Genomic DNA, 144,179 nt, shown 5'->3' with positions numbered 1-144,179 from the left:
ATCCTAAATGGGAATATATTTAAAATGTTATTTTATACTGTAATATTTTGAAAGAAATATAATTCAAAATTCTGAAGTATACTGAGTGTAAAACAGAGTGTAGCAGTTTTAATTTTATATAATGCAATATTTAAATTATTGTAACACGTTTTCCGTAATATATAAACTTATAGTTAATATATTTTAGAATATTGGGAATAATATACCGTTAAATAGTTTAGAAGATATAATTGAATACCTTGGAATATATATTTAAAGTATCTAAATTATTATTGCTGTCATGTATTGCAATATATTTAGCAAAATAAACTATATGTATAATATATTTTAAAATACTGTGTACAATTTACTGCAATATATCTTAAAATATGTACATCTGTCAATTTTGTATATTGCAGTACCATGTACATATATTATGAAACATCACAAATTATAAAGGTTCTCACTGGCATGGAAACAATATGCTTCTAACCTGTACAGTATAATACAGTACTTTGTTTGCAATTTGTGATTAAAAGTTGGTAATATTAAATATTATATTCCAAAACTGGTTCATTAAAATATTATGACTGATATCTGTCTTGTATTTAGATAAATAAATTGTATCTATATAATTCTGTAACAGCAGCATTATAACATCACAAGCATTAGAAAATATATACAGAAGCATACAGTAAATAATATTTTAGTGAACTTTAGAGTACATTTAAACAAAGACCTACACTCTTACATTGACAAAATTATATAAATTACTGGTGAAGAACTAAAATGGATACTACAAAAGAATGTAAACTTTTTCACCTGTCCAAAATCTGCTTCCTTAACACTGGGTGCTCTTATATTTTTTTCAGTCTGTTTTTAGTTAAGATTTTAGCCTTACAAACTTATGGTTGCTTTATAAAAAAGGATTAACTTATGCCTAGCAATGCATGTCTTACTTACAGTATTGAGATATCAACACAGAGTCAGTATTGGTTGGCTTTAACAAACGACTTTTAGATAATTCCTCTGGTATTCAGTAAGTGCAGTTGAATTTCTTCCACCTGAAGGAACCTAAGCCTATTATTAGTTAATAGTTAGAGCCTCAAGAACTGTTTTATATGTGGAGGTGTAACTCATGTTTCCTACGCGTGATTTAGCAACATGAAAGGGAACAAGGGTTTTATTTGATTAGGGTCTTTGTTAATTGCCTAAGGGTGTCCTACTGTCATTTCCTAACTTTCTTACCGTAATTACACCTTAAACGGTAAAAAACTGATACTGACCAATCATAAATGTATGTTTTTGAATGAAAATTTTTCTCATCCTCAAGAATAACAACTTGTTGCTGTTCTTAGAAAAATGAGCGAGAGATATGATTAACCTGTTAACCTTGTCTGTCCTCCTTTCTTTATTATAATAAAGAAATCTCCAGCTTGATTTACCAGAGTGGTGTGGTGTACTGAGAAATGAACAAGTAAAGGTTTATTCCATGCAGAAAAGAGAAGAAAAGAAACACAATGTTTGGTCTGTGAAGCCTTCTTTGAGTGTGAGAAAGGAAAGTCAACAGCTGATATAGCATGGGAGAACAAGAGCCAGGAGTGGAGAGGAGGCGGGAGCAGAGGGGAAGGCAGGGTGTGCGCTCTGGTGGTGTGAAGTCGAGAGAGCTGAAGACAGGTATGAAGTCTAAAACTGCAAATGAATAGAGAAGATTAGAAGGAAACAAATCTGTCATTGAGAGAAGAAAGAAGGTGTGATCCTAGTTTCAGGATAATTTTGGTTTTGGATGTCTTTCTGCAAGAAGAGTTGAGAAACCCATCTTTGAGAACGCAGATGGAGAGATCAGTGTGATCATGGCCATTAGAGGTGAAATGAGAAACTATGGGCTTAGAGAAATGTTTGATCCTCACAGCCCTGACGTTCTCTGAAGTGGTCTCCCAGTCTCCTTCCCGTTTCCCCAATGTGTCACTTTTGTATATTGTAGTACTATATAGCTGGGCATTTTCTGCAAGAGATGCAGTAAATAAGGTTGCTGGAGGTACTGTACAAGATGTCATCTGAGTGATCCAGAATTGTCCTGAGGGGCCTTGAATAAGCGTGGTATTGGATATATATACAGTATCTACAGAAAGTCTACACCCCCTTGGACTTTTTCACATTTTAATGTGTTACAGCATGGAACCATGATGTATTTAATGTCTGGATTTTTTTTTACTTTGACATTATAGAGTACTTTGTGTTGATGAGTGGCAATAAGTCTCAGTTAAATAGATTATGGTTCCATGCTGTAACACAATAAAATGTGAAAAAGTCCAAGGGGACGTAGCCTTTATATAGGCACTGCATTTGCAGGTGATGCAGCAAGTTCTGTTGTAGGGGAAAATGTCTGGTGTGGATGATTGCTGAGGGCGGTCAAGGGAGCTGTGAACAAGAAGGTTACGCAGATTAGGTGGTCAGCGATATGAGATGATGGGGCGGACAGAAAAAAGGGTACTGGTGGAGGGATCATCCTGTAAGATGGGGAAGTTGTCGTTAATGGTCCTGGGATAGAAAGGGTGTTAGGGTGGTAGGGAAGCACCTAAGGAATGCAGTTGTGATGCCAGGAGCTCCTGATTAAGTTGTTGATCCAAGAGCTGTTTTTGGCTCGGGTGAGGGCCTTGTCAATGGGACATATGTTCCATGCTATATCAGCTGCTGACTTTCCTCTCTTCCTCACAACCGAAGAAGGCTCCACAGCCAAAACATTGTGTTTCTTTTCTTTTCTTTTCAGCATGGAATAAACCTTTACTTTTTCCTTTGCAGCCTATGCTGAAGCAGCTACCTACTTGAACTACTGAGAAAATGGTCTAACATACCTTATGGGATCTTTGAAACCTTGTTGTTTGTTGTAATTGAGTTTTCAATTCAGAAGTGTAACAATTATAAATGTACTTCCTACTACCCAAAACTAGAACACTCAGTATATCCTCCAATTTAAATGGATTAAAAAAAGTCACTTACTTTTCCTAATCTTAAATTATTCTGACTACATCAGTATTATAGTATATTGTATATAACAAGGACACCTGAAGAAGGCTCCACAGCCAAACGTAGTGTTTTGTTTCTTCTCTTTTCAGCATGGAATAAACCTTCACTTGTTCCTTTGCAGCCTGCGCATACTGACGCAGCTACAGTACCTTCTTGAATTACTTGTATATGACAAACCGCAAATAGAATTTGGAAAATCAAAGCAAAACAAAAAACCCAGTGGTTGGATAAAATCCAGATACTCTGAATCACATCACTTTATCAAGCTAATTGATTTTTCCATTTATAGTCTTCCCAATATCTCCTCATTTAGTACCAGGAAAATTATTCTTTTTTGGCATCCAATAGACCACCCCAGAAAAATATGTTAGGTAAAGGCTAAATGGACATGAGAACATGACTGGCTGATGACAATCAGTAATAAAAAACAACTGAATGGCTGATTACAACCTGCTCACCCAGCTGATGGGAGTAGCGGGTACCACCTTCCTATCGACCATCCAGACAGTGATTAGATACATTGAATGGCTTACAAATCAGGTGGCCACTACTTTGGAATCCTTTGGGATGGCAAGAACTATATTATATAATTTCCAGTTGTTGTTATTAAGTATTTCTTGAGTGTTTTAAGTCACTTCTTACCCATAATAGCATTCAACTTTGTTTGGTCCAAACGTTCCTTCTCTCTTTGTTGCCATGCAGCCATCAGTTAAACTGGAGTTAATTAAGACATCAACTGGAATCCACCCAAGCAGCAGGGTCCTGGCAAACGAGCTGCTTGACATTTGTGACTCTCTGCTGTTCTAACTTAATCTTTCATCACTTTTGTAATTTCTGAAAACTATACCCATACCCAAACTATACCACAATTGTACCCATTACACAACCAAAACATTTGACACAGGAAATACTTCATAACAATTCTGTGATGCCCTGACGAGCTCCATGGAAGGAGCTCATCAGGGCCAGCTCAAACAAGATCAAGCTGGGACTATCAACCTCATTAGGGGAACCTCACAGAGTATTTAAGTCCCGAGGAAGCATTCCTCAGAGTTCAGTCATTGAGCTACAAAAAGGAGGGTGTAGTGACTGCCCGCCAGGTTTTGGCCCTCCAGGACTACTCCCAGGTTCTTCCAGAACCCTGTCCTCCTATCCAGATTTCCTTGATCACCTCCTTAATTACCCAATTAACCATTAAACTCTACCACTGAACCTACTCTGATCATTATTAACTACCACGCCCTATTTTCCATTCACGGGCACATCACATACCAGAGTTCAGCAGTTGAAGGCCCCAGGTCCATGGCCACCTCAGTTCCCAGCCCCAGGTCAGTGGCCACCCCAGCTCCAGACTCCAGGTGAACAACCACCGCAATCCCCGGCTCCAGGCTTCAGGCCCGTGGTCACCCCAGTCCTAGGCTCCGGGTTAGTGGCCATTGCAGCCTCCGGATCCAGGACAGTGGCCATCTCAGTTCCCGGCTCCAGGTCAGTGGTGGCGTCAGACCCAGGCTCCAGGTCTGTGGCCAGACCAGGCTCAAGCTCCTGGTCCATGGCCATCTTCACCTCAGGTTCCGTGTCAGTGGCCACCTGCACCCCGAGCTCCAGATCAGGGGTCATTCCCGATTCGCTCCTCAGTCTCCAGTTCCCAGATTTCAGTTTCTGGTCCCCAGACTCCAAACTCCTACCCCCACCTCTGGTCTCCAGCCTTCAGTCCCTGGATTCCAGCCCTAAGATTCAGAGCTCCAGTCCACAGACCTTTCCGGGTCCCCGGTCCCCAGCCCCTGGATTTCAGTCCTTGGATGCCAGTCTCCTGTCCTCTTTTTCTGAAATTCAAGATATAGAACCTGATTATCAGGCTCTAAACCCTGATCGCCAGGCTCCAAACCCTGGCCACTAGACTCCAGGTTTCAGTCCCCTGGCCCCAATCTCCGATTCCCCGACTCTGGACCCCAGTTCCCAGGTTTCGTTTGCCTAATTCTGATTTCCGGGTTCCGATCCCCAGATTTCGGTCTCCAAATCCCAACCTCCAGATCACAGTCTCCCATTCCCAACCCCTAGGCCCCAGGCTCCAGGCTATGCAGGTTCCCTAGAAGGCCTGGTCAAGTGCCCGGTCCAGTGCCCGGAGGTCGTCCCTTTGGATTGTTCCCCAGGATGCTCCCAGGGCACTCAGGACTCCTCCAAGGTTCTTCACGGGTTCTATCAGGACACTCCCAGAACTCCATCACCTTCTTAATTACCCAATTAACCATTAAAATCTACTGCTGAACCTACTCCAGTCATTATTAAATGTCGCGCCCTATTTCCCAATCACGGGCACGGCATAACAAATTCATAACCCAAATACAAAACTATACTTTTCAATCACATAACATTGTAAAACTTCTTCTTTCATTAGTTTACTTTTTATTCGAGGTAAAATATTTTCCTGTAAAGCTTTTCAATTATTTTACTTAGGTCTGGCTCAAAGAATTCACATGACCAATCATCAGTGCTTCTACAGTAACATCTTTGTCACTGCCCTGTACTCTCACTGTCTACCAGTCAGGGTACTTACTCTGGTCCCATAGACAAATTCTAGACTTTCTCCAGACTTCTTCCAAATGATTTATTTAGAATTTTTAAGTCCCATCTGTAACGTTTGTCTTTTCGTCAAACAAGTGTATGCTTCGTTGAAATGTTTCTGGTGACTACTTACACATTCTAATGAATAAATCCTCAAATAATAAATGAATATTTAATAAATATCAATTTCTTTTAATAAAGGTTTCTTCAATCAAACAACAAACTGCAAGTTAAATACCTGAAATTAAATTAACAATGAATTTAAAACAAACACACTGAAATTAAATTAACAAATATAAGTAGGGCTGTGTGGTGGTAGTCAAGCACTACTGTTACATCACCAAAATTAAAATCAATGTTTTTCATTTACAGTTAATTGACATTACTGTTTAGATTTGTTAATTTGCCACTACATAAATTATGTAACTGTTGTTTACACATTTAGCTTTGAAAAATTGTAAAAAACTTTACTGTTGTAGAAAAGGGAATTCTCAGAGTTAAGTTCACTGTGAAAAACACAGTGAGTTTATTTTGTATGCATACAGGAATGATATGGCCACAGAGTACCAGTGTGATTCACAGGTATGAGTCGAAGAACTGTGGTTAATATGCAAGAGTAAACACAAAAGATGAAAGGAATTTCCGATAAGTTGCAACACCACTCTTCCCTAATTGACATATTTCTACATCAAAGGAGAACACTTGTGAAAGCAGATGGTTTGTTTATGATATCCATTTCCTACCAGCATTGGAGCATCTTGTTATTATTTGTGTTTGACATACAGTAGTTTCAGTCCTGCTGGGCCACTGCCAGGGGGTATACCTGCCTAATTTTACAACATCTGTTATTTCTCAAGCAGCTCAGCAAGAGTTAAGGGCTTCAGGGAGCGCTGTACCCTTTGCTTCACTGTCATTAAGGTCTAATTTAAGTAGCGGAGATCACCTGAGACATCACAACTTCTTTGATGAATTCTCAAATGAAATTGTAAGTTACATTTGGGACTACAGGTGATGAGTGAGAACAAATAGAATGAATGATCAGGCTTTCCCGCAGGTTTGTCCTATTAGTTCTCCACTTGTTATCCTAACAATGGTGCATAACATAAAAAATTATCAACACAAACACAAGTCGATGAGTCAGAAAACAATTTGTGCAGACAACTCTTACTTTGTATTGCTGTACTTTTACACCAAGTTCGCAACATTAGTAACAGCCCGAGCTGTGTGACACCGTTTTGTAAACAATGTCAGAATTTTGTTCTAGAATTTGCTCCGGTACAGCACAAAACTGCATCATTTTTTAACTGAAGACTACAGCTACAACTTCGAACCTGTATTTTACATTGTGAAAAGTATCTGGTTTTGATGACAAATGTATTTCTATTACAAGTTTCCTAATTCACTATTTTTTAGCAATTGGCTAAATACATTTTTCCAGTTATTTCAGCAAAATGGGATTGCTCAAATAAACCAATGTGTCCAATATAAATAATTATATTTCTTCCTGTTGGGTAATTATAATTTTTTGACATTTTCATTAAAGTTAATTTGGTAATTTGAGTATTCAAGACACTTTCATTTCACCCAGGTGGACCAAAGTTTGTGACTATACAGTGGTTATTATTTACGCCATTTGTGTCACAAATTTGTGTCAAAATGAAAATATTATTATGGTTTTTACTGTAATTGTACAACTTTTTATGTTACTTTGTTATTCATTTGTTTTCAAACTCTAATGATGATTCACATTTGGTGCCTATAGAATGTAATGAGCACATTTGAGATCTTGTACACTAGATTACATTCTTAGTTTAAAAAAGCAATTGTCAAGCTGGCATAGGTTCTTCTATACAGAAGGTAAAATTAAAGTTAAGAGGCAGATGTGAAGACTAATTGTTCGTAAGTGAAAAGAATATCCATATGGGCTAAGTAAACAGAAAACAGAAATAGTGAAATAGAAATAGTGTTTGCAACATCATGAGAACATCCAATTGCTAACATTCTAATTTCATACTATTTGTACTTTTTTATTTGTTATAGTGCGCTGGACTGATCAATTATGGTCACATATGAATGATTGTATGGATCAAATGGTTAGTTAATATTTTAAATATTAAATACATATGAACCTAATCTAAATTAATCACAAATTGGTCATTAATGTTAGTTCCTTGCATTATTTTAACACAGGTAGATTTTGGTTTTGGCTATGCCACATTCTGATACTCAGCTAACTGTAGTGTCAAATACATGTGAATAACAGCTCGCTGTTTTTCGAGAGGCTGATTTCAGAAACACAGATGAGGTTAGGTATTGTGTATTTTTATTTAAAACAATATATTGTGCCGCCCTCGCCTGGCGTTGCAGCCGCAGAGCGCCCGGCTGAGGTGCACAGCGAAGGGCGGGATCGTGGACGGCTCCGCACCATTGTGGAGCTCCGCAGTTTCCTGAGATTGGCGTCTTACTACCGGAGGTTCATATGGGACTTCGCTAGCCTCGCCGCCCCGATACTCCGCTTCATGGAGAAGGTGCGCCAATTTGTGTGGGACAAGGAGTGTGAGGCAGCCTAACGGGGGCTGCGGAAGGCGCTGGTGGGGACTCCCGTCCTGGCCTTTCTGAACCCGTTGCTGCCCTATGTGCTAGATACCGACCCTAGTAACGTGGGGGTGGAGGCAGCGCTAGCACTGGAGGGTACTGGGAACGGGTTGTCGCATATTTCAGTAGGGCATTCAGCAGGGAGGAGAAAAATTATTGCATCACCAGGAGGGAGATGCTGGCTGTGATCGTCACGGCCCGCCACTTCAGGTCCTACCTGTTTGGGATCCTTTTAAAACTACAGACGGACCATGCTTCCCTCACCTGACTGCTCAATTTCAAGGAGCCGGAGGGCCAAATGGCTGGATGAATTGAGGTCCTGCAGTAGTACAACTTCACGGTAGTGCACCGTGTGGGGTCTCACCACCGAAACAGACTCTCTCTTGCGGAGTCCCTGTGGGGCAGCAGGCTGCCGCTACTGTGCCCTGCTGGAGCAGCATGAAGAGGCCGCCTGCATCGGGGTGAAAGAGAACGCCACAGCCACGTCCCTGAGCAGACTGTTTGGTGTGGGCCTGGCGGAACCGGTGCAGCAGCAGGGGGCAGACCCCGACATTGGGCCAGTGCTCCGCTGGAAGGCAGCAGGGACCCGCCCCACATGGGAGGAGCTCGCCCCTCACACCAAGTCTGTGAAGGCACTTTGCCCTCTGTGGGAGGCCTTAGAGGTGAGGGACGGGGTGCTGCGCCAGGGGTGGCGGGTACCCGCCAGCAGTAAGGTCAGGTGGCATCTGGTGTTGCCGCAGTTGCTCCACGGGGCAGTTCTCTGGGCGGTGCATGGCCAGCCAGGTGTGGGGCACTTCAGCTCTGCATAAACCCTGCAGCAACTCCAGGACCATTTCTATTGGGGTCTCTGCCACCGAGACGTGGAGCGTTTCTGTCGGACGTGTGCGGCCTGTGTGGCCGAGAAGTGTGTGCCTCCTGTAGCACCAGGAGGGGGCTCCCATGGAGCGAGTGGGGATGGACATACTGGGCCCATTTCAGCGTACCGAGGCATGCAACCGTCCTGGTGGCGATGGACTATTTTATGAAGTGGCCCAAGGCTTATGCCCTCCTGGATAAGAGTGCGATCACCGTGGCCGAGGCCCTATTGGAGGGAATGTTCGCCAGGCTGGGGGTGCTGGAGAACTTCCATAGCGATCAGGGGCATAACTTCGAGTCACAGGTGTTCCCGGGGGTGTGCCAGCACTTGGGAATTAAGAAAACGCGTACCACCGTGCTGAATCCCCAGAGAGACGGGTTGGTGGAGTGTTTTAATTGAACGCTCTCCACTCAACTGGCCACCCTGGTCTTGCGGCACCAGTAGGACTGGGACAGCCACTTAGCCCTCGCCCTGTGGGTGTACCGGACCGCTGTGCAGGAGTCCACCGGGTGCACCCCAGCCTAGTTCATGCTGCATACCCCGGTGGATCTGCCATTTGGTTCGCCGCCTGGAGGAGAGCTGGCACAGCCAGCCGAGCCGGATTATGAGTGGGACCTGCAGCAGTGGATGCTGCGAGTACACAGCTTCACTCGAAGCTGCCTGACTCAGGCAGGGGTACGGCAGAAGCGGTACTACAATCTGCGCTGCAGGGGGACCCCCTTCAGACCAGGGGACCTTGTCTGGGTCTACAACCCACTGTGCCACAAAGGCCTCAGCCCGAAGCTGGGATATCTGCTACCGTGTCCAGCTCGGGAAGCGGGGGAGGATGGTGGTCCTGCACTGGGACCGCCTGGCTCCCTTTAGGGCTTACGAGGGGGCATTCGAATGGGAGGGCGCAGAGGAGCCCAGGGAGCAGTCAGGTTAAGGTTTCCCTGGTCTGGAGGGGCCGAGGGGGCAGACTGCCAGACTCCACCTTGATGCAGCAAGCGAACTTGCCATGTGCGGCAGAGGCTGGAGGATTTCGTGTGCGGCCTTCCTGGGTTATTCAATGTTGGCAGAACGCCAGATGTCTGAGGTGGGGGCAGTGTGGCACCCTTGCCTGGCGTTGCGATCGAAGAGTGCCCAGCTGAGGTGCGTGGCGAAGGATAGGATGGGAGGAGGAGCCAAAGGGGGGATTGAAGGCTACTGGCCAGTGCGGAATGACCATCTGGTGCGATTGCACATTGTTGTAGGCTGTTGGGTTGTCATATAAATAGCTATATGACAAAAAAACACCCTTTTATACTTGTACCCACTTAACCACCCTATACCTATGTACCTGTACCCCAAGTGACCCTAGTGTGTTATAGCCTGGTTACGCTGTCTTTGTCTCCCACTGTCTTTGCTGCTATGCCAGCAATAATGAGCAGTTTCTATTCTGAAAAGAGCCTGAATTCCTGTCTGCATCCTTGCCGACCCCATCTCGCTATAATATATATTATATATTATGTGAACTTGGTCTGATCAGCATACAACACTATTGCTAAAGAATTCCATACTTTCCTCAAACTCACATCTCATTTTCAGGACTAAAAATCAGACATTTTTAATTCCATACATTTCTAGACTTTCCAGACCTGCGCAAACACCCTGCCAATGGTGTAAGGGATGTCTGACAGCTCAGATATTCAAGGAATAGACCCTATTCAGATTCCAAACGTTAAAGAAAATCAAGTGAGGATACTTGCTTACACTTATATAGTGCTTGTCTGGACACTCAAAGTGCTTTACAGGTAATAAGGACTCCCCTCCACCACCACCAATGTGCAGCATCCACCTCGATGATGCAACGACAGCCATAGCAAGCCAGAACACTCACCACACATCAGCCATTAGTGGGGAGGAGAGCAGAGTAATGAAGCCAATTCATAGATAAAGCACAATCTGCACCCAAAGCCCAGAAACAGGCCAAAGTCCAAAACCAGGTAAGTAATCCAGGGTGAAAAATAAAACACCAGGGCCACTGAACAACAAACAGAAAAACCAACATACAAAAAAGGAAACAAATCTCAAGAACAAAAACAAGAAATAGACTAAAAGGAAAAGGAAACAGCACTAGGAAGAAAACACTATAACTAGGGAAAAAATCGAGAAAGACAGGATCTAGACCTTGATATAGAGTCAACAATACTGAGCACAGCTTGGTCAGGGTTTAATTAGGTCTGAGGAGGGGAGGGTGGAGAGCTAGGGATTGGATCTGTCGCTGGCATGGCAACTTGAGGTTAGGGTACCCTCTGGAGGCAAGATAATGGAAATGTAACAGTTCTGCCCTTCCTTTCCATTGTTGCCTCTTGGCAGTAGACCACAATTAAAAAATACTGTGGGTCAATGTTGAAATGTTTGGTATAATTTCCTGATGGGTACCGCACGGTTTTCACAGTGCCTTCTTCTAGACTGGAGGGGAGCAGGTTTTCCATCCCTTAGGTAAACACTGGTGTTTTAAAAGTCATTAACTTTACAATACTGTTACAAATGGGGTGTTACAAAAATGGTGAATATCTGGAACTGACCAAGAGGTTTAGTCAATAAGTAAAATAAGTATCCATAACCCCAAAGTTGTAAGCAAATTCTCCAGAATATACTCAAGCGGTTGGTATAGTTACAGGCACATGAATTATTTGCTCTCTGACATAGGTTTAGTCAAAAGAGTAATAATCCAGGCTCACTTGTTTATATATATGTTTATTAGCAATGATAATACAAACACTACACTATAATAATAATATACTTTATTTTATATAGCGCCTTTAAAGGTGGCTTCTCAACAAAAAAGAACGTTCTAGTCACCCAGAAAATCCCAGACTGCTATCAAGTATTTGACTATTAAATAATGCCTATAGAGGCCAAAGAAGAGATACGTTTCCTTCTAAAACAAATGCAATACAACTTGCAGTTAAATGCTACAAAATAGATGGGAGCCTATCTTCCTATTCTTAAAATCCACCCACAAACACAAAACTCTTTAACCTTAACGCAGTTAAAGTTTACGCAGGTTTACGCAGGAAACCCAAGTTCCCCAAAAACAGTCTGACCTTCCTTCCTTCTTCTTTTCCTCTCTCTCCTCTCTTTTCTCTGTGGTCTAATTGTGATCTTATACGGTGTGTTTCTAGACTGCTCATTTACAAGAATTTACCCACAACTTACAGTGCCGTGAAAAAGTATTTGCCTCCTTCCTGATTTCCTCTATTATTCCTCTATTATTGCATATTTTGTAGATAAAGGAAACCTGAGTAAACCAATAACACTTTTTTATTATTATTACATTTATTTGATAAACCAAGTTATCCAACACCCATATCCCCTGTGTGAAAAAGTAATTGCTCTCTTACACTTAATAACTGGTTGCGCCACCTTTAGCTGCAATAACTGCAACCAAATGCTTCCTATAATTCTTTCACATCACTGTGGAGGCATTTTAGCCCACTCTTCCTTGCAGAACTGCTGTAATTCAGACACATTGGTAGGTCTTCGAGCATGAACAACATTCTCCCAAAAGGCTTGGAGATCATCCCGGTGCTTCATGGCAAATGAGAGACAAGAATTTATATTCTTCTTGGTTAGCAGTGGTTTCTGCCTTGCCACTCTCCCATGAAGCCCATTTTTGCCCAGTCTCTTCTGGTTGTGGAATCATGAACACTGACCTTAGCTGAGACAAGAGAAGCCTGTAGTTCTTTGGATGTTTTTTTAGGATCCTTTGCGACTTCCTGGATGATTTTACACTGCGCTTTTGGAGAAATTTTGGCAAGCCGGCCACTCCTGGGAAGATTTACTACTGTTCCAAGTATTCTCGATTTGGAGATTATGGCTTTCACTGTGGAGGCCCAGAGTCTTAGAAATGGCTTTGTAACACTTTCCACACTGATAGATATCAACAACTCTTTTCTGATCTCTTCAGGAATTTCCTTTGATCGTGGCATAATGTGCTTGTTGAATCTTTGTGCTGGCCACTTGACTCTGATGGTAAGGGTCAAAATAAGTGAGATTTATATTGAGCAGGGCTGGCTGTAATCAAGCCTGGCTGTATTCAATCAGCTGACTCTAAAGTATCCCTTTAATTGGGTTGATTTAATTTGTGGGGGACTGATGTTTTATGTATTGTAATGTTACAAGATGAAAGGTCAGACAAATAGTGAAGTAACAGACATGTAAGCAATATAAACAATATAATCAACCAGACTCTGAAAAGAAGTTTAAAGTTGTCATTTCTTTAAAAGGGGAAAGAAAACTCAAGTTCCCAAAATCTCATACTACTAAAATAGTATTCTAACTTCTACAGCCCTAGCCTTTTACTGAACATCCTGCTCACCATGTGTTTCCTCCATACAGTGTTTTACCCACTACTCCAAATTTTCTTACAGTTCTTCCAATCATTCCAATTTTTGTAACCCATCTAACCTTGTCCAACACCTTATCTCTTCCCATGCTTTTCTCATCCTTTCTGTGCAGGTCTTTGGAAATGCTAGTCAGGAAGGTTGACTTTACCAGGCTTTATACCAAGGTTTCACCATCTCTCTCTGCATTTCCTAATTCTCACTGAAACATACATCTCTCCCAGCAACAATGTGAAATCAGTGCCTCTCTCCTTGAACATCTATTGTACCTTACCCACACACTCTGACCTGGGACAAAATCCACACATTGCACAGGTAGGTGTTAGGAATCCCTGGTGGGAAGATACAAGGATCCTGTGCGGACGCAGGCATGGGTAATAGATGAGGCAGGCGAACAAACCAAAACGAGAGGCAAGGTCGTAGTCAAAAGGCGAAAGGCAAGTCGTAATCCAGGAAGTTCTCCGGTAGCGAACAGTCCGAGGCGAGAGGTGAGGTGCAAAGTCGAAAAGGCAGAAGGGGAATCCAAAATCCAGAATAAACGAGGTACGGGGAAAAACGCCAGGTAGAGCTCTCAAGGAGTAGACTCAATACCGAGCAGTGGGAAGCAGGTGAAGATGGTATAAATAGCAGTGCGCACCGCACAGTGAGTGTGCGCAGGTGGTTTAACTCGTGCGGCGGCGTTTGTTAATAATCACCCGCTGCTGTGGCTGATTAGCTCGCTTACGATTTGGTCTTGACTGCCTGGTGGTCATGACAGTACCCCCCCCTTCACGGGCGGCTCCCGACGCCCGAGACGGCCGATCGGGATAGTCCCTGTGGAAGTCTCCGATTAGCGTAGGGTCCAAAATATCCCTCTCCGGAACCCACGATCTCTCTTCAGGGCCATAACCCTCCCATTCAACCAGATACTGAAGGGTACCGCGGTTCCATCTAGAGTCGAGGATCTTGTGGACTGTATATGCCTGGTGCCCCAGAATGCGACGCGGGGGTGGTGGGCGACGTTGGGGGGCCGCAAGAGGTGAGCAGTAGAAGGGTTTCAGGAGGGAGACGTGGAAAGCCGGGTGGATTTTAAGGGTGGGGGGAAGTGCAAGACAGAAGGTAACTGGGGTGATCCGGGAGAGTATCCTGAAGGGGCCGATATACCTAGGCCTGAGCTTCTTGGAAGGCAGGTGTAGAGGTAGGTTCCTTGTTGATAGCCAAACAAACTGTCCTCTGCGAAAACGGGGGGCTGGTCTGCGGTGTCGGTTTGCGAATTTGGCCTGGCGCTGGGTTGACTTGGTGAGAGCTGTCCTCGCCATTCTCCAGGTCCTGCGCAGCTTGGAAATATATTGACGCACCGATGGCACAGCCGTGTCCGGAGGGGTGGCAGGAATGAGAGTGGGTTGATAACCTAGTGAACAGAGAAAGGGAGAGAGACCTGTGGAGGAGGAGGTAAGAGAATTATGGGCATACTCTGCCCAGGGAAGTAGCGATGACCAGTCATCCTGCGAGTTGGAGGTGAAGGCTCTCAAAAAGGTCAGGAGGCTTTGGTTGGTCCGTTCCACCTGACCATTGGCCTCAGGATGATAACCCGAAGTCAGAGATACATGGGTCCCTAAAGCTTGGCAGAACGCCTTCCAAAAGGCCGAGACAAATTGAGGTCCCCTGTCTGAGACCACATCGTTGGGCAACCCATGTATCCTAACGACCTGTTGCACAAACAGTGACGCCATTTCCTGGGCTGTGGGCAATGCTGGGAGGGGGACGAAATGGGCTGCCTTGGAAAAACGATCAGATATCACCAAGATTACCGTATGACCTTGACTGCTAGGAAGGTCCGTAATGAAGTCCACAGCTATGTGGGACCAAGGGCGGTGTGGGATCGGAAGAGGGTGAAGGAGACCGGTCTTCTTGGCACGCGGAGTCTTGATCCTGGCACAGACCGGGCAAGCTCGGACGTACTCTGCAGCATCTGATCGCATGGAAGGCCACAAGAAATCTCTGGTGAGTAGGTCCAGAGTGCGTCTGCACCCGGGATGGCCTGCAAACCGAGAGTCATGCCCCCATTGCAGGACAGCCGAACGCAAGTTGTCCGGTACAAAAAGCTTATCCGGGGGGCAGCACAAAGGAACTATAGCTCCCTTGAGGGCACGTCTGATCTGGTCTTCAATAGAGCAGTGGATCGCCCCGAGGATTCTGTTAGATGAAATGATTGGTTCCGGTGTGTAGTCCAGATCCGGGGGATCATGGAGCCGAGAGAGAGCATCAGCCCTCCCATTCTTCGAGCCAGGCGTATAGGTGATCACAAAATTAAATCGAGAAAAGAAAAGAGACCAACGGGCCTGACGGGAATTGAGGCGTTTGGCCGACTGAATGTAGGCCAGGTTCTTATGGTCCGTGATAATGACAAAGGGGTGATGAGCCCCCTCCAATTCCTCCAGGGCCAGCTTGATAGCTAAGAGTTCACGATTACCGACATCATAATTAACCTCGGCAGGGGAGAGTTTCCTCGAAAAGAAGGCACAGGGATGTGGAATGTGCTTATCCCCGTGGCGCTGGGAGAGGACTGCCCCAACCCCATAGGCTGAGGCGTCAACCTCCACAATGAATGGCTGAGAGGGATCCGGGTGTCGTAGAAGTGGTGCCGAACTGAAGAGTTGTTTTAAGTGTAAAAAAGCCTGGTTAGCCTCCGGGTTCCATTTACCCAAGCCTGGTCGATTGCGGGTTAGTGCGGTGATAGGCGCCACGACGGAGCTAAAGTTCCGGATGAAACGTCTATAGAAGTTGGCAAAACCTAGAAAACGTTGAATTTGCTTTAAGTTACGAGGGGCTGGCCAGTCATTGATGGCCGCCACCTTAGCAGAGTCCATCTCTACACCAAATGAGGAAATGATGTAACCCAGAAAGTGAATTTTAGAGGCGTGGAAAACGCACTTCTCAAGCTTGGCGTAGAGTTTGTCGTTAATGAGTCTAGTCAGGACCTCCTGGACGTGGTGGACATGATCCCTAGGGTTGGCAGAAAAGATGAGGATATCATCCAGGTAAACCAAAACAAAATTCCCAATAATGTCCCTAAAGATGTCATTCATGAATGACTGGAAGACAGCCGGGGCATTAACAAGACCAAAAGGCATCACCTGATATTCATAATGTCCATGGGTGGTCATAAAGGCCGTCTTCCACTCATCCCCTTCACGTATCCTGATTAGGTTGTAAGCTCCCCGTAGATCTAATTTCGAGAAGATGGAGGCTCCCCGTACGGACTCCAAAGCGGCTGGAATTAAAGGCAGGGGGTAACGATGTTTAACCGTAATGGAGTACAGTCCTCTATAATCAATACACGGCCGCAAGGAGCCGTCCTTCTTCCCAATAAAGAAAAAACCCGCACAGGCTGGAGAAGAGGAGGGACGAATGAATCCTGACTCCAGAGCCTCCTTAATATAATCTTGCAAAGCCTGATTTTCTGCCTGAGTGAGAGGGTAGATCCGTCCTTTGGGTGGAAGGGTTCCAGGGAGCAACTCTATAGCACAGTCACAGGTACGGTGAGTTGGAAGCGAAAGAGCCTTCCGCTTATCAAAGGCTTGTTTCAGATGCCTATATTGGGGCGGGATGGTAGAGTGCTCCTCCATAGAGGTTACTGCAGCAGCAACCTTAACCGGCTGACGACAACAGTTGACATGACAGGAGTGGCTCCAGGCAATGAGCTCGTTCTTGTCCCAGGAGATGTGGGGATCGTGCTTCTTGAGCCAGGGAAGACCCAGGATTACCGGGTAGGCAGGCAAGTCCAGGAGAAGGAGTGAAATTTCCTCAACATGAGTAGCACCAACTGTTAGAGAGAGAGGGACGGTCTGCCATGTAATCCGTCCAGGTGCAATCGGGGATCCATCCAGAGCTTGAATACAGATCGGAGGCGAGACCGGAGCCAGGGGAATATCCCACTTCTTAGCAAAAGTGACGTCTATAAAGTTCCCCGCTGCCCCCGAGTCAACAAAAACCAAAAGGGGAAGTTGCGCGTCAGTCCAAGAAATTTCAGCTGGGAATAAAGGGCCTGACGAGGTTTGAGAAAAAACAGTACTACTGACTCTAACAATAGGCTGCGGAAAGGTTCGAGAGGGATAAGGTGGTCTCAAGGGACAAGCAGAGAAAGGTTGTTAAGGTGCAGAGCAATAGAGACACAGTCCCTCCCGACGGCGCCTTTCCTTTTCCTCCGAGGAAAGGGGTGCATGATGCCGAGTGGGCACCGTGGGGGTAGTACCTTCAGGACGGCCAGGACTGCTTCCATCATGACTCTCTGCTCTCCGCAGCCGAATGCGGGTGTCCAGTTCAACCACCTGAGCGATTGCCGATTCGAGAGAGCGGTTGTGAAGTGGCGAGAGCACCAGGTGGTCCTTTAGATCCTCAGAGAGACCCTTATAAAAAAGGCAAATCAGGGCTTCAGGGTTCCAGTCAGACTCCGTGGCGAGGGCTTGGAAGTCAGCCACATAATCATTCAGAGATCCATCACCCTGACGAAGCGAGGCGAGCCGGAGATGAGTCAGGTCCGGGTTGACTGGAGAAAAACGTGCCTGGAGCTGGTCAGCAAAAAGCTGGAAATCAGCAAACTGAAAATCTCCCCTAGCAAGCAACACAGCTGCCCAGTCCAGAGCCTTGCCAGTGAGCAAGGAAAGGGCGAAACCGATCTGCTCCCGGGGAGAAAAAAAATGCTCAGGATGCAACTGGAAAGCCAAGGAGCATTGCGCAATAAAACCCCTACAGCCCGCGGTGTTGCCGTCATATCTTTCCGGGAGAACAAACGGTGAGGCTACGGGAGAGGTGGGCAGGGTTACAGGGATTGGAGCAGTGGTCTGTGCTGGAGGCGAAGGGACAGGGGAGGGCGGAAGGCTAGCGACGTGATTGGAGAGAATGTGGAGTGAAGATTGAAGCTGGGTGAGAGCTTGGGAATGGCGATTGAAAAGTGAGCAAAAAGCTTGTGCGTCTGTGGGATCCATCTTGGGGCTCGGTATTCTGTTAGGAATCCCTGGTGGGAAGATACAAGGATCCTGTGTGGACGCAGGCATGGGTAATAGATGAGGCAGGCGAACAAACCAAAACGAGAGGCAAGGTCGTAGTCAAAAGGCAAAAGGCAAGTCGTAATCCAGGAAGTTCTCCGGTAGCGAACAGTCCGAGGCGAGAGGTGAGGTGCAAAGTCGAAAAGGCAGAAGGGGAATCCAAAATCCAGAATAAACGAGGTACGGGGAAAAACGCCAGGTAGAGCTCTCAAGGAGTAGACTCAATACCGAGCAGTGGGAAGCAGGTGAAGATGGTATAAATATTAGTGCGCACCGCACAGTGAGTGTGCGCAGGTGGTTTAACTCGTGCGGCGGCATTTGTTAATAATCACCCGCTGCTGGGGCTGATTAGCTCGCTTACGATTTGGTCTTGACTGCCTGGTGGTCGTGACAGTAGGGCTAAGTTGTGTGCAGCTGAGAGGACCTTGTATAAACCAAAAGATTCTACTGCCCTCGCAATTTTAAAAAAAGATAGGTTAACCTCCTCCTCCAAATACAATTCTACCAGTCTAAAGTATAAACTAAGAAGTAAAGGTTATTTCCAAGCTGAAAAGAACAAAGAAAAAACACAATGTTTGGGATGTTCATACTTTTTTCAGGTGAGAACATCTTCAAAATAGAAAAAGCTACTTTGAATGATTCCACCTTCACCCTCTTCTCTCACCGCTGATGACTTTGCAGCATTCTTTGATAAGAAGGTAGTCACCATCCACAACTGATTTTACAGACTGCTCTAAAACTGGCAAATTGCCACTAAGGCAGTCCTCTCCTCCTCCACTCTCTAAGGCTAATATCTCAGAACTTATTCTCTCACACCCCTACTACCTGTCCTCTTGATCCTGTCCCCACTACTCTGCTCCAATATATTTCTGACCTATTCCTATTTGCTCTCTACATCTTAATGCCTCCATATCTTATGGAACTTTCTCCATATCTTTCAAGCAGGCAAGTGTCACATCCTTCCTTAAGAAAACATCATTAGACTCTCAGAACTAGAGATCTGACTCTTCTTCAACTCCTGTCTAAACCTCTTGAATATTTAAGCTTCATTCAAACAACTTGCAGTTTCACTCACAGTCTAAGGTTCTTGACCCACATCAATCAAATTTCATGCTGTGAGAACACACAGTGTCTGCACTTCAGTCAGTAATGGAGGCATTATACTGCTAGAGCCATCTCTTGTCATCAATGGCAATGCCCTGAGTTGATTAACTTACCAATGGGCTTTGTGGGCCCTCTCCTTTCACTTGTCCTAATCATATTGTTACAAAAAAGGGAGTTATGAAAATAGAGAAAATCAGAAATGACCAAGCAGATAAATCAATAATTAAAATAATCATAACCCCCAACCTGTAAATATTTTCCTGAGAATATATCAAAGCAGTTGGTATAATCAGAGGCACCTGGTTTTGTTGTTCTCTGGCACAGCTCTGGTGAAATTAATAATAATTCAGGTAACTTGGATTAAACAAATATTTATTTACATATGTACATATGTTTACATACTAAAGAACGCGCAACGTTAAAGTTACACTACTTACAACTTTTCTATTAAGGCATTTCAGAGGCCAAACATCCTAACAACACAGACAAAAACCCTCAGGCATGCTGTATGACTGTATCTGTATAATTGCAAATGGCCCTGCTAATTCAGTGATTCAGTTCTTGCGAATCTAGGGAAAAAGAAGGCATTTGTCAGGTAAGTGTACTGTGAAGCTTAGCACTTAACACTTAAATCAATGTCAGAGCACTGAATAAGCTCTGATATGATCTTACTCTCTCTGATGTTAACTTTCATAAGTCTCTGACTCAACCTGTACTGTACATAAAGAGCCCTCTAATGAGCATCAGCTGCAGCAGGGTACTGTGCTTTGCATGGTACAGGGTACAGGGTACTGTGCTACCTTACAGATGTGTACACTTAACCTTCATGGACATATCTGCTCTGATCTCCCCCATCTTTTCCATCTTTTCTAACTATGCAAGCTTTCCTTTCAACTGCTGCTGCTATCTCAGGATCCTTGAGTTCTGTTATCTGAAACTAGTTTAGAATTACAACAAACATAACCAGTTTCCTCTACAATTCTGAAAGCCTCACATCAAATCAAATTACTAACGAAGACTTAGCTATACAGTTTCTTGTCTAGATTAGGAGTCCAGCCTCTTAAATGCTGATAGTATGAAGGTATGTCTTCCTTAATAAGTGGAGGGTTTTGCTTCCTTTTCTTTTCTATTAAACAGGTTAAACTACCCCATTACTTGTGTCCAGTCAACTTTATCACTAATAATAATAATAATATCACTTTATTAACTCTTTAAAATTTCTTGCATTAGGAATTATATTTTCACATACCTCAGCTTATTCTCCATGAGACACACAGACAGGAAGAGAGCCTGGGGTCAGAGCACAGGGTCCACCATTGTATGGCACCCCTGGAGCAATTGAGGTTAAGGGCCTTGCTCAGGAGCCCAACAGAGTAGGATTCCTCTGCCACCTACGGTATTTGAACCAGCAATCTTCCAGTGACAGGCGCAGATCCTTAGCCACAGAGCCACCGCCCCGCCCCAATAAGATGATTCAATGCTTATGTAACAGTTAAAATAACTTGAGTGTTATTTTATGAATGGTATTTGTGAAGTCAGGGTGATAAAGCGATTTTTTGTGAGTCTCAGAATACAAAGCAAGATAACTCAATTTGCACATATTTTTGACCAATTTCAATTACCTATTGAATAAATTGGTCCTTGAATTCTTTATTTTTCTTAAGTAAAGTTCTGCTAGTTATAAATAGAAGATTGCAGCAATGATATCCCTATTTGAACCCAAAACATAATGATCATTATCATCCCCTCCTCTTGCATTGGCAGTTTCAGTAAAGTTAATTACCATATATTGAATAAGTTTTAAAGTCTTTTCTAAAACAGGCAGAAAAAACTTTGATTAAACTGGGGTGTCACTAAGCGAATATGGTGTCTGAAAAAGCGCTTTAAAGTCTGATATTTCCCAAAGATTTAAAAACATAATTGTTATCAAAACGAGAGATTTTTAATACATTTAGTTGATCATCTACAAACTTGTGCGCCCTCTTGTGGTTAAGCAGGACAGCTAACAAACATTAAAAAGGAAGACGGTACAGCATTAGTTGCCATAATGTTACCTTTCCAAAAAGTTAGCACTTTTCACACATTCTGAACTTTTTCCCCCCTAACAGCTTTACACATTACTGTAGTCCGGCTAGTTTATTACTCCCGGTACTCATTTGGAAAGCAGGCTGAGTGGTCCCGTTAGCTGTCTGGAAGGAATTAGAGCAAGCTACATCACTTGCCCCTACCTGGGATGGAAGCCGGGACCTTTCGGTCAGGAGCTAGACGCCCTTGCCGACTGAGCTACCATGGCTGGTAAATCTTTATCTAAATAAACACTTGCTTTTTACTTTGCTATTTATTGCATTCTATTTTATGATAGAAATGTTGCACCTACTTAATTTCTTTCTGGAAATGGAAGGAAATAGCTCTTTTAAGCTAGTTTAAAGACTCATTGTGATTGTTCTCAGTTTGTACTTTACAAATGCTACTATTTGGATATCGAGAGAAGTTCCTGTAGTCTTTGTGTGATTACCTGGGGGACAAGTTTGAACCGTTTAAAAAAAAAACTCCAAGTTCAAATACTGTTTTCCAAATTCTCATTATTTCAATTGTATAGATTGATTCTATAGCGTTATTTTGATTACTAACGTTTTTAGGGTATCGCAAAATGCTTTTTTTTTTCTTTTTATATTACTCGATATAGGACATACTGTAATTGTAATGCAGGCACCTGCTTTTAAGTTCTAATAATTTTGTCAGATTTCTTAAATATTAAATACACTTGAAAAAATGATGTGCTCTGTCCTGTTCCCTCACTCATTTGAGCAACAGCAAACTTCAAAATAGCACTAAACATTCATTTTCATATTGTTATCTCGATAAAATTCTTTTAAAAAGAAATAACTTTCTGCTAGGTTACCAAAAAATTCCAAGTGTGGCTTGGAAAGCCGTGCGCACTGCTGAGAGGCTGCCTATAGTGAAGTGATACTATACAGGGTTAACAGTCCGAAAGCTACTCTAATATCTTTATCCCGACTGCAAGACCTATCGAGGTCAATCGTCCAAAAGCTTAAAATCGGCTTTGCTTTCCCTCTGCGCCCCTGACCTAGCTCCACCCAGAGAAATCAGCAGGGAAAAGAGAGAGAAAACAGGTGTAATGTACCTCTGACTGAAGTGATCACGCCGTGTAGCTGTTTTCATCAGCAAAAGAACTGAGATTGTCAATACTGAAATAGCACAATGTGGTACAAAGAAAAAACGCAAACCCGTTATTTTAAAATCATAACTAAATGTTTTGGTATGCTGATACTGTCGTATTGAGCTCAGACACCGAGAGGGAACCGGATAAAATCCGGAACGGCGGTACACCGGAACAATGGAACGCTACAAAAACAGATTTTAGTATTTAAAAAAATAACACTTCTTGTCAAATGTATACTTTTTTCGATACTTGCAATACTTGGATGTCAAAATGCTAACAAATCACACTTAGAATCACTGCCCCAAAACAACTTTTTTTTTTCCTGATGGGTAAAGTGGACTTAATAGAAATATAAGTTTTATCACGGGGTACAACTTCAGGAAAAAGGATTCACTACTCAAAGTACATTCCCTTGTCATTCATTTGCTGAATTCTCTACTAGAGTTCCATGAGCTTTGCCCCAGTATTTAAAAGTACAGGTAAAATATAATAGTTTTGTCCTGCGGCATAATTCCAAGACAAGGAATTCTTATGTCGCACACAGCGTCCGTTTCGGGTTTACGACGCTGTTGCGCTTTGAGTTTGGGGTTACCGCTTTACGACACTTGGCTGCCTTGGCAGGTTTTTACCATTCTGTCTCAGTTACGAGTTATGCACAATAAAGAGCAGACGTCTGCGAAACCTGTCTGCCTCAGTTCCTGGTTTTCCGTGGTGTAACAGGAATAGGTACTCGAAGGCTTGAACTTGAACTTTGTCATATGTAACAGGTCCATGTACTGGTACAATGGAATTCTTACAGAAAGTCTCTCGATTGTCAAAACAAGTGTAAAAACACAAAGTGCAGACAGTACATCAAGACAATATACAAACAAACAGTAGACAATGTACAAGTAAACAAGTAAACAGTTCAAATGTAAACAATGCAGACATGTAAACAATGACTGGAGATGTGCAATAAATAAAATCATAATGAGGTAGATGGTGTACAGGTGTGGTCCGAGGGGCACGGCCAAATGTGTTCACCAATCGCACTGCTTGTGGGTAGAAGCTATTGAAGAATCTGGTGGTAAGTGTCCGTATGCTCTTGAATCTCTTACCTGAGGGCAGTGGGGTGAAGAGCTCATGCCCGGGGTGGTGACTGTCCTCTGTGATGGCCAGAATTTTACCACAGCAGCGGTCCTCATCGAGCTGTTTAATCTCGGTGAGACCACAGCCGATGATCTTCTGGGCCACATTCACCATTCTCTGCAGTGCCTTTCTTTCTCAAGAAGCGGTGTTGCCATACCACACGGTGATCCTGTTGGTGAGGATGCTCTCGACGGTGCAGCGGTAGAAGTTCACCAACACAGGTACTGGCATCCCCCATCGTTTGAGGCACCTCAAGAAATAAAGGTGCTGCTGAGACTTCTTCAAGATAGAGTCTTTGTGCCTGCGGGAGATCTGAATCCACACAGATTGGATAAGTATTCAACATTCTGCATTACAGCTTGAGAATTCAATTGTTACCTCAATGTGAGTTGATATCAATTTAATTCCTATGAGTGATGTACTTGCTTTTGAGTATATAATGTGTAGAAGTTGTAATCCAAGTTCATTTACGAAACGGTCTAAATGAATGATATACGGAACATTTGTCCCTCTTGGTATTTGTAACTCTTCGTGATTGAATATATGCCTTTGGTATTCTGCTAACCCTCACGATAAGATCTGTTATGTTTATATGCACCTATTATGTATTAATAAATGTGTTCTCATGTATTAGTATCCGTGTGTGTGCGTTGTTTGAGTTATCCCACAAGGTTGGATTCTAATAGCCATCAGAAGAATCATTTTGTGACTTACTGCGACAATTAATAATTGTCCCAGTTAAGCACAAACCCCTACATTTACTGGTGCCTTGTGAGAGGATGCCTACACCTATTATAGTGGTGTCATCCTCAAATTTAATGATGCGGTTGTTGCTGTGTCTTGCTGTGCAGTCGTGAGTGAATAGGGAGTACAACCTTGGACTCGGACAGCAGCCTTGTGGGGATCCAGTGCTCAGGGTGAGTGGTGTTGATGTTTTATTACCTATCCACACCACCTGTGGTCTCTCGATTAGGAAGTCCAGCAGGTAGTTGCAGACAGAGTTGCAAAGTTCTAATCCCCTCAGCTTTGTCACCAGTTGGCTGGGTGTGATGGAATTGAATGCTGAACTGTAGTCCACAAACAGCATTCTCACATATGAGTTCTTAGTGTCCAGGTGTTCCAAGGCTGTATGTAGAGCCAGGGAGACAGCACCATCAACTGATCTGTTGTTCTGGTAGGCGAACTGCAAGGGGTCCAGGGACTCTGTGATGGAGGAGTTGATATGTAACAACACCAGCGTCTCTAGGCATTTCATCACCACAGATGTTAATGCAACTGGGTGGCAATCATTCAGGCACGTCACTTTTGCCTTTTCAGGGAGTGGAATAATAGTGGTTTTTTTTAAGCAGGTGGGGACAATGGACTGTTACAGGGAGGAGTTAAAGATGTCCGTAAACACTGTGGTCAACTGGGATGCACATGTCCTAAGGACATGGGGTGGTATCCCATCAGGCTCTGCAGCCTTACGGGTTTTCACACTACCCAGAGTCTTCTGCACGTCCTGCTTTTCGGAAGAGAGTTTCGGAACAAACTTGCCCTGTACACTTGGTTATGCTCACATCCATACAGTCCCAGTCACTTGGCGCCCAACAACCATTCTTTCCACTGTGTGACATTATTGGATTGTTTTTTTTTTGTTCTTAATGAAAATGATACTTTAATGAAGAGACTTACATAGCATTTTGTTATCAGTGTCTGTGGTGGTAAATCGGTTTAACTTTGAAACTAAGGAATGCAATATAGTTAAGTACACTACACTACAGTAGGTAAATGACCTTTACCTGATTGAATTGGTTGAGTTTCTTAGCGAAGGTTAATTTTTAGCGGTGGTTTGGGGTAAAAAGGTGACTTGACATGATTCAATGTAGTGAAATGGAGCAGAGGTAAGAAGGCTTGTCAATCGTTGACCTGACTTACATAATGACATAAATGGATGTAGGGCAGCGACTTGGGGTCTGTGTTTTCTGTAAGTGCAGTATAATATGCAGTGTTTTGTCAGGATTTGGTGTGTGTGTTTTTTATCTTTTGGTGCTTACCTCCCAAATCAAGGAGCACAAATAGTACAGCAGTAACCAATCACTACTGATTAAAAAACATATTGTTTGCCTAGTCACCCATTAATTACTGCACAGTCAGAGATGACACCTTAGATTGTGTGTGCAAACAGGCTGGAACCAGATCTGGAACACAGAAGCAAAGAGGAAAGAAAAAGGACAAAGAAATGAGGTTCAGTACACTGCAACACCTGGTCAGATGCAGATGCATACAGTCAGTTTCTCACATAGCCACCATTTGTTTTATGCTCCATGATCACCCAGACATTCCTGTCCTTCATTCAAGTCCTGGCATTCTGGCCAGAATGCCATGTGCCAGTAGGTGCTAGAAAGATGGAGGTCAGAGGATGATTCAGGCACTGTCTTCTTCCCCTTACCCTATATTTGTTACAGACTGCAGGGTAAGGGGAGAATGGAAGATAGTTCGCCTCTTTCAATTGGTCGTGATCGAGGATGATATAGGTATTCGAGGACTATGAATAGTCTCATTTCTTTCTTGACTGCAGCAGAAGGAAGTATACCAGGACAAACAAAGCTGATTTGGCAGAGTGGTGCTATTGGATTATTTTTTTGTGACTTTTGTTTTGGTTACTGTGGATGATGGTGTTCATTTGTCTTTGTGTAGATAATGCCAGAAGAATAAAAACAGCCATTATTTGATTTAGTGTGTTGTGCTGGTCAGTGGGTGCGCTAGTAGTTCTTGGGAGTCTGATGAACCTGTGCTGGGAGAAGAGTCCTAGCACCTTAAAATGACCAGGTCAGTAAGTGGGGAAAGCTATTTCCTCACCTTTCAGAAACCCTTAAAGTAGACATTGGCACTTAAATCCCACCTTAATGAGTTGTGCACTATGTGTGGACTACATTACTAACAGTGGGAATTGTTTATATCTATAAATAAAACACCAAAACTAAGTCCATCAACTTTGTGGGAAACAGCAAAAGCTTATTTGAGGGGAGCTCTCATTTCTCACACCTCTGCATTGAAAAAGATAGCAATCTGTCATAGAAGGCGTTAGGAGAACCAGGTTGGACCCTATGCGGCACTGAGACTGAAGGTTATTGCAACCGATTGGCATCCAAATCCCAAAGGCAAAAGGCAAAAGTCATAGTCGAAACAAAAAACTAGGTCGGGTAGCCAAAAGATTCAGGTTGAGTGTATCCAAATCCAAAACAAGAAGCAAGGCGAAGTCGAAGCAGGTGGAAACAAGGCTGGGTATCCAAAAATCAGGTCGAGTGTTGTAGTGCGCACCAGAGAAAGCCGAAGAGTAATTCTCAATAGTGAGTGGGGACTGAGTGGAGTGAGAGGGTATAAATAGGGAAGAGCGTGAGGAATGACAATTGATTAATTAGTGCGCGGGTGTTGGCGGTGAGAGGCGCTCGTAGGAATGCAGTTCATGACACAATCAAGAGACGACTGATCTAGAGAAAATGATTCAAAACCTAGAGACGTAATTTAAACTTTCACCTACTATAACTCTTTTAAAACAATTAGATGTGGTTTTAGACCAGTTCCTTACTAGGAAAGGATAAAGGTTTCTTCCATGCTGAAAAGACAAGAAAAGAAGCACAACATTTTGGCTGTGGAGCTTTCTTCGAAGGAACTTTCAAAGAAGAAACTTTCAAAGAAGGCGCCACAGCTGAAATGTTGTGTTTCTTTCCTTCTCTTTTCAGCATGGAATAAACCTTTTGTCATGATCCCTCATAACCAATCACTTAACCTTCTTAAATGCCGGCACATTCCCACGACCTCTGATAATTAGACACCTGACTAAATAATCATCCTATCATGCCTCTCGCCTTTCACCGCACCTGCTATTTATACTTTCCTCAAACCACACTTCACCACTTGGAATTAAACAGCCTGCTGTTTTCCTTGCTCGTCCACTGTTTCAAAAACCTTTCTAAAAATATTCTTTTGTCTCAGCCTTCTGGATCTCAACTCAACAAAACACCAACCTTGCCTAGCCCCTTTTGGATTTGACGATAAGCCTTCTCTGTCTACCTGGATACGACACTCAGCCTGCCTCACCAACGTCGACATTGCCTTGCTCAATTGATTTAATTCATTACCTGCATAGGGTTCTTCAGAACGCATCGTAACACCTTTACTTGTTCCTTTGCAGACTATGCATGCTGACGCAGCTCACTACTTGAACTACAATTCCTTACTAGGCAGACTGAGACTTCTGTCTTCTTTGCTAAACAAAGACTTTGTGAGTCGGGCAATGTACCAGGTCCGCTTCTTGCCCAGATGGCATGGGAGAGAATGGAGGTTAATACTACACTTACTCTCAGAGACAAGAAGGGTGTTACACTCCCTTATCACACTTATCTTTGCTATAACCCTAAGGATATTAAGAGGATAATGAGACTTTTCTGCTGAAATGTATACACATCTGAGTACACCTCCACTACTGTGAGAAGGAAGATATTCCTAGATCAAATAATAAAAGGAAGGATAAATCTCCAATCCTTCTCTGAAGAACAGAAAAGCTATCTGCGTAGACCAGTTACAGAGGAGGAGGGTCTTGAGGTCCTAAACAACCTTAAGAGTGGTAAGGCCCCAGGCCTGATGGATGTCAAAAAGACATTTGGTATGATCCTGTGGATTTATCTATTTGATGTCCTCGAGAAGTTTAATATTGAGATAATATCTCAGTCTGCTGTTATTTGCACTTGCCCTGGAGCCACTGGCAGAAGCTGTTAGACTACGGGGGGATATAGAAGGTGTAAAACTTGGTGACGTACAGTAAGACATAAGATCTCTCTATATGTGGACAAAGTTTTACTGTTTTTGTCTTCACTTGAGATATCTGTCTCCACTGTCCTGGTGGTCATTAAAGAATGTAGCTCCATTTCAGGTTCTAAAATTAATTTTAGTAAATCAAAGGCCATGCCTTCAGGTGGCTTCGATGACATAGAAGAGTCCCTTCATAATTTCCAGTTTAAATGGTATAAGCGGTTTCACTTACCTTGGGGTAAACGTCTCACCGAACCTTAGGGAATTGTGGAAAGTAAACATTGCACCAATAATTCTAAATGACAAATAGGACTTGAAATGTTGGCATAATCTCCCTCTTTCCCTTTTGTGCTGAATAAGTTTAATTAAGATGAATGTCTGTGCTTTTATACCCTCTGCAAATGCTTTCCATATGGCTGACCAGGAGGGTCATCACTGACATAGAATGAGCGTTTGCCAGGTTTATCAGCATATGGGATTGGTTTCATCCTTAAATTAAAGGTAACTCATGCATAGATACCTGGGTCTGCTCACCTATATATTTATGAAATCTAGTCATAGGGGATAAAGCAATGCTAGCCACAGAGATAAAATGTATTGTTTTCTCATATTGTTTGCAATACTTGCAAGGTATGGTGGCAGATTATTAAATATTTAGGTAGGAAAAACGTTATATCAATGCTAACTCCTATTATTATGAATCAGGACTTCCCCTCAGGTGTGAGCTTGGGAATCTTTAAGACATGGCATAAAAAAGGTATACACATGATTGGGGATTTATTTAAGGATGGCACCTTAATGTTCTTTCAGCAAATACAATTACAATTTCATCCCCCACTAGAACTTTTTTTTTGTTTTTTTGTAAGTGCTACACTTCATCACTATGAAGATGCCTGCACACAGCCAGCCCAAAGGGGGGGCGTTAGGGGGCAGTGCCCCTCCATGTGGGCTAACGTGCACCCCCAAAAATAATTCTCTAATAAAGTGGAAAAAATGTTTTCGTTTATTTTTTTTAATATTGAAAAATATTTATGTAACTAAAGCAGAAGTGAGGGAAGCAGACGGGGCGTTCGACATCGACAACAGCAGAATTGCACATACTAATTTCAAGTAGTTAGCTGCGTCAGCATGCGTAGGCTGCAAAGGAACAAGTTAAAGATTTATTCCATGCTGAAAAAATAAGAAAAGAAACACAACGTTTTGGCTGTGAAGCCTTCCTCGGGTGTGAGGCATTTCTGGCTACAAAACCGCCTTGTGTGTTGCATTATAAATCCCCTTCACACCCGAAGAAGGCTTCACAGCTGAAACATTGTGTTTCTTTTCTTCTCTTTTCAGCATGGAATAAATCTTTAACTTGTTTTTATGCTAATTTCAGCCATGTTATTTTTGCTGGCTTAACTGATAGTTAGTATAGTGTCAAACCCGAAGCAGCATTTTGCTATCCCTGTAGGAAGTTCAACAGTGCCCGTGCAACTGACTCAACTTTTACAGTTAGGGGTGTAGCGGCAAGGCTTATTAATACAGGAATTACGTTTGCTGCTCCCTGGCCAGTCTCTCTCTCCCTTATCTTAGTGGTGCTGGACACAGAGAGAGAGGCCATTCCATTTGGTTCAGATTTAAGGTGTTCCCAAGACTGAGATTCTCCAGCCACCCTAATAAATAGTCATCTCTGGCGCCTTACTGTCTGGGAGATTCTTTGGGAGAGTCTCATCCCAGGCTGTGTACAACCCTAATGTCAGAGAGCATTGTTACTCATCCTCCACCTCGATCAGCCAATCAGGAACTGGTAGGGCAGGGTAACCCCATGTTGGTCTCAAATGCCCGCGAAACTTTCAACCAATGAACGACCGTATTTTCCTCCAGATAAAACAGGCAGCACAAGGCCCAGAAGGTGGCTCCTCCAGAACATTCATTCTCAGACTCACCTCAGACAATCACGTGATGACCAGTGTGTCCGAGTGCCAGGACTTTACTTTTTTCTAAGAGTCGAGAACGGAGGTTCCCCGCGCATAACCAAGAGATCCGCCCAAGGTTAGCCCAGCAGCAAGCCTCGTGAACTGCCGGTACCCACCGCGAACGCTCACCTGATCAACGAGTGAACTACGGTCAGAACTGTCGACAGCTGAATATCAGTATTCAGGACTAGCGCTACATTGGGATAAAACCGGTCTTCTTCCCGTCTAAAGAGTGTGACTTGCTTGGACCCAAAGTCACTTTTCTTGTGGATAAACTCTCGGTAGTTAAGCCAGGACTAACTAGTCGGTCTTCAGAGAGCCACTGCCAGTGCATCGCAGCAGGAATCTCTCCCTCCTTCTCCCACACCTTACGCCGGACCAGCACTGCCTGGCACCGGGCCAGAGGACACCAATTGGTTGCAGCAACAGCCTGTCGCTGCTCCCTTGTGTCCGCGGGAGATCTGAATCCACACAGATTGGATGAGTATTCAACATTCTGCATTACAGCTCGAGAATTCAATTGTTACCTCAACCCCAGTTGATATCAATTTAATTCCTACGAGTGACAAATTTGCTTTTGAGTATCTAATGTAGAAGTTGTAATCAAAGTTAATTTACCAAACGGTATAAATGAATGGTATACTGAATGTACAGTATGTCCCTCTTGGTTTGTAACTCTTCGCACAAAACCCCTACAGGGGGTACCATGACTGGAAACACACCGCAGAGAGAGACAAAGGGTTTCATTAACACTCCACTTCAAAGGAACCTGCAAGGCTGTATGAAAGGAGCATGAAATACACATAAAAATGACAAGGACATTTCTGCTCTCCTTAATGCAGACCAGCTTAGAAAAAATCGTTACTATGTATCCACTCTTATCGATGTTGTTACAGGAGTACTAAGCTGACATTTTTTAATAAATGTTTCCTATTCTCATCATAGTGGTGTATTTGCTGAACTAGATTTGACTTTGCCTCCTATATTGTAGCATTGAAAGGTAACTATCATCTGTAGAGTCACGTGTCTCAAACTGGCATGCAAACCTGGCCCCCTGGTTAAAACCAAATACCCACCCATTCGAATTGTTCTGGCGAAGGCCCTGTGCCTGCACCCCTTGATATTTTGATATTTCTCCTTATAGTGATGTAGAAAAGTTTATCAGAGATAATAAAACTCTGACACATTTTGTTATACTCACTTGACAAAGATAAATGAGCTAAATGTACTTGTACTGTATATGGGAAAGAGATTCATTTGTTCACACTCTTTGTTCTTGGTCTGCCTTGTAAAATGGATACACTCCCCCCCCATCACATTTTCACCTTCTGGATAATTTATTACTTTTATAATTGTGATACAAGTGATAATGTATGTATAACAATAACAATGTACATTTAATCAACTGGATTGGGAAAACACCTTCTATTAATGTCACTTTGGTATAGGGTTTTTTTATTATATTTTCCCATGAAAGACTTAGGAGTTTCTGAACGAGATCAAAAGATCTTTGTTTAAACTATATAGAGTATAGAGTATTTGCCAGTGGAGTTGATAGAATTGTTGCTGAAAGGTCAGTATCACAGATGTCGGAAGGGACAAACCATGGAATGGCAGGAGAGCGAAAAAAGACCCTATGCGTAGCAGTGGGACGGGGGTTAACCCGGGCTCAGCTGTTCAGGAAATGCCGTATAGAAACCTATGCCCTCAGGCCATGGACGTAGGGCGACCTGGTGCTAGGCGGGTCTCAGGACATCCAAACCTCAATGCTGAGTGAGGAGGAAAGCGTGACCCAGAAATATATAGCCCCAGACAGAGACAAGCAAAGCACAGGAAACTAGGGACAGGATAAAGTAGGAGCATCCTCTAGCTGTGGAGGGGCGTGACTGTACCCCCTCCCCACTTCATGAGTGGCTCATGATGCCCGACAAATAAATGAGCTGCACAGCACTGGGGGGAGGAAAAACCTCATTTAACTGGAAGGAAACATTTGGGAGTCCACAGCTGAGAGCTGCCCCCTCCTCCAGGGTAGAAACTTTTACTGGGTAGAGGAAGGGGGGGCCGGGTAGAGCTCCAGAGAGTAAACCAAAAAACATGTACAAAAGCACACACAACAAAAATAAACCTGGGAGACCAGGGTAACAAACCACACAAAACAGGTAGGAACCAAGAGTTCCATGACACAGGGATCAGGAGGACCAGAGAGCAAGGGAACCAGGAAGTGAAAAACCAAAACACTAAGAGGAGTTACAACCTGAGGAGAGCCAGGCACTAGGCCCGCTCACAGGCACGGATGTCGGGAGTGGCATCCCGCAATGAGAATAGGAGAGCCAACTCAACATTCAATCACGGATGCTGGGAGTGACAACCCGAGGAAAGTCAAGTGTGTGTACGCGGATGTCAGGAATAACCCACTCACAGGATGTCTGGAGTAGTATCCCCCGATTAGAATAGAAGAACTGAAAAAACAAGCCCAAAACAAAGCGGAAAAAGCGCTGCTCGCAGGGTCAGGAGATGGATCAGCATCTGACGGATGTCGGAAGGGACGAACTGTGGAATGGCTGGACCCTATCCGTAGTGGCAGGATGGGGGTTAGACTGGGCTCAGCTGTTCAGGAAATGTCGTATAGAAACCTATGCCCTCAGGCCACGGATGTGGGGCGACCTGGTGCTAGACGGGTCTCAGGACATTCAAACCTCAATGCTGAGCGAGGAGGAAAGTGTGACCCAGAAATATATAGCCCCAGACAGAGACACACCGGAAGGACAAGCAAAGCACAGGAAACTAGGGACAGGACAGAGTAGGAGCGCCCTCTAGCTGTAGAGGGCGTGATAATCAGTGTTTAATAAAGAGGTATCCCTTATGGCAGTGGTTATCAAACTGTGGTACACAGAGTGCCGCCAGGCGGTATGCCATATGACCCCAGAACTTTGTTGTGTGCACTGAAAAATTGGGACGGGTTTTCATATTTTCTATTTCGATAAAATTAGTTTGTGTCGAACAAACAGCCTACGTACTACGATATAGCGCGCGCTAATACTTGAGTGGACACAAGAGCTACCATGTAATTCTATACCATAGTATAGGAATGCGTGCTACGAACGCAAGTGACCAATTGTACAGTATTTAAAAAAAGTTATCTCCAGCAAATAGGGAGGTAGGAGAATGTACATGATTTTGGAACAATGCCAATGTTTTAAGCACAGGAAAACATAGAAATGTGTACTACGAATGCTGGCAATCTTGCGAGCACAGGAAAGCGTGATAGATAACAGAAAAATATATAAGAACTGCTCTAGGTTCATTTGAGAAAAACACACCGAGCGTCACTGTGTTTCGCTCCCATGCGCATGAAATAAAAACTTCTTTTAACTTCTGAGACGGACTCCTGAAATGGAAATGGGGAAAAATGCAAGCTTGCGGATTGCTAAAGCAGGTAAGCCCCACACTACTTGTGAAGAACTTTGTTTACTGTTGGCAAAAGAGCTGACCCGTATTATATGTGGAGAAAAAGCTGCTGAACAGCTTGACCTGCTGCCCCCTCCGAAAGACACAGTCACTCATAGAATTATTGATATGGCGGATGATGTCAAAAGTACGCTGATAGAGCGCGTTAAGATGAGCAGATGCTTTTCACTGCAATTAGATGAGTCTATAAATGTCGTTGATTTGGCCAATTTGCACATTTACGTTCTATACGAGTTTGAGGGCATGTCCCATGAGGATTTTCTGTTCTGTAAGCTGCTACCAACAGGAACTACAGGAGAGCACATATTTCAGCTTCTGAATGAATTTATCGAAGAGAATGGCATCGGCTGGATAAAATGCGTCAGAGTTTTTACAGACGGTGCTAGAGCGATGACAAGCCGAAACAGCGGTGTAGTTGCACGAATTAGAGAGGTTGCTCCAGATCTGAAGTGCAACATCCAACGCAAGGCCTTGGCCGTCAAGAAAATGCCTGACGATTTAAAATCTGTTAGACTCTGTTGTGAATTGTATTAAGGCTTGACCAATGAATTCACATCTGCTTTGCTCGACTAAACAGGCTCACCCCTCTCACTGAAATGGTGCTTTTTTATTGTTTATTTTGAATTGTTGTTGTTCCTTTTGTCATTCTGTAAAGCGCTCTGAGAAGCCACCTTTTTCATGGTGTTTTTTGCTCTCTTAATCTTAATGCTCTTTAATTAGGGATGGTATGTGAACATTGTTGAGAATGAATACAAATTATGGAAAAAAATGCCAGATGGTGTACACGTTTTTATTATATAAGAGATTTTAAAACACATTAGTCTTGGGTGACCTAGCAGGACAGACTAATTTCAGTATGTTTCTGTATTGTTGTTACCAAACCAGTATAAAAGGTATAATTTTGGCTTACATGCTACTTAGTACAAAACCCAAAACTGAGGAGCTAAACAGTAGGAATAGCTAACCTCTTTCAATGAGAGGATAGGTGTACATTTTAAGTGCGTGGCAAGCTACATCAAGGCAATCCAAACCATTTTCTGTTAAAATATTGTACATTAGTAATAAATAGAAGGGGCTATAAGAGGCCAATTTTGTACACTAAGATAATTCCCCATCTTTGGCAAATTGCATTATATGAAATGTTTGTAAAATAAGTATTGTTATTTGTCTTCACTGGCACTGTTTTTTTGTTTTCTGAACTTAGTTTGTTTCAGTTCAGCTGAACTAAAAGAGAAATCTTATGATAATTCCCCATAGTAACTTCGTGTAGCTTTCTGGCTTACAGTGAGTTTCCGTTAACTTTTTCATTTATTTCTTGTACTGCCATTGTACTTTTCTATTTTGTAATATACAGTGACCATGAAATTAAATTTGTCACTCCACACAGGTACCTGTACATTTTAGAATAAAATAAAGCACAGTATATGGATTTGGATTTTGGAAATGTTTTTTTTTCCAAATTCCACCACATTTAGTCTTGAAACTGGACATTGCCACACATCAATACAGTTTTGTAACAGTATGAGTGCTGCAATTCCAGTAGCTTGTTGGAGTGCTTCTGCCGTATATTCACAGTATCATTTGATGATAGATGGATCTTCTTTATTGCTTATTTAGGACACAAGATCTCTGGTTTAATGGGTGCTGATCCCACATCACTAGGGATAGGGTGTTTCTTCCACAGATGAAGCCATAATATTATTTTTTATTAAGTCACATTTTCATATGTGATGTACATTTTGGAATTAAGTAGTTTCGGCTATATGTCAACAAATTCAAAAATGCTTTTAGTTCCCTTTCTTATAAAACATTACACAGTGGTGCTGAATTTAATACCATTATGTTGGCTTATGTTCTCAGCATGCAATCTGTAATAGGATTATAGATTGAGATTTTATATTTGTGTCATTTTTTAGTATCTTTTTTGTGGTATGGTGACCATGAAACATTTAAGTAGTCAGGACATATTAAGTGTTGTGAAATTTCTTCCATATGGAATCACTAGGAAAGTGTTTTACTATTAACATTTCCCTTCTGAGCAATTGGAATAAGCCAGCCTGCTGCACCTTCTTCTCAGTCTATCCAACTGGTAGCAGAAAGGTCCTCAATTGCAATTCACATTTGCACTACCTTTCTCATTTGCTGCCACTTAGTTCTAATTAACAGCACGTTGTGCATGTCGTGCTCCAGTGTCTCTGAAGCCTAAGTCTTAAAAGCATTCAGTTTCTCAGCAGTGAGGCAGATCCAGCCCCTCAACTTTGGGGAGTATAGTGTCTCCATGTTAAAATTCATATGCCCACAGTCCAAGGCAGCACAGCTGCGTTAACTTTCTGTCAGATCATTTTTCTTTACAAATAAATAACCCCTATTTCATTGTTAACCCCTTTGAATTTCGCATACATCATATGAACATTTTATTTCGTCAAACAAGTGACATACTCGCTTCCATATATTAAACAAAACATATATTTCACATAAAACAGAAGAATGGAATCTCCCGATTCATTGTAATACTCGATATTAAACATTTTTATTGTCTTCTTCACCGATAAGCGACGCTAACACCTTGAGTAGTAGCTTCTTGCAGCCGCAAGTGCTTCAGGTTTAAAGGGGCACCTTCGTGATAAGGAGAAACCATGTCTGGTGCTTTGCAGCAATGCTTTGTGAGGTTTCAGAGGGAAGACTCCCGCTGTCATTCAGTTGAATCGACAGACATCTGTGTTGCACACAGAGCCGGGGGCTGGGGGAGCCGCCTCTCTCCACGTCAGTGAAGAAGAGGGAACAACAGCGCTGTGGTCCCCTTCTTTCCGTGCATATCCTCTGCTTTTAAAACTTATCACCGCTGTTTTATTTTACTTGGACAGTTCCGTACTACTGTACATCGTTTAGATGTACAGTTAGGTGACGCCCCGCCATCAGACGTGGGTTTATGGTTTGTGGCTGGAAGGCTGAACGGGGAGGACGATATGTGCTGTACTGTACCTGTATCTAAGCCATTGCTGCTGGCTGGAGAAAGGAGAGGAGTCCGTGCGGTTTAAATTCAATACTCGACGGCGGAGCGAGGAAACGAGGCGTAAAGATTCCTGAAGTGTAAAAGGTGAGGTCGGTCTGCCTAACAAGATAGGGTAAGATAACGTTTTTTCCCCCAGATTTAGCACTTACAGCAAGTAACGCTGTGTCGAGTGCTCGTATTATATTTCAAGACATCAGAAGAAATGTGTTGTGTAGTAAGTTGTGAATGGTTTGTACAGTATGTTGCTTTTGTGTGACATACAAAGGAAAAATACATACAGCGGATATTGCAAAGTTAAAGGGATGCCGATTAGACCTGATAAAGGGTTTTCTTACTCCGTCGTACATTGTTTTGAGGTTCGTTCCGAGTATGAATACACTGATACATCGTGATAAATATAATGGAATGCTGTTATGAATCATATTATTCATCAACGTCATCTTGAGTATATGTTTTTTAAAGTGGTGTTAAAGGCATTTCCTATGGAATTCTGCGAAATGTGTGCTGGTACTGTAGATTAAGAATTTATAAGTACAATAATGTTTTTGTTTTTCTCTGTGGTGAGCAGTAAGGACTCGTAGGGTTAAAAGTGCACGTGCTGCAGCCCAGTGTAGTTTTACAAGATTTTGCCAAGTTTCAGTTGCTCTGAATGGGGTTGTACAAATCGGGTCCTTTTATTTACTGTAAACAAGATTCTTTTAGTTATGCAATTCTTCCCTGGTTTGGCATTTGGTCTGTAATTATTAAATTCTTGGATGGGAGGGTCTGTGTGTTTTCTAATTTTGGGGGAAAAAATGGGCAACGCAAAGTTTCAGTTAGACCTGAAAATTGGATAAGCTTTGACTTTTCCAGGGACACTTTTAAACGCTGAGTGAATTACACAGAATTCATTCACTCCAACGCAAAAACAACAAAAACCTTTTTCCTATTTGGTTTGATGTACAAATAAGTATCAAACGGGTGTCTGTAGAAGTTTGTGATAAAATATCTATGAAGATAAAAGCAGGATTCTAGCAGTTTTTCTTATGTTGTCCAAATAAATAAGCGCCACTTCCAGCTGTTAAGCAACTTAAAAGTTTTGCAAGTCTGCTCTGTAATCTGATTATGCTGCTCATTCTATTGTTTATTTATTTGTTATAGCTTTCCTCGTGCCGATGAATTTGACCTGAATAGCAGAGTACAGTTGATTAACTTATCACAGTTAATTCTATACCCATGCCTTATTTGTTCTGTGCCCTAAAACAGTGATTTTCAACATTTTGAATTTAAGCATCAGTTTTTCAAGCATTGACTACCAATTATTCTTTCCATTTTAACCCCTTACAAAATAATTAAACAGGCCATCTAAACTACTCTAAACTTATCTTCCAGGTATATTTGAATAGCTGTACTGATCTGACTGTACTGTATCTTCGTTTGCTTAGTAGTATACTGTAGTTCTGAGAAAAATCTGTGTCAAATGCAGTCATTATAACAATAGCTGCGGATAAAGACAATATTAAAGTAATGGATTATAAAAGCCACTAGGTCTGAAGCCAAGGCATTCTATAATTCTCTTTAAATGTGAGCCCATTGATCTGCTGTTATGCCTGAAATGTAAAAAAAGAAAAGCAAACCTTAACAATGATCGGTTTTCCCCATTTTATTTCTGAAAAAGGGCCTTTTGTGTTTCAGTTGATTTACCACTTTGTCCTTTGTGGGTCAAATAGCAGAACAATTATTTTCTTTACCATTGTTAGGTTAAGCGCATTTTGCCAACAAGCACACTCTAGACTCTTGTAAATATGTAAATGTGTAAATACAACAAAGTACATTTATTTTTTGAGTATCCGTTGTTTCTCGGATCTCTGCCTTTTCATAAGAAAGAAACAAATTCATAAAATGCTTTTTATGTATTGATTAATCTTCTTTAAATATGGATTCCTTAACAAGGATGCCTGATTAGTCTGGGCTTATCTACAGTCAGTGCAGTACTTGAGCACCAAAATATCTGCTTTTGCATGTTAGTACAAAGGCTTGTTTATTTTTAGTATACTTCAATAGAGTTTAGCCTGCATACTGCTCTGAGTTTATCACTAGAGTTGTGCTACTGTAGGTGTACTAGCCTGTTAAGATTTGCACTGATATTTCTGGGTTTACATTTAAGGTCTTTAACTGATTTAGCTACGTCTAAAACTGAGAGTCAGGTTTTTGCAAAATAAGTTAAGTGTTACAAACATAAAATTCATACCCCATTCCTTATTCTCTTACCTTTACTAATACTATTCCAGGTAATATTTTCCTGTAAGAAAGACATGTTTCCATCAAGTTTAAAATGTTCCTTGGAGAAAACAAAACATACTGTACTGTAAGCGCAAAATACATTTGAGCACTTGGCAGGTCTGGTAATAGAGTAGCTGTTGCCTAGGCAACCTCACAGAGGCCTTGCTTTGATCTCAAGGCCCAGTGCCTTTTGCAGAGCTGTCCCAGGAGGCAGCTCTTCCATTTGTTTTTACTGTTATCTTTCCATTCAATGCAATGGAGAAAAGCCTGCCAAAAATTATTTTCCTTTTTTTTCTGAAGTGCCACTGTTTCAGTTGTGTTGATGTTTGGCAAAACCTCTATTTAGCCTTATTTTATGCTAAAATTCATTAGTCAGTAGTGTTTTGTATTAAGTTAAGGTCACCATTTGTATTGCTTAGTAAACTGCATTAAAATAATTCAGAATATTAGCCTCTCTGCATTTTATTGGCATTCTTTTGGCATTTTTTTTTCTGATATTAAGTTTAGCATTCACAAGGTACAAGTGCCTATGTCCAGTCTGGTTGCTGTTCCCTGGACTTTCTTATAAATATAAAGGCAGTGTTTACAGGTATGTATTTTCTTTGATAATATGATTCTACCTCAGTGCATTGTTCCAGATGTGGAATTGAACAGTTTTAAGACATTCTCGCTTGACCTTTTGTTCTGTGCTATTTGCTGTGTACCGCCAAGGAAAACATTCAGTATGAGAATTGATTTTATAAAACGAGTACAAGAACAGAATGACAGAATGGCAGATTACATTTGAATTGTAGTCCATGAGGTAATGTATGAACAACCTATTGAAAGATGAAGGGCTGTGTATCCAAATCTTTTTCTGTACCTACTCAAGTTTTCTTTTAACACAAGACACTTTTGAATGAGCTGCCACTCCATGAAGCCAGGGTGGACGAACACCAATTTCAATTAAACTGGAGTCACGACAGGATTTCATTCTTTTCTCAACAGGTTTAACATTAGGATCTGATTCATGTGAATTTCCATAATCACTTTTTGACTTTTCACAAGATCAATATGACATGTGTGACAAAGCTTACTTCTAAGGATGAGATCGATATTTAATGTTTCTCCGAAAATTCTTGGCCACATCCAGTTTTATTTTTCAAAGTGAGCATTTGCATGGTTCCTTATGTTTGTTAAATGTATCACAGCATTTCTTTTGTAATTTGGGGTAGGTAACTAATATCTTTTATTTGTGACGAAAACAATGTTTGTGATCATCTTCCATGTCCATCCTGTTCTCCACGAGAGGAAATCTCTCTGTTCATTTTCAAGCAAACTCAAATGCTTCTTCCCAACTCCCTTTGTATAATGCAATAAATCAAAGCTCTCTGAGAGAGCTAGACCAATGGTATATTTTTCTGAATCAATCATTATCTAATGCACGATATTCTTATAGTACTCTGTTTAAAAAAAATTAGGAAACATTTATACAACATGTAAAGGAATAGGTAAAGGTTTATTCCATGCTGAAAGAAAAGAAAAGAGACACTGCGTTTCAGCTGTGGAGCCTTCTACAGCCTTCTTCACACCTAAAAAGGCTGCACAGCAGAAACATTGTTTCTTTTCTTCTCTTTTCAGCATGGAATAAACCTTTACCTTTTCCTTGGAAGCCTACACATGCTGACGCAGCCAGCTCCTTGAACTTATACACCAAGTAGTGTGATTTTTAAAACACTTTTACCATGACGATCATTGTGAGACATAATGGAGTATGTTATGTTTTACCTTTAAAGCCATGGTTTTCCTGTACACCAGCAATGGTCTAACCCAGTGGTTCTCAAACTTTTTGGACCAAGTACCACCCCTGATCAAACCAAAGCATCCAAGTACCACCTACAAGTCATCTTCTCATAGGAACCCCAGAAAATCTCAATGACCAACATGAGCACGCGTGCACACACACTCTCACACACATATAATAAATATTATAATAATAAACTTTATTTGATATAGCACTTTAAATGTGGCTTCTCACAGCGCTTTACAGAAAAAAAACAGGAACAACAACAATTAAAAATAAACAATAAAAAAGCACCATTTCAGAGAGAGGGGTGAGCCTGTTTAGTCAAGCAAAGCAGATGTGAATTCATTGGTCGAGCCTTGATACAATTCACAAGAGTCTAACAGATTTTAAATCATCGGGCATTTTCTTGACGGCCAAGGCCTACCTGTTATTGCTCTAGAACCGTCTGTACAAACTCCGATGCATTTTATCCAGTCGATGCCATTCTCTTCGATAAATTCATTCAGAAGCTGAAATATGTACTCTCCTATAGTTCCTGTTGGTAGCGGCTTTCAGAACAGAAAGTCCTTATGGGACGTACCCTCAAACTCGTATCTAACGTAAACTAGCAAATTGACCAAATCAATGGCATCTACAGACTCATCTAATTGCAGTGAAAAGCATCTGCTCATCTTAACGCGCTCTATCAGCGTACTTTTGACATCATCCGCCATATCAGTAATTCTATGAGTGACTGTGTCTTTCAGAGGGGGCAGCAGGTCGATCTGTTTAGCAGCTTTTTCTCCACACATAATACGTGTCAGCTCTTTTGCCAACGGTAAATAAGGTTCTTCAAAAATAGTGTAGGGCTTACTTGCTTTAGCAATCCACAAGCTTGCATTTTTCCCCGTTTCCGTTTCAGGAGTCCGTCTCAGAAGTTAAAAGAAGTTTTTATTTCATACGCATGGGAGCGAAACACAGAGACGCTCGGTGTATTTTTCTCAAATTAACCTAGAAGTTCTTAAATATTTTTCTGTTATCTATCACGCTTTCCTGTGCTCACAAGATTACCAGCGTTCCTAGCATGCATTTCTATGCATTCCTGTGTTTACAACATTGGCATTGTTCCAAAATCACGCACATTCTCCTACCTCTCTATTAGCTGGAGATAAGTTTTTTTAAATACAATTGGTCACTTACATTCATAGCATGCATTCCTATAGAGTGGTATAGAATTACATTGTAGCTCTGTGTCCACTCAAGTATTAGTGCGCGCTGTATCATAGTATGTAGGCTGCATATTCGACATGTCTTAAAATAGAAAATATGAAAACCCGTCCCGATTTTTCAGCGCACACAACAAAGTTCCAGGGTCATATGGCGTACCAGCTGGCGGTGCTGTTTGAGAACCACTGCTATAGACAAAGAATAATGTAAGTCATTTTTTCAGTTCTATAACTGTAAAAAATTAAATAAAATATTTCATGTTCTCTGACAAAGCAAATTAAATATTTAATCTCCATCTTTGCAATTCTAATATTTTTTCAGCTGAGGTTTGGTGTACCCTTTTTCTTTGAAATTTTGAGCCCCTTTACACAGTCTGCAAATCTCCATTAAAGTATTTAGGCTATATACAGTATTCCAAGATTTGGGCATCAATGTTTTAGGGCAGTGACCCACAGCTCAAGGCCACAACTCCACTGGAATGACATAACAAAATCCTGGCTTGAATCAAAAAGAAAATCTGTGGCAAGACTTAAAATTCCCAACCAACTTGACAGTTTAAGCAAGTTTGCAAAGAAGAAAGGCTGGAAATTGCACCATCCCAATGAGCAGAGTTGGCAGGGACATATCCAGAAAGGCTCACTATTGTAATTGCTGCAAGCTGTGCTTCCCACAAGTATTGACTAAGTGGGGTGAATACTTATGCAATCAACATATTTTAGTTTTTTATTTGTTGCATTTGTTTCTCACATTTAGTTTTTTTTAGCAAAGTAATGTTCAGTTTGAATAAAACATTAATTTTAAAAAATTAAAAAAAATTAAAAAGGGAAGTTCATATTTTTATAGTATACAAGGCACAATATAATCTCACTTCATTACCTTTTCTGATCTATTTTCCTGAAAATGTTTGCATATTAATTTTATATTCATCCTTAACATTATCCTAAAACTATGTTTCTCATACTCTTTCAAAGTAATTGTTCTTTTCTTAACGCAGTAGCCTTGAGTGCTCATATTTGTTGCTTATGTTATTCCTTAATGGCATATACCTGTAAGCATTTGAGACATTTTAGTTTTTTCTCAGTGTTTAATGTCCAACACCTTACCTCCTGCTTCCCTAGTTTACATAATCTTCAACTATTTACACGTAAGCTTCTACAATATATATGTGACACACTGGTTCAGGTACAACCAGTCCTGCTTAAGAAATATTTCATAAAAAATACACAAAAGTCTAAACAATAAGCAAGAAAACCCACCTTAAATCACCTGCTTCTTGTTTGCTCAGTAACCAAGTGCATCCTACATACAAAACTAAGCAAAGCCCCCTCAACAACCACAGATCAAAGCAGGACTTCACAAGGCAGATTGTTGCATTTACTGTACAGTATTAACATTTAATTTATTTATGTTTTTATATAAATATAAAATTCACCATATATATTTATTTAAATTGACATTTAGAATTTACAGTATTTCTGTGACCCTACCCAAAGGGTACACCTTGGATGTAATGCCATTCCATTTCAGGGCACAAACTGACACAAAAACACACACTTAGACCAGGATCCATCAGTTTTCCCAGATCAGTTTTTTCAATAGTCAATTAACCAACCAGTATGTCTTTGGACTATGAGAGGAAACCAAAGCACATAGCAGAAATCCAGGTGAACATGGGCAGAACATAAAAAAAATCTATACAGATAATACTCAGTGCCCCAGTGCTGCAAGGCAATAATCACAACCAACCCAAGCTTATTTAGAATGGTGTGTGTGAGTGATAAGCCTACCCATGTGACAGTGAATTACCACCTGCATTGCATTACATCCAAATGGAGGATACAAGTGTGAAAATAACTCAATGCAAGGAAATACCTGATTTCAGTCCGTGAGAGGGGAACTGAAAGATAAATAGAGGAAAGAGTGCAAAAGATGTTGGTTAGAAAGATGTTGTTGCTGAGTGACTTGGAGCCACAATGTGAAATGCTATAGAACTTGTTCTTTTACAGAGGTTTTTGACTGTTTCACACTGTGTTAAGTCATCCCCTGCTTGTGACTTACATGTGACTTAGCAATTAAAACATTAAAGAGATTCCCATATCCAGGGGGAAAGTATCTTTACATTATTCATTATTTTTCAGTGGTATCATTCCCTCTTCAGATGAAGAATAGTTTACTATATCTCTATTGATTATTATTGTATATCCCTTTAACCATTTTTCTCTAGAGTAGCTTTTTTTATTTAACTCTTAATACAACCTCTGAATATTTATTAATCAGGACTCTTACCCTCATTTGAGATATAAGTGCTAGAAACATTATTGTTAAAATTTATAGTGATATAGCAATTTGAAATAAAGATAATGCATCTTGCTTCTCATTGTTGCTGTTGTAAATATAAAACATGACGTTGCCAAGGTTGGCATGCCTATTGTAATACATTTTGACATTATATTGTGTTTTTGTTTCTAAATTTAAGAAGGCCAACTGTTCTTTCACTCTTTATACCAATCTGTCTTAGAATGCTACCCAGTATGATTTTGTTTCTCTGTCATGATTCACAAACATGAGAGAAATGGAAACACCTCACATCTGAAGACAGTATTGCATACTGCTTTCTTTGCTTTAATAAAATAGAATTAGCATTACATACGTGTTGGAAATATAATTCGGAGATGGGTTGTAGGAATCTTTCGGTAAGATTTGTTCTGTAGGTATAAGATCAGTGGTTCAAATTCAAACTGTTTTCAGTTTTTCTAGTTAGTTTTGAGATCATAAACAGTACTTTGTTGCCAAAATAAGAATATAAATGAAAGTCATTTAATTCATCTTAGGCATCTGATTGCAAGTAGCTCTGCAGTAATCTGCATATCTCATCCATCTGTGCCTTGAAGAAGTAAGGGTATCGGCATGGTGGGGTGGTTTGTTCCAGATTCACACACACTTTTTTGTGTAAAAAAGAGATTCCTGCTCTCTATTTTAAATGCCACATAGTTTCCACTGGTTCGTGTTTCACTGTTGATTCTGAAAGAGTCCACTGTTTTTGTTGATTTTGTCAATGCCTGTGAAGGTTTTGAATCTTTGAATCTGCTCCCCTCATAATCTCTTCTTTTCAAGACCAAAACGATTCAGTTCTTCTAGGCTGCCACAGTCAGACATTTCTTTAAGCCCAGAAATGTATCTGATTAGCTCTGTACTGATTCCGGAGGAGTATCGTTTTTGAAACATAGGGAACAAAGTAGTATACAGCATATCTATATGAGGTCTTACAATCCACTGTGCAATGTTTTACACAGCTTCTTCAATCACAGTGTGCTTCCTGTCTTGCATAGTATATGTACTGATGTTTAAAGCCACAGCACTGCTCTGGGTTTATGTGGTGTAGTGCTGTCCAGGGTATGATGTCCTTGATGGGCGGAGCCCTTGGGTAGAGAGGAACACATTTCCTAGGTAACCACAGCTGAGTGAAGTTTGTAAATGAGACTCTGCTGTGAGTATAAGAGTAGGGTGACTACCTCCCAGAGAAAAGACCAAGCCAGGACACCAGCCCTGAGCTAGCTGCAGGCCAATGAGCAGTGGACGTCAGAGAGAGTTAGAGACAGAAAGCAGACTAGTTGTTGCAGCTTGAGAAACCCTGATAAAGGAAGAGAAAAGAGAGTGTTTATCTCAGAGGAGATTAAGAAGAATAATAGAGCATTGTTGGAAATCGTGGAAGGGACTGGGAACAGCTGCAATTCTGGAGGGACCTGTCTAGTTTAAGATCGAGTTTTTTAAAGGGATGGCTGCCTACTTAGAGTGGAAGAACAAGTCTGTCCAGGAAGTTCTGTGTGAGTGCGGGTTAATGTGAGTTTAGTGAGTGAGCCTAAAGGACTGTGTAGAGTGTGTTAGAGAGTGAAGTGGAGTAGTGAGACTCTCTCCCTAATAATATAGGATGTCAGGGGAAAGAGCAGTGGATCTTTGTAGAGTTTTGACAGAGAGTTAAAGCTCTATTGTGAGTTAGGAACTAGAGTTAGCAGTGGTGGCTGGGCACAGGGGAAAGGTGTGCTGGCAGCTGCATGTGCACTGCCTTGGGAGGCTACAGAGGCTGTGTGGATTTTAAGGTGTGTTGTGTGTTGCGTCTAAGAACAAGAGTGAGGTGCTAGTGACTTGGTGTTGGCAGTGGGAAGTGTCTGAGCATCAGAGTGGTTGATGGAGACTACAGTGTGAGACCGAACCTGGTGGCATCAGGATGTGATATCAGCAGCTGGAGGCGGACCTGGAAGTCCAAGGGCTGGTGATGACGTGCAGCTGTCGTCATTCACTAGGAGCCTCCCTGCTCCCTCAGATGGAGGGAAGGCCATGAGGAGTAGCAGGCTTCGTTGTTGCCTTGTCGGCCCACCAGTAAGGTAAAGAAGGCTGTAGAGTGGCTCTGGCCAAACAGGATCAACCGATTCAAGGGTGTTCCACTGCTAGTCCTCAAAAGGGACTAGCCAGAGGACTAGAGAGTTGAAGGTGAAGCTTGTTGATTCAAGGGATCTTTGAGTGAAGGGTTCAGCTATGTGAGGGATAACAGGTATGATCATTGGACATTCCTGTTTCACGCCCCCACTATCGGCCACAGCCCCCTGTGGTGCTACAATGGGAAACATGCTGTATAGCTATAAGATGCAATGAATGATGATTCAAAATAGTTCAGAATTCACAATATTAGTATTAGTAGAAGTCAAAATACTGTATCATGATTTTTCTTATTGAGTTTAACAACATTTAATAAACATATAAAGCACTACATGGCATTGCTCCTTCATCCTCCCATAGGTTTACTTCATATCTGAATACCTCATACTACTGGCTGTGCTCTATTCTCAAGTGCTACTTGACCTTTCCCAGAGTTTGATAATGAACTGTAGATGTTGTAGTTATCATACACTGTTCATTGTATTTCCTTGAAATGGAGTGTCTTCATTAATGTCTTTGTTTTGTGTTCTTGATTTGATCATATTTTTGCTTGAACTGGCATTTATTAATTGATTTCCTAAACCAGTTCTTTATTAAAGTCTCTATATGAAAGTATATTGCATTGTATTTCTTTCTTCACTTGTATTTAAAACATATTTGTTCAAACTAAGTTTAAATTATCCTTGTGCTTTTGAGTGGCTCACTTGGTAAAAGTATTTGCTTGCATTCAAGTTTGCACTCTCTGATCAGCACTTTGTGAGTTTGAACCTGAGTCATATAACTTAATAACTGGGATCTGTATTTCCCCAGTGATGATGCACTAGTATCTCAGCGTCACTGGAAATATTGGAATTAGTTAGCTGGGGCTTTTCCAGCTTCCTGTGAAACTGTGACCTCTGTGCCTGTTATTTCCTAGCCATTTGTAAACTTAACTGTAAGGTTATTCTAAAAAAATAAAGAGAGCATTATCCTTCACCTTTTGTTACTGTAGCTGACAGAGGAGTCTACTTGTAAAATATGGAAATGTATCTAAACTGCTGTGAAATTATTTTTATTTGCCACATCTGATCAAGCAATATAGTCTCAGTGGAATAAAAGCAGTGACTCCAACAAAGTGTTGGCATATTTTCCTTTATATTTAGAAGCTGAAAACATTGTAACAAAGAAACTGGTTTGCGGTAAGGGCAAGAGAAAGATTTTCTGCTTTGTTTTTTTGCCGATGCACCTGAATGGGAACTACTAACTGTTGTCCAGCCTCGATTTATCACAGCAATCTTAACAAAGCCAAGTGAACTGATGATCAGGTACTGAATTGAACTACTCTCCTATCCAGTTGAACCAAAATAATAGATTTTCACCCAGTGTTAATGTACTGGAGATCAAAGAATGAGCATACTAATACTGACAAGTTTCTAAATACATTCACAAAGATACAAAACTGCTTTTAACTTGTTTTTTTATATGTTATTGTTATTGATAAATATAATAAAGCTGAACCTATACTTTCATTTATATATTTCAATTAGATTATTTTGTGTTTAGATGCTTTTTGATTGTAAGTCCTGCCAAATAGGAACCTTCATGCTTTTTTACTTACAGTTGTGAGAAAAACTTTGTGAACCCTTTAGAATGATCAGGATTTCTGCATGAATGGCTCCTAAAATGTGATATGAATTTCATCTAAGTTATAATAATAAATAAAGACAGTCTTATTTAACAAACAACACACACAACATTTTACATTACCATATCTTTATTGAACAAATGGTTTAAACAATCAAGGCCATTGATGGAAAAAGTATGTGAACCTCTAGGATAATGACATCTTGAAAAGAGGGTAATTGGAGTCAGGTGTTCAATCAATTCAGGTGTGGGTTTGACCTGCCCTGCCGTATGAAAAAATCACACAAGTTTGGTTACCTGCTTTTCACAACAGAATTCTGTTGTAGCGCAATATGGCCCGATCAAAAGAGGACTTCGGAAGAAGAGTTGTTGAAGCTCATAAGACTGGAAAGGGTTACAAAAGGATTTCTAAAGACTTGGGCCTCCATCAGTCCACAGTCAGACAGATAGTTTACAAATGGAAGAAATTCAGCACCGCTGCTACTCTCCCTAGGAGTGGGCGTCCTACATAGATCAATACAAACGCAAGCCGTACAGTCCTCAAGCAGGTGACAAAGAACCTTAGGGTGACAGCTAAGGATCAGCAGGCATCTCTTGCACTTGATAACATCTGTGTTCATGAGTCTACCATAAGAAAGACACTGAACAAGAATGGTGTTCATGGGAGGTTAACACGTAGAAAACCACTGCTCTCCAAAAAAAACATTGCTGCCCACTTCAAGTTTACTAAATACCACCTGGATGTTCCACAGCACTACTGGAACAATGTTCTGTGGACAGATGAGACAAAAGTTGAACTTTTTGGTAAATGTAGACAGCATTATGTTTGGAGAAAACAAAACACTGCATACCAACACCAAAACCTCATCCCAACTGTGAAGCATGGTGGAGGGAGTATAATGGTGTGGGTCTGCTCTGCTGCCTCAGGGCCTGGAGAGCTTGCAATCATTGAGGGACCAATGAATTCCAAGTTGTATCAGGAAATTCTACAGCAGAATGTCTGGGCATCTGTTTGTGATCTAACTCTAAAGAAGTTGGGTCATGCAACATGACAATGATCCAAAACACAGGAGTAAAACAAAGGAGTAAAACAGAATGGCTCAAACAAAAGAAATTCTGTATTTTAGAAAGGCCAAGTCAGAGTCCTGACCTCAGTGTCATTGAAATACTTTGGCGTGATGTGAAGCAGGTTGCTCAAGCAAGACATGCCAAAAATATACATGAACTGAAATAGTTTTGTATAGAGGAATGGGCCAAAATACCTCCTAACCGCTGCACAGGTCTGATCAGCAGCTACAGTTTGGTTGAGGCTATTGCTAATAAAGGAGGTTCCACTAGTTACTTAATATAAGGGTTCACATATTTTTTCCATCAATGACCTTGGTTGTTTAAACCATTTGTTCAATAAAGATATGGTAATGTAACATGTTGTGTATGTTGTTAAATAAGACTGTCTTATTTATTATTATGACTTCGATGAAGATCAGATCATGCAGATTTAGGAGCCCTTCATGCAGAAATCCATATAATTCCGAAGGGTTCACAAACTTTTTCTCACAACTGTATTTATTAATCAGATAGTCAACCTGTGTCCAAAGTGTTTGCTGCTGTGTTTGGTTAGTGAGATCTAGTGCAGGTTTTCAGCAATGATCCTTGGAGCTTCTGTGGACAATTTTGAATGTCCATTGGTTTAAGAGTGTCTTATTCTAAAGGGAGCAGACAATATAGGTTATTCATAGAAACGCTGTTTGGGAGTTGCCAAATTCTATTATTTGTTGAACCAGGTCCTCGGCCATTTGAACTCCATACGAACAGGAAAGTGTCATGGGAGATGTGATGAATGGAAAGCATGTGAAGTCGGTGGACTGCATGATGGCAAAACAATAAGTACTACTGCCTCACAAATCCGAGGTCCTGGTGCTTCAAGTTATGGGCTCCTGTCTGTTTACTTTGTATTCGTATTGTGTTTGCTTTAGTTCTGCATGCTAGTATTGGCTTCCAGTGATCTGTGGAGCTTTATGAAGTTCTATTTAATAATAATAATATAATTAATAATTGCTTACACTTATATAGCGCTTTTCTGGACACTCCACTCAAAGCGCTTTACAGGTAATGGGGACTCCCCTCCACCATCATCAATGTGCAGCATCCACCTGGATAATGCGACGGCAGCAATAGTGCGCCAGAACGCTCACCACACATCAGCTATCAGTGAGGGGGAGAGCAGAGTAATGAAGCCAATTCAAAGACGGGGATTATTAGGAGGCCATGATTGGCAAGGGCCAATGGGAAATTTGGCCAGGACCCCCTACTCTTTTTCGAGAAACACCCTGGGATTTTTAATGACCACAGAGAGTAGGACCTCGGTTTTACGTCTCATCCGAAGGACGGCGCCTATTTACAGTATAGTGTCCCCATCACTATACTGGGGCATTAGGACCCACATGGACCGCAGGGTGAGCGCCCCCTGCTGGCCCCTCTAACACCTCTTCCAGCAGCAACCTTAGTTTTTCCCAGGAGGTCTCCTAGCCAGGTACTGACCAGGCTCACACCTGCTTAGCTTCAGTGGGTTACCATTTAGATGGATCTTTGTAGAGTTTTGTTCTGTAAAAACAGCCAGCTGTTTCTCTGATCTCTCCAAGCTGTACGAATGCATCCTTTGATTTCCGGTATGGAAGTACAGGATGCTCCTTTTAGGTTTGTTTAGTAAAGGGAACAAGTCCAGATCTGTATGCAATATTGGCTAGCTGTGTAATCTGGAAGTGGCAAAAATGCTGTACCCCAAAGTATAACAGGTTGAGTGTTTATAATCAAATCAGCTAATCAAATGGTAAATAGACAAATCCCTGCAATAACAAGAGCCAATCCAATGATACAAAGGGCTCACCAACAGCAAAACAGTGATTTAAGATGAAGGCAATGAAATATATAGACAATGAAAATAAAATGACTATAGTACTAAATGAGTATGTAACTCACTAAAGATGCAGTCTAGCTTTATTTAATAAAATTATTTGTTGCTTAAGGCAGCCTAGTACACATGGACTGGAGAATTGCTAATGAAGTGCACATCCATAAAAAGGGTATGACAACTGATCCAAGTAGTTGCTCACACCTGAACCTGAAGAACCCTCACACCTGAAGAAGGCTCCACGGCCGAAACGTTGTGTTCTCTTTCTTCTTTTTTTCAGCATGGAATAAACCTATTACTTGTTTCTTTGCAGCCTACGCATGCTGACGCAGCTACCCACCTGAACTACTACTTATTATTTATAATATTAATAAAAGTAATAAACACAAAGGATATGATATGTATTAAGATTTTCAGAAGACTTTTGGTAACGTTCTCCATTATAGATTGTTTCTGAAATTTCAGGAGGTAGATATTCTGGCAAATGCTTGTGTTATCAATAACAGAAGCTAATGTATAGAAAACAGAGTACAGATTAGGTATTATGCTTTTATTAAGATTATGTAAGTAGCAGAGTACCACAAGGGTCCTAATAACAGCAGTTGATCTAGAAACAGTGGGTAAGGGAATTGAGGAGTTTGCAGAGCTGTACAGTAGGTGGCCTGTGAGACAATAGATCAAAAGGAATCTTCTGGTTTTACCAATATCTCAATTGAGTAAGGTAAGATTAAGCGAGAAAACCAGGATAAAAGACAGAGGCAGAAACAGGAGGAGGGGCCGAGTAAAAGATGTAAGGAGAGAGAACATTGTTCAAATCAGCCTAAAAGAACAGTTTCTAGTTTAAATATTTGTATTTAAACCTAGTTTAGGAGAGCTGGAAACTTCCTAAAATTTCCTAAAATAACGGTAGAAACATTCTGTCCTGGTTAGTGAATGCATTTTTGAGAATGAGAGAGAGGGTTCCATTCTTTTTGGAGCATCAAAATTTATGGGAAAAGAGGTTTATCTCTGGGTTGCTTTTTGTTTTAGTTAGGTTATACAGATGCAGCCATTCAAAGTGTGCGTCACAGACACGTACCGCAGGTGACGTCGCTCAGTATGACGCAAGATGACGCGTGGCACCGCAGTAAGTGATTGGTTGACCGACAGGGGCACTCGTGGTCCGTTGGTCTGTCGTAGAAAGACTTACAGTAAAAACGTCTTTGCTGTGCCCGTTGTAGATATTGAATTTACCAATGAAGGGAAATCTTAGTAGCTGAGCATAAAAAGAATAGGAGCATACTGTAACGCGTGTGAAGGCCATAAACGATATTAATTTTGGAACATAAACATACAGTATATAGCTGGTCTTGGTACTTTAAAGAAAAAAATACACACCAGTATTCCATTTCTCCCTAAACATTTTAAGCTTTGAAGTCTTTAACTAACGTGATACCGGAGTCAACAAGCATACTTTTAGAATTTGATTAAAAGGGAATATAATATGGAATCGCGTATCTAAGGAATTTAATAATGGTATTCGTGTGCTGCGACAGGGCTGTGTAGGGCTGTTTCGCCTGCCTGTTCATGCGAGCTGTGTTGTAGCCGACTGGTCTAGGTGCGTGCCTAGCAACTGGTAGGTTGTGTGTTCAAATCCAGCTGGTACCGGACTTTTCTTTTAACAAACATTTCTTCGAAAAAATAGAATAGCGATATTATGGACAATCAATTGACTTTTATATTTCAAAATATCGCAACATGATCGATATTTGCGATATTTTGAACATATCTTCCCTTCTGACAGCGGTTCCTCCTTCTATTGTGTGTGTGTGTGCAACAGAGTAAATTTTTATAGAGAAATGGAGGCTGGACAGTATGCGTTACAATATAAACATTTATATTGATTTAAATCGTGTTCTGATTTAAATCGCAAACGCGTGTTTAATTATGTGTTTTTTAATCATAATCAGGCTAATGCATTTCTACATTTTCTGTATGAACCAGCTTAGAGGTTCATACAGAAAGACAGCTTGTGTTTAAATTGAGTGTAAGGTAATTTATGCTTCTAAAGTCATGGTCAGCATTTATTATCGTACTGTGCTGTAAACTTTTTCTGTGCCTAGTCACATTATTTTATAGCGTTTTTATTGCGTTATTAAATCTGGTGGCGCTGTGTGTTACAGTAGTTTCGTGACTCCCATGTCACATGGTCTGTGATTGAATCCCATAGAACTATGACTTTATTTTTTAACAAACATTTCTTTGAAAAAAATGAAACGTTTCCCTTAGTCAGAGATTAAATAAAACCTCACTCGCACCAAACAAATTTATATTTCTAAATATCACAAAATACGTTCATTGTCTTCCAATCGAGTCGAGTTGACATTGGAAGCCTGCCACACCCGGACTCTTAAACCAACGCATTAGCACGTCAAAGCCCATCGAGGGTATTGAGCCAGTATTGGCTTTAGTATTCCCCCCCTCTCCCCTCAATTCAATTCAATTCAAGGTGTTTTATTTGCATGACAGATGGGTACAAGCAGTGTTGGGTATGTATATTGTAACGCTTACGGCAGACAGGCACTGTGTAAGAGCCGGCGCACCAGAGCAGCGCACCGAGGGAGCGTCTGCATTTCTAACTTAGTTTTTAAAATTAGTCAAGCAATATGAAGCATCCCCTTTTACTTTGTGCCTGAGCATAAAAAGAATAGGAGCATACTGCAACGCGTGTGAAGTCCATAAACGATATTAATTTTGGAACTTAAACATACAGTATATGGCTGGTATCGGTACTTTAAAGAAAACATACACACCAGTATTCCATTTCTCCCTAAACATTTTAAGCATCGAAGTCTTTAACTACCGCGATACCGGAGTCAACAAGCATACTTTTAGAATTTGATTAAAAGGGAATATAATATGGAATCGCGTATCTCAAGAAATTAATAACGATATAATTATATTCATGTTGCAAAAGAACTGCAACGGACATAAAAACTCCCTTGCTTTTAATAGAGCGTTCCATAATTTCTAACTACGAAAATGGCAGGTGAAAGGATTTGTAAACATATTTTGTTAAAGCAAGTCAGTTTTTTCCGCAACACATAAAAGACATTTTTCCAAGAAAGTTTAGCCTTTGTCACTAATGAAATCACTAAATAAAGACATAAATATAGAAATCTTAAGATTTGTTTTATTTAATGTTGGTAGCAGGATGAACTGTCAGAGTGTATATTTTGTCGCAGAGTTGCTGCAAGATGTTAACAGTGAAAAAGGTATTTAGAAATGAGTTATTTCAAGATGAAAATTTTCAGAATAATTGCAAATCTAGCAGGATAGAGAAAGCACAGAAAACTGGCAGTTAGATTGATCAGATTAGTATGAAAAGTCATTTAGCAAAGGGAATTAGAAGAGTGACAAACTAGTATACTTTAGATCTTTTTTTTTCTGAACCAGGGACAATCTGATCATGTTTCCCTATAACAATAATAAAAAACTTTATTTGATATATCACCATTAAAGGTGGCATCTCAAAGCAATACAGTAGATGTAAAAACAGATAAAAGGACCACAGATTACAAAGTAAATGCATATAAGAAAGACAAGCAGGTAGAGGTGCTACCAAAATTAGAAAATGAAGCAGATACAGACACTAAGTCTTCTGAAAAGAAAGGTTCTGAGGTTAGATTTAAACTGGCCCTGGTGTGTGTGTGTGTTTGTGTCTGTCCTGTGATGGACTGGCGCTATGTCCAGGGTGTATTCTGCCTTGTGTCCGTCGCTTCATTCATGTGCATCCAACACACAGTTCAACGCTAGCAACTACACAAAATCTAAAATATGAGCTCTACTTGCCACTTACAGTACCAACAGTACCAGCTAACTTTAGTAGTGACATTTTCATGGATCTTTTTAACAATAAAATTTACAACATCAGACTTCAGACACAATTAAACAGGCCTCAAAAAAGTCTGGTACAAACATTTTCAGCATGGAATAAACCGTTACTTTAATGGTATAAACCTTAAATGGATTCATATTCTCAATAAGATTTGGTGCTCAGTAACATGACTTAGAAAATGACAGAAGACATACGTATCATGCTTATCCTTCTATTTTTCATAATCGTAAACTCCTTAAGGCAGTTACATTTTCTCTGTTCTGACCTGGAGTTACAGAGAAATTTAAATTCTAATAAGAGATTTGTAATGAGGAAAGTCATACCAATCACTCATACAGTACCAGGATTTGCAATTACAATACAAATACTTTCTTTCTGTATGTGTTTATTTTGCAGTTTGAGTCTATGGCATTCCTTTGGGGGTCTATACTCCAAGGCATGACTTTTTTATGTATAAACATCAGTATTTACTGCTATTAATTACTGTACGATTTATAGTTGAAATCTGAGCCTAGATATAAAGTTAGATATAAAGTTAAAATCTCGACAAAGCAATGTAGGAAATACAGAGAAAATAAATCCTTTCTGACATCTAAATCAGTTTCGATCAAGGTCTCTAAAACGAACAAGAAAAAGAAGATTTTCGGAGGGCAATTACGCTGTGTTTATATAGAATAGGTGATTTATGAGCAATCTAATTTCTTGTTCGTTTAAAACAGTGAAATGTCAGCTGTAAAAGATCGCACCAGAAACAGCACTCTCTCTGCCTGTCATAGACGTTCAGGAAAGGCTGAATGAAGTCATGTCAAGTACAATAATTCGGAGATCAATAATACCAGTTGTAGGACAGTATATAAGGAGGATAAGGATTTTGAAGTTGACTCGAAATCTGATAGGTAACCAGTGCAAGGACTTGAAAACAGGTGTAATGCATCCCTGATAGGATTCTTGCTGTCATATTCTGAACATATTGAAGATTGCTCAGTGTGGATTTAATTTCCCCAGTGAACAGGATGTGCATTTATTAATTCTAGAAAAAAAGCCTTTCTTGATTTCTCTAGTTCTTAGTTTCTCTAGTTCCCTTTAAAATAAACTATTATTCCACAATGCAGAGTATTACATGGCCAGTATTTACACATGATATTTGTGATTTAAAGAAATTAACACAAGCAGCTTTTGGAGATTTAAGTGTTGGCTGAGTTATTGCAGGATAAAAGACTAGAGATGTTGGCAAGAAGAAGATAGTTTGGGGAAAGCTGAGGAATACACTTATAACAAGAACACTTCCTAATGGGGTTAGGCATACTTTTGATGAAGATGATGAAGTTAACAGACTATATGTTTACATAGATACTGAAATAAGGATTGTATTTTAGATTATGTGTAGTTGCTGGCATTGAACTGTGTGTTGGATGCACATGAATTGAAGGAATGGGCAAACATAGCTGATGCGGATCCACAGAGCCAGCATATTAAGATGTTTATAATTAGAGGCAATTTGTTTAAATAACTAGGTATGGATACTGATGTGCAAGAGAGGTGGAAAGGCTGTTTCCTTAAGCCAGCAGTATAAAATATTTTATTCTCAGTGAGATGCTGCCATTTCATAGTGGGTTTCTAACACTGTGTATAGTTCCATCCACACAGTGCCTTTACTTCCATTTCTAATCTCTTTATCCAGTACAGAGGATTTGGAGCCTATCCCAGTAAGCAACGGACACAAGGCAGAATACACCCTGGACATAGTGCCAGTCCATCACAGGACAGACAGACACAAACACACACAGACCAGGGCCAGGTTTCCCATAAACTAATTAACTTACCAGTATGTTTTGGAGTGCGAGAGGGAGTCATATCACACATATGGAGAAAAACCATGTAACCCAGAGAGAACATGTAAACCCCACACACACAGGATGGCAGGAATTGAACCTAGGACCCCAGTGCTGCAAGATAGCAATGCTAACCACTTTGCCACCATTATAAATGGATGAATATCTTAGTTATCTTTCTAGTTCACAGGTTTGCATGCATAATTTAATTTTGAAAGCCACTGAGACATCAGGTACTACTGTTGTATTTATGAAAAAGAAACAAAACAAAAAACATACTAACAACTGTGCCATCCTACTCCTTAGCTAATACATTTTATTATTCATAAACAGTTAACATTGTTAGCAAAATATTTTGAATTATATTTAACCCTATTTTTTCTTTAGTTTTGTATTTAACTTATTATATGATAGTCAGACTTAATGTATATTTGAACAATGAAAATATATTTTTACAAGATTTTACATTAAGCACTTAAAATTAATATGGTTAATAATAGTAAACTGTAACATGCTGTAACAAGATCGGTTAAACAGCGAAGAAAATGCTTTCAGAGAAAATGTTTCAGGTGTGAAGAACATAGATCTCCAATGCAATTTCAACCAAACCTGTTCCCACACACCCTGCCCCCACTACCATTAGAATATACACAAAGCACTCAAATCTTTTGAGCTAATGATCAGGTGACCCGAGAGAGAGCGAGAGAAACACCAAGGGGTGCGGAACCAGGGAACTATTTACATGGAAAACGGGTGATCTCCCCAGACTGTCCGCCCGTTTCACTGTTACCTGGATACCTCTTTATTTAGAACTCACTAACACTGATTTTTAGTTTAGAAGGATTCAAGTAGGGTTTTAGATGAAAGGCAGCGACCTTAATCAAGCCCAAATCACAATTGAACCCATTCAGAGCTTACATTACATTTTAGCGTTTCATTCTGAGCAGAAGACCCTCACACCTGAAGAAGGGGGAGGTGTTTTTCGCTGGAAATCTCGCCTGCTTCTACTTTACAACCGGAGTGCTGGCTGTGACGAATTAAACCGGTATTACAGGTTTCAATCACAGACCATGTGACATGGGAGTCAGGAAACTAACACCGCGCCACCGGATTTGATAACGCTATAAAAACGCTATAAAATAATGTGACTTGGCACAGAACAAGTTTACAGCACAGTACAAAAATGCTGACCATGACTTTAGAAGCATAAATTGCCTTACACTCAATTTAAACACAAGCTGTCTTTAGCCCTCTAAGCTGGTTCATACACAAATGTAGAGATCCAGGCTCAGAACACACAGCTTCATTAGCGAATACATATGCAGGACAACTAGAGAAGACGTTTTACAGAGGATGGATTTTTAGAAACATCCCATCAGTGACATCACTGAAGTCAACTCCTAGGTACTGTAACTGTCGTGTGGATAGTTTCACAAGAATCAGACAAAGGTTTAAGCATCGCTTGTTCTAGATAAAACTGCAAAAAAAAAACAACCACCCATAATGTACTTCTTTGCGGCTGTTTGCCCAAATCATATATTCACAACGTGAAATCTAGAACATAATATTACGTAACCAAAATCCGCAATATGGAAACAGAACCTGTGTAATTGTTGATAGATGATGTACTCGTAACATTTTTTCAAGACGAACTACAACATTTAAAAAATGACTTGTATGTACTTGATATCTCTAATCAATCCACGGGTCCCAGCACGAAACGAAACTAAAACGCATACCGTTTCGCGCTTCTTATTAGTTGCTCAAAAGTAATTTGACCGTATGAAATGCATAATATAAACCTAGAAACATACGTGAGTAGTACTTAAGCACTGTAGTATCTGTGTTAAGACATCAGGATGTCTTCTATCTTCTTCAGGATGAATAAAGTGGGCCTATTTATCTATCAATCATATTTAAATAACTAGTGTTCTGTACCGTGGTACCCCTAAAAGTACCACACTTGTACCATACAACAGTAGTACCTGATGTCTCAGTGGCTTTCAAAATTAAATTATGCAATAAATAACCACATGTAAGACTCTGATGCTTAAAATGTTTAGGGAGAAAGTGGAATACTGGTGTGTATTTTTTCTTTAAACTACCAATACCAGCCATATACAGTCTGTAACGTAGGGATTTCTATACGTCTTTATTTAGTGTTTACATTAGTGACAAAGGCTAAACGTTTAGCTTCAGTAACGTGTACATATCTCCCCTTTTTATAAAACGACATGGTTGAAAACTGTTCCAGAGCCACTGTTGTTTCATCAGTGAAAAGTACATCATGAAATGCCTCTCCCTGTTCAATCCACTGGAAAAAAGAAAAGGAGCATAAAGCTTCTGATGGTCATAAACGATATTCATTTAGGAGCAGCATCAGAGGTATGTTTTTAACTGCACTGCATTGGAGAGAATACCATAGTGTGTTTTTTTTTACTCCCTGGCGGAAACTGGCTTCCAGAAGAATCAGTATGGCTCAGAGATTAAATAAAACTTCACTCGCACCAAACAAATGTATATTTCTAAATATCACAACATGATCGAATTTAAGTCATTTTAATAACAATGAATAGTCACCTATGCGTTACAATATAAACATTTATATTGATTTAAATCGCGTTTAAATCACCTTTATTTAAAACCCATAAATAAAGCTGATACTGTTTAGACTTCCAATTATTTAAAACTGTATTAAAGCAGCACGATACACAATGCAACGTAAATCGCTATCTTTGTCTTCTGTGTGATAATGTTCACCTCTCTGTCCAGCAAATTTACAGGTTAAAAACAATACTGTTAGGCTGGGAAAACGATTTTTCTCCCCCCCCCCTCAAAAACCCAGTAAGTACAGTACTTACTAGTTAAAGGCTAGGCTCCCGACTACGGCGAAAGGAACCCTTCTTTCATTAGAATACAATGAACATATTTTAGCCCTGAATGAATAAATAGCAAACATGGTTTACATAAAAGACATTTTTCCAAGAAAGTTTAGCCTTTGTCACTAATGAAACCACTAAATAAAGACATAAATATAAAAATCTTAAGATTTTTAAAATGCATGACTTTGCTAAAATTTATTTGAAAATAAAAACAATTACAACCGCCAGGGGAGAGAGAGAACAGGGGAGGGATGTTGGTTTTGCATAAGGGGCGGGGCTATGGAAATTAGGTCTGTTTGGGAATGTGTAGTTACATGTTCTGGCTGTTTGTGAATTATCGTTGTTGAGTATGGAGTGTTGAGGTATTGATTTTGTGTAATGCTTTATGTTGAAAATTGAGGTGGATTTTGTTTATGATAAACAGGATAAACTGGGATGGGAGGAAGGTTTGGTTTTGCATAAGGGGCGGGATTATGATAATTGGAGGACTTTGCGAGAGTAAAATGGTTTGATATATTTGATTTTGTATTGTGGTTGTTATCTATGTTTTTGGTTGGTATTATGTTTATATGGTTGTTTTTGTTGGTTGGTTGTTATTATGGTTATTAATAATACGATCTATAGTTGAAATCTGAGCCTAAATAAAAAGAAAAAGCAAGTGATTAGGTTTATGAGCAATCTAATTACTTATTCGTTTAAAACGCTATATAAAATAAAGTTTATTATTAATTTGCTGCACAGAGCGGTGAATATTATTATGCATAAGACAAAGATAACGATCCTGATCAGTTTAGAAATCTGTGTACGCTGTAAGGTTTTTACTTCTTAAACTTTTAAAATACACGTTTTGAATAGAAAGAAATCCTCTTCCTGTTACAGTATGTATAGCAAACTAGCACGTCTTTTTTCTCCAATCAGAGGGGTGTCAGATGGTGTCAGCCAATCACCATTCTGCGTTGGGTAGCAACGGGTGACTGTTCTCAGGCGGAAGATGTAAACAGCTTAATGTTCGTGTTAAATAATTTTTTAAAATTCAATTAAACGGGCACAGTTAAGACATTAAATATACATATACATACTGTATACAGTACAGTTTGCATACGGTAATATGTTACGCGATTAAAAAATAAATAAATAAAACTGGAAGGTTCAGCACCAGCTGGATTCGAGCACACAACCTGCCCGTTGGCAGGCACGCACCTAGACCAGTCGGCTACAGTCAGCTCGCATGAGCAGGCAGGCGAAACAGCCCTACACAGCCCTGCCGCAGTACACGGATATAATCATACCGTTATTAAATTCTTGAGATACGCGATTCCATATTATATTCCCTTTTAATCAAATTCTAAAAGTATGCTTGTTGACTCCGGTATCACGTTAGTTAAAGACTTCGAAGCTTACAATGTTTAGGGAGAAATGGAATACCGGTGTGTATTTTTCCTTGTGATATTTTAAGCTCTAGTTGAATGATAGGTGTCGCATTTTAAATCATTTTCGTAGTTAGAAATTATGAAACGCCCTGTTAAAAGCAAGGAAGTTTTTATGCCCGTTGAAGTAAAACAAAATGCCTGACAAAGTATGGTTTGGACAGATTCCAAGTGCTTGTACAAATGTGCTAAAGAAATTATACTTTGAGTATACAGCTTGTCCAAAGTCATCCATTATTAATACTATTAGTAATATCTTCGGTAAAGGCTTTGATGCATAAATATTTCTGATAAAGGTAGGTTGTGTACTTTTGTCCAACTGAGCAATCTTGCTTTCATAAAATATACCAACATTTTAATGACTGAAGATTAACATGCTGTAATACACTGTTCAAAATTAAAGGCTCAAATGCTGTACATGAGAGGTTAAGCTCCCCCTGGCGGTTTTACAAGGTGACGCCGGATAGTTTCCGGCAGAGCGTCAAATGACGCGCGATTAACCACGTCACACTGCGTGACACTGCGTGATGCCGCGACACGCCCACCGGGGTATGCCGCAAAATAACGCACGCATTTTGAATGGCTGCATCTGTATGTTTATATTTCTTGTTGGCCGGTTTGGCATTGTATAGGATTTTGAATACGTGGAAGTCTGGAATTTTCTGGATGGTTAGGATGCAGTTTGCCTCAAAACTCAAGTGCTCATTCCTCTGTCTGCATCTCTTTTTTTTTTACTTGAAGATGTCTCAGTAAAGAATCCACTTATTGAAGACCATACCCTGGTTTCTTTCAAGAAACTGGATGATATTCTTGGATCAATAAGCTACTTACTATGAAACAGTTTAGATGGGCTGAATGGCCTCTTCACATTTGCAAGAAATAATATTTTTTATGCAATGAATTGTAAGGCCTTTTTGTTTACATTTGGTCTGCAGAACATGGTTACAGAATCCTTCCTCTTGTTGCCACTAGATGGAAGCAGTTAGTTCTAGTTCTTTTTAGTGCATGATGGTTCCTTTCTATTGCACCCACCAAATTTTAAAGAAGACTTTTATATAGATGCAGTGTTTTAAGTTATTTATCTTTTCACATTGCTGTGTTACAATAGGTTAGTAATTTTCTTTTCCTCATTCTACCTATTCACTTTAGTTTGTTACTTTAGGCAAACTTTAGTTCGTCATAGTGACATAGCATTCCTGCATGCAATTCTCAGAAATAAATAAGCTAAAGGAAATAAGGGCACATAGCAGTGTTGCACAAGTCTCAGTATGTAATGATCTTCTGCTGGGCTTCACTTTCTGTGTTTTCTTAATTTAAGTTAAGTTTCTGTGTTTTCTTCTACTGGTTGAACAGTCATAGAGTTCCCTCAATGACATCAGTGGGATTTTCGGTTCAGTTTACCAGTTCTGCATTTCATGTATTTATTTAAATTGATCATTATGCCTTTAAGACGTATTTTAAGATTTTTTTTTTAAATTTGTTTAAGGTAAAATTTAACTGTACCCAATGCCATCTCCCTTTACAGGGCTGTGATTTTTCTCCCTTTCTCTATTTAAGCAGTTACTGTTAAATTTGCTGAATTATACAGTCGATTGTTTATTTTTGTTCCTTGCTTTATTTTTCAGCATTAGTTTCAGACATGCAGTACTGAAAGCCAATTTTCTCAGGCAGTTTATTTACCAGGTTCCTGCTCAGTCAGTCTTTACTGTCCTTATTTTAAAATTCTATTCAGGGCATCCTCATAAAAAGGTTTTAAAACAGATTCTATACTGTGACATCTTCCTGTCTGAAGAACTCAAGAAGAAAGTCTCTGGTTCTCCTTTTCATGTTGACAGCAAAAGTGTTTTTATGATGTGTAATCTGTCTTCTGTTGTATGTAAGATTATGGAAACAATTATTAGAAGTAGAGGACCACAGATATAAAAATAATATGTGATAATGACCTAAAGCAGTGACAGGCCTGGTCTTATAAATGTTATTCATAAGAAATTATAATAAATTTATTTTACCCAAATGTACACAAAAGAGTGCTGTGTACCCTGAACAATGCAAAAATACTGTACCCTGACAGGAGATGTTTTTTCAAAGCCCACAGTTTAAGTAAAATGTTATTTTTCTTTATTTTTGGTTTATTTTTCTGTTTGTGCTTAAATTTGGAAACATTCCAGCAACAAAACAGACTGACTTTTTTCCTTCTTTCATTTTGGAGTTGATGGAATGAAGCTCTGAAAATGAAATAGATTATTTAAAGAGAAAATAATTGTATTCTCTGTAAACAGTTAACCAGTTTATAAATTAACATTCCAAGTACGTTTTTATGAAGCAGATAAAAATCACAAGGAAGATAGTAGAGCCACAGCAAGCCGCAAGAATGGCATACAACTTGGATTTTGTTTATTTTTTAGGTCAAATGCCTAACAAGTGATGTAACTAGTCAAGGAATTACAAACAAAATGTTGTTCAATACTGCAAGTTGCTTTTCTTTTTCAGTCATGCTCTTTCACACAATCACACAACTCACTCTGATCACAATTTTGAATACTGTCCACACCTATGTGACAGCAATAGATCTTTCTGATGTTTCTTATACAGTATACGAATTGCTATCCTGTAGCAATCTTGTCATCCAGTGAAGCCTTTTGGAGTTATATTTAAGCATTATAGGCAACATTTAGGCAATATTTTCTACTTCTGGAAGCATTTACAGTCCAACTCAAGCATAACTTATCTCTCCATGTTAATCTTAACTGTCCATGGAATTAAACATAATTCCCCTGTGTGGAGCCACCCGCAGAAGGCTCTACAGCCAAAACGTGTTTTCTTTCTTCTCTTTTCAGCATGGAATAAACCTATTACTTGTTCCTTTGTAGCCTATGCATGCTGACGCAGCTACCCACCTGAACTATTTTATGTGGTATCTGTATCCTACAATTCACTCAAATTCTTTTCATCTACAATTATTCAAGAGATTCCAGCAGTTCAATATATTTCAATAATAATGTAAATTACCAGCATTATCTCTATATAACAACAGAGGTTTTAAAAGATGAGCAGTTTAGCATAAAATCCCTTAGCTCTACATGTGATTCATCTTAAGAGAAACTCTTTTACACAGCAATAGATTTTCCTGTTTTGCATTCTAAGACTACCAGGGGGCACAGGTTCTACAAAGATTGTTCAGATGGGGGCCAGGTTTTGATCTTTGCCAATAGATAGGGATATGTAGAATATTTATTTTAACAATTGGCTTCTCTTAAGGAATCTTTTACTTGTTTGTCAACCAGGAAGCAAGAATGTCCTGGAATTGTTAATTGATAGTAGAAATTAACATTGTTTCAATGGTGGTAAATGCAAAGATGACTTTGGGGTTTATGTGTTTTTGGGGAGTTTTTGGGGTGATCTGAATAAATATGGAAAGAACCTGGGTCATGTTGTCCAAGAGGTGGGATCCCGTAGTTGTGTTCTGGGAGAAAACAGGCTATTTGTGTTCACACTGAGCCACCCTGGGAAAAGATTGTCAGGAGGTTAGCTACTTGTTGAACTTATATTTTCTTCAAAATATGGACAAGATAATGGTGCTGAGGGTCTTTAGCTTGGAATTCTAGACATGTTTATGTTCGTATTGTGAAAGGTTTCTCTCAGTGCGACTACTTCAGTGAAGTTTCTTTAGAAAGGTAATTGAGTTGCAAATGGTATTGCTATAGATGTAAGCGAATATGTGTCACAACTCAGGCAGTGAAGAATATCTTGATAATATATATATACTATTTCCAGAGATTGGTATCTGGTTTGCATCTTCTAGTTTTGTGTGAGAGAGGAAATGACATTTACTGTATATTTGTATGGGCGAATGACATTTGTGTTTATAGAATGACCTTAATGTTCCTACAGAGCTAATGCCTTTTGTTTATATATTTATACATTTTTTACATTCTGATGTCCATTAATGACAAGAACAACAAAGAGAAGTAACGATTTTAAAGGCTTTTTGTAGGGTTCGGCATAAGATCTTTCAGTGGCACAGATTATTTAATGAGTACTGTCATGGGATGGCTGAGGGTTAACTGGACCCAATCCCTTTCACCACAGGAAGAGTTATCTTTAACATAGGAATAAAATTTAGATTCACAACATTCATTTTTAATTTTTGTTGAGAGGTAAAAAAACTGCAGACTTTGGGTTTACCAACTCATTTATACGAAGTTGGTAATCCCAAAACTAGCAAGGGCTAAGATTCTTCAACCAAGGGTCACGTTATCAACTGATAGATCTCACTTCTCAGTTTACTTGCTTTTAATATAATTCCACATGGAAATACAGCCCTTCCCCTATCGCCTATCATTCTTTTAAAAAGTTAAATACATTTAATTTATAACAGTACAGGAAGGAAGTAAAACACAAAGAATTAGCAAGAAACCAGACTCACATTTGATTAAATACGTCCCTTTTAATCCAGTCCTGTTGTTTAGTGCACAATGCTGAAAATGGTTTGAAATGCAAAACAGTTTGAATATTAATTCCAAACAACAAGAAAGCCTTTTTTGGCTTATCCTTTTTAAAAATAAGGCATTATTCTTGTTCTCCTTCCCGGTCTATTTCATACTGGAAGGGGATGGCAAAACTGGTGAGGGATCACCCTTACAAGGATATACAAATACAGTATGTGAGTTACTTATTGGTTTTTATTATACTTTTTGTAGCATATCCTGTTATATTATTTATGTTACCAGGTTCATGTCCTATTATATAAGCTTCAGCATGGCTGCCTGTCACTCTGTCTGGTTTGTTCCTTACATCCTATCTTAAACTGTAAGAAGAGGCTTGTGCAAACATTTCAATGACTTCTGGTTTAGTTTTTGCATATTGTATTGCTTTTCATTTTGATATACAATGTTAAAACTTCATATTTCAGATTTCCTAATTTCCACTCTGAGGCTTGCTTGCAAGAAGAAAAGTTATTCACAAATTTCAGTTCTTTAAAACAAGAATTCCATTTCTGCCAAGGTTTTGCACTGCCCATCAATTATGGTAATTCTGTTATGGTGAGGGTGATAGCGTGTCTGTTGCCGAGAAAATGTTTGTGAACCCCAAAGATAAATATGGAAATTTAATAGTTTTACTACGATAGCTTTCCTGAATCAAAAGCAGTCTTTATGTAAATTTCTAATGGGCTTATGGTAACCAACTCCATGTCTTTTAAAATAAAATTGTACATGAGTTAACAATAAATAAGGAACCAGTGATGTGAAAAATTAAGTGAAATTAAGCGTTTATTTAGCTCAGTTAAGGGAATAATTAGAATCAGGTGTTGAAATAATTAGATATACTGTATCTTGGGGTTGAGGTTTGGATATTTTTGTAAACATCAGACATTTTGTGAAGGAGAAGTTAAGGTTTATTCCATGCTAAAAAGAAAAGAAAAGAGAAACAACGTTTCGGCTGTGGAGCCTTCTTTGGGTGATCTTCTCTCATGGAATAAACCTTTACTTGTTTCTTTGCAGTCTATGCATGCTAACGCAGCTACCTACTTGAGACATTTTGTGAGGTGAGTTTTGTGAATTCGCCATACAAGTGTGTAGAAAAAAGGTCATATGACAACTGAAGGAAATCTTAGAGGACCTTTGAAAAGTTAAGAATTCTCATCAGTCTCAGAAGGGTTACAAAACTATTTCTAAGAATAATGGGCTCCACTTGTCCACTGTCAGACAGAGTTCATGAATATAGTCATACCAATATCTATCCAAGAACAAACTGGATCTTTATCAGGGAGGTTATAAAGAACCCCAGAGTAACATCGAAGAGAACAGGCCACTCTCGCACTGGCTAATGTGACTGTTCATGACTCAACAATCAGAAGACAACAGAACAAGAATGGTGTTCATAGAAGGAAAGCAAGGAAAAAACACTTTTCCAAAAAAAACATTGCTCATGATCACATAGATGATCCACAAAGTTTCTCGAACAATGTGGAACTCCCTGGCCTCGATAAGAAACATTGTATTTGGTATAAAGCAATCAGTGCTTTGAATAGAAGACCTTCATCCAACCTTTCAAGCATGGTGAGAGTGGTGGTTTGGTGCTACTCTTCTGCCTCAGGACCTGGATGGCTTGCCATCCTTGACACAACCATGAATTCTGTATTGTATCAGAATTTTTCTAGATCGTTCTAGAGAGTGTTGGCCATCTGTCTGGAATCTGAAGCTAGACCAAAAGTGGGAATTGCAGCAAGACAATGATCCTAAACATCACAGCAGATCTACAAAAGAGTGGCTGCAGCAGAAGAAACTCTGTGTTTGACAGTGGCCTAGTCAAAGTCTGGATCTAAAGGCCATCGAAATGATGAAAATGAAGTGAGCTGTCCATGCAAGTGTGCCCTGAAATGTCACAAAGGTGAGAGCCCTCCTCTGAAAGGATGAATGGGCCATAATTTCTCAATGCTGATGTGAAAGATTGATCAACATATCTAGTTCCAGTCATTGTTTTTCAAAGGTGTGCCACAAGTTTCTGAAGTTTCTAAAGACTCACATTCTTTGTCACACATTTCTATTGAATGTTGCGTTGTTTGAGAATAAATCCATTTTCAAATATGTGAAAATCCTAAGATCTTCACAAACTTTCTTAGCACAGGCTCCACCTCTTCACTGTCAGACAAAGTTCAAGAGTATAGTCCTACCAAAATCTATCCAAGAACAAACTGGATTCTCTTTGCCTCAGTGGAAATATAGTCCTCTACCCTGCCTACAAATGGAACTACAAATTTTCAAACACGATTATATAGAGTAGAGGCTTCACAAAACTCTAGGACCAAAGTATACTCCCTGTATAACCCTTCCCAACATTCCACCATACATCCTCCTCCCAGCTCAGAACTAATGGGGTGAGTGACCTGTGGCCAAAAACAAAGTGCCCTGTATTGGCCATCAGCATTGCTGTCTTTACATCTCTGTGCTTCATTGTACAATTATATGCTTGTAGTCTGAGAAACCAGTGTTTTGGTCTAGTGTTCTTTTGTTTATTATGTTACATCTACTGCAGAGGGGAGTGACTCATCTCCCAGAACAAATTTCCTGCTCAACAAATAATATTCAAGGGTGTCCACTGCCCACTTGATAACTAAACACAGTTTTTTTAAGGTGGCATATTTTATTTCATAGGCATTAAGCTGCCTGCTTAGATACACAAACTGGATACACTTATTGCATCTTGTTTGCTTAGTTGTGGTTTGATCATACCCCTGTTGATGGTGGATGCTATTAAACTAGCATCCCACAAGGGAATCAAGAACAACCATCTGTGGATAAAACACTGATGTCCTGATGGGTCTTATTGAATTTACAAAGTTCCTTCATTAGTTTGGACATAAAAGGTCAGCAAGTATTTTTTAGGGGAAACTGCTTGAATGAACATCAGCATTAACTCTTTAGCAATAAGCTTAAAGCAACTGTTAGGCAAGGCAGTTGCTTAATGTGTTGATGCCTCCTTGTGGACTTAACTAATGGTCCCACTAAATCCATTGCTGCCCATTCTGCCCGAGCCCAACAAGGGACTAACTTGATGGTTTACAATTTACTGTACAAAAATGTCTGCAGTCACTCTTCTCCCCAGAGAACTTTGATATCATAAAGCAGCTAACTACTTCCTTTTCCACACGCTTCCCCAAATTACAGTCCATACTTTCTGCCAGTCCAGTTATTGACAGCAGAAACATTGTAGGCTGCCAAAATCCCATCTTAAATACTCGACAAATAGGTACCCCTGTTTGTCCTCTTATAGGGTGTGTCTCTGTTCCCTGGGTCCTCCGATATCATCTTCATATCTCCTCCAAGTCCAGCCTTCCTGAACCCATCTCTTCTGGTTCTGGTGTTTTGGCTTGAAGAAATGGTCTTGCATACCACTCTTCAGAAGGTCAGCTGTGATGAGGTATTGTTCTACTAGGGCAACGACATGGTTTTGCTACATATGGGTCTTCCTGGCAGGCCCATCTTCTTGGCAGATATGCTCATATTGCTGGCATAACTCCAAGGCTTGCCAGAAGTCTGCTTTCAGTCTGTTGTAGTCACATGCCTCATAGGCCTCCAGGTCATGATAGGTCTTTCGTGCGTCTCCACTAAAACATGGTGCCAATAGTCCAGCCTATTGAGCCAGTGACCATTGATCCCCTTTTCAGTCCTTTCTAAAGACAATAAATATGCTTCTATGACCTCAGTGGTAGTCATTTTCTGAAAGTAGTGGCTAGTCCAGATGGGCCAAGGGTCCTTCGTGGCTCTCGCAGCTAGACATCAATTTCAAAATATGGAAAAATAAGACCAACTGTCTTGCATGTCATACCAAACAAAAGACAGGATAATTGTGTTTGCCTGTAACTATTGGCTAAAGACAAGGTTGAGCTGCCAGAGGACGTAGTCGGCACATTCAGAGAAGTACATTCCTCTCATTCTCACTAGGAAATCAATTAATTGGTTGCACCTGGAATCACCAGATCCCTATAAAACCTCTGAGCAGCCTGAGGTTGAATGCAATACCCACATGGTTACAAGGAATAGTGAGCACTAAAATAGAGAGAGATTCTAATGTTTGGGAGGAGTTTATTACTTACAGTATGGCATACTGCATTAGAATATACACTTGGTTATGACTGGATAACATTGGTAGCAGTCTTGGTCGCTTTTCTTGTCAGGATGCTGGAAAAATGAAAGTAGCTAATGAGTGTATCTGGCCAAACGGGATCGAAAAGGTGAGACTTACCACTGCTAGAAAAGTAGAGATTTGGTTTGGGTTTTTAATCTGCTACACTCCTGCCATGCTATCATCTAAGGGGGATCTTTCACACTGCTTCACCCTTTAAAAATCATAGAGGAGCTAGCTGATATTTGTAGCTCATTACACGGGAAATAAGCTGCCAATTACGTCTTTTCCTCTGGAAATGTATTGCTCCAACTCTGCCTGCAAGGGGAACTACACATTTTCAGACAGACAGAGTCATGGGGGTTGAAAGCTTCTCAAGTCTCTGGGCCCAAACTATACTCCCTGTATAACTCTGCCCTACATTCTGTCATGTTTGGTTTAAATTAATGACATATAGTAAACTTAACTGTAAAATGCCACAGAAAGCTACTGTTTAGATTTGCAGCGGTAACAATAGTTTTATTTTAGAACACAATGTTTTTGTTTTTATGAAAGGCAATCAAAATAATTAATAGAATCCCTAGATAGAGGTTCCAGCTGGTTGTTAATCTGTTCTAGTTATAAATTTTTTAGTTACACAATTTCTAAATGACATACTTTCTTTTTAGTTCTGAATTAAATACTAGTTAAAATTGATATTTAATAAATAAAAATTAAATTTCTTAATGAGGATACATTTTCATTGAATAACATACAGAAAGAATCTCTCCAAGTAAAACTGAGACAAAGAGGCATTAACCACCAATAGCGAAAAAGCTAGATTTTCTGAATGGCACCCTGTGTGCAAATCTTCTTATGTTCTTAATTTCTGTATTCCTCGATTCTAGTCAATTCTAGTAAGAATAATTATGGCTGGTGAATTAGTCTAAGGCAGCTGTAAAACTCAGGGATGAACCAAGTATTTGTAGCTAATGCACAGGCAGGGGTTTGACCCAGAACCAGAAATGGACTAGTAGAAAATGAAATATAAAAAAAATTAATTTCAGAATCTAAACAAAGCTACATATAGTCAGTACTGAAATGGGAAACTTTACAGGTGTGGATAGACTATGAGATCGATGTTTTTAACCAGTGGTGCAGTATGGCCACACTCCTGCACTGTCCTGTAGGAGGTGCAGTGCTTCAGTTGAGGCATTAAACTGAGGCCCCGAGTTCTTGGACATTAAAAAATGATAACTGCAGTGTCCTGTCTAAATTCAGTAATGTTTGATTCCTGTGCCTCTTCAAGGAGTCATCTGGAAGCCCCCTGTTGTTTTTTTATAAATCTGAGGTATCTCAGGATTCGGGAAATTCAATACAATAATGTTTAGAAAAATGAAACTTGGTAACTATGTTTAGCTCTCGGTTTAACAATAGAAGTGTTGGTTAAATGCAAGTAAACATAAACAGAAGTGTAATTGTAATTAATGGTGTTGTGTAAATTTCACACTGTGTTTGAAATGGGCGGCGGTGGTACAGTGATTAGCATCAGTGATTGCTCACAATGCTGAGGCCTTAAGCTGAATTCCTGGACTGCTATCTGTGTGGTGTTTGTCTGATCTCCCAGTGTTTGTGTGAGTTTTTGTTATGTTCTCTGGTTTCCTCCCACAGTCCAAAGATATACAGGTAGGTTAATTGGCTCCATGGTTTGTGTCTTTGGTTTCTGTGTGTGTGTCTGTGTGGGCCCTGCGATGGACTGGCGTCCTGTTTGCCTTGTGCCTGTCGACTGCTGGGATAGGCTCTGGCTCCCCAATGACCCTGTAATGGGATGGATGTTTGAAACCAGTTAAATGGAGAAGGTTACTTGTACGCAGATTATATTTATTTCCCCACTAGAAGTGGAAATAATTGTATCACTGTCACAAGAATTTGTAATCAAAGATATTCCTTCAAGCTGATTTTGTAGATCAATGCTAGGAATGACAGTCTTATTGCTTTAAATTAGTGTTGATGTGATCTGCAAACAGAAGGTGTCACAAACCACACTTAAACAGGAAACTGCATAATTTAGGTTTACTTCCTCTTGAAAGCATTCAGTCAAAACATACAGACAGTGTATATATGTGTATGAATAATTGCCAGTTAACATCCGTACAACATCCTGTCTTTTGCTCTTCTAAATTTATTATCGTTCTGTTTTACATTGTTTTTATGGCAAATGCCTACTTATAATATACTGTAAATTGGAAAGGTTAAAGTTTGTAAAATTAAAGTACATTCAGTATTCAAGTTGGAATACCTATCCTGCTTTATAGCCAGTGATGAAGTTTAAAAGTTTTCTTGTTTTGATCTCCAGATCATTAAGAAAACTAAGTATACAAGAAGAGTAACTGTATCATTGTTTTTTTGTTTTTGGCAAAGACAGATAAATATAACATAAATGCACAAGGATGTTAGCAGGGCTGCCGAGAATATGTCCTGAGCAAAAAAGAACAAAGCACAGGTGGAGTTATTCAGATGGAAACCAAGACTCATTCAGCACATGAACTCCACGTAAGGAGTTACATGGCCAAATCTTACTGGAAACAAAACTGTATTCAAAACATTACAACAGCTGTAGACCAGAGTCATGTGAATAGTTTTGAATTGTTGACTTTTTTTTAGAACCATTAACTGTTGATAACTGGTATGTTAGTTACCTTATAAATAAAACATAATCCTACCTAATCTAATAAAACAGTCATTAAGATTAACAAACGGTATATCATGTAACTTCTGTGTCATGTAATAAAGATCATTTCTCCTTTTTTCTTCATGCTTTCTATGACCACTGTGTTCTTTCTACAGCAAAACCTGAACTCTATTGCTAACCTACTCAAACAGCTTTTTTTTCTACAGATTTATAATCCTGGTTCTCCATTGTAGGCTGATTTCCCACCTAATTTAATTCAGTACAATTATCACGTAATTATCACGTCCCATCACGTAATCTAGCAAGACCTATTAATAATATTCTAACCTTGTGGATTATGTGGGGAACTGAACTGCATGTTCACCGGCATGTGGAACTATTGTGATTTAAGGCTTGTATGCATTTTATTACATTATTTTTGGGAGAGAGTCATAAACAGTAAAACTTCAATATTGTGCTAATTCAATATTCACAATTTTGCCTATTCGTGCAAACATTTTAGTGACCACTTTTTTCCATATTTGCCCATTCGCAGGCTAGGAAAGTAAATGCCAGCTCCACTTCCACAGTATTTTCATCTACTTCATGTGTCCTGCATCGGTCTTTGTAGGAAAGACACAGCTTTGAAGCATTAACATGTTTATGTGCCAGTGTATCATGAGTTCTGCTTTAGTTTTTCAGTTTCTGTCAGGAAAGCATTGGATGTGTATTGTGTGTCGACTTATCAGAGTAATACTTATATATTATGTGACTCAGTGTTATGCTGTGAAATAAAATAAATTATGAAGAAAAAAAACTCTTCATAACTCGGCCCCTGAATGATCGCAGTTTCAGTTCTCATTGGTTTTGCAGATAAGGATAAGAAAAGAAATAATGAGAAAGAGAATTAAACAAAATGCAGGACCTGGAGAGAGTTGACTGACAGTTGGTTAAGGAAGGGTTCACTTAATTTATTGTCTTGTGTGTTATTATTGTGCTGTAATAAAATAAAGAATAAAGTGAATAATAGGATGAAAAAAGTAGCTCTAATACAACCTTAGTAATAATATAACAGTGATTTAATTTGTTTGCATATGCAATAACTTGAATTAAAGAAAGTAAATGTTTTTGTATGTTTCCAGTACTCATTTTCCTTAGAAATACTCAGAATAATTACTCACAGTAATTCTAAAAGTTAACTGTTATAATACAAATACCTACAGTGTTGCGAGCTGCCAAACCATACCCTATTTTTCCCATAAGGCATTAAGTTCGTTATTCACAAATTCACCATTTGTGGAGACTTCAAGGTATCTTTATCAAATATCGAGATTTTACTATATGTACTAAGCATCAAGTTTTTTTATCACTAATAACTGCAACAAATACATAGAGTTATTATCAAGCAATAACACTTTGTAGCAGGTTTACTGACATTTAATCAAACAACTTTAGACATAACCCCTTCTCCAACAGACTGTTGGAATGAAAATATTATTGTGATAAGTGGGATAAATTTGTTAATTTGTGTTTTGTTCTTGATTGTTGCTACATTTTATTTACAAAAAGATAAATCACTTCATCACGTCTGTCAATCAACTTTCTCAATAATGAGATGATGTATTTCCACTCAAGTGCTGTATATTGTTGTCATGATCAGTTAATCTAAATAATGTGAAAACCATTTAACTAACATCCAGAGTCTGTATATTATATTTTTAAAAACATGTAAGGTGGATGTTGTGGACATTTCTTTACACTTGGCGTAAAGTGATGGATTGTCAATTTTGTTTTATAAAACATGGCATTGTCACAAAGAAAGTAAGATTTAATGTTTTAAATACCATTGTACTACAGAATGCCAAAAAATTGTGATGTGAAAATATAAAAAGGATAACAAGCAAAAGCCTCACGTGAGCACCATGTGAAAGACTCAAATCCAAATTTGTGTAGGAGCAATACTAGTGAAAATGTCAACATAGCTTTCCTAAGTGTTTTGCTCATTTCCTTCCTCTTTTCTGAAAGTAGTTTTAAATGCTTAACAGTTCAAAACTTCCAATACACACATACGGAAGGATAAATTAAATAATTGTTATCAAGTTTTCTGGAATTAAAAGGGAGAAAAGATTACTACAGATTAAAAAGCTTTATGAATCATCCGGAGACAGACTCAAGGAATGCTTCGAATAAGCATTCATAGTATTCATGTTGTTTAGAATGTATAATGGAGAAGATAATATGGTTTTCTGACATATTTGTGTGCAGACACGTTTCAAAATGTAATAATAAAAGAAAGTTTGCAATTAATATCTTTGATCATTTGATCGTTGGCAGAAAATTGATTCAAGGATCACATTCAAGGACTGTTTTAAATAATTTTAAATAATTCATGTAGATTTAGTTGAACAAGATGGCTCACATTTTACTGACTCTTGAATTGCCTTTAATGGAAATCTTTAAAGATTTAAAAATCGACAAAGAAAATCTTAGCTGGATCGATGCTTTGAAAGGTTTTTAATATTGAAGCGATCAGCAAGGCAAACACAGAACTGATAGCCTGTCGACTCTCAGCAACTCAGTGTTGGAGCACTGGTCTGGACTCTTAAATAGGCTGATTAATTAGGAGCTTGATTGGAAGGTAAGTGGCATGATCTTGTTCACACAAGGCCAGTTGGAGGGTGAGTGCTTGTGCAAATGTCCCAGTCTCCTGTGATAATGTCGATCTGTGAGCAGCTCCTCCCCCAGGTGTATAGTTACAGATTCATCATGGTACTTCCCAAGGTGCAGAGTCATGCCCCAGCAGTTATTTTAATAAATCAAGAAAAAAGTTGTGCTTTATTGTAAAAGAGATGTTCCTACTTTGTGTTTCCTACAGCATGTAATCAACAGGTCAAAGAATGAGAAGACGAGTTGCTGAGAAAAATGTGAAAAGGTCTAAAAGGTTTCTTGATCTAAATCATTTTCATAAATGACTTAAGCTAGGCTTTAGTTTTCTCAAACCCCATTTTTATTTATTTTCTAGAAGTGTAAAGAACGGTACTGGGAGAGTGCTCTTCATGAGGGTTTTAGAAGGTGTTATAACAGCTCAATTCACACTTTGCTCTGTGAGTGTAAAATCAAAGTGAGAACCACTGCAAAACGGCTAGCCAGGTGTCTCAAAATATTTTGAAGTGAGACTATTTAACAGATCATCAGCAGCTAGGAAACAGATATTTGATGAACAAACAGTACATCTCATTTTGAATATGATCATTAATGACATGTCCTACACAAATGAAAAGAGTACAAATATCATAGAATCTCATTAGTGGAATTATGTGATAGCTGCTTCCAAATGGGTACTTCCAAATTTTATATTTTAACAATTTTCTGAAGTTCATTTTTTACTAATTCAGTTACCTCCCATAGCATTGTTATTGTTATATAAACCACTGTATGGGTTTGAAAGTTCTAATCTGTATGGAACAGCAACACTTACTGGTCCAGCAACTACACTTTAACCTTGATTTTCTATTAGAGACTCCCTGTAGGGGTCCTGTTATATTAATACAGTAATGTTTGATATTTTTCTTAAATCTGAAGTCTGAGTTTTATGTTTGCATACTTTTTAGAGGTGTACTATCTATGCTGAACAAATACAGACATTTGCACTGAACCATGCACAAAGTAAAGCGGACAACACATCAGTGCCTTGTTGCTTGGTATTATGTGTTATGCCAGGCCTGAGACAGATGTTCATTTAATGTGTGTTGAGAAATGTAGACAACTGTTATGCTTGGTGGTATAGAGCAGGTGCTTATTTATACGTTCATTTCCTAATAATGTACACAACAGGATGAACTACATGGGTAACATAAACTATTTTACTGAGCACATACCCTGGGATTTATTTTGTGTGGTGTTGCCTGCAAGACTGGGAAATGCAGTGTTAACTTTGTAATGTTGTGATTCTCTCCCCAGATGCTCTTCTCGTACCCTTCAAGATGACAGCAGGTGATCGGAGGGAGAGGAAGTGGCAGAATAGGAACCAGTCTTTTTTTCAGAGACGCTACCTCCGCTCCAGACAGTGTAGATTAAGTATTGCTCAAAGTCACTGAGCCAACACAGGAAAGCACCAGCTTTCACATTGACGAATTGCAACAGTGCCTTCTTTCAGTCAGCCGTGAAGCTGCACAGATCTTCTCTTGTCTCCTCGTGGGAGCACACGCCTTACAGCATGGCAGTACCTCAACTCATGTGGGACACAGTTTTACTCCTTGTGCTTCTGCACTTAGCCCAGACATCCCTAACCCCTCGGATCACCTTCTCCAGCGGTGAGCTCTCTTGTTTGTTTCTTTTTCTTGGCTTTTAAACTTAACTTGTTTGAAGGACTTGTCATTGTTTCATTGAACAACCGTTAAGGATTCTTATAGATTTAATATACATATACAGTAACTTCTTAGTAAATACAAAGGGTAAACAGATGTTTAAGTACTTTCTGTTCATACTTTTAAGTTCTTTCTGTTTGTGCTTAAAGTATTTTCTATAATTTATATTTCCTTATTTTTCCTATTTCCTTTCTATGCCTTTGTGTGTCTAAAGATGAAGAGAAAACAATGATGGGTACAATCAAGGTTTTGTGTTTTATTTTTGTAAAAGAACCAAAAACAAGTTGCATTAGCCCTCAAAAATGATGTTTTTTAGTGTAATAAAAAAGTCTTAAACCAAGACAGTGTGGTCATGATATATATTTATAGTTCAGTTCTTACATTAATTAGCCTTAGATCCTATTGTTCACATTTCATTAAACTGGTTCTTGTAAACAGAAATCAAATTTGTATCTGACAAATCAGAATATTTAGGTATTAAGACCTAGGGTAAGGATTAAGAATCTAATTTTTAATACCGATGTGGGCTGCATTCCCCATGTATACTCCTCCCTTTAATCAATATTACAATCAGTATTTATTATCGGTGTTTACATCCTAATGAAGAAAGAACTATTTATCATCATGTAATTAATATAAACTCAATGTGATTGTTATACAATGGATGGATATTTGCCTCTTTTCAAGCTAGCAAGTAAAATACCAAATCAATTAAATATTGATTTTTTTTAGGCAGCACAGAAAATATTAAGTGAGTTATATAAGTATGCGAATCAGCACTCTGTCTTGAACTTTTCTATTAGTTTTCTAGTTATGATAATAGCGAAACCATTAATAGTTCTTGTAATATACAGTAAAGCAGCTAACCTTGCAGGTGTCATACTCTAACCCGTTGCTGCTCTGTGGGCGGAGCTAGCATTGGTGGAGCATTTGCTCCACTCACCTGTCACTCAGTTTCCATGGCCACCAGCTGACAGGAGACCTGAATCACCTGGAGACAATTGCCATCTTACCTGTTTGGGTGATTCGAAAATATTTAAGGCTGCTTAAACTCTGCTCTGGGCTCTGTTCTAGTGTTTGTAGTCTTGTACATCTGCTTTCATCTAGCAAGTGGGTTCAATTACAACTCCTGATTCTTTGATAGTTCCACGAAGCTATGGGATCATGCTGGATAAAAGGCAGGTGAGACGCAGAGGAACTGCAAGCAGTGTGCTGACCAAGAACACCTTGGCAGTGCTGAACGTTACAGGGTCTAGGCTGACCAGGGAGCATGTATACTAGCAAGGAGTTGACTGCTTTCTGACAAGCAGCAGTGACTGAGCTGTGCAAACTGGTTGTGTGGCACTGTAGCAGGCTGGGGATCAGAGTGTGGTGCAGGCAAACACTCACCATGGTCATTATCCAAAACTAGGTAGGGTTGTAATGTAGACACTGTAGCAGAGATGTTCGGGAAACAAGGACAAGCAAGTCACGGTCCAAACTGTGATAAATAGTAGACAATTACAAGTGCAGGAAAGATCAGAGAAATATCAGAGAACAAAGCAATATCAGGAAAACAAAACAAGCAAAGGACAGGAGACACAGGAACGTAAGACTTGAGAGGCTTACAGTAGGAACACTATAACAGAGCCCAGAGCAGAGACTGAACAGCCCTTTAATATCGCCGAATCATCCTGACAGGCGCGATGGTGATTGCGTCCATGTGATCCGGGTCTCCAGTCAGTTGGTGGCCATGGTAACCAGAGCTGAGTGACAGGCAGGTGGAGTTGAGACCTGCTGCCAAGCCAATGCTAGCTCCCTCCACATAGCAGCAGCTAAGGTAAGCAGGACAGCATGTGCTAGAAATAAATCTGAAACCAAATACAAGTTTAGTTATTACAAGTTAAAGTTTAGTTAATGAAGTTAATACAAGTTTAAAAGGACTTAATATGATCAAAACCACAGTATACCATAACAGTTAAATTGCTAGAGGTAGAGCTGCGTAGAGTGCATTACACAGAATACACAGATCGTGTCTGGTGAGCTTGTTGCAGATTTCAGGTGAAACAGGTTATAGATACTTTGATGACAAGAACACCGATATGAAAGCATATATTATATTGAAGTCTTTTCAACTTTAGTGTTACTTATGCAGTGTTTTAAAATGCAGAGTGTTAAAGCAAGAGGGCACATTGTCTCACTCCCATAAGGCCAATTTAAACAATCTTGAAATATACTTTTTGGTCAATAATCTGATCTTGGGTTGGCTATGACCATCATCTTATCCTCTTCCTGCTTCTGACTTCTATGCTGGAGCAACTTGAAGTTTTGTGTTTTATTTGTCCATTGTCTCAGTGTGGGATTGTTGCTGTGGTCTGTAACATTCTTGTTGATGGCATTGACTGCTTCTTGTTTGCCATATTGTCAAAGCTCTCTTCTGGGTGACTATGGAAGATGTGGCATAGCCTGGCTGTGCAACTTCCGATCAGCTGTGGTGACCATAACCCGCTTTGTTCAGTAAACATGTTCCTTTGTTCTGTCTCAAGATTACTAAGTCTTTGCTACAAGGTGTAAGAGAATAGGCCCATCCCTAGATGAGCTTGTTGTGGACCTGCTTGTAAACTCTCTTTTTTCTGCTCACTTACTACCCTGTTTTTCTTTCATTTACTTTCACATTATATACCTTACAGCTAACAGCCCCAAGCACAGTTCACTGACTATCTTTCTTTTATCGTTTTAAAAACTTAAAAAAGTAACAGTCTGGCATGTACTAACCACTGTCAGTGTCCTTCTCTGTCCCTGCACTAGAAACACACCAGATGTCCCTCGCTGCAGCAGGGCCAGCACCTGGACAAACAGCCTGCTATTTTTGCAATACAAACCCTGGGTCTATCCAGATGCACTTACTATTATCTGGTCTTCACCCAAGGTCCATTGGCAGAGCCCACCAGGAGATAAGTCAGCACCCCACCCTTCCTTCATCAGGGCTGAGGGATACCAGTTGTATCTCCTTCTCTCCAGTTTCCCAACTATTTAAACATGCATTGACCAAGAGTCAACTCTTGACGAAGAGAGACACAATCACAATCATAAGGGAACTACTGTGTTTATAGACTAATTAATGTAGCCATATATCGTAGTGTATCAGACCTTCACTCTGCTTCCATCAAAGTTGTGGAATACAGCTCAGTCTTCTGCTCTCTGATCTCAAGGCTACACACCTTACTGGTGGGCAGCCCCTCCAGACCAGTCACTACCTTTTGGCCACAGACTGCTCACACAATGACTTTAACTTGCTTGCATTTTTTCATTTTTCATTTGGGCATGACAAGTCAGTAAAGAAGACCTGATGTAGTATGAAGAAACTTTTGTGTCAGAATGCTTCAGAAACATTCTGACTGTCACTTCTCTGGGCTTCTGGATCTCACGTGTTGTTCCCCTTCTGGGGAAGACTGCATTTTTTTCCACTTACTGTCTTTTCCACACACTATTCACTCTCATACAAACATGCTGGAAGCAGCTCCTGAGTGCCTGTGACCGACAGCCTCTCAGCCATTCAGGGCATGCTACCTTTCAGGTGTCTCCAGCACACATACATGCCAGCTGCCTCTGATATCTAAAAGTCTCATACTGCTGCTTACTCTCTCCCAGAGTTCTGATGGACTGCATGGATTCTGTTCCAGCATTATTTCATTCATCTTTACAGCACTCATCAGCACCGGTACGACCACTGTTGCACTCGCATTCAAACATACTCTTTTCTAGTGTTGTAACAGAAAGAATAAGGTTCTTGATCCCGAGATGAAGTAAAACAGATGAGTTTATTGCATGCAAGGAACAATAAAGCCGAAGTCTTGTTTCCCGCAAGAAACAACAAAACCGAAGTATTGTTCCCCGTACTGTTACAAACTTTTGGGTTATATAGTGTTTTCTTCTCCGTTTCTGACGTCACTCGGTCTGATGGTAAAGAGGGGGGTTCATGGTATTTGGCCAGTTTACGATGTTCTGGACAAATGGTCAGTTTAAGATTACACCCAGGGGGGTTCCTAGCTTGCATCTGCAATCCTTATCAGTTAACCCCCTTTCCTGCCATAAACCCCAGCTTGTGACTTAGAAGTCTAAACCCCCTACAGAAAAGATTAAATTCAAACCCCCGTCTTCACATCTTTCTTCACTAGTGACCTGAGTCACACAACACGCACTCACACACAGCATCCCTGTAGCTGCCCTCGCATTTCTGTTACTCCCTGCCAGCCTATGTATAACACCTGTAGCCACTTGTGTCTCTTTCATGCCTGGCCAAAGTGCAGCACACAGCAGCTCCCATGCATGGTTGGGTCAGGAGAGTTCTATTATATGATGGCCTGTCACACTAGGTTGCAAAGTCTTCAGTATAGCAATGATATAGCTAGCAGCAATATCATCTGCAGTTCACAACTGACAACCCACTGAAGCTCAGCAGGTGTGAGCCTGGCCAGTGCCTGGATGTGAGACTCCTGGGAAAGCTAAGGTTGCTGCTGGTGTTGGTGGGGTGAGTAGAGGGCACTCACCTCGTGGTCTGTGTGGGTCCTAATGTCCCATATAGTGACGGGGACACTAGACTGTAAAAAAAGGTGCCGTCCTTTGAATGAGACATAAAACCGAGGTCCTGACACTCTGTGGCCACTGAAATTCCCAGGACATTTCTCAAAAAGAGTAGGGGTGTTTCCCTGGCATCCTGGCCAAATTTCCTATTGGCCCTTACCAGTTTGAATTGGCTTCATCACTCTGTTCTCCTCCCCACTGATAGCTGTAGTGTGGTGAGCGTTCTGGTACACTATGGCTGTCATCACATCATCCAGGTGGAGCTGCACTTGGTGGTGGTGGAGGGGAGCCCCCATTACCTGTAAAGCGCTTTGAGTGGAGTGCCCAGAAAAGCGCTATATAAGTGTAAGCAATTATTATTATTTATCAGTCATTCACCATATACTGTAGAAGACTGATTGAAATATAGTAATCCTTTCCAGAATGTTACATATTTGGGTGCATACACTAAATGCTTAAGTATTTGGACTTTGCTACTAGTTCTGGTTTACTGCCCCACCATACCTAGCTGAGTAGTCTGAGCTCCCAACTCTTCTTTGCCCAACCTCTGCAAGTATTTGTTAATCCCAGCCCTTAAAGTGACCTGACTCTCCTTTTTCACTGTAGAGGGAGATCACAGTAATCCTACAATCCTTATTTCCACCATAAAATTCCTCAAGCACCTAATATATTGGCTGTAGTGGGCAACTTCCCTGCCCAACATTTGCTTGAGAGACAACCCAGAACTGGCTTCAGTAGTCCCAAGGTGTCAGTCAGTCCCTACCTGAGAATCTGAGTAGCAAGTGGAGGAGCATTCACATCTGAAACCCAGGACATAGAGTAGTGCTGACCTCTTAACAAGTTCTTCAGTTAGACTGGGCTTTGTCCCAGCTTAACTATTTAAGGACATTACAGTCCTCTTCTCCGTACGCAGGTGTTTTTGAGTCATTTTAGCAGCCTCACATTACTTCTTCTACTTCCTCTACTGAACAGTATAGAGTACTGAGAAAAAAGTTTGTGGATCCACTCAGTTATTCATATTTATGTGGGATTTCAAACTAAAATATAAGTATATGTTCATGAAAGTCTTAATAAAAGGTGAATATGATATAAAAGTAAGAAATGGTGCAGAAAGTAACTATCATAACTTATGTCCATAGACTTCCCAATGTCAGCACTGCATAGTTTGGCAACTTAAATATTGTTGTTGACCCTGTATTATGATGTGAATTTCAAGTTTTCAATTTCAAGGAACGTCATAAGATTGTTTGTGATATTGTGCAACCTAGAAAATGTTGCCACATGCATGCAAATTGAATTAAAGGTGTGGCTAATTTGTATACAGTGCTTTCCATGTTTGTGGTATTGTAACAGACTATTTAAACATCATATAGTTTGAGAGCTGAAGTGAAAAGTGTAAATGAAACTGGCTGCTATGTTGAATTCTGATTATGTTGTCCATAAATTATACAAGGTTGTTCCAGGCCTCACTTTTAACAGGTGGCTTATGAGGCCCCTGAGGACATGAAAACCATGATGGACAGCAACATCAAGCACAGGAGTTGACTTTATTCTGCCAGATCTTATGCTCACACCTATAAAGACTTGCCTTTAAACAACACAAGTCCCTTTATATAAACCAAATAGTCTTAATTAACCCCAAAGGAACAAGTGGTATAGTATGGTGTTTTCTCTCTTCTCTTTTTAGCATGGAATAAACCTATTACTTGTTCCTTTGCAGACGCTGCATGCTGACGCAGCTTCCCACCTAAATTAACCCTATGTGAAAATGTGTCTCCCAGCCATCCAGCAATTAACTAATTAAACATGCTATACTTATGAGCCTAAATACAGACAAAAGAGTCCTTAATGACCTCTTGTGCAGCTACTATCATCACAATTGCTGGCCTGCCACAAAATTATAAAAAAATATGTGTGACAAAATTAGGTATGAGTAAACTATCATGGGTTCCCCACTTAAGGTAATTCTAAACAAACTGCTATTTTGACAGTTAGCCATGAGCCCGTGAAGGTGTATTTAATATGTGTATTTTTGTATGTGTTACAGCATACAGCATGGATCTGTAGAACACTGTAGGCTCATGAAAAATTACAGAACAATAGTAGCTTAAGGGAATTATAATTGTATAATTGGTCACATGGTTTTGCAGCAATGTAAGACCTTTGATCTGTCCTCACAATGTGTGCAGATAGTGTCATAGTTGTTTGGAGTACTAATTGGAACTATTAAGAACATTTATGGACTGTTTCACAAAACTTTTGATGCTTCCTGAAGTGCAAAATTGTATCCTAAATCTTTATAGGAAGTGCAGACAGGGTCAGATAGGGTCACGGTTATTGTGGGATGGATATAGGATGTAATATAATCAAAACATTGTCCTTGCCAATGCTTTTTGATCCCTCATAAAGGTCAAATGCAAAACTGTGTCACACTCATCATACATTTCTTAAACAGTATATATATGGCCATCATTACTCTGGGTCACATGTAAGAACTCTAAATATTCTTTCCAAAATAAACTTTCTTTTGAACTTTAACCTCTTCTTAAGATTAAAGGCAAAACTGGCTATAACAAAAATAGAGAAATCTGTGGTTTGGCCTATCTTGCTCATTCCAGACTCATTGTATGCATTACTTATTTATTATTTTTATTTGGTCAAAGAGCTCTAAGAGGTTGTAGCAACCTGCAGATTTGAATCCCAAACTGCAGAAAGGAGCAATTAACTTTAGAAAAAGGAAAAATATTCATCTGAGAAAATGGAAAAAACAATTATAATAAAGTATGAGACACCCACAGATTTGGAAACTGTGATTAACTTTTGACATTTACTGACTGGAAAGTAGCTCTCTTCTGAAATTGTCACTGCCACCGACATATTCACTCAATTGTAACTTACAATGACCTGCAACGAGTTACGTTATTAAGGTCAATTGAAAATGAAAAGTTGTACATTGTCCAATACCTTTGTTTTATCTTAAATTAGGAGTTTGTGTTTCCTACTTCAATGAAGGAAAATGTATATTAATATTACCTTGTCATATGAATACTAATGTTTTACTTTTTTACCTCTGAACTATATTCATATAGTTTTCTATATTCTGGTTATAGGCTCATTGGCTTCTGGAAAAACTGGCTGTGGTATGAGTGTTGTGTCTATGTGTGTCCTGCGATGGACTGGCATCCTGTTCAGGGTTGACCACCTTTTGCCTATCTCTTGTTTTCCTGATTAAACCAGAAATATTTTGATATATTTAGAAGAAAAAATATCTGGATTTTAGTGTTCTACGAAATTAGTCTTGTAGTTTACTATGGGGATAGGTATCTAACTCTTTATGCGAAAAAGTGTCTATGCACACTAAACAAGTATTAACCTGTAAAAATGAGCTGATTTGCCTTCCAAGTAGTTCACACTGTTGTCATTAATGTAATTGTGCACTTATTTTGCTTATATTGTGACTACAAACAGGTAAAAGGGGGCTCTTAAGCTGCGGCATAGAGTAGTACATAAAAATGAGACTTTATATTATGGACAGAAATGTTTATGCACATTACTGAAGTAGACAAGATGATGTGCAAATAATGTGGAACTTCCAAAGCTATGGTGACAGAGTTGTGGTTCCCCTAAAAATGTACAATGTTTCAAGACTGGCATTTACCAAGACACTGTATCTCATACAGTATACAGTGCTCTATTCACCAGTATGTAATCAGAATTTTAAAGCTTGAGATAAGCAAATGCTGACACTGAGGATCCCACATATGGAGCAACTGCTATAAACCATTGTTGCTTTACTTCACTTGCAACTGCTTACAGCTCAAGCAGAGTGATTGAGGTCAGATTGATATCGGTGCTGATCAAGCAAGATTAGGGTAGATATTTTCAGTAGGGAAGTCTTAAAGTAAGGATCGTGTGTAAAGACAGCCTTGCAGGCCAGCAGCTGTGAGAAATATAGTGAATAATTGTCCACGGAACTGCAGATGGAAAGGTTTAAGCCTCACTTTGTGAGGTAATGTTAGTGCTGAGGGTACCATAGATGTAATCATCCTTTAGCCTTAGTGCTGCAATATTCATCTTGATTACTGTTTTAGGTTTTTCATTCCTTAGTATTTTTTTTTCTTGCACTAAAAAGTGCAGGATCATTTGGTACTGATCTTGATTTTAATGTCTCTCCTAGAATTCCTATGACGGAAAAAAGAGTTTTACTTTTTTTGCATGTTTATGCAGATATGTAACATTAATGTCCAGTGCATTTTCTGTTAAATTACTGCAGTAGTGTATTCACTGGCTGTATGGCCTATACACGTGTGGTATTAGCAAAGTACAGCATTTTAACCAAAGATCATAAAATGATGTTGAGATTAACAATAATGAAAGAAAAAAATGTGCTTATCAAACTTCGGTATGTAACGGTATGTCGCAGAGCACAGTTGTGTCTGTTGGTGATAAGGACAAGAGCATTTCTTTCTATGTACAAAGTGTGTTTCTGACCCAAGCTACACAACAAAGCACAGTGTAGCAATGCCCACCACTAACTACACGGGCATATAAAGGGGTTTCATATGCTTCACATTAGCACAAATGGTTGACATTGAGATAACTTTGTCTCAATGTAGGTAATTCCAGCTTTTGGGGTCTTTGACAGCTCTACAAAAATGTACATATTTGAGTAAAGTTTTATTTACGTAATTTAAATCTTTGCAATCCTAAGCCCCTGTTACACAATCTAGATACCATTCCAGTTGATATCTATAATATTGAAATTGTTCACATTTTTTTATATTGTAATATTTTACACTATTTTGAGATTTTCTGTGCAAATTTCTCTTTTGTACTCTACATGCATCTTTTTAATTATGCTCACTTTCTGACTCATTTGTCCACTTATACGTTCACTCCATGTCATTTTAGATTTTGTGCTGAAGTGTGTTAAGTGTGTCTTATTCACACATTTTTGAAGAATTTCTTTCTATATGATAATGCCTTTAGTTTTGGATTAATAGTGAAATTTTTCCAGCATCATTGAGAAAATGCAACGCATGCAATGACACTTATGTAAAACAAGATTCACAAAGACCCATTTAAGAGACTCCTAAACTGAGAGTAGTTACTTTTTACTGAACCAATATCACTATGATACCAACAAATGCAGGGTGGGTTATTCGTTTTACGGCAAGCTAGAAAATCTTTTGCCCCCCCCCACCCCCATGAGTCCAGTATGATAAAAGAAAACTTGTGAAGAATTACTTTTACAGAGGATGATGCACAGATATTTCAGTTACAGTTCATTGAGGTTTCCCCTCTATTTTGAGGAAGTATGCAGTTTCAGATATTTTGAAATGCAAAACGTCTGAGTGACTACAGCCTCACAGGAAGCATCAGTCAGGGCTTTCTCTTATAATAAAAAAGAAGGGGATATACAGACAAAGCTGACTACATGCTATTCTTGTGCCAGGCAGTGTATTGTGGCCTGTGGCAGTGCTGTATGTGGAACTGAACTGTGTGGTGGATTGCTGCCTGTTAAAAGGATTTTGGAAATGTAATGGCAATTGGGCAGTTTCTATATACTGTAGAAAAAGTAATATAATAAGAAGAACATAACAGTTTTGTGATTCAGATTGTCATTGGAAAGAAATGTGATTTACCTAGTCACAGATCATTACACTGTAGCGATATCTGGATTACAGTAGCTCTTCCTCAGGATTATACAACCCTAAAGCTGCATTATGGTGCATTTTAAACAACACTTTAATGCAACTGTTGTGTAACATGATTGACAATGATGGAGGCTGCTCTGTAGAAAGGAAAGCTATAATGAGATTTTGTTAGACTGTTTTCCTTGATTTAACTTTACTTCACTACACACTGACAGACGCATAATCAAATCAACAGCAGTAAGCATGTGGATGAAGTGTGACAGAACCAATTAAATCTATGAAAAAACTAAGTAAAAGCACAGAATAACCATGTTGGAACCTAGCTGAAATCAACTGAAATTGCTGTAGTAAGCTTTTATAAGGATTATTTCTCTTTCAGATCAATATTTTTTCATAGTCCACTCTTCTCATTTGTGCAGGTAATCAGATCTCAAAGCCCCTTGGGCAATCCTGTGTGAACTTATTTCGCAATGTAAATATGAGCAGCTATGTTATTTTCAGATGGGCAGACCAAGGCACTAAAAACTGAGCAATCAGCGTGCCAGTTTATGTATTAACCTGTCCAAAATCTGATTGTGGAAAATTGTATTTATGTGCAAATATTTTTGTTAATTTATCTCAACTGTTTGTACTATAGGGGGAACTGCCGGGATTTTTTGCACATTATAGTCAAACACTTCTAATGAGGCTAAACAAGAAGAAATCCCACAGTAAACATTGTACTGTAGGTTTCTTGTGAAAATAACTATATCTAAGTGGAGGTAAATATGTAATGTGTGAAGAAAGATGAGAGTTATTAATGGGTTTCATAATGTTAGACCGCAAAATTTGAAAGATTTTTAAATAGGATGTGCTTTGTATTTGAGGTGGCACGAACCCGATATAAAAATGTTCATAGACTAAGGAGCAACATGTTACTTATGTGTGAATAAATTCTGTACATAATAACTAGCTGATAGATATGAACACCAGCAGCACTGCTAATTCTATAGAAACACTTCTTCCAGCATTATTAAATTGTTCTTAGCCTTTCCAAATTTCCTTCAGACTTCAGAGAATTTTGACATTTCATTTGTACATATCATCCTCCTTTTTCTGATTTTCAGTAAGCATCAAATTCTAGAATGCAATCCAATGCATAAGGAAAATGCACTGGAGACTGTCTGAACCAAGCTTGTTAAACGTGTGCTTTTGATGATAAACTATCTAGAGCACTCGATTCTGAATGAGCTGGTAAAGAATAGTTACATACTGTATAATTTTTGTGGTCATGGCTGTAGTTTTGCCTTTTAATGTGGGGAGGGTGGATGTTTCAAATATGATAGTTCAACAGATGAAATATGTATTCATTTTCAGATCAGTGTAACCTTATACAGATCTCTGGACCTTTAGAACTTGCTGTCTTGCAGTTTTAAAACAAGTAACAACAAACACGTGTTCCTGCTGCAAAGTCTTTGTATAAAAGCATATTTGTGGCCAATTTCGATGTCAACAACCAAAATAACTAAACATGTTTAGTAAGAAATACTACTATTCTTCAAAAATCTTGGACTTTTCAGAACATTATTGAAAAAAAAATATTTTCTGCATTATATTCCGTCAGTAAGGACATAATTAGCAAGAGTCCTTATGAAGGTTAAAGTAGTGTTTAAACAGTTTTTTTTCAAATTCTTGGTTAAATCCACAATATATCCACTCCACCTCATTCTCTGCAATTCCCCACACCGTGTATCATTAAAGTATTTCTTAACAAATTATATACATTTTTTAGACATATGATGTATGGGCTTTTCAGTTTCAATATCCATCTATTTTCTAATGAATTAATCCAATACAGGGTCATGGGTGACGCCGGAGCAAAACCCAGCAAGCAACAGGTGAAAAGCAAAATACATCCCAAGATAAGCCAGTCCATCACAGGGTACACACAGATACAAACACATACACACACTGACACCAGGGCTGATTTTTCCCAAAAGCCAATGAACCTTTCAGCATATCTCTGGACTGTGGGGAGGGAAACCAAGGAAACTCATGGAAACATGGGGCGATCATACAAATTCAATACAATTAAGAATACTGGTTTATACCATGCTGAAAAGAGAAGAAAAGAAACACAATGAAAAGAAAGAAACGAAAACACAATGTTTGGGCTGTGGAGTCTTCACACCTGAAGAAGGCTCCAGAGCCAAAACTGTGTTTCTTTTCTTCTCTTTTTTTAGCATGGAATAAACCCTTACTTGTTCATTTGCAACCTGCCCATGCTGACGCAGCTACCTACTTGAATTTCTTCTACCCATGGGAATACTAACCACTGTGAACTATCTTCCCACATTCCAAAGATATACTGGTAGGCTGATTGGCTTCTGGGAAGACTGGACCTGGTGTGAATGTGTGTGTCTGTCTCTGTATCAGCCCTGTGATGGACTGGTGTCTCATCCAGAATGTTCCCTGCCTTGTGCCTGTTGTTTGCAGGGATAGGTGCTGGGTCCCTCATGACCCTGTATTGGATAAAGCCCTTAGGAAATGGATGGATATGAAGATTTAAAATATTAAAATAAGATATAGTTTTGTTCTTAAAAATGAGAGATGTATGTCTTACATTCTTCTGAGGGAACCAGGTTTACCTCTTTCACTTCTCTTTAAAGTTTATGCATTTGGCAGCAACTGAAGATCAAAGCTTTGGTTTACGAGTACTGTTGTGTTTTGCCCATTTGACTCAGCTGATGGACCACAATATTTATCAGGAAACGAAACAGCAATGTTTCTTTTCTTTCTTCCATAGGCTATCTTGTATTCAGCAGATTTTAAATGTTGAACAAAGGGGTGTTTTGATGTCCACAAATTCAAAGGAAAAAAAATGAAGTGACTGAGTGCTCAGAAGGCGGAGAGATCTCTGTGCGGGTGTGCTGACTCTGCAGCTTGGTCTAAGCCTGTGCTGTTTGGTGCCATGCTGCAGAGTCAAATTCTATAATGGTGAGCCTATGATACAGAGTTTAGGCCAAATAAATTGGATAATAGATTTAAAATTTGGATCACAAAAGGAATAACTTTTGTAATATAATGGATAAGAATCAGTTACAAAGTTTTCAGTATTTAAAGGATACAATTTGGAGAATTCAGATTTTTATAGATATCTTTAAATGCACCACTATTTTAATAGGAGATTATAAGGGGAGATTTAGATATTGTTAATGATGGGGTAGTGAAAATAGTTACAGAAGCCTACAAATCAGAATTAGGAAAAGGTATTATATCTAGATTATATAAAAGTTTTAGGGAAACGAAATCATTTTCTACAGAGTATATAAAAGATAAATGGGTGAAGGAAAGTGAAGTTAGAATTTTGAATGAAGAGTGGCTTAAAATTTGTGAATTTCAATGGAGATGTACTAACTCGCATTTATGGAGAGAGCTTTGCTGGAAAAACATTGTTCGATTTTTCATTACTCCGAGTCAGAAGGCACACCATACTGAGGAAAACTCTAAATGTTGGAGACAGTGTGGAAACCAAGGTAATCATTGGCATATATTCTGGAACTGCCCTAAAATAAGGCTTTTCTTAAAGGAGTTACATGAAGCCCTGGAAACTATATTTGAAAGGAATGTACCCTTTACATTTGAGGCTTTATATTTTGGTAAGCTGGATTTTGATTGGAGGGGAACTGATGAATATTTGTTTGGAATCCTTACATCAGCAGGGAAGAAAGCTATAAGAAGAAAGTGGCTTCTCCCAGATTTACCAACAATGAATGACTGGATTGAATTAATAAAGGAAATATATATAATAGAAAAATAACATTTTCACTAAAATTACAAATGAAAAAAAATGTCAAATATTGGTCTAGATGGGTTTAGTACATTAAACTTTTAAGGTCAGTTTTTGTTGAGATACAAAATAACTGATCTCCTCCCTTTTCATATTCATAAATACATACATCTTCCTTCTTTTGAATGTATATAGTTTTGTTTACTCTTGTAAAAAAGCAATATGAGCCCCTTCTTCATTTTAGACAAAATGTTACTTCTCTTAATAGGGTTAAGTACTCCATTAACATTACATGTAACTATTTTAAGGTCTTGCTTGGACATATCTTATGTAAGTGGTAGAACTTTCAAACTCTCTCCCATACGACATATGTTTCATATTGTTAAACATCCTCTTCCCATCATTTTTTTCTAATAATGCATCACAAACAAAAAACACATAAACAAACAAAACTGTATCCATCTCTGTCTCGTTCACAGTACTTTCTTCCAAATGTGGGGTTCTTTTCAAATGAACCCTGTATGGGCTTCTCTTTTTTTCTTTAAAAAAAAAGGGTTAATCCGTTAGGGAAGTCCTCCTTCTCCTCTGGAGGAGGGCCCTTAAGCAGACGACGCGATGGCAAATCCAAACTTTTATTATAAAAAGAAAAAAGAGGGTAACCAGAAAAATAAAAAGTCACTCTAGTCGTAATAACCAGATATCTATCCCGACATTTACAAATTCTCTTAAAGATCGCAGGAAACTTATTCAAAAAAAAAAACTAAACAATTATATCCCGACTGACTTTTAACAACTCACTGTATCCATTTTCTTCAATTTTGTGAGGGGGATCTCTGCCTGAAACTCTGTAATTTCTCCTTGTATTGCTTTTTCGAGGACTGGTCTTTCCCAGGGCCACTCCGTCTGCCAGCCTTCTGCTAAGTAAACAGCTCGATTTCTTCTTCCAGTGTAGGCGCTGGCGGTATAACTTGAACATAAGTCCCTGCTCTGCCATGTCCTTTGTGGCTTCTGCTGCTGAATGGTATAGGCAGGTGCCGTCTTTATAGAACACCCGTAGCCTCGCTGGAGATGGAGTCTGAAATTTTATTTTCTGCGATTTCAGCACCTTTTTTATTTCAGAATATTCCATAAGTTTTTTGAGTACTGTCGGGGAGTAATCATGATCCACATAAAATCGTTTGTTATTATGGAAAAGTTCTTTCTTTTGCCAAACTTTACATAACACTTCCTCTTTCATCTTGTAGCTTAAGAACTTGGCGACAATGGAGCGCGGTTTGGCGTCAGGGCCTTTAGGTCTTGGCGCTAACGCTCTATGCGCCCTTTCAATTCCCAGTTCCACGTCCTTCGGTAAATCAGGTTTACCCCTCAGCAAATGTTCAAGGAAGGTGACCATGGAGCGACCCTCCAATTCTTCGTGGGAGTCCGTAAATCCAAATGTTTTCTCTGCGCGATCTTCCTTCCTGGTCTGTTCATTTCGTTTCCAAAGTAATTTGTCGTTGCAAGAGTTTCTTTATTACAGTTTCTGTTGTTAAGACCCTTGTTTCCACTTTTTCGATCCGTCTCTCTGCCTTATCCAGTCTCTTATTAACCTTGCTCAGCTCCTGTTTAATATCCGTAAGCTGCTCTTTATTGTCCCGTCTGAAGTCTCTAAGTTCGTATAATATTTTCTGAAGACTGGCGTCTGAGCCATCTTGTTCAGAGCTCACTGAGCTGCTCCGACTGCGGTCAGAAGTCGCAGTTTTGACATTTTCCACGGTCGGTAGTTTTCTCCTGCTTCTCCTGACAGCCCCTTCAGCCATAGTTATTATTTTTTCAAACGTAATGTAGAAAAAAAACTTTTTCAGGGCTTTATTACAAAATTTTCGGGTGATGATCCGTATTATGCTGCCATAATCCTAACCGGAAGTCCGCAAATTTCTTCTTATAAACTTGTTTGTGGTCGGTTTCCAGCTGTGTGCTAGAAACAGCTCTTCACACAGGGACACTTGCCTGACACAAGTATCACATTTTATTACTGGAGAGTTAGTAGAACAGGTACTTCTATCACAGACAGTGCTGTATGTACATAAGCATTTAATACAATCCTGGGGTTGCAATAGTGGCCTGCTAAATCCCACCAGCTCCTGTGTTGGTTTACCAGTAGTTACAGTGCCCTCCAGAATTATCGGCACCCTTGGGAACAATGAGCAAAAAAGGCTATGAAAAAATGTGTTGTTCATCAGCTTAATCTATTAATTATTAATTAATCTGCTTAAAACACTGAAAATATGAGAGAAATCTAACCTTTCAGTGAGGTAAAATTATTCAAAGAAAAAATAAATCCTCATAAAAAAATAAACATTTTTCTCAAAAGCACATGTCACAATTATTGGCACCCCTAGAAATTCCTAGGAACAAAATCTAATTGACATATTCCCATTCATATTTTACCTTTTTTAAGCACACCTAAGACCTAAGTCTTTAGGAACTCTTAAGTGGTCATCCATGAGTCCCTGTTTCACTGGGGTATAAATATGAGGTGACATGCAGGCCAAACACCCTTAGTCATCCATCAACATGGGGAAGATCAGAGAAAAGTGGTTGGAAAAATGAAATGAGACAAAAGGTTGTTGACCTTCATAAATCAGGCAATGGCTATAAAAAATAGCTTTACACCTAAAAAAAACCATCTCCAATATTAGGGCAATAATTAAAAAGTTTCAAACAACTGGAGCTGTGATGAACCTGCCTTGAAGAGGACACAAGTGTATTTTGCCACTATGCACAGTGAGGAAGATGGTTCGAGAGGCAAAACTTTCTCCAAGGATCACAGCTGAACAATTGCAGGAGTTGGTTGTATCCTAGGGTCACCAAGTCTCCAAAACGTCTAGCCTGTTTCATGCCAACAAACTATTTGGAAGGCTTGCCAGAAGAAAGCCTCTCCTGTCGTCAAACCACAAATGTAAGCGCCTGGAGTTCGCTAAACATCACTGGAACTTTGATTGGAACCGGGTTCTATGGTCAGATAAGACAGAAATAGAGGTGGGTTTGGTGTAAAAAGAGTCAAGGTCATACAGAAAAGAACCTAATCCCCACTGTGAAGTATGGTGGTGGATCTGTGATGTTGTGGGGCTGTTTTTCTTCCAAAGGCCCTGGGAATCTTGTTAGGATACATGGCATCATGGACTCCATCAAATACCAGGAGATTTTAGATAAAAATCTGGCTGCATCTACCAGGAGGCTAAGACTGGGTCGCGGTTGGATCTTCCAGCAGGACAACGATCCAATGCATACCTCCACATCCACACAGAAATGGTTCACTGACCACAGTGGCCATCCCAGTCCCCTGACCTAAACCCCATTGAAAAACTGTGGGGTGAGCTGAAGAGGAGAGTTCACAAGCAAGGACCAAGGACTCTGGAGAGATTTTGTATGGAGGAATGGTCTTAGATACCTTTATAGGTGTTCTCCCACCTCATCCAGCATTATAAGAGACTCAGTGCTGTTATCTTGGCAAAGGGAGGGTGCACAAAGTACTAAATGCAGGGGTGCCAATAATTGTGACACGTGTTTTTGAAAAAAAAAATTGTATAAGGATTTTTTTTTCTTTGAATAATTTTACCTCACTGAAAGGTTAGATTTCTCTCATATTTTCAGTGTAAGATCAAGCTGATAAACAACAAAGACATTTTTTCATAGTCTTTTTTGCTCATCTTTACAAAGGGTGCCAATAATTCTGGAGAGCACTGTATGTACAGTCTGAGGTATCCCAGTCACCACAAACTAGCAAATCATGGAACCATAGTTCTGTGAATGAGTAATTTTACAAGTGGAGACACTCCTATGCTTTAAAAATTAAAACTCTAAGAAGTGATCATATTTCCAGATTGTAATTATATAATGTAGGATATTATCAGGAGAAAAATATTGTCTAAGAAAACATTCCTTAAAAATGGTGGTGGCTGATTAAATTATGAACAAACCATAATATTTTACAGATATGATTTCTTATAAAGAGTACCTCCGGAGGTTGCCATGTTTCATCTACAATTTAGTTTTAGGCATGTTCAAAATTCTTTTGCTTTTGAAAATAGTACAGATCTGAGATTACCAAAAAATCTGCTCACAAAGTTTTTGTTCTTACTTTTTGTTGCTTGTGTTGTTGCTGATCTTGAAGAAGTCCTTTAGATAGCATTCCAAGATAGATATATTTATATGCTAAAATTCAGCAGAATTAGAATTATAAAAAATAAGAAAGCTATTTGATCTTTATATATTATTTTTCCAGTCTTCTCCTCCAAATACAGACTGCCTTATTAACAAAATTAATATTTTTAAAGGCAGATTTGGAAATATACAGTTTAAGAACATAGAACAGTGTAGCTAACCTTATGATACTGGAAATATAAGTTACTGTATGTATGTTAAGTATCAATAAAACCAAAATTAAAAAAGCAGCATTTTTAACATGCTTTATTGCATTACATTTAAGCCTATGTCTAACTATACAGGAATGCTGAATAACATTAAATAATTTTAATTCCATTCATGAAATGAATAAATGTGATCCAGTTGTTTTAATTTTTGACCGCAATTATTTGTTCAGTAATATTAAGATTACATCTAAGTATAACATTTTTTTAAAGAATTGTTTAAGCATAATCTGTAGTTTTATTCCTATTTTATTTTCCAAATGATACTTTACTTTTGCTTTCAGATTTGATCATGTCATGTGTGACAGAGCCAAGGGTATATGTGCTGCAGTATGTGGGCAGTTATCTAAACTAGTTTATCAAGCATTCCGCATGTGCATGTGGATCCAAGCTTGGAGAGGATAAAGAGAGCCAGCTTCCTTGTGTTTGTGTAATTCTCTGCTGATGCAGAGCAGGATGATTCTAGATGTTCTATGAAAACTAAAATAATGTTTTTTTAACAATAATGTCTGGAAATCTACTGTACTAGCACTAATTGCAGAGCTATTTTGCTAATTACAGGAAGCACCTGTTTCACATAGGACATGCACACATTACCAGTGGGTTTGACTAAAAGATTATCTCATTATCAAATCCTTGTGTCTGCCCTTTGTAACAATAAGACATATTTTGAGTAATAGTTCATAATTCATCCTTTCAAAAGTGAATAGTTGTCTTATAACCATAAAAGAGCTGTAAAAGCAGAAGTAAAAACTAGTTTAAAAAACAGTTAATGAAATTTAAGAGATTATATCATTAAAGGGGGACAGAAGAACCATAAACTATTCATAAATCACTCTAACATCATGTATATGTAACGTTATAGAAATAATGGAGCTAAAATAGAAGAATACTTTGTGAACAATGGCATTTTACATCTATAACAACATAGATTTAGAAAGGGAAAGCATTGTTTAGAATGCTTTAATTCTATAGGGAATAAAGGATAATAGCTAAAACAAATCCATTATAGATTGTGATTTTCATTAAGCTTTTGATAAAATAACCTTATATTAATAATTCAAGTCAAAACTTGGAATGGGCCACTCAAGGGCATTCACAGGCTTATTTTTAAGCCACACTAGGATTGCTTTGACCTTGTGCTTTTGGATAATTATGAATGATTTTCCTGTTAAAATGTATTTTCTGATTTTAAGGGAAAGATGAGAAGCAGAACTATAACATATTGGTGCCACATCCATGCTTGACAGTAGTTGGGATTCTGTGATGTTGACTGTGTGATGACAGTATGTTGGGTTTGAATCAGACGTGACACTTTGGTTTTAAAATAATAATAAATAACTCCATATTTAAAATATAATAAATCATTTTAATAATCCTGTTTTTGTTTTAACTGTCCAAGAAATCGTTTGCCACTTCTGTGCTTGTTACAAACCCATGTTGAATTTGAAATGTTTCTGTGGAGTGACGAGAATGTTAATCACACATTGTCTCCAGAATAGCTGATAGCATAACAAACACCCGTCTTCTATGAAATCACTTAAAAATGAAAAATTCTGAATTGGATTATTGAGTCATTAAAATACAGCTATATATGCACAAACAATGAGTGATGTGTGCATGATATACAGTACCTCCTCATGCTTTGTGACCTTTATTCTGTTCTTAATTCTCATGCAGAGCTCTGTACACCACTATACTGTAGATGTATTTAAAATCCACAGTGGTTACATATACAAGGTATGGTGCATGTAAAATGGTCTTCTGGAGGCTTTGCTGTTGCAGAAATTATATTTAAAAGAATGCAAAAAGTAACTGGTCACAGTGAGCTACTGTAGGTATGCCACGTGATCTACAAGAATGAAGATGATATAAATAAAACAAACACATCACAATTAGTCTTTGCTATGAGCAGCAGTCACATAGTGTTGTGGTTGCCGCTATTAAATTTAGAACCTAAAAGAAATGTAAAATGCTCAGTTGAAAAGGAAGAGTGTCTGAGTGAAGATTCTAAAAACTGAATATTTTGTTCAGTGCTGATGCACACAACCTGTTCCATTCTTACAGACTCGTAAATCTCAAATCAAGGTCCTGAGATGTGAAGGAGTTTTTGGCATGGCGTATAAAATAAGATTAAATTTGAAATAATGTCATCTCTAAGTGAATTCGGCATTGTCGGTTTAAACAGGGCGTTCTAGTTGATCAAGCAGTGTTAGAAACTGAAGGACTTTATGTTCTGTGAAAACAAGTGGGTACAGTGTAGGATGATCAGCCTTGGCACTTCTTTTCTATGCCATTACGGGATTTTGAATTTTAAATCCAGTAAATTACGGAATTAATCATTAATCTCATGATTAAGGTGGCATGAAAATACCGAATATAATAAGGATTAGGTGGAGCCGAATGGAAGTGAGAGAGGAGTTTAAAATGAGAAGGCTATATGCAAGATATGCCAAGATTGACCACATCTGGTTTAGAAAAGCCTAAAGAGATGAGAATCCTTAGTTCATAACAAGATGTGAGCAATGGAATCAGGTGACTTGGAGATGCGCAGTCACTGTCTGTGGAGAATAGCAGTGATACTGGTATAGCAGGACCTTTCTTCAGGGTGCAGAGTGAATGGCAGCTCTGAGGAGAGACAGACCTCTACCAGGACCTCTCTTTACTCTCTGTTATTAGTTGATGAATTGAGGAACTCAAGGAAATAAAATCTCTGCACTTATGTTGTTTTTCAAGATACCAAAAGATAAGACCACAAATCAAAAGGAGTTGGTGACTCTATTTCTATTTATTTTTATTGGAACATTAAATGTACTGTATATATCTGTGTCTGAACTATATGTTGTGAATGTATCTCAAGCCAGTTACAGTATTCTTAATGGACATTTATTTCCCTAAGTCATTTTGCTATAAGTTGCATTATTTAGGAAAGTAACATGGACTTATAATGGGACACTATTAAACAAGCACTCTCATTTTTGGTATGTTACCGCTTTATTCCATTAATTCTTATTGGTAAAGCCTCCTGCTTTATGTTGCATGGGCATAGCTTCAGTTCTTACGGTCCCAAACCCTGCATATTTACATAAATTTTATGGGGAACAATTCTCTTTGGTACATTGTTTTGCTATAAGTTGAGACTTTATAGTCCCTAACACTGCCGTATAGTTGGGTTATATACATGTACAAGTGACCCCAGTTATTGGTTTGACAATTGTTACCAAAATATTTGAATGATATTCCCAAAATAAATGTTGTGGTTTGTGAGGACATGATGAATATGCATATAGCTGTAATCTCCTTTGTTGTTATTTTTTTGTCTTTTTTTTAAGGTCTTTTTGCCCATATTTTGTTATATTGTCAGCATGACATCACAATATCATCCATTGCCTTCACAGATAGCCCTGGCAGAGTTCTGTCCTGGTTTAAGGATCCAAGTGTTCAGAACACCACCACACTTCTGCTAAGTAATGATGGTGATATTCTATATGTTGGGGCCCGGGACGCACTGCTCTCATTGAATGTCAGTCAGCCAGGTGTCATGACAGTGGTGAAAAAGGTAAGAGAGGAGACATTTTGGATATGTGCTTTTCCAATCATAATAATGTTTTTTTGGAGGGTGAATGAAAGGTTTTTGCTATGGAAGGTATCTGATCACTTAAAAAAATTGTCACTGCCTGTAGCTGCACTACTTGTTTTATCTCATGCTTGTTTATTCAGCTGCTTGAGTTATTTGGGATTCTGCAACTTTCTTTCTTCTGTTCATATCTATTGATACTCTCACTGGCATTTATAAAACATACTTTTCCACCAGAATGATTCTTGGTCCAGCACATACTGTAGTATGTCCTTTAAATCCAAAAGATTGCAAAGTAGTATAAGACCAGGCCTTTTACTGAGTGTGCTGTGCTATGGAAGAGAAAGCTGATGTAAGTAATTTTACAAGAAGTATGCAGACTTGGGTAACAGCTAATTATCCTCTCTGGTTTGGTGTATAGAAATGAACAACGAAAAAGAAATTCAATTCAGGCTGTAAAAATACTGTACTTATGTAATGGTGTGTCTTCACCACAGACATCAGTGAATCAGTAAAATCAGTGTTAAAATGTATTCCGTCATGACACATCCTGTCAGTTATGGCCAAGTTCATGTGGGTTTCTTCTGGGTTCTCTGTTTTCCTCCCACAGTCAAAAAACATTAATTTTATTTAATTAATAAATTAGATTCCTGGAAAAGTGGCCCAGCGGTGTGTGTGTCTGTTGGTTAGAAAAATTAATGGATGCTTTGGAAATCGATGAATGGATGGTATTGTTATGGAAATTATATAATATGAATATACTTGTTTTTTCTGCTATTTGATCATTGTTTTATTTTTCTGTTCTGTTCTGTTGCAGTATTCATGTACTATATTTCTTATTTTAGTACCTTTGTAACATTAATTTTATAATTGTTGTTCTGCCTGTTTAGCCTAGCATCTTACAGGTAACCATTTAAATATCTGAAAGTGTAAAGTAGTGGACAGTTAGAATTTTTCAGGAACAAGCGAACAGGAGCAAAAAATTCAAAGACCCCTTCAGAGATTGACATATTGACAAGTTAAATGATTTTTTGTATTATAACTTGGTGTCAAAAGCAGATAAAAGCACAAAGGTCCAAACCAACACGTCTTCAGAATGTTCAGAATCAGTCCACAACAGATATTTCATAACTGAAGATCTGTTGCTATCTAGACTTTGAAAATCTCCATTTGAGTTCTGTTTTTTTAGAAAGGAAAGTGAAGATCCAAAGTACTTGTTTCAGCATGTAAATGAAATCAGTCACAGTTTTGTGCAACAGCCTGCCAGAAGCAACTATCTTTGACTATATTTTAAGTAAATTTATTTGGATAAATCTGTCTTTTTCATTAATTTATTTTAACAATAAAAAAGGCTTATTGACTATAGGTTCTAAGGACAAACTTCGGGACTGTGACTTGTGCATTTTGTCTTCTTCGTAGTCTACATGCTAATTGCATTATACTGTACATAGTACAGAGATAGTTCAAGTAGCAATCTTCCCCACCAGGCACCTTCCCCTGCAACAGAACTTGCTGCATCACCTGCAAATACATATCTAACAACATGCTCATTCAGGGCCCCCCAGGTCAATTCCGGATCACCCAGACAACATCCTGTGTCTCCAGCAACCTTATTTACTGTATCTCTTGCAAAAAATGCCCAGCTATCTACATTGGGGAAACAGGAAGGAGACTAGGAGACTGCTTCAGAGAACATGTTAGGGCTGTGAAGATTAAAGGTTTCTCCAAGCCCATAGTTTCTCATTTCACCTCAGACAGCCGTGATCACCTCAGACTGATCTCTGTTCTCAAAGAGGGGTTTCTCAACTCCGAGAGCAGAAACACAAAAGAAAGGAAACTCATCCTGAAACTTGGTTCACACCTTCCCCCTTCTCTCAATGATAGACTTATTTTCGTGTGATCTTCTCTATTCTCATGCAGGGGTTGACTTTACACCTTTCTCCACCCCTCTCCACTTTGCACTTCCTGAGTGGCCTCTCTGCCTCTCCCCTCTCCCTCCTCCTCCACTTTTCCAGCTTTTGTTCTTCTGTGCTATTTAATCTTTGCTATCTACCCTGTCTTTCTCACACCTGAAGAAGGCTCCCAAGATGAAACGTTGTGTTTCCTTTCTTTTCTTTTCAGCATGGAATTAACACGTTACTTGTTCCTTTGCATAGTACAGAGATTACAAAACAGTCATAAGACGGGGTCACACCACCTTACTTTCTTCCCTGACCCAAACGATAGCTTCTGGTCCAGCTGTGTGTGGGGTGTGTAGTCCTCACTGAGTCTGTGGATTGGGCAGTCCTCTAGGATGTGTACCTACTAACATACTAGTGCATTAAAACTAACTAATACATTAGTTTATAATGTATTTCAATTTTTTTGCCCCAGATGGAAAATTTGCTTTGCAAGTAAAAGACATAAAACAACATTTAAAACATTTAATACAACATGAACCCATTAACAAATAAAAACATGCATGCATAAGATGAGCAAAAACAAGTTAGCATCTTAAGTAATCTTCACAATTTATTAAAAAAACTAAGAAATTGGGTTAATCAGTGTTTGAGATAGATACTATCATGATGTATCTAGATATAAAGTATACTGTGGGAGATGTATTACACACATAAAAAGAGCACTGTTTTCTCAGGAAGAACAATCTCTGTTGGCTCTTCTTACACATGGGACACATCTTTTCCTCAGAGGTTAGCTTGTAATCAACAATATTGCCAAGATATTTGTAAATGTTAACAATTTCAATTTCTTGCTCCTCAGTGACTGTTGGTTTTGCAGTTGGTGATTACTTTCTATAATCAATGACCATACTGTATATTTGGTTTTCAACACATTGAAGGAAGGAGCTGTTACACCATTCAACAAAATACTCAATCACAGGACCATGATGTTTGCTTCTTGTAAGAGACTGACCATGACAATCATCAGGAAACATAATGATGTGTTTATATTTAAAAGGGTTTTCTACATCTGTCTGTATAAAGAATGTACTTTTACAATCATGTAAACAACCAGGGAAACTGAAAATAGTTAAATTAAATATACTAGTTGCTGTGAGATGGGCTGATACCCCACCCAGGGTGTACCCTGCCTTGTACCTGTTTTTTTGTGAGATAGACTCAGCTCCCTGCAACCTTGAATTTGATGTTTAAATTTTAAACTTTTAAAATTTTAAATTTAAAATTATAAACATCTTGAGAACATCTTAATCTCTATCACCACGCACACAAATATATTGTGCTTTAGTCCCACTTTGTGATAGAGATTAAGATGTTCTTAAATCTCTGTATACTAACAATGTGAAGAAAACACTGCATGCTGGAAACAGTCAGTTCCTAGTGCCTGATATTAAACCTTTTTTTTCCATGTTTTGTGTTGCAGCTGAGCTGGACCACATTTAATAAGAAACTTGAAGAATGCTCAAAAAAAGGGAAAAAAGAAGAGGTAAGACTGCATGTGGTGAATAACAGAGATTACATATTTTTATTGTGAAAAATGTGTTCAGAATCTAATATCTGGCCTGTATCAAAAGTTGTATTATCTACATTAATCTAGAAACATCTACACAGTCTAATTAAGTCACATCTGTCCACACTGGGTTTCTGAAGCAATAATAATAAATAAATCCTCATGCTCACCTATAAGGCTTTACATGGCTTGGCACCTCAATACCTGTCTGAACTTTTATCGCCCTACTCCCCACCTCGCAACCTCCGCTCTTCAAATTCTGCTCTCCTTACTGTCCCCCAAGCCCGTCTACATTATATGGGCGACAAGGCCTTCTCCTGCTATGCCCCCAAGCTCTGGAACTCTTTGCCCAAGGATATTAGAGAGTCACCTTCTCTAAACTCCTTCAAATCCAGACTCAAAACCTTCTTCTTCAGAAAAGCCTTTACTTAACTAGTTCCATTCTTCACCCCTCTGCTCTTCTTAATACCACCTTTCACGGTCTCCTCTATTGTTATTGTTGTATTGTTGTTATAATTGTGTTGTTGTTATAATTGTCTCCTATCTTGTGAAATCTTCTTATTTATTGTTGTAGTCTTCTTATTTATTGTTATTGTCATCCTGTAAAGCGCTTTGAGAAGCCACCTTTAAAGGCGCTATATAAAATAAAGTTGTTTATTATTATTATTATTATTATTATAATACCATAGCTGAAATAAAATGTGCTGTATAAAATGACTGAGCTTTTCTTGTACATTTTCTAACAAAAAATAGCTTTGAAAGCTGGTTTAAAAAGGGAGTGTCAGCAACACTGTCAAGCCTTACTGAGGTGTGATAGACAGTTCACCTAAAAACTGATTAAAAAGCAGGTATATTGTAAAAAAAAAGCAAGATTGCTCAGTTGGACAAAAGAACACAACAGTATTCCACTTTCTTCATAAATATTTTATGCATCAAAGTCTTTAACTTGGTGACTTACAGTGGGTTATGGTTTTAACGTGCCTGTTCTAACATTATAAAGTTTATAAACCGTACTTAAATAAAAAATTATAACGTTTTATCCTTTTCTAAGAATATGTAGTAAGAACACCACTTTCTGTTATTGTAAAAAAAAAGTTTATTTAATACCAGTTGATAGTTATATTAATCAGGAGTCATGTAACTAAGCAGCTAAAATATCACAGGTGGACATTTTGGAAACATTTTGACATTCCTTTTTTTTTACTTTTATTGTCTTTATAGTGGTAATGGGCAATGGACTGTCATGTGGTGCGCTGCACCCAGGTGGTTTAATGCCTGATCAGAAAATTACTTTAGGTTTGTTTCTTACATAGCCGGATATACAGTATAAAAGTAGTCCAACATTATAGCTTATTGTGAACACAATGTGTCTCTTTCAGGTTTACATCCAAATTGAGAAAATCTATATTTTGTCTTAATCCAAATTTCAGTAGCCAGTAATCAGCCAACAATTTAACTTTAAACTTAAAACTCTAACCCGTATATTGTACTGTACAGTACTGCGCAATCCAAAGACTTACTCTGGAAGGCTTTTTCTGGCCAAATTGGCTCTGGCGTGAAAGTGTGTATCTGGATGAATAATATAATATTACACGTGATGGTTTCGCGATTAAGGATTTCTTCACGGAATTTAAGTTAAACAAAAGAGGGAAGAAGGGTTGTTTTTACAATTGCCAGTAACCAGAGAACAGCTTATCATTATGTTGAAATGAAGACATGTTACACCTTTGAGCCAGTGACTCTTTGTTGTTTATTAATGTACACAGTCTAAATGACAGCATTCTTCTTACATGAACAAGAATAAGCGCTCGTTTATTAAACTTCGAGATCCTGGCTGATTTGACTCTGTATTCCCCTCATTTCGCTGAAACGGAAAAAGAAATTGTACAGTAGTTAAATTTATTGGAGGAAGCTCTGTTTTATTAACAGATACACCGACTCAAACCTGTGTTGGACAGTGATATAGACGTGAGTAATGTCACCCCCATTAAACAATGTGTTCACCGCGCTAATCTTGCTAAACTAGAAGCGTTGCAGAAGGTGCTTTACTGTACATTATTTACTGGAGTGTGGTTTATTTCATTGAAGATAGTCTGTGAAGTCCCCTCGTTTATTGGTACCAAACATTGATGGGACGTCACAGTTCTGTACAGATTACAGAAAATCGAACGCTGAAATTCCACTGGACATCGTATGTATTGTTTAACCATAAGCAAGGACTGATGCGCTGTTCCCTTTTGTAATAGGGTTATTCCCTGGAAATTAGACACAAGAAGGGCTTTGTTGGACAATGTTGTTTGGCTCTGGGGGAATTTTTCTGTAAACTGAAGAGTTATAGAGGAGACACATTGCACTGTATATTGCCTCTATATTACACTTGTAGGAACATTCAATGTTAATGCGATACAGACGATATTAATAATATGAATAATGAGTGACCAAGGATGAGCTGCAATGAGAAATTTAACTTTAAATTTGGATTAAGAAAAATATTTCACACATACTGCACTGTACTGGCTTTGAAACCATATGGTATCATACTGTATATACAGTATATTTATACTGTATACGATCACACTGACGTTCATTTCCGTGTGTGCTACTGTTTCTGTATATCTGTGGATCTGACTTCATGGGATTCGCTGGTGTGGAACAGCAGGAGGCGAGACCCAGTGGAGGGCCTGGGTATTTTGATTGGCGGCAGTATGCGTTACACTGGTGTCAGAAGCGGGGTGGGCCCTTTGCCGAGGACGGCGAATTAAGCGGGGGAGAGTGTAATGCATACGGTCGCCATTGCAGGTTGTTCGAGCCGGCATACCAGCACGGTGACATCACTGCCCTTCCCTGTGAATAGCAGGGACCGCAGCTGTCAGGCTGACGGGAGATTTCCCTTTAGCTCAACTGGCTGGGTCCCTGTTGAGTAACGCCGGAGTCCCGGGTTCGAGTCCCCAGCGGTGGGGGCGCACGTGAACCCGAGAGCGCTACAATACTATGAATGAGTCCTTGAGGCATATCGTACCCTGAGGCAAGTTTCAGAATTATAAAGGAGAAACCTTTGATGAGTTTGCAAGAGAGAAAAAGGTACCTTTTCAGAAGTCATGTACTGCGCAAAGTAAAGTAGGTGAATTTGACAAACAGCTTATGTTGCTTAAAGAATTTAAAATCTGTCTGACTTTACTGTAGCTCTCATGTAAGCAGAAAGTCACCGGGCTCTTATAAGTGGTTCTGTTAGCAGAGTTTGTGTTAACACACTGCACCCCTTTGAATGGATTTTTATCACCTTTATTACCTTTGCCTGTCTGGGGTGTGGGGGTATATCCCTTACTCAGTTTAAAATCTGTTATGTAACCAGTAAACCGAGAGACTAAAACCTGCTATTGATAAAACATCTGCCTTGTGACATTTCTCAGACTGCTCCAAAGTCAGGCGCAGAGTAACATCCTCTTAACTGAAAACCCCAATGGACTCCACAATCACCCGCAAAACTAACTGTAGTACTGTAATCCCTGTAATACAAAGCACCACTACAAACTAAAACAAATACAAGATACACAAAAAATCACATTCTACCCTTAAAACCAGACATTTAAACCAACAATTACTTGGCTAAAGCTGCATCAGTGACTATTGGGAATGTGTATTGATGGAGAGTGAAATTAAAGCCCACTTCCCTCCCCCCTGCTGCAAGGTGGTAATGCGCTAGCTGGCTGGCACTAAACAATCCCTCATTTCTGAGTATCCAGGAGATGGTCTGGAGGTTCATTCATTCATCTTATTACCTGCTGATCTGGTTCACACCACAGGGATAGGGGAAAATGTGATTTTCGAAACACATGTTGCGTTTACACAATTAAAGTGTTTAAAACATTTAATTAAAAAGTAAAAAAAAAACTTCAAGCTTACACAAATATTCTAAGCTGATCACAAGGAAGAAAAATCACCCATTTTTCGTGCATAAAAGGTGTTTTTAACTATCTAAACCTGTTTTTTTATGGCTTTTAAAGACATGCAATGTCTCATTTAGGCTGGGACACGTTATTGTTCTTATTTTTGATTTTCTTTAAAAATTCAGGGAATTAGTTGACCATCATGCCATACAATATTATTTTACATTTTTTATGTTTTTGAGAAACTTCTGAATGTTTCGACTGATTCTCGCGTTATGAACCCACTTACACCTGGGATCCGCTTTATTCACACTAAGGTTTCTAAAATGCAACCAGGTACTAGATATTGTTTAAATAAAAGCTGTGAACAAATTGCAATCTTTAAAATGCCTGTGGTTTGAAGGCTCTGTCATTTTTTGCAATGTTATTGACATCTGAAACATTGTGTCTCATAAATAGGCGTTTTAATAAGAAAGCAAAGGTTATGAAAACCGGAGAAAACAAATGACTGCAAAAGATGCAAGAAGTTTGACATTATTATTTACTATTAATAAATTAATACTGTTAATAATGATCAGATACATTAGTACAGTTTCAGTGGTCTTTTTAATACCACTTTGTTATTCTCGCTTATAATTATAATATATAAGATTTCATTTTAAGGTTTTTAACTGTTTTTACTCCCACTGTATACAGTATACACATTTGCCCTTTCATGTTGTTTATATAATTTAACTTTGGACACGTTGTGATATTTAGAAATACCAAAATATTCTTACCTAATCAGCTTTCTTAAAGCAAGTCTACGCTGTTTAAGTCAAAGGAAAGAATATTTTACCGTCCACTACAAAGCTACCCCACCCCCCCAGAAGCACTGTTAAGAACTGCAAGCTGTAAATAGTAGAAGGAGGGACTTGTGTCTAGGTTCTAGGTATTGGGGTTTCACCAGCCGTTAAGGGGACTGTAATGGGGTATTGGTCAGTAATGTCAATAATGGGGCGAGAACCAGCCTAGTCGTAGGCTTGGCTGGCTTGAGGGCCTGCCAAAAGGGCAAAGTTTCCATTCATTCTCCTTGGCTGTTGCCTTTGTATTTTAATGAAGCTTGAGTTATAGCAGACCACTTCGCCTCTTCATTCTCCCCATCAGCGCCTATAGCTTCAGTGTTTTAGTTTTATGCACCATGAATGAAATGATGTCACACATTGAAAATGAGACAGTTTGGCGGCGATGTCCATGCCTCCCTGCAGCAGTCTATTGTCGTTAGTGATGCACAGGTCGGCTTTTTTTTTTACCCGAAGCCGGTCCATTAGAAATTACACCAAACGATATTCGAACATTCACTTGATCAACATTTATTGAAACAGCATATCTAAATTTCTTGTTTTAAACAAACTAAAGTAGCCTAGTTTTGTGACTGTCATTTTTTAAAAAGTGCTTCACAATCGATGCAGATAACGTAACCTTTACTTTTTTTTCTGTTGTGCTAACTAGCTCGGTAAACTTCGCTCGCCTGGCTCTTTTGTCCCTCTCTCTTCTTTATTTTTATCTCGCTGTTTTCAGTGTCAGTGATTGTACTTTTCTTTTTTTCCAGACAGAGTGTATAAATGTCATCAGAGTTCTGCTGTTCCTCAATGATACCCATATCTATGCCTGCGGAACATATGCATTCAGTCCAACCTGCACCTACATTGTAAGTTGCCTGTCTTTTGTCTTAATTTAAATAACCCTGTGTTTATTGGAATATTCTTGTTTGTACAAATTTAAACTAGCTTTTATATGAATAAGGATCAGATGCTTAACTCAGAGCACACTACTCCTAATTCTCCATATCTACCTCACAAACATTCTAGGGTCTCAGAAAATAAACATTTCTTGTTTTTAATTTTAATTAGTTTTTTTTTAAAATAAAATAAGAAGATACATCAGATGACCTGACAAAATATAATGCATGGTCATGAGACATAGCTCTGCCTCTGCCCCTGCCCGTATCTCTCTGACCGTCCCTGTCTCTGCACGCACAGCTCCACTTCCTAGTCAGCAGAGAGCTGCGCCGTGCTAAAGACCAGCTCTCTACACTGGCAGTTTTACACTGTCACACTCTCCCTCATCCACGTGGGGTTACTCCCATATCCAGAAGACATGGTAACATAAAGGGCTGAACAGAGTCTGAAACACAGGAAACAGGAAAATCCTGGGAGTGAAGCAGACTCCCTCATGCTGAGATGGGCTGAAGCCATTGTCATTAAATATGTCACTTGTTGTTACACATAACTGGTTTGGAATAGCCAGTTTTGTGTTTTTTCACATCTTGCATATAGGCAGACTCCTCCGACTTGCCCCCTGTGATCCACCCATCTCTTCCCACGTCAAAGGCTGCGCAGCCCCACACCACCTATAGACAATGTCCCTGTCACCTTATTGGTGCATTGGATTGGAATTTCTGGTGCAGAGCAATGGCTGCCACCATGGTATATCAACACCACTGAGTTACAACAGCAACCTGGTTTCTCTTAGAGATCTCTTATCCTAAACTAAACTGAGCAGCAGTTTTCATCTGATCTCTTCCAGGATACAAAGACCTTCTCTTTTGTGAATGATGGCAGTGGTACACAGATTACTGAGGACGGCAGAAGTCGATGTCCTTATGATCCCTATCAGAAACACACAGCTATCATTGTTGGTAAGCTTTCCAATAATCACTTAGAAACTATGAGAGTGTATTGGTCTTTTATTAACAGAAAATCATTCTAAAACTCTGCTTTAAGATAACATGGTATTTAAAAAAAAATGTTACACTTATATAGCGCTTTACTGGACACTCCACTCACAGCACTTTACAGGTCATGGGGACTCCCCTCCACCACCACCAATGTGCAGCCCCACCTGGATGATGCAACAGCAGTCAGAGTGCACAAGTCTGCTCCCACACACCAGCTCTCAGAACTGAAGCCAGTTCAGAGATGGGGATTATTGGGAGGCTATAATTGGTAAAGGCCAGAGGGAAATTTGGCAAGGACACCAGGGTAACACTCCTACTCATTTTGAGAATAGCATTTGGTATTTTTACCAAATATTTGCCATGATATTTTTAATTAATATGGAGAGTCAGGATCTCAGTTTTATGTCTCATCTGAAGGACTGCACCTTATTTACAGTATAGTGTCCCCGTCACTATATTGGGACATTAAGACCAACACAGACTGTGGGGTGAGTGGCCCCTACTGGTCCTACTAACACCTCTTCCAGCAGCAGCCTTAGCTTTCCCAGGATGTCACCCATCCAGGTACTGGCCAGACTCACACTGCTTAGCTTCAGTGGGCTACCTGTTGTAAGTTGCAGGATGATATAGCTACCAATTAAGAACTACTAATGAATAACATTGAGCCTCTGCAGAGGAATTGTGCAGTATGTGTGTTTAACAGTCAGTAGTAGTTAATTTTAGCATTAAATAGAAAGACAAGCACCATCTTGTATCACAGTTATAGAAATGAATGCAAATCTATATTGCAATACTTATACAATAAAACACTGCAAATAGTGCAAATACTACTTACTCCAACAACCATATCACCCTGCAACTCACAACTGGCAACCTACTGAAGCTAAGCAGGTGTGAGCCTGGTCAGTACCTGGATGGGAGACCTCCTGGGAAAAACTAAAGGTTGCTGCTGGAAGTGGTGTTAGTGGGGCCAGCAGGGGGTGCTCACCCTGCGGTCCATGTGGGTCCTAATGCCCCAGTATAGTGACGGGGACACTATATTGTAAAAACAGGCGCCGTCCTTCGAATGAGACGTAAAACCGAGGTCCTGACTCTCTGTGGTCATTAAAAATCCCAGGGTGTTTCTCGAAAAGAGTAGGGGTGTAACCCCGGCGTCCTGGCCAAACTTCCCATTGGCCCTTACCAATCATGGCCTCCTAATAATCCCCCTCTATGAATTGGCTACATTACTCTGCTCTCCTCTCCACTGATAGCTGATGTGTGGTGAGCGTTCTGCCGCACTATGGCTGCCGTCACATCATCCAGGTGGATGCTGCACATTGGTGGTGGTGGAGGGGAGTCCCCATTACCTGTAAAGCGCTTTGAGTGGAGTGTCCAGAAAAGCGCTATATAAGTGTAAGCAATTATTATTATTATTACCTGAGGGAATAATTAACTGATTGGCTTATGGTATGAAGAAAATAATAAAGTTAAAAAAAGACTGGAGGCCATCTGGCCATCAGCCTTGTTTGATTTTAAGTGGCTAATTGAGGATCTTTGATCCATTTCTTCAGAGAAGCCAGGGTATCAGCATCAACAGCATGGCTAAGTGGCTTCTTCCAGACTTCCATTACCCTTAAAACGTAAAAAGCACCTCCTGCTCTTGTTTTGAAATGCACTTATCCTCTATTTAATTTGTTACTGTTGAGTCTGAAGAGATCCATTAAATTGACTTTATCAATGCCTTTGAGGATTTTGAATACATGAACGAGGGGCTTCTTGTATAGTATCGAACTTTTTGTTCTATACTAAAAGTTTCAGTTCTTTTTATTAGACTAAATCTATTACATTCCATTGAGCTCAGGAATTTACCTGTTTGCCCATTTTTGATCCAATTCCATTTAATAAAATTCTTACATACTATAACGTGGTTGTCAAATCTCTAAACAATATTTTAAATGGGGTCATAATGCTCTCAAGAACATCAGAATTTAATTTCTTCTGACCCAAACATGTGATTCCAGTTGTCGCTTGGATGTAGTCTGGTACATTCAAGATGTCTCTGTTTGTGGTTCTTCCTTAGAAGAAACTTTGCAATATGGCCATGTATGCCACGCTTACAGTAAGTAGGTGATAGTGTATGGCAGTTTTCTACACTTTATATCCTGAGGATGCCGATTTTTGTTGTTTTTCAAGTTGCAGTTCCCTCCAGAACTACTTGACAAGTTACACTGAAGTCCTCTTGCTGGCAAGGATGCTTTACACCAGTAGTCTTAACATTCTTGATAATGGGCACTACAGTGAAATGTCGTATTTCAGGTTTTTGTGGATTCCCTTTATAGTCATCTCACAACATGTGGAGGCCAAGGACCATTCACAGAACCTTAAACACTTACCTTAAACATGGTGATGCATGAGACAGATACCCCTTTACCAATAGAAAGATAGCATGGGACATCTGCACCTAAAACCCTTCTTGTCTTCGGCAGTTAAATGACAGACAGACTGATCCTGATCTAAATAAACCTACCCAATGTTTGTCCTCCGGAATAAAATAAGCAGCAATGTAATTAGACCTCAAATCAGTTGATCCTGTATTGGCTTGTCCACTCTTTACTGTCTTCTTTTTTACTGGTGGGTCAGCACTGCAACAACCGAGAATAATTCTCCTTATTCTTGCTAAGCTATTCAAAGACCTCTTTTTCGTTTCTCACCAAAACAGTTTAATATTTCCTTAATCGCAGGAATCTCACCCTAGGATAGTCTCTCACTACTGATAAGAATGTAAGGGTCTAAGATGACAATTTCTGTCTACTCTCTGAGTCTTTAAATAGCCAATTGACTTGCTTGCTTAATAACCTGAAGAAAATGTAGGTGTTTTTTCATCTTTGGAGTATCTCAATGTTGCCCTCTGGTGGCTCAACCCAGTTTATACACTCCAAATCTGTCTGCTCTGTAACAGTTGCTGTTAAATATCTTCAATGTGTTACCTCATTTTATACGCCAGACCACCACCTTCAGAGATGTCTATATAGTTAAAAAAGGCTAACATTGCCCTACTAAAGAGCAGAATGTTATTCTAGATTTGTTCTTGAATTGTATTTAAAGGAATAATAATATAGAAGTGTCTGGAATATTTCTAGAAGCAGTTGTGTTATCAGTCCCTCCATTTCTAAACCACTTAATCCAATGGAAAAAACTTAAGCATAACCTGAAAGTGAATGAGCACAAGACAGGATACAACCTGAACAGGATGCCAGTCCATTTCAGAGCACACACAGATGCAAACACACTCACACCAGGACCAATTTTCCCAGAATCCAATTCACCTACTAGTATGTCTTTTGGAGTATGTCTTTGAATATTGGGAGAATGAACAAAATTCACACAGCACCCCAGGAACTGAACCCAGGACCCCAGTGCAGCGAGGTAGCAATGTTATTCACAGTGCCACCATGCCACCTACAGTACACATCTGTTCTATGCAACTCAGTTACTTATTTTAAAGACTTTACTCTACGCAATGCTATTTAAGAGATGTTTTACAATTTACAGAATTTAGACTTTGCAGTCTATTCTGTATTGAGTCCATTTGCATCCTGTCTCATCCTATGTTTTGTAAGCTGCCTGATTCCTTCATAGAGTGCATTTCTGAAATGTAAATCTTGGACTCTATCTGTACACTTTCAAAATAGACTTCAAACAATACACTGTTATAATCATATTTCTGTTTTTCTATTGGTTCTGAAAGACATGTTTTCCCTGTTCTTATCTAGACCCTTTTAAATGAGTAGATCAATATAATGCTTTTCAAAGGTGCTGTGACAATATGAATAAGAAAGATGTTACTAACCATTTTTTTTATTGCGATTGTGATTCCAATTGGCTATTCCTAGTGTGTGTGAGGAAAATTCAAGTCTTCTGTGAAAAGCACTGATTGTATCTCTTTTATTTTTGAGGTGATTAAGTCCTTGTGTTTAGATCTTACTAAAGGCTTCCAAATGGCTTTTCATACACATCCTTCATCTACCCCTGACGGACAGCTGGCGTCCTGCAGTAGCACGCCCACAATACAGCAGATCAGGCCCTTACACAACACTGCTGTAGTTATATGACAAAAGGATTTTCCTGCATACAGCAGGTATCCCACTGATATGTATCCTGTACCTTAAACTGAAGGTACAAAAGGTTTTGTCAATTAATTTAGACTTTCGTAGGTATCATTCTAGATTCCCTTTAGTTTACTCACTGTTCATCATTAATGTAAGTGGCTAAAGACTAACCTGGAAAATTCTTGCAGATTTATGGTTTAGTTCACTTTCTAAGTGAAGTTTTTCATAATATGTACTGTGCTATTATAAAATATTGTTATGTATTATACTGTAGTATTATATTTTATATAAGTAAATGGTGTCCACATATAACATTATGTTTGGAAGAAAAACATATTTGGACATCTTTTTATTTTTTTAGCAAAAACATATGTAAATAACAAAGGTGCAACTAAGGTGTTTGCAGAACTGGGGAGGTTTATGGTGTTTGTACTGTATATTTGTATGTTCTCCCTGCGTTTCCTTCCACTCCAAAGCTGGTAAGTTAATTGGCTTCTGGGAAAATTGGCCCTACTGTAGGTGTGTGTGTGTGTGTGTGTGTGTGTGTGTGTGTGTGTGTGTGTGTCTGTTTGTTCCCTGCGATGGACTTGCATCCTGTCCAGGGTGTGACCTGCCTTGCACCTATTGCTTGCTGGGATAAGTTCTAGCTTCCCCGCAACACTCAAAAAATGCATTGATGGACTGAGATGTTTTTAATTCAGTTTGCTAGAACTGGATGGTGTGTTACAAAAAGCCACTGGGCTAAACGTGACATGCAAGTAGCTATGCACAATCTGATCTCTCCAGCGATGAGAGTAAAGTCTGAAGTGTTTTTGTAATTGGACCTTCTTGCTACATTCACAATGATTATTTTAGAAAGGACCAAATATGTCAAACCTAGTCAACAAATGTGACTTATGACTTATTTCCAGATGGTGAACTCTATACTGGCACTGTAGGGGATTTCCAGGGTAAGCAGCCTGTGATTTCACGCTTTGTGAATGGAGGCAGTGTGATGGACATGAAGGTTGAGGACAGTCTGGGCTGGCTGCAAGGTAAGACACAAGACTCTGAATCACATCATGTGCTGGTTTTAGATACTTCAAAGCAGGTAATGTTTGAAGTTGTAGTACTATAATTTTGGATTGGCATGGGATGTGATACAGCAATGACAAAGGTGAAACATAAGAACATGACACAGAGGATCAATTCAGCTGATCTAGATCCAAGGATCAAGGGAGTAACTTGTTCGATCAGTCAATCTTAATTCTGTATAGTGCCTTTGATACAGTGCATTGCTAAGGCTCTTCATATAAATTGTACAATGAAAATCAGTATGGTATGGTGTCCAAAGTATAAAAAATACTAATATTATTAAGAGAATTTAAAGAAATGCATTGAGATTTAAAGGCCATAGAAAACATATGTTTAAAGGTGAGATTCTGAAACAGAAGCTTAATTTTTTATGTGGCCTGGAAGTATATTATAGAGGCAAGGGGCTGCCACTGAAAAGGCATGGTCCCCTAATGTACAATGTGAAGTCCTTGGAATGTTAACCTAGAACCAGCCGAACGAAGTTCGAAGTGAGCTGGGATTTATGGATTTAACTCCTGAAGGCACAAGGAGCTAGACCATGACATGCCTGGTAGGGCAACATGAGGGTTTTAATGTCTATCCTGTTATAGAATAGTAGCATGTGCAGTTTTTTTTTGGCATAGGAAGAATCTGTTCATTTTTTTTATCTTGGTAGAACTCAATCAGCACAGTTCTGGACGTACTGTAGTTTCTGTAGGAATTTCTTGGATATTTCAGCACAGACAACAAGCTCTTTGCCTTCCTGTTATTGGTCTCTGTCTCCACACATACATGTGTCTTTTTCAGCTCTTAGTCCACATATAACTTACACATTAGAATGCTGTATTCTTTATATCATGCCTGAGAATGTCTTTTGTGCTGACATTAACTTTCAGAATGTAGAATACTTGAATCCCTTTGTAGCTTCCTCTGTCCTAGACTAAAGACAATCAATATACAAGAAGCAAACAGTTAAGAACACCCACATCTAATCCCAAACAAAGCAAAATACAGTATAAATATGAAATACCAATTGTCCATCATATAACCATCATAGTTCATGTGATGGTTTTGTTGTGATTAATAGAATTTAGAAATAATCTAAAATGGCCAGTATTTTAGTCACTGCAGTACTCCTTTGTAAAATCAATTATAGCTTAGAAGGTAATGAGACATCTGTTTGGGCCATTGATCAACGTAGCCAATTATGTATCTCACTGTTTTCTATCATATAACATTCAACAATTATTAATTAACATTTCCATTAGGATATTGTGGTTATAGAACTGTACATGCATTATTAGGGCTTTAAACCACAGAGATAAAGCATAGACTATAAATATCTATGTAATGAGGTGACATGACAAAGGCATTAGGAGTTCTATTTATTCATGGACATGATACACTATATAGAATGGGCTTTTGTTAATGCTGATAATACATATAATCCTTGTTTAAACCCACATGTCAATTGACATAAAATGCTCAGAGATTATCATGCTTGGAACCTCCATCATCTTGTGTTGGCTTATTCACAAGACAATGTTGTAAAGTTCGCAGCTTGTCATGGCTTGTAAAATCTTAAATGTGTCAAACTATAATACAACAGGAGCTGTAGTTGTTTATAATACATAAAAATGATGAACATGTGCTTCATCCTTTAGAGATATGACCTGACTTAGTCATTTGTTGGCAGATCCTACTTTTATCAGCTCCACCTTCATCCCTGGAGAATCCGGCAACAACAAGGTCTACTTCTTCTTCAGCGAAGTGGGCAAAGAATACGACTTCATTGAGAAGTTCACCGTCTCACGGATTGCCCAGGTTTGCACGGTAAGCCTGCCTCCCCGCCAGCATCTGGGCCATTATGAAATTTACAGACATCACAGCCCTGTACTGCAGTTTCAGCATGGATTGAAGGTTTGGTCCCTCTTCAACAGCTATCACAGCCTTCCAGCATCCTGGAGGCCACGAGCTTCACTGAGAACCAATAGAGTACAGGCCAACTAACCCCAATCTGCCCTTGATGCACATGCCTAGCTTAGTGTGCTCCATTGCTTGAGAAATCCCTATAACAGTCAGTTAGCAACTGTTCATTCTCAACATGTGCAGAAATCTCTACCGGCTGAGCCACTTAGGAAGCCATGATCCCTTTCTACACAAGTGTGTTTCTTCTGACATTGAACACAGTTTGAGGCTTCTCATTTTTTCATAAAAAAATATACATTACTACAGTCAGTTGGGAGCAAGAATTCCCTACATTGCTGTTAAGTGTGCTTGGAATTAAAAGCGAGATAGGGATTTACGATTTGCAAGTCAATATTACTAAGGTTTAATTTCCAGAAATAATAGTGCTACAAATGGAGGGTTACAGAAATGGTGAACATCAGGATTTGACTGAGTGTTTTAGTCAATAAGTGAAATAATTATTCATATTATTATTCATTGTAAGTGATTTCACCAGACTATACCCAAGCGGTTGGTATAATTGGAGGCATGTGTCCTTTGTCCTCTGGCACAGCTTTGGTGAGAGGAGTAATAATCCAGGCACACTTGATTAAACAAATATTTATTACAGTGACACAAACTACACTACACACAACAAAATATATAACACACAAGTTACTCTATGTACAGTATTTACAATCAAGGCTTTTCAGAGGTCTAACATTCTGGCCACCCAGAAAACCCCAGACTGCTACTTAGCATTAAACTCATAATGCCTAAAGAGGCCACAAAAGAGATGAGCTGCCTTCTAACTAAATACAAAGCAACCTGCAGTTAAGCCTCTCTCTCTGCACCCCAGTTGCCACAAAATAAATGGGAGCCTGTTTCCCTATCCATAAAAAAGCACCCTTAGCGGGAAAGACGTTTCTAACCGAGATATCTTTTACCCAGGAAACCCAAGTTCCCTAAGAACACAGAATAGCAAGCTCTCTCTAGGGAGGTTCAAGTACTTAGCTCCAGTCAGGTTGTTATTTGGATGATCATGAAGCAGAAGTCCTCCGGGCTCTTCTCTCTTTTCTGCTTGCCTGCTTCTTGTTTCTTCATCCTCTTTTCTCTGTGGTCTTAATGTCATCTTATATTGTGTACTGTATGTACTGCTCCTATACAAACATTAACCAACAACTTACCTAGGTATTTAGTATACTTTACAATTGATTCTGCTCAAGGGACCCCTCAGACCTCAGCAAACATCCTCTCTGCTTTGAAGCTAGAAGTGTTTAGTCTTCCAAAAGTCACAAATTGTATCTAAAATCTAAGAGACACTTCTCAATCACTTACAGCTGTAACAGTAGTTTGTCTTGAAATGAGATGGAAGATATTTGTTTCAAGGAGTATTGTATAGAACAAACAATTGTAGCCCTGCCAATAGACCAGGATAAGCACAGCTCAGTTTCTACTTGCAGTTTATTCACAGAGCAGGTAGAACTGTGGACCTGTAATAGAAAATCTCTTTATTCTTGTTTGAAAGTAGTCAAACAAGGGACTCGTATCACTCTAGTCCCATTAATGCTTTTGTTGTGGGACACATGAGTTAAATGAATATTCTTGTTCTGGCAGAGTGACAGGGGAGGGGAACGAATCCTTCAGAAGCGCTGGACCACCTTTGTGAAAGCTCTGATGCTCTGCCTGTCCCCGAATGAGCTGCCTTACAACATCATCCAGGATGTCGTCACCCTTCCGCCACCAGAAGGTGGTTCTGTGAATGACACCCTCTTCTATGGTGTCTTCACCTCACAGTGGTAAGTTGTTTAGGAAAGTGCAACCTTATTTTATTTGAGAGCATAATACCAGAAAAAGGTTACAGAATGGAGATAATTTAATCTATCCGTTTTGTTTGGATTCCAGTAGATAACTGATCAAAACATCTCAACCAAATTATTTTATAAGGTGCTGGGTTATTAGCTTTAACAGCATGGCTATGTAATTTGTTGCCCGTTAGTCTAGAACATACTTCTCCTTAATTTAAGTTTGCGATTTCTGAATTGTATTCTGCTGTTGAAAGATTTGTTAAATTTTCAAGGATTTTGCATATTTGAGTCAAGTCTTCTCTTTTTTTGATAGACATGGTAATAAAAACTGTACACAAGATTCCAGATGAGCATTTACTAATATATCATATAGTTTTAACAAAGTCTCATATTTTCTCCAACAACACATGTCCCTTGACACATTTACTGTCATACCTTCAACTAATTTCAACCCTGTGATTCAAGAAATAAAATGTTTAGGCCTTTATGCCATTTTACAAACCCCCAATAAAATTCCTTTTATTAAGATGTACTAGATTGCTTAAAATATAGCAAACTTTACTTCTGTCAAGGAAACCAAAATGATGTGGTAATGTATGCTAAAGAGGGATATTTTTGAAACTCTGGTCTGAGAACAGAAACAAGTAAAATACACATCAAATCAAGTAAACAAATCAATTAAAACTGGTGATTTAGAATTCAATTGAACAAAAAGATCAGCATCATAGTAGTCTTTCAGGACCAGGGTTGAAAACCACTGCTCTTCAGGATCTTCTGTTAAGACTGAACCAGTCTGTTTGAACTTTTTTTTATATTTGAGTGAAAAAGGGTTCTGCTTTGTGCTTTCCCAGCTGTGAGTCACCAGCCTACATCAACCCTATAATCTCTCTCAGCTGAGAGATCCTCGTGGTCACTTTGACATTTCATGCACAAAATCTCTTTAATGGATAGTGGAACAAAGGAATGTTTGTATGTTTTTGACTTACATAAAGTCAACATTACATAAATTAATGAAGTCTTGCACAAACATTGCAACAAATGTTTAATAATTACTTTTTAACTGTAAAAATACTGACTAATGACAATTTGACAACAAATAGGAATATCCCATAGTTGACACTGTGGTGTGACTTGGGGAATTCTGTGGTAAATGCTGGGTTTTAAAATGGTAAAACTAAAACTAAATGAATAATTCTGAATGCTACTTTGCTCTCTTTCCTTCATTATCTTTATCTTAGGTCTGGAAATTCTGGTCGCTCTGCAGTCTGTGCTTTCAAATTGAAGGACATCAAGGCTGTATTTGCTGGAGAATACAAGGAGCTAAACAGAGACACCCAGCGCTGGAGGACACGCAATGGAGAGAAGTTTGCTCAGCCAGGGGAGGCAAGTACTTGTACTTCAGTCTGCCTATCTTCTGTTTATCCTTCTTAACCCATAAAACTCTTGATTTTCTACGTCTGATTAACCTTAACCTCCTTTCATTAACATATTATTGAAATAATAGCTGAACATGAATAGGCACTTTCATTTCTCTCTAGCATACCTTGAACGTACAATTTTATATCAACTTCCTGGACATCTTATCTTGATGGATAAGATTAACAAGAGTTCTTCAAGTATATTAAATCATTCAGGTTGAGGGAAACATTTCATATGTTTTGTAGATAAACTAGTCTCTTCTTTTCTCCCCTAACTCCCTTCTTTCTTCCAACTTTTCTCACTTACTTATCTCCCTTGTCCTCCTTCATTTTCCTTTCATATCACTTTTCCTAATTCTCTCTGCTCCCCCTGCTCTTTTCCCAATCTTACTGTCCTCTTCTCCTCCAATACACTGTATTCCTCTTGCCTTATCTTGTCCTCCCATGTATTTCATCCCTTCTTACCTTACAGTGTGGACTGCACGGCACCTCAGACAACGCATTGACCTTTGTGAAGGAGAATTTCCTGGCAGACCAAGTTGTTCAGCCTGTGGACGGGCATCCAGCCCTCATTTCTCCTAACCAGCACTACAAGAAGATTGTTGTGGAGAGGACCACTGCATCTGACAAGAAGCTCTACACTGTACTCTTCCTTCTCACTGGTATGGTCAGGAGCACACTGCCTCAGTGTACAGTACTTTGCAAAATAATGATCTGTGACTTCCTGATCATCTGGAGCCATAAAACAGTAGTTAAGGAGTCTACCGGAGAGTGATTGATTGAGAAATCATTAATTTTAAAATGATCTTTATTTAATATAAATTTTGAATGAAGTTTGAATTCATGGGAACTACACAATGATTGAAACATTAGAAAGTAAATTGATTCTGTCTGGTTTTCTGTTCATTGCAAGACAAGGCCACGGGGCCCGCAGATACAAAAATCTTACTCTCAGACTGAAAGGCAGTTTGTGGATTAGTGATGCATTTTCATCAATAAAGTATTAGCGCTGATATATTTATTTATTTACAGAGACTGGCTTTCTGCACAAGGTAGTGCTGTTGAAGAAGGGTCCCCATATTATTGAAGAAATTCAGGTCTTCAGACAGCCACAGTCAGTGGAGAATCTTCTTCTCTCAGTCAAGAAGGTACCTCTCTTTTTCTCCTGCCACAAATGCAGCAGATCCCTAATGAACTATGAAGTAGCCCAATTAAATAGACACAGTGCTACTACTGATGCAACAATTTTCAATTTTACACTCAACTAATGTTGCCCGTTTTAAATGTGTAATTAAAAATCATAAGCTATTTTCCTAGCTGAAATTACAAATAACCTGAGAGAACTAATAAATAATTCTTTATTAGATTATTAAATTAACAAATGAGCAAAGTGGACTAAATGTATCTCTTACTTGTTACCTAACTTAACCTAACTCCTTCCCTGTTCATAATAATAATAATTGCTTATAATTATATAGAGCTTTTCTGGACACTCCACTCAAAGCGCTTTACAGGTAATGGGGACTTCCCTCCACCACCACCAATATGCACCATCCACCTGGATGATGCAACGGCAGCCATAGTGCGCCAGAACGCTCACCACACATCAGCTCTCAGTGGGGAGGAGAGCAGAGTAAAGAAGCCAATTCATAGAGGGTGATTATTAGGAGACCATGATTGGTAAGGGCCAATGGGAAATTTGGCCAGGACACCAGGGTTACACCCCTACTCTTTTCAAGAAACGCCCTGGGATTTTTAATGACCACACAGAGTCAGGACCTCGGTTTTACATCTCATCCGAAGGACTGCGCCTGTTTACAGTATAGTGTCCCTGTCACTATACTGGGGCATTAGGACCCACATGGACCGCAGGGTGAGCGCCCCCTGTTGGCCCCACTAACACCTCTTCCAGCAGCATCCTTAGTTTTTCCCAGGAGGTCTCCCATCCAGGTACTGACCAGGCTCACACCTGCTTAGCTTTAGTGGGTTGCTAGTTGTAAGTTGCAGGGTGATATGGCTGCTAAATAATGTGGGCTCATGTGGGTTTCCTGCTGGTACTCCAGTTTCATCTCACATTCCAAAGACATACTGATAGATTAATTGGTTTCTGGGAACACTGTCCCTAGTATGAATGTGTTTGTGTCTGTATTTGTATCTGTCTGCCCTGTGATGGACACAGGGATGGTACCCTGCCTTCCATTGCTTGCCAGGATTGGCTCCAGGTTCTAACTAAAGCAGTTAGAAAATAGTATGTTAATTTCTTTGCTCTCTGTGAGGAGAATCATTATGCCTGAAGACATATCAACTGTGAAATATAGCACATAAAAAATGCTGAAATAAAGAAACTAGTGGGAGAATGAATTATGTATCTGTATAAAAGTAATCTATACAGTAGATAGCAATCATTACAGAGTTATGAGCCTGTTGGAACAAGGACTTATTGTTTTAATGGTTTACAGTTATGATCCTTTTAAAACAGTTTTAACAAGAAGTACAATTGGAAGCAGGCACCATATTCACCAATATTTGTCTCTCCTGGATAGGGGGTTGTATTTGTGGGCTCTTCCGAGGGAGTCTTTCAAATTCCAGTGTCGAACTGCACTTTCTACACGAGCTGTGGTGACTGCATTCTGGCTCAGGACCCCTTCTGCGCCTGGGATTCCAGCAGAGGTGTCTGCTCTGATATCTCCCTCATCCAGTCGAAGCCGTGAGTGAATTGATTTCTTCAGGGTCATTTTGGGTCATGATATTTAAACATCTGTTCCATTATTAACAGGAGGACCTCAAAATCTTTTGCACCATGTTTTTTTTTAACATTGTGTGACAGAGGGTTCTGTTGCCTATCTCAGGCAGCACTACACTATTGCATACACTAATAATTTTTCCCTGTATTATTAGCTGGTTTACTATGGGTGCACATGCAATTTAGCTAGTTTTCTTCTTTTCATAAATGCTACATACATTACATTCCACTTTATCTTCCCTCCCTTTCCATTTAAACGTCTTAGAAAACAAAATGCATGCAGACACAGCACTTTAAGCATATTATTTATTTTACTTACCTGTTTGTGTGTGGAGCGCTCTGTCTGTCTTTGTTTGTTAGTGTATCGGGTGAGTTTGCAGAGTTGCTTCCACCTTGCTAGCCGAGCCGCAGGTGTTCGGGCTGGCTGTATTTGCCTGAGTCGGGCGCACATGCACATTACAGTACGGGAGCAACCATTTCTGAAGTACAACCCTACTGTACATTGTTTAGAAATAGTGTTAAAATTTCTAATGTTAGTGTTAGTGTTAAAAGCTTAATCCATTTTTACAGGAGAGTGGATTTATGATTCTGTGTTGCATACATACTGATGTTTGAATCTATTTTAAAATTGCTAAACCTGTAACCCCAGAGTGCCCATAAAAGATGAATTGCATGTTTTTTGCTTATTGTATTGTGATCTTGAGCAACCTTTGAGAATATATCACAGCCTCATCTTGAGCATGTAACATCCTGTCCAATACTGACTTCAGCTGTTGTGTGAATTTCAGTTTTCAGGATGTGGAAGGAGGGAATGCGAATAGCTGTTCTTCAATTTCTCCCAGAGGGAAATCCGCTGGGTACACGAAGCAGCCCACAGGTGAGCAGTATTACCGTTCACCTCTAATGTGTACAAGCGACAGAAAAAAAGCAGTTTTTGCTGTAGTGCTTGCAAAATTGCAATTTCAGATTCTGTTTTCTGTCGAAACAGAACAGGGGGACCCCTGAGTAGATCAACCAGTATAGTGCAATGCTACTTAGTTCTCAACAATGTCCGTGTGTTACAACTCTCCCATAATGATAACCGAAGGAATGACAAGTGACTGATAAGTTTCATTCAAAAATAGAACCCATCTCATTTTTTCTTTTCAAGTATGTTTTCAATCAAGTGGGTTGCATATACTGTACATAGTGTAAGTGGGTAATCCTTTTATGGGTAAAAACCAGCATTGTTCATACTGTGAACAATGTAAGGTATAATCAAATACTTGATCTCCTGATATTTTGCATTATGAGTTTTGGTTAAACCTCTTATATTCTTAAGAAACTGAGACAGATACTATGTTTGCTCTCCTGTTTTCTAGACCTTAGAGATATCAACGTACATGTGTCTCCAAACGTAGTTGTGAGACTGAATTGTTCCAGAAACTCTCAACTGGCCATACAGCGCTGGGAGCGTGGTGCCGGGAAGACCCTCTCAGAGAATCTCTACCTACAGCCACAAGATGGCATCCTGCAGTTCCTGGCCTCCCAGGAAACCATGGGGGAGTACTTCTGCTTCTCTGAGGAGAATGGCTTTCGGCAGCTGCTGGTCCATTATATAGTTGTGAGGAAGGATGGTTCATCTGATGCCACCCAGGAACAGCCTCGGCCAACCTCAGCGGAAGACTGGGAGGGGAAGGAGATTGAAGGAAACTGGCAGGAAAAAGAGCCCACCACAATCATGGAGGAAGTGCCAAACACCAAATCAGATGTAAAAGGTAGTTCTCGTACTTTCAACAAGCCCCACCCTGTACCTGGTCACAAGGCAGAAGTACCTGCCAATACTGACAGGGACCATGTGCGCCCATTGCCAATCAGCAACGAACGCAGCTACTATGGAGAACTGGTAGCGGTGTCCATCTTCTTGGCGCTGGCACTGACAGCACTGCTTGTAGGAGCCCTCTACATCTGGCGGCAGAAGAACCGTGGCAAAGCCAGGGTTCAGGGCTGTCAGGATAACACTGTGAAATGCTCTGACACTGACTCCCCCACAGAACATGCACTCCTGACCCAAGACCAGGGGCCCCCAATCATTGTGTTAGGCAATGGGAAAGACACAGACAGCAAACAGCCTGATTGTGACCCACACTGAGTGTCTCCAATGGGCACCTGCCTATCGCTACATTCAGCTAATAGTTAATGATATCCCCTGCCAAAAAAAAACAAAAAAACACCTTCCCACCAAGGATTTCCTGTCCATTCATCCCCAGTGTGTTTGTGGGACAGAACAAAGGGGGGATCAGTAGGACATTTTCCTTTTTCTTGACATATCCAAGAAATTCTGCATCAAAGGAGATCATGACAGGATAATGAAGCTAATGCTTATCATTTTAACAGACAGATTTAGCCATGCCTGGGATCAAAGGTTTTTGTCTGGATTTGTCAATGTTTAATGACTGTTGACTTGACTCAAGTGACTGGACTACTTTTCAATTTCCTGTAATTACACAGGGCCATCATATTGGTTTCTTGAAGGACAATGTCTGTGATGTGACACAACCTCCACCCCCTGCCCCCCTCCTAAATTAATAAGAAAAAGTACAAGCTAGCAAATGGACTAGGTTTGTCTTCAATAAACAAAGTTGTATAATTTCTCTGATGTATGTGGCTTCTGGGGAAAATTGAAAGTTTGTGGATATTTTAATGTGATTTTCACCAGTCAAGATAAAATTATTATGAGAATTATTAGATTCTATGCAATAAATAGTATTTAAAAATATGTGAATTTCACAGTAGTAGTTATCTAACCACCTGATAGCAATTTCTCTTTTTCTCTCTATTATGTTTTACTAAAATCTGATGTTTAAGCAATGTGAGAAACTTTTGAAAATAACATATATTTAAAAGAAAGTCAATCATGAATGCTTCAGTCCAAACTCCACATCAGGACTGTGCACACTTGGAAACCCATAATAGGGCAAAACTGGTCTCTTCAAAGACATGACTGTGAAAGTATTAATCTTTTAGAAATGCTGTAATATGTGCATTCACTGTTTTACTAACCTTTTTTCTCTTTGGCTACATCTTCGCTAACTTTTAAATTTGGTAAATATCAAACAAAAATGTAATTCACATGAAAAACAGTTCTATGCACTAAAATCATCCATCTTTAGTGCTGCTTTTCATATAAAAATACTAAGAACAAATAAGGGTTTTTAAATTAATCTGAGATGATTAATCAGAAAATTAGAGAGTGTTTTTTTCTGAAAATACTCATATTAGACTATTAAAACTAGTTTTCAAAGGATGAATTAAGTAAGGACCATGAAATCCTTTTATAGAAGAGACCATTTTCCCTAACTAGTTCACCGATGAACAATTTTATTCCTGTTATGAGTTGCTGGCTCAAATGTTCATTCGCCTAATAATTGAACTGTAAAACATTATTTGTTTATCCAGTGTCTTAAAAGAAACAGCAGCTATATATTTGTAGCTATGCAGATTTCTAAGTATCAACAGCTGTCATTGAGGATAAGTTTCGCTGAACTTGTCATTCACTTCTACACCGAAAAAACAGAACCACACAAAACAAGTAATGTAAATTATATAATATTCTTAACCACTGTTCACAAAATAACCTGTGTCAATTATACAAATTGTCTTTTATTTGTATAATTTAAATATCATTTTAAGAGTTTTTATTAAAGTAAATCAGGCAAAAGTAGGGAATAATCACAAGAAAATTAGCCAACATTGTGTTTGCTCTTAATCATTAAATGTTGGATCATTCTGAATGTGTTGGTTCACCAACAATATTGATTTATTTGAGCAAATCAATCTACTTGCTTTTGGATTATGACTCCACTCGATATTTGGACACCCACATTGGTTACAGTTACATGTCCATGCTGAGTAGCTTGTGCCTATGTTGGTAGCACTAAGCTCTGGGTGTTCTTCTGGGATCCACCTGTTGCATTATTCTGTTGATTTTATGGGTTAGAGTTAAAGAGTCACTTAAAGCCCTTTTATTTGTGTTATTATTTTATTTATTTTTATAAATGTTCAGGCTCCCCATGTGTCATGACTGTACCTATTTTCTCTTCCTGCAAGGCAGTTAATGTTTTTGCATTTTATACCGTCTTAAGTAAAATGGAACTCATAGGTACTTTAAAGTTAAAAAATGCGACCTTTTAAAATGTTTCTTCTTGGAAATGTTCAATTAACTATATTAATTATACATAATTATGGCACTATTAATTCGTTTTCATAATTTTATTCATAATTTAAGAACCCAAACAAGCCTCTACTCAGCCTCCAGGAAGATGGTCACAACCAAGAAGTGTGCATTCCTTTTAAAAAAAATAATTTGTACAAAGTTAACTTTTTAATGCTACTGTATATACAGATTGCATCTGTTCAGTAATTCCATCAAAATGAAGTATGGAAGCATGAAAATGTGTGAATGCAGTTTTTACTCCCAATAATTCTGAGTAATAATAAGTCTACATTCCATATTTTCCAGTAGCAGTAATGCATTGTTGCTGGAACAGTGAATGAGATAACACCTGATTATCTGGGACAAATTCTCTAATGTCTAGAAGAATCTCATCAAGTATCTTCTTATCTGGCTTTCTGCATGCTGATGTCTTTGCATTTCAGGGCACTGAATTAATAACAATGATGATGCAAAATGTCTTTAATATAGAACAGCATCCATTCAGAATGCCAGGGTACACAAGCCGCTTGAAAGATTCCATACCATTCCTTAACATGTATGTAAAGATTGTATTTTTTTAATGTAAGGAGAATAAAATGTGGTTGTTTGTGTATTCATTTTACTGATTTTTTTAATGCTGAAAAGAAAACATTTATTCCATTTAATTACTTTATCAAGGCTGAGCTGCTCAAAATGATCTCTTATGTCCTACATTGAAATTCATTATGGTAAAAATAACAAGCAGATCCTGGGACAAATTTCAGTTAGCTGGAATATATGTACATAAGTTAAATGTAACTGAAAATATTTCAATCTTAGGTAACAGTATAAAATATATAATGTGATTAAAATAGTTTAAATGTAAATAATGTAATCTGTTTTCAACTTTATGAATTTGAACTGTAATTGATTGAAATCTATCCTTGTTAGCCTTTCATCAATAATCAGTTACACATACTGCTATTAGCAGAAATGTTTTCAAAAGGTAATTCAGTGGTCATTCTTCTCACTATTCAGTGTAAAACAGCATGTAGTACACTATTATTATCCACCGTTTTCAATAACTGCTTAGTTCATTAAAGGTTATGGTGAGCTGGAGACTAACATTGCATACAACAAGTGCCTTTCAATCACAGGAAACGTTTAGAGAAATGTAATATCCCTAAGGTTTCCTTAAAATCAGGCTTTTAGACTGTGGACACAGAGATGATGTGCAAATCAGAAAGAGGACCTGGCCTGGAGTTGAATCCAGGAGCTGTGAGGCAGCAGTGCTAACTGCTAACTACTGTGCTGCCCCCTATAATTATTATACAGTGTATAACATGTTATAATAACTAGGCTTTGATTAGTCTGTTACAGTGACATATTTGAAAGTGTTTATGTAGGATACTTAACACATAGTAAAGCTGCAGTCAACATATTTGAAACCACAATTAAGCTTTTTTTACCCACCACTTAAATTAATTGGAAAATGCCTAATTAAATAATTTTACTGGTGAAGAATTCAGTGTGAATGATAACTACAGCACCATCTCCAGTTCATGAAGACTGGAATAGTGCATCACAGGTTTAGAAAAACATAACGAAGAAACTTCACCTACTGTATATAAATGTTACAAAGAGATATTGAGACAGACATGACAAAAATCATTCAATTTTGGGGAGAAACGTGTAATAGAATGGCTGAAAACAGTACTCATGGAAATATTTTTGCAGTGTATGTAAAGTTTAATTTTACCCACTGTGATGCCACAGAGCAAGCCATCACTTTAAGGACACAATCCAGGTGGGTCCACAGAGACTGACACACCTCTCGTAGCCCATTGGGGAAATTTGTTTGCTATTTTTTTCCCTTTTATACATGCACTCTCCTCTGAGAGTGGTGCTCACAAACGCCCCCATCCTCGGGGTAACTAGGACACGAGGTGTGCTTGCCGTTTGCTCACACTCAAACCACCCAGGCTTGTTCCTTCATTAAGGATCTCTGAGCCCTCAGCTCACGGACTTTCATGTTCATAGTTCGATACTCATCACATATCTCCACATCTCTGTCTTTTTTATGACCTCCTCCAGGATCACCCTGAGTCTTACATTGCCAGGCATTTTGCCAGATACTTGGGCTCAGCTAGCCTCACACCTCAGGTTGGTTCACATACACAGTCCATTTCGAGGAGTAGAGATGAAATCTCCCTCAACTTGGTAATTCCTGCTTACTCCAACCTGCTCTAACTCCTCCTTTACCTTCTCCTTACCTCAAGGCCAACATGGTAATGACAGAGGCTGTATGTTTCGGGAGCCTTCCCCTGCACCATAGTGACTCTTGCCTCTAGGAGCAACCCTGTTCTTCAACACTACACAACAAAGCCGGTTGTTCCCTCTCTCACTAGGAGCCTACTCTCACTCCTTGCTCACACAAACATTTACTTCTCTTCCAATTCCTTCTGGAATTGTCACTCTAAATCCTCCCCTTGCAGGGCAGCACTAACAGAAACATTTTCTCCCACTCTCCTCCAAGATTGTTGTTGCAATCCTTCCCTTTTCAGGGGCACACATAAACACAGCAAAACACAGAAAGTCTTAACTAGGCTGATGTCTTTTTCACACAAACTGCAGCCACCAGCCTTCTGATATTAATAGGTTGTTGTGGTTCCACATAGCTGGCTCTCTTGCTGCAAAACCTGCTCTTTTGCCATGCCCACTCACAGAGACCGATAAAATCTGTCTGCTGTGCTTCTGCCTGCAAGGAAGATGCAAGCTACACATCCCGGCACCTTATTAACTCTACGGCCAAGCTTTGGTATTGCACTTTCTCCAGGTCAGAGCCTGAGCAAGACTCACTCTCTGTTTTCTCCTTCCAGGGAAGTACAAAATCACTAATTATAAGACCACCCGCAACTGCTACTTGTTAGATTCCAGCGTTTGATAGCTCTTGCTCCTTGACTATCATATCCCATATTATGTCATACCACATAGGGAGGCACCATCAGCATTTTTACTCTGTTTGTCACACCACCTGTTAGAGGAAATGCCTGTAATATTCTGGATTACTCAACCAAGAAAGTGAGAATAATGGAAATGAAAGATCCACTAGGGGAATCAATATCATTGTTTGAGTCTGGAGTGTGCAGTTGATAGGTACTAGTAGTTCAGGTGGGTAGCTGCGTCAGCATGCGCAGGCTGCAAAGGAACAAGTAATAGGTTTATTCCATGCTGAAAAAAACACAGCGTTTCGGCTGTGGAGCCTTCTTCCTCAGGTACTGTGGAGCAGTACCTGAGGATCAAAAGTTCAGTTCTGTCTACACTGCAAAGAATGTTGAGGAGCAAAAGCTGAAATGGTGGATAAGTGAACTCAATAAATCAATAAATCAATCTGAACCAAACCAGAGAAAACCTAAAGGCCCCCTGGCAGAAGTTGGTCCAGGAGAAAGAAATGGTCAAGAAACTGCAGAAACTGTTTCAGATGATGGATAAAAATGAGAAAAATGACAAACCCCCATGAGAAATGAAAACAGCCTAGGAAAGAGAAGACCATCACTTAGTTGAAAAAGGAGCTGCTGAACTTCTGAGCTGAACTTTCCAGTACTTCATACAGTGGAAGCAACTTAGTTGTCGGATAATTTTGCACATGTGGAAGAAGAGAGTAAGAGGCTGCCTGACTGGTTTATATTAGTTTCTATGTGATTGAAGATCAGAGGTTTCTAAACCCAAAAGGGAGGTTTAACCAAAGTCTCCTGAGTTCCCAGAAGGGGGAACAACAGGGAACCTAATAAGAGAGAGAGAACTAGGATTACAAGACCTGGAGATACAATCGGTGTATAACTTCAGGTAGAAAAAAGGTTTGTTCCACTCTCCTCAGTTGTCTTCTATGAAAACGGGGAAAGATGTGGCTGTCAAAGGATGGTTTTGACATGGGTGTAGGTTCAGACAAGATGGAAGCCCTTGTCTAGACCACATTCCCTAGACAGCTTCAAGGAAACAGCTGCTGCCTTCAATCACCTGACCCGTTGCTGGAAGACAGTTGGTTAGGTGACAGTTTAAAAAGCAGCAATGCTTTCATAATTGGTCATTTTCTGCATTTCCAGAGTGAATGTAGAAAGAAGTGACTGACCAAGGGACCAGGGAACTCTGAGTTTTGATCATTTTGGAAGAGCTTATGAGAAGGTCTTGAAGATAGAATTAAGTCTGAAAGTTGTTTAAGAAGCCAGTAAGCAGTTTAGCTAACCTGCTGTGAATGGCAGAGGACTTTAAGTCAGGAGCTCAGAAAAGACCTAGGGTTTTGTTCTGAACTTTGTTTCCCTACATCATAAATGAAAGAGCATTTGTTTGAAACTTAAAGTATGTCTGTATTTTGTGTCTTTTTTCTTGGGCCCGCCTATTTTAAGGACCCCCTGGGGTTATAGTGCCTTTACAAAAATATTCAGACCCTTTTCAATTTTTTGTCGTTTTAAAGCTTTTAGTCATGACTGCTACTGATGCATGCAATGATATCTGCCTAATATAACCTACTCCACATATTCAAAGCAGAAAGCAAACAGAAAAATAAAAAAGATTATCAATATGACAAAGTAATGGAAACATATGAGACAACATGAATTTTTAACACACTTTTTTAATTCTTGGGTCACTCAAAGAGGTTTTCCTCTAACATTTTCCTGACAATTAGCAGCTGACTGGGTGATGTGCTCCGTCCCAATTGTCAGGCAAATGTTAGAAGATTTGCACCATATATAATGATTTGCATTTAGACCACAATTTTCAATGTTCATTTCACCTAACCATAATTCCTTCTGCCACCTCTGCAGTATATACAGTATCATGCAAGATCTAAGATGGGTTCTTTAATGAAGGCATTGTAACAGACAGAGCTCACCCCACTATGTGAGCTTTTTATGGGCCCAGCTCTACATAATCCTTGACTCACACTTTCTTTTTTCAACATATCTTTCTCACACAACGGTTTGCAGTCTGGAGTTTACTCACCCATGCCAAAACATGCCAAAATCCTTCTCTGTCCCTGCAGTGTTGACAAGCCAGACATCACTGATTGCCTGATAATAACCAAGATTCAAACTTCTACCCCTTCCATTCTTGTTACACACAGCTGCACTACTTCCTGCTCTCTGGTCTTCAGGGTCCACCATCAGATTCACAACTTATCTATTTATCCTTCCCACTCTTTTTTCATCAGAAATAGGAGAATACAGTTAACTCTTCTGTTTCCGACTAAGCACTAGTCATTATACAGACATTTCTCACAGTTTTTTCACATTACTTCACTCATTCTTGGATGTGATCAGACAGGAGAGAAGTCTTCCTGGAGTCTGAGAGCCCTTTATATCAGAGTTCTTCTCTCCTGTTGCTCTTCCCCAGTTCAGCACTCATACATGTGCAGCACACGGCTCTGCACTACACTGTCTCTCAGGCAATTCCAACCATCAGCTGTCTGAACACTAGCGAGTGCCCTGGACTCCATTCTGGCTGCATTTCAAACACCTCCACTGCCACACCCACACACAAGCAAGCTCTTTTTCCCTAACGACTTCAGTCACACAACACTAACACACAGATTACACACAGAACTGATAGCACCGATTTAAAACTGGTATTTAAAGGTGTTGTTCCTATTGTTTTCCTTAGTGAAGTTTTTTTGAATGCACCACATTGATACAGTCACTTAAAATCTGCAAAAATGTTGAGTCACTAGGACAGTTTTATATGTCTGAAGAGTACAGTCAGCCCTACTTACATTCAGAAATGATCATATATTGGTATGATCCATTCACTACAAAATGTGGTACACAACTGCATCAGAAGATGAAGATATTAGAACCTCAACTGCAATTCTCAACTTGCTATTGACTGAGATGAATCACTTGTTCCATATCCAAAACACCACCAGTTTTGGCTATTATTATTGGAGCACAACCACAACGTACAGTTCTGAAGAACTTCCAGAAATAATAGTTTCTGAAAAGAACCTGATAAGTTTTCATCTACCCTTACATTCAACTACACAAAATAACACATTTTATCCACTGTGTTAACTATTGCTGAATGTTGTTACTTAGTGCAAGTGAGGGAAAACATGCTGGAGAAGGTGAATTTAGACCCACACTCTGGTTAATTGTCCTAATGTTTACAGTAGGGAGTGCAGGGAGAATCAACAAGACCAGAGACCAGAGAATCTTCTCTATTCTCATGTGGATTTTGACTTCACACCTTTCTTCACCCTTCTGCACTTTGTACTTCATAGGCCTCTCTGCCCCTCCTGCCTCCTCCCCTCTCCCAGCTTTTGTTCATCTGTGCTATTGAATCTTTGCTGTCTGCCCTTTCTCACACCGGAAGAAGGCTTCACAGCTGAAACGTTGTGTTTGCTCTCTTCTGTTTTCAGCATGGAATAAACCTATTACTTGTTCAAATGCTAATGATGGTACCACTGCATCCCTATTTACATATTTGTATTTGTCTTAATTCCAGTTTGCTTCCTTTCCCGAAATATATATTTCTAGAGTCTATATCTCAAAACTCGCTATGGTGTACTACAGGTTTTGCATGTATTGGTACAGTATCTACAATACTGACTACACCTTCCTTCATTGTAGTACTTGAGACGTATGATCTATTGTATTGTGGTTGGAAAGCAATTTTAGTTGAATATTACAACAGATTTCCAAATGACGGATGCTTAAATCATTACCAAGTTGTATTATTGTTATTTTTCAGTAATAAACTGCCACTACTTTCTGGACCTTTTCTATTTGATCCAGTATTTAGTCTAGAGTAAAAGTTGCACAACGCCCCGTCCTTTAGTATCCTTTAGGACGGCTGTTGTTTCTTTGAATTAGTCGCGATTAAGAATGTTTTTTTTCGAAGCTGGTTACTAATTTCAGCTCACCAGGTTTATCGCAATCGACATTTACCTAACGTACTATGTCAATATGGAGCTGCGTACCAACCAATCATTGCTTTCGGTTCGTTTGGTTTCGGTTCGTTGCAATTCCCCCTTTAAGAGAATGGTCTTATTTATTAGTTTTGCAATTTGTTTTCAGTATTTCTTCGGTTAAAATCCCCACTAACTGAAATAATGAAATAATTTGAACTGCACTCTATAAAAAAAGTAGATTCGTGATTTAATTGCATGTTGATATTGATATCTCTCTAGTCAATCCCACAAGGCTGAAGTTGGCTTTTTATTCACGTTTTTCGTTCCACCTTAAATGCTGCTGCTGTGATGTTATGTCGTCTTTCGCCTGTAGATGGCTCTCTACAGCCTTTTTTAAAAATACTAATCCGGATGGATTACTGTACATATCCTCAATAAAGGGGAATATGAAAGTAAAAAGTGACTGTCCAAATAGCATTTTTGTATCAAACACATTTCAGAAAATCGAAAACCAATTTTCAAAACTCACAATAACACAAACTGGCATGTTAGACAACGAGTAAATAAGACAAAGACAAAACGTGAATTCACGGGCACTTTCTGCATATTTACCACAACCTTGCCTTCTGATCATTAAAAGTTTTAAAATCTTGCATTTTACTATAAATTTTAATATAGCAGTTTTAAATGGGACACGTAGAACATGGCATCTGAGAATATAAGGTTAACCGAGGATGAGCAAAAGGTGATTCCACTTTCTCAATGCTCAATACTGGGCCCCTTCCTCTTCAGCATTTACATGTTCCCTCTTGGTCAGCTTTTAAGATCACATGGCCTCAGCTTTCATTTTTACGCTGATGATACTCAAATATACATCCATACCAAACCTGACACTGACGTGGCTGTCTTTATTCTATCTAATTGCATCTCTGACATAAAAATTTGGATGACTCAAAACTTCCTTCATCTCAACTGCGACAAGACTGAAGTCATGCTTATTGGTACCCCCCATCAACTTCGTAAAGCCAGTCCTGTAACCCTTTCTGTAGATGGCTCTGTACTTGAGCTTCAATCAAAATTGAAAAACCTTGGGGTTATATTCGATTCTGGCTTAACATTCGACCCACATGTGCAGCATACTGTCAAAACATCTTTTTTTAACCTTAGAAATATCGCAAGACTACGTCCTATGTTATCATTAACTGTGGCTGAAAAGCTGATCAACACATTTGTATTCTCTCGAATTGACTACTGTAATGCTCTACTCGCAGGGGTATCAAAATCTACTCTGAACAAACTGCAGTACGTCCAAAATTCAGCAGCCAGAATCCTGACCAGGTCTAGTGCAAGTGTTCACATTACTCCTGTCCTGGAGTCCTTGCACTGGCTTCCTGTCAAATTCCGTGTATACTTTAAAATCCTCATGCTCACCTATAAGGCTCTGCATGGCTTGGCACCTCAGTACCTGTCTGAACTATTATCGCCCTACTCCCCACCTCGCAACCTCCGCTCTTCAAATTCTGCCCTCCTTACTGTCCCCCAAGCCCGTCTACATTGTATGGGTGACAGGGCCTTCTCCTGTTATGCCCCCAAGCTCTGGAACTCTTTGCCCAAGGATATCAGAGAGTCACCCTCTCTAAGCTCCTTCAAATCCAGACTCAAAACCCTCTTCTTCAGAAAAGCTTTTACTTAACTGGTTCCATTCTTCACCCCTCTGCTCTTCTTAGTACCACCATCCACGGTCTCCCCTATATATTGTAATTGTGTCTTATCTTGTGTATTCTCCTTATTTATTGTTATACTCTTCTTATTTATTGTTATTGCCATCCTGTAAAGCACTTTGAGAAGCCACCTTTAAAGGCGCTATATAAAATAAAGTTTTTTATTATTATTATTATTATTCTGCTTATGGCTGTGAACCTACCTCCTGGTTATAAAAATGTCTCAAAATTCTGACACTGAGGTGTGAGAGACAATGGAACAGACTATCAAGATCCTGAACTTCAGGAAATTTTACTGTACCATTTTTTAAATATCCTCCTCAACAATAGCTATATCCACGATGTCCCTCTTGGATCCATGGCAGTGATGCAGCATCCAGCTCAGATGGTGCCCAGCCTGGGCGCTATCCGGACATGTGGGCAGGAGAATAGGATAGTTTGGTCAGAACAGATGTATCTACCTGGCAGGCCAGCACAGAGACACACAATGGCATGTACAGCAGCACCAGTAGCCATGGTTGCAGCAGGTTGTAATGTAAGGTGTGAGTAGGCTATGCTGAAGTAATAGCTTTTCAGTCTGGATTTGAATACTGAGATTAATTCGGCATCCCCAACATGGGGTGGGAGACTGTTCCATAAGCAAGGGGGCCTGTAACTGAAAGCTTTACAGCCGATGTTTTTTTTTATTAATGCGTGGAATATGAAGAAGACATGCATTCTGTTATCTAAGCAGACAACTTGGATTGTATACATTAATAAATTTCATTAGATGGACAGGTGCCTGACCTCTGAGAGCCTTATAATGCCATGAGATCATGGAGGCACCGACTTGAAGCTGGAGGAGATGCAAGTCAGTGCCTCCATGATCTCATGGATCACTGACTATCTGACAGGCAGACCACAGTCTATGAGATTTCAGAACTGTGTGTCTGAACACAGGTACTCCTCAGGGGACAGTTCTTTCTCCATTCCTCTTCACCCTGTATACTTCGGACATTAAATACAACTCAAAGTCCTACCACCTGCAGAAGCTCTCAGATGACTCTGCAATTGTGGGATGTATCAAGGGTGGGGAGGAGGAAGAGTACAGAGGACTGGTCAGCAGCTTTGTGGAGTGGTGTGGGGAGAACCACCTGGAACTGAATGTAACAAAGACAAAGGAACTGGTGGTAGATTTCAGGAGGAAAAGGATCCAACCTACTCCTGTCTACATCCATAGGAGTGACGTGGAGATGGTGGACTCATACAAGTACCTGGGAGTGCACATCGACGATAGACTGGAATGATCTAAGAACACCGAGGGCATCTACAAGAAGGGTCAGAGCCGACTTTACCTCTGGAGGAGGCTCAGGTCCTTCAATGTATGTAGTAAGATGCTATATATTGTAACGCTTACGGCCGACAGGCACTGTGTAAGAGCCGGCGTACCAGAGCAGGTGACGTCACCGCCCTTCCCTGTGATAGCAGGACTACAGCTACTGGGCTGTAGAGAGATCTCTCTTTAGCTCACGGGGCTGGGTCGCTGCAGAGAGACACGGAAGTCCCGGGTTCGAGCCCCGGCCGACCTGATGCGGCAAGGGCGCCCGCCTGAGCCCCCGTTGCGTTACAATATGTTCTATCAGTTGGTGGTGGCGAGCGCCATTTATTACGTGGTGGTATGCTGGGGTTCTGGGATTAGAGCAGGGGATTCTAACAGGCTGAACAAGCTCATCAGAAGAGCAAACTCTGTCATTGGGTCTGACCTCGATAACGATAATTATCGCGATATAATTTTCCTCGATATAATTTTAACAAAAGTTCGATAAATGTTCGATATATATGTTTATGCTTTGCGCATGATATGTGCATGCGCACAAAATACTGCGCGAGTGCGCGTGCGTGTTGCAGACCGGGCAGCTAACGTGGTGTTGTTTACTCACACGGTGGCGGCTGACAGGATTGTAGAGTGGAGAAATGAGCGACAGTGAAGCAAATGTAGTGCTGCCAACGACCAGCTCGAAGGACGATGACATCGTCGACAGAAAATGTCGTTCAACTTCGGTAATTTTGGAGATATTTTGGCTTTTACGATCAGACATAAAACAGAGCAGCGTGCACTGCAAACTGTGCCGCAGATCCGTGCCAGCAAAGACAGGCAACACCACGAACCTATTTCACCATTTAAAACAACATCACCCGTTAGAACACGCAGAAAGTAAAAAATTACAGCCACAAACTAGTGTTGTTAGTGGAAGGGGACCATCTATAAGCACCAGGCCAGTATTCAGTGCGACTACACAGCAGCAAACCATAGTAGCATCGTTTTCGAGCACCGTGCCTTACGACAAAAAAACGAAAAGACATGAAGACATCACAAATGCAGTTGCATATTGCATTGCAAAAGACATGCTTCCCATTAGCACTGTCGAAAATGAGGGATTCAAGAAGCTTATCAGAGTCCTTGACCCCAGATACGAGCTACCTGGTCAGAAACATTTTGCACTGACTGCACTTCCACGGCTGTATGCAGAGTGTAGGGAGATGGTAGAGCGGCAGCTGCAAACGGTGCCATTCTTCGCCACTACTTCTGATATGATCCTTTAAAGCACTTTAAACTTTGCAGTCTGTCTGAGCCATCTTCTATGTGTGTTTTATCACACTGCAGTATTTAATTTTTCTATTAAGATATTTATTTTGTAAATTTTACTTATGCATATTTTGACATAAAAAAGACTTGAATACTCTACCTCAGATTTGTTTAATGTTTCTACTGTTTGGCAAGTGTTTGTTGTGTTCTTAAAATAAAGAGTTGTTTAATTTACCAATTAACTGTCTGGTTTCTTCAACTTTCACTCAGGAGAAAAAATCTGCCTTTAAACTTGAAAGAAATAATGATTTGACATTTATCGTGATAATTATCGATATCGACTGATATGAAATTATTTATCGTGATAATGTTTTTGGCCATATCGCCCAGCCCTAACCTGGACCCACTGGAGGTAGTGGCTGAGAGGAGAATGGTGTCCAAACTAGAGGTCATCATGGACAACGTCTCCCATCCCCTCTATGACATGCTTGTGAAAATGAAGAGCACGTTCAGCAATAGGCTGATCCAACCACAGTGCGACAGGGACCTACTGTACCTACCTATCTGTAAGTAAATAGAAGGATTTTGAAGTCCGCCCTGTACCTCACAGGAAGCCAATGAAGAGAGCTAAGTATGGGGGTTATATGGTCGTACTTTCTGCTCCTAGTAACAATTCTAGCTGCTGCATTCTGAATTCGCTGTAAGGTGTTGAAAGATTGGTCGCTTCTCCCAGATAGAAGGGCATTGCAGTAGTCTAACCTGCTGTTTGTATTAATTTCTCTGTATCTTGAGTGAAGAGAAACTGACTTAGTTTAGCAATATTTCTTAACTGTAAGAAGCATGTTTTCGATACTGTTTTAACATGAGAGTTAAATGAGAGCCTATTTAAAAAATGGTACAGTACAATTCTCTGAACTTCAGGATTTTGATAGTCTGCTACATTGTCTCTCACACCTCGGTGTCAGAATTGTGAGACATTTTTAATTAGGGGGGAGGGCCATAGTAATAAGCAGAAAGTGCAATCACCATTTCCCAGTGCAAGTTCGGGTTATTGTGAGTTTTTAAAATTTGTTGCGATTTTCTGAAATATATTCCATACAAAAATACAATTTGGACAGTCACTGTTTATTTGGATATTCCCTTTCACTGAGGATGTCTACTCTACAGTATTCCATCCGGATTAGTACTGACCGAAGAGAGCCATGTACAGGCGAAAGGCGACATAACATCCTGCAGCAGCATTTAAGGTGGAACGAAAAACGCGAATAAGAAGCCAGCTTCAGCCTCGTGTCCATTCCCCTAGTTTGGGAAAAGCAGTATTTGGAGGCGTTTCGCGTGACGTCAAGCAACGAACAACAGGCTCGCATAAATCGAGTCTCTGAGAGAAACGGATCCGTTTTCGACTCAAAACTTCAATTTCAGGCTGCCGCAGCAGTGAAGAGTGGATTGCGAAAATCGCTTTTTTCCAGAAATTCTGACTACTATTGGTAAGCAGCCTATTGTTTCTGTCTACGGATTAGATTGATTTTTTCATCTAATTACACTACAGTAAGCGGTGACAACGTTTAAAATACTGTACATGAAAATAAGTGTACTGAGTTTAGTACGTAAACAATCAGGTTTCTGGCGTTTTCGACGTTTTTGTTTCTTGTGGGATTTAATAACCTGCAGTAGACGATTTAACTAGTGATAGATCTTTTTCCTTTTGCCAGGGCAGACAGTTGTCGTATACGCAAAGTTAATTAAAATAAAAACAATGGCGAAATACACTGCATTTTGAATATCCGTATTGAAATAATTGTATTGGGTGGAAAGGAAGATTATTGATCGGACGGGCTTGTACCTTAAAGCAGGATGTAGGGGAGCATTAGTTTTCAGTTTTTGTTACTGCACCAATCTCTGTTTAAACGCGGGTTTTGTTCATACCTACTGTATCTCTCTCCCTGCTGTTCCTGGCTCGGGGGTTTCCTGTGATCCTCCTCCGTGTCTGGCCCAGTTGCGATAAGTCCGTTTATTGACATCACTACATAAAGCAATAAAAACAGTGCCGAGAAAAAAAAAGTTTGTGAAGTTTGTTGGTCCGTGTTCTCGTATATTTTAGACCTATAAAGTAATTCAAAATCTTTATAAAAAGTCCTAATAAAAGATGAGGATTAAACTGATCAATCTTGTTTACCTGTCCACATACATTAAATATGTATACAAATGACCCGTGTGAACAAGTATGTGAACACTTAGCGTAACTTGTGGCACCTCTTTAAGTAGCAATGACTAGACATTAGACATTTACTGTAACTCTTTATCAGTCTTTTACATGGACTTTTATTAATTTTGTCCCATTCTTCCTTACCGAATTGCTTCAAGTTAGTGCCATTTGATAGTTTTGTTTATGAACAGCTCACTTCACTGCCTGCCATGAGATTTTACAGGGATCAATGACTGGACTTTGGTTCTTCCAAAATGTAAAATATCTCCTTCTCCAGCCATTCTCTTGTATCTCTTGTAGATGTGCTTGTATGTTGAATGATTGTTGTCCTGCTACGTGAATCATGCTAACATCAGCTTCAGATGAAGTATGGATGGCCTGACATTGTATTTCAGAATTTTCTAATAGTTGTGCCGATTTGGTTGCAAAATGTCTGGGTCTTGAGGCAGCAAGGCCACCCCAAACTCCTAATACTTCCACCTCCATGCTCGGCAGTTGTGATGAGGTTGGAATGCAGTTTTTTTTTATTTTTGTCTCGCAAAACATTTTCATTGTAGCCAAAAAGTTCAGCTTTTGACTTCTATATCTTATACAGGAAGAACAGAATTCAGAAGATTTTGTTCAGCATTTGGGAAGAACTGTCTTTTTACATATTAAAAAGAGTACACTTATTTTCAAAGGTCAATTGAAGTAATATTGCACAGCTCCCCATGAAGAAAACAATTTTGATATTATTTCCTCTTCTTTTGGACTGCCCTGTTGTAGGGTATGGTCAAATGAGCACACACATAAGTGGTTCCTCTATGTTGACTGCAAAGTATTGTCGAATTATTTGCTCAGAACTTGCATGTGATTGGCATCCTCAGAATAATGCCCGCTTTATGGATTTTACAGCTGGAGAAGAGGCAGAGGTCTGTCTTAAAAACCTGGTAAATGATTGTTAGGTTAAGAATTACAAAAGTTGATTTCTTAACTTAATGCAGCAGCCAAAGAGGTCAATATTCAGGGATGCATAGACTCAAAAAGTACAAGAAGCTAGCAAACTGTTTTTTTATTAATGCATGGAATATGAAGAAGACCTGCATTCTGTGATCTAAGCGGGCGACTTGGATTGTATACATTAATAAGTTCCATTAGATAGACAGGTGCCTGACCTCTGAGAGCCTTACATGTAAATAGAAGGATTTTGAAGTCCGCCCTGTACCTGACAGGAAGCCAATGAAGAGAGCTAAGTATGTGGATTATATGGTCGTACTTTCTGCTCCAAGTAACAATTCTAGCCGCTGCATTCTGAATTCGCTGTAAGGTGATGAAAGAGTGATGGGTGCTTCCTGATAGTAGGGCATTGCAGTGGTCTAACCTGCAGTATACAAGAGCCATAGTAATAAGCAGAAAGTGCAATCACCGTTTCTCAGTGCAAGTTTGGGTTATTGTGAGTTTTTAAAATTTCTTTGTGATTTTCTGAAATATATTCCATACAAAAATACAATTTGGACAGTTGCTGTTTATTTGGATATTCCCTTTCACTGAGGATGTCTACTCTACAGTATTCCATCTGGATTAGTACTGACCGAAGAGAGCCATGTACAGGCGAAAGGCGACATAACATCCTGCAGCAGCATTTAAGGTGGAACGAAAAACGCGAATAAGAAGCCATCTTCAGCCTCGTGTCCATTCCCCTAGTTTGGGAAAAGCAGAATTTGGAGGCGTTTCGCATGACGTCAAGCAACAAACAACAGGCTCGCATAAATTGAGTCTTTGAGAGAAACGGATCCGTTTTCGACCCAAAACTTCAATTTCAGGCTGCCACAGCAGTGAGTGGATTGAGAAAATCGCTTTTTCAGAAATTCTGACTAATATTGGTAAGCATATATATAAATAATGCAAAATATCTGCATTATTTTTTTAGCGTTAACACTTGTGTTTTTAGTGGTAACCCGATCACATCAGAATGGAACAGATGAATATGATAGAGAAGTCATTTGAGATTTAACTTTCCGAGTGTTGTTTTATCCCTGTTTTAAATACACTTTGTTCCTGGTGATAACAGCAGAGTTTTGTGTTTGATGAAGAATGACAGCCAATCCTTAGAGGTGCCGTAACAATTATCCGGTTCAATGGTGCTTTGTAGTCCCCAACACCAATCCACTTCTCTCAGTACGGTCGGTTGATGTGCATTTCACCTCTGAACAAAGAACATAGTATTGATTGTAAAGGCTTATTCTGTGTGAATTTAAAGTGGAATGTTTCAGTTTCCTCATACCTCCCCTAGACAGATTTGATTGGTTATTTAAAATATTCTCCATCGGCAGCCCTGTAGTGGTCTTTTGTCACATTCAGAGAGAGCAGTGATGTGCTTTTAATCATGTCTTGTAGCCTGTATTTTTGTGTAGGATCTAGCTTGTCATGATACAACTGGATTAACTCATTTTTTGATATTGGATGGATTAACTGGTTCGCATAAAGAGCTACTGAGCACTCTGTCACAAAATGTTAATACTAATCAGTCCATTTCCTTATTAGTGTTATTTCTTTCCCTTTTTGTTTGCTTTGTTACCTACTATGATGTGATATAGCTGTTTTATTTAAACATGAATGGGGTGGGGTATTACACTGCACTGCTTCCAGAGGATCCTGTTAACTTTCTGAGTGTTGTTTTATCCCTGTTTTGTTGAATGTATACTCTCTGGGCTAACACTTTAAGGTAAATTTGGACCAATTTTACTCTTAACTCTAAGATCATAAACTGTTGGTATTATAAAGTGCTGTAAGCTTTTTTTTTTTTGTAAGCCCCTCTGGTGTAGCTTTGGTCTTGTGTTTTGTGTCATTATCCTACAGAATGTTGAAATTTCATCCCAGATTTAGGTCTGAAACAGGTTTCACCATAGGTTTGGCCGGTACATATCAGTTCAGTGTTCCATCAAAGTTCCCAGGATTCCAGTCACTGCTGACGAAGTCCTAATACATTACTATAATACTAAAACTGTGCTGCTTCACTGTTTACATCACCCTAGACTGGGCATTTACTCCTCATAATTATTCTGTTCTCAATCCAAACATATGCATTATCTTGAAAAAGATGTTTCTGTTTTTTTCCTCATTTACATAGTTGGTCTGATTATTTAATTCACTGCATAATTGTAATACTTCTAACAGGTTTCCATGATGATCTATGTATCTTCGGTTTTGAGCCATCAGCTGTAAAATACCTTATGAGAAATCCTATATGTGCCTGACTAAAAAAGTATTGGAATAATTGATCAATTGACTTCTGAGGTTTGAACAAAAACCAAAACACTAAGCTCTCTAGGAACTATGACTAATGATTTTGACATAAAAAAACTCAAACTTTGATGGTCTCAAAATTCCTAATATCCTTGTGTGATGGTCATGTTTTGTTGTTTTTTCTTGTTTTCCTGTACATCACCAATAGCCAGATGTCTACCTCCATCACAACATCCAGCGGGCTTGTAATTGTCACCCAGGTCTTGCCGCAGGGCGGTGACCTTGGCATCCCTCAACCTGCTGCTCCTCGGAACCAAGCAGTTACATCATATTCTGAACGCCAAAGTCAGACAGCCACAATGTTGAAGAAGTTGCTTAAAGGAGGACCCAAGGCTCTGGGGGTGAGTTATATGCATGACAAGTGGCATGCAATTTTGACAATAACTCGTCTTTCAACATGCTACACATTACTGAAATGCTGCTGGTTTTATCCTTGGTTGGTTCTTGACAGGGCTCATGCCTTGTACTTTAGTTTTGGGTAACATAAGATTGTCATGCGATCAGACTACTGATGTCTGCTGAATCCCCTCTCCAATGACTATATTGTTGGTATCCTTTGTATAGTATTAGCAAACTAAGATGATCTTTAAGTTTTTGATGAGCATACCCAATGTCTTATTTGATGAGCCATAAGCTTTCTAGCAACTCTTGTTTTTATCTCTACTGCAGGTTGTACGTCTTTCTACAACTGTGACTACAACATACTTCATAGCAGGGACGTGCAGAGCAGGGTGGCTACAGTGGCTCAAGCCCTTTGCCCTCATTGGCCCAAGTGCCCTTTTTTGCATGTAGAAAAATAGTCCAACCAATTTCATTTTTTTTTCGCCACTTCACGATTCTGCTCTGTATTTAGTGCGGATCTCCCATTAGGAAGAGAAAATGTTGAATCTTACTGATCTCATTAGAGCACAAGTGCCCGCCTCCTGTTCGTTGGAAAAAAGCAGTGATAAGCAACGTAGGCTAATACACCTGTGGAGGTCGTGTTAAACATTTTTGAATGGTGAGAAGACACAGATTTTTCAGAAGGACTGTACAAAAGAAACACACGAAGGGTGTCGTGTTGAGCACTTTGTGATTAAGAAAGACTATTTTCATTCACCTTTTCTAAATATGAAACCAACAAACTCGCCACCTTATTGTCTGCATGGCTACTTAGCTAGGTAGATTTGAGATTTCCTTAAGAAAATTTAGTTAAAAGAGTAGAAAAGCCAGTCTTTTTATATTTGATATAAACAGCTAACATGCATATTCTTTGTTGTGTATGTAC

The 144,179-nt window shown here is 39.3% G+C and overlaps 2 protein-coding genes across 3 annotated transcripts in view; both read left to right on the top strand.

Moving 5' to 3' along the window:
* Window positions 1–36,781: 36,781 nt before the first annotated feature.
* sema4ab (sema domain, immunoglobulin domain (Ig), transmembrane domain (TM) and short cytoplasmic domain, (semaphorin) 4Ab) lies at window positions 36,782–126,864 on the top strand. The gene is made up of 15 exons (XM_088905573.1): window positions 36,782–37,146; window positions 76,538–76,890; window positions 98,744–98,904; window positions 102,304–102,366; window positions 107,869–107,967; window positions 108,846–108,957; window positions 113,999–114,121; window positions 115,837–115,973; window positions 117,705–117,886; window positions 119,134–119,278; window positions 119,786–119,975; window positions 120,346–120,461; window positions 121,857–122,020; window positions 122,845–122,933; window positions 123,418–126,864. Exons 2-15 carry the CDS (start codon window positions 76,794–76,796, stop codon window positions 124,185–124,187), a joined length of 2,448 nt encoding a protein of 815 aa, XP_088761699.1. The 5' UTR covers window positions 36,782–37,146; window positions 76,538–76,793; the 3' UTR covers window positions 124,188–126,864.
* Window positions 126,865–137,822: 10,958 nt separating this feature from the next.
* The window catches only part of LOC148815479 (membrane-spanning 4-domains subfamily A member 4D-like), a 22,425-nt gene continuing 16,068 nt past the window's right edge, over window positions 137,823–144,179 (top strand). Inside the window, exons 1-2 of one of the 2 annotated variants that reach the window (XM_088905596.1) lie at window positions 137,823–138,908; window positions 143,061–143,253. In XM_088905596.1, coding sequence (XP_088761722.1) covers window positions 143,065–143,253 — 189 coding nt within the window. In that variant the 5' untranslated portion in view covers window positions 137,823–138,908; window positions 143,061–143,064. Of the gene's footprint in view, window positions 138,909–141,352; window positions 141,490–143,060; window positions 143,254–144,179 lie in introns of those variants that run through there. The other variant, XM_088905597.1, reaches the window with a different exon arrangement.

The sequence above is a fragment of the Atractosteus spatula genome, chromosome 25 (assembly GCF_055471065.1).
Source record: "Atractosteus spatula isolate fAtrSpa1 chromosome 25, fAtrSpa1.hap1, whole genome shotgun sequence".
NCBI lineage: Eukaryota > Metazoa > Chordata > Actinopteri > Semionotiformes > Lepisosteidae > Atractosteus > Atractosteus spatula.
The sequence above is the reverse complement of the archived record's forward strand: the minus strand, read 5'-3'. Positions and strand labels throughout refer to the sequence as shown.

Bases quoted from the DNA above. Each gene is read 5' to 3' on its own strand.
- sema4ab (XM_088905573.1), top strand. From the start codon at position 76,794: ATGGCAGTACCTCAACTCATGTGGGACACAGTTTTACTCCTTGTGCTT. The intron at 108,958-113,998 runs GTAAGCTTTCCA...ACTTATTTCCAG, and splicing joins ACACACAGCTATCATTGTTG to ATGGTGAACTCTATACTGGC. The intron at 122,021-122,844 runs GTGAGTGAATTG...TGTGAATTTCAG, and splicing joins TCCCTCATCCAGTCGAAGCC to TTTTCAGGATGTGGAAGGAG.